The sequence below is a fragment of the Eptesicus fuscus genome, chromosome 23, assembly GCF_027574615.1.
Source record: "Eptesicus fuscus isolate TK198812 chromosome 23, DD_ASM_mEF_20220401, whole genome shotgun sequence".
Taxonomy (NCBI): Eukaryota; Metazoa; Chordata; class Mammalia; order Chiroptera; family Vespertilionidae; genus Eptesicus; species Eptesicus fuscus.
In genome coordinates this window covers 18,293,122-18,437,300 of record NC_072495.1, presented here as the reverse complement: position 1 = coordinate 18,437,300, position 144,179 = coordinate 18,293,122, and the positions used below count along the sequence as shown (strand labels likewise).

Here is a 144,179-nt window from a genome sequence, read left to right as displayed (position 1 = left end):
AGCAATCGAGCGCTCTCGACAATAATGTTGCACCCTTCAGAGCACAGAGCTGATGGGCCTCAGCACATAATTACCAGTATAGATTGTTGTTCTAAGGAATAACGTTTTTTTAATCATAATAAAACACTCCTACACTGGCAGAGAGCGCTGCATGTACGCAGGCCTAGTCGCTTCACTATTGCCAAGCACCCAGACTCGGCTCCAAAGGAACCTCAGACAGGGACAGATTACACGTGTAGTTGAAGAAGTAAATTTCAGTGCTAGCCAGGAAGCCCACGTGGCAAGAAGGTGAGGCAGCTGGGTAACAAACAGGTGTGATGTTGACATTACATAATCTTAGAATGTGCTGTTACTTCCATGCCACTGGGAGCGGGGCGATGTGTATTCCAGTAAAGACAGCTGTTACTAACTTCTCAGAGGCCAGCATATCTGGAAAGCTTTCTCCTCACCCTGTAAAGTTGACTGTTCCTTTCTTCATGCATCCTTACTACTTTAGGATACTCCTTCTACTAAACACCCACTCCACGGCACTGCTATCATTTATTTGCATGTCTTACGTTGAGAGCGTGCTCATCGTTATGTCAGCCCTTTCTCCCCATAGCTTAGCAGGTACGAATCCTGATGAGGGCCAATGCCTGTTAAATAAACCTGCTCCTTCTCTCTAAGGCAATCCACAGGCACAGCAAAGGGTGCAAAGCTTCAGGCTGGGAATCAGGAAAAGTGAATTCCAGTTCCAGCTCTATGACCAACCTCTCCATGACTTCAGACAAATCACTGGCTTCCCTGGGATTAGTTTACCCATCTGTGAAGTGGGCACAGCACAAAATGTTGAGATTGGGGGGAAAAATAAGGGACTGATGAGGGAAATCATGAGCAAGCAGGCAGAAACACACACACACCCTTCTCAGGCCCTCCCTACCTTGTGCGGCAGCAAAGTCCTACCCTCCAGTGAGAGAGCTCAGGCTTCCCCGCCTCGCAGAAGCCTTCCATGCCTATCCAGAGACTTGGTTCTCACTGTTCTACTCTGGGATGACTTATTAGAACTCCTTTTCTCCGCCATGCTGCAAGCTTTTTGAGCGATCTGGGAGGTGGTGTATTTTTATCTGTGTATTTCCAGGGCCTCACGTAGCACCTGGCCAACAGTCAGCACCCAATAGCAATTTGATTAACAAGCAAGCAAATAGATGGATGAATGAACAGAGGGAGGGAAGGAGGAGAAATTTTGTATCTTGGGTTCTGGTTTGGTTAAAATGCCTCTGAGCTGATCTAATCATAGAACTGATATCTTCATGTTATTTGCCGATATATAAACATCAAAATAGCATGAAAGTTCTGCAAGATTTGGGGACTTGACATTTAAATATGATTCCTCTCTTAATCTTCTCTTGTTTAAATTAATTTGGTTCACCAGCAATATCAGGATAAATCACACTCTCAATAGAATATTTTCCCAAACATGGGTGGGAAGGGAAAGAAATGCCTATTATGGACATTACATAAGGTCTTTCATTTAATCCTCTAACAATCCTCTAAGGTCAGTGTTTTAAGCCCATGTTATGGGTGAGAAAACTCAGATCTAAGAGGTAAAAATGTCATCCATGGTTATTCCTAAGGAATGGTCACTCTGCAGAGCCACAATTCATCAGGAGCCAAACCTAGTGGCCTACAAAATATCTATAAGAAAATGATTTCTGCCCGAGCTGGTTTGGTTCAGTGGATAGAGCATCAGCCTGCAGACTGAAGGGTCCCAGGTTCGATTCCGGTCAAGGGCACGTTACCAGGGTTGCAGGCTCAGTCCCTAGTGGGGGGGGGGGGGAAGAGGGGGCATGCAGGAGGCAGCCAAGCAATGGTTCTCTCTCATCATTGATATTTCTATCTCTCTCTCCCTCTCCTTTCCTCTCTGAAATCAATAAAAATATATTTTAAAAAAAGAAAATATTTCCTGTCCATCTCTATAGAAAAATCATAGAGACATAATGTACATTGAAGAAGTATGGAGAGGGGAAGCGGTAACTGGTTCATTTATCTGTGTATTTCCAGGGCCTCACATAGCACCTGCCCAATAGTCAGCACACAATAGTAATTCAACCAGGCATTAGAGGGCATTCACCATCCCCATCTCTGGCCCGCCCACGAGACCTGCCTTGACTTTGTCCAGCCTGAGTTGGTCGCTGCATACATACTCACCCAAGAGCCTACTTCCCATCTCCCTGGAGTGAGGAGCCCCACAATGTGGAAACCCATCTGTGGTGGCCTGCTCAGGAGGCACGAAGGGGCCAGGCTGCATATAAATGGGCTCTTTCACTTAGCAGGAGGCAGGTAATTTCTTTTGTCCCTGCTGATGCATTATTGATTGTGATGAATGTCTGAGTGGGAGACCATTCCAGGAGCCATTAAACAATAATTTCATCTCCGCTGGGTAATTGATTGTCAGGGGCTCACAGTGACCAGTTGTGAAGTGGCGAATGTTTTCATTTGGGGCAGGGTGTGAAGGAAAGATTGCATGATTTATTTATCAAATAGCAAGCCCAGTTTTCAGGAAGAGAAAGCTGAGGTGGAAGTTGACCTCAGAGACTCGGGCAGCCTTTCTCCAGAGGTCAGATTTCTGCTTTAGGAATTATTAGGCATGAATCAGGGATTCTCACCTTTACCTCCTCCTAACTGCCTCCATCTCTGAGCCACCTCCCTATCCAGCCAGAAATTCCTAGGCATTGACTTCCAAGAATTGACACTCCTCCCCCAGGACACAGCCTGTACACCTAAAACCCAAATGTGCATCTCTTAGTACAGGACAGTTTAGATGTCCTAATGGTACTATTATAATTACCTAGTTATTAATAACTAGAGGCTCAGTGCATAAAAATTCGTGCACTTGAGGGGTCCCTCAGCCTGACCTGTGCCCTCCTTGCAGTCCGTGATCCCACTGGGGATGTCCACCTGCCGGCTTAGGCCCGCTCCCAGGAGCCCTCGGGGGATGTCTGACTGCGGCTTAGGCCCGCTCCCCAAGGGACATCCTTAGCACTGCTGAGAAGGCAGGAGAGGCTCCAGCCACACTGCTGCGCTCATAGCTGTCAGCCAGGCTTGCAAGTGAGCAGAGCTCCCCCTGTGGGAGCGCATTGACCAACAGGTGGCAGCCCCTGCATTGAGCGTCTGCCCCCTGGTGGTCAGTGCACGTCATAGCGACTGGTCATTCTGCTGTTAGGGTCAATTTGCACATTATTCTTATATTCTATATAGGATAGGAAAGGAGCAAAGGGGAGGCCAGACATTATAGTCATGTTCTCTGTAAAACACTGGGGGAAGAGTACTGGACAAGGAAGATAGATGCATGCCCAGTAAAGTTGTTATGATATAGGGAAGATACTTGCCTGTCAATCACACCTGGGGACAGAGATGGTTGGCCATAATGGGCGTGGCCACTGCAAGCACACAGAAATTTGGAATATTTAATCCCCTGAACAAAGAAGTTCACTTTCTTTACCAGCAGGTGTGACTCAGTGGTTGAGTATCAACCTATGAACCAGGAGGTCATGGTTCAATTCCCAGTCAGAGCACATGCCCAGGTTGTGGGTTCAGTCCACAGTAGGGGGCATGCAGGAGACAGCCGATCAATGATTCTCTCTCATCATTGATGTTTCTCTCTCCCTCTCCCTTCCTCTCTGACATCAATAAAAATATATTTTTAAAAAACAACAACCCAAAAAGAGGAAGTTCACTCTTGGTGGGTTGCGCTTAGCTCCTGGCTTGCAGGGCCCTTTAGCTCCTGCTTCCTTTCATCCACCCCTGTGGCCCATGGCCAAGCAGACCCCCCACACACACACACAATGGACTAATGGACTGCAACTAGTCTAATGCTGGACTGGACCTGACTCCAACATGGACTGGAAACTCCAGACACTGGCTCTGATTCTAGCTCTACTGAAACCCCAGCTATACTTCTTCTATGACTGGACTAAGGGAAATGAGACTTTGGAAACGCGGGGATTTAATTCATTGCAAATAAAAATCACCTCTTCTCCCGTGTAAGTGTCAGAAAATTTCTTTTCTCGGGATACCGCAAGGAACACCCCCAGCAACAACCGAGGAAGACAAGACATGTTTTTCTCTGATAACACTTCTACTTGCCTTCCCAACTATCCAGTTCCTGATATTTTCCAGTCCCCCTTGAAGCTAGGTATGGCGTGTGACCAAGTTGTATGTGAGATTTTGCCCCTTCTTGAACTATCTCATATCTATATGACAGGATATCTTAGTACAGGACAGTATATATGTAATGCCTGGAGTTGTTTCTAGTGGCCATCCTGGACCCATTCGGATGAGGGCCACACCTCATAATGGCGGAGTCTATATACATAACAATTTCATTAGTCATCATACTACCCCTGCACTGCCAGCTTCCAAACATTATTTAAAACGAGAGTGAAATAAATGTCCTTCTTTTTTAATAATAGCTATTATTGGGGGTTTTGTGTTGCTAATCCTCAGTAATGCTCTGAATCCTAGGTTTCTCATCACTACGGTGCAGAGAATGATTTAGAGCTACTTTACACATAAAGGAAGCGTTAAGAGTGAAGTTGAATTATAAGTACTTACAGAAGAAATGATAAGAAGAAAAGGATAAGGGAGGGAAGGAGGAAGAAAGACCAGTGATTCGTGTAGACACTGGGATCGCATGTTGAAAGAAGCCAACCAGGGACAAGGGCTGAGCTGGTCCTTGGAGAGACCCTCCCTGCAGCATCTTCGGGTTCTACCCAGCACAGGATGTTCTTCCCTGTAGTTCCCCACATCCATGTACATGGACACAAAACCAGGTGGAGGAAGGCCCGGCAGGAAAGCTCAGAGAGTCCAGTGTACAGGAGGCCAAGCAGGAAAAAGCCACCTGCTGTCATTTTCAATAAACTTGAAGAAGCAAAGGGGAGAAAAGCCATCTTTAATGCCGAGGAGGAGTGCTTATCTGTCTCCACCGGCTGCCAAAGGTGGATTTATCACGGGTTTCCTCCTTCCTCTCCTTTCTTTTTTTATTCACTACTCCATCATCTTGTCAGCTGGAACCACCGACTCCCTCAGAACCCTCCATCACCTCTCGCCGACCATCTCCAAAAAGGCCCTTCGAAGCCTTGGCCCATTCTTCACAGCCAACCCAGAGCCTGGCCTCTGAGATTGGAGCTCATGCTCGTGCCACAGCTGATGGACAGACAGACGGCTTCCCGTGACACCAGGGACCAGGCCTCCAGACCTTCCTAATTCCTACCTCCCTCCTTTTGTGCCTCTGAGCAAATCCCCCTCACCCACAGCGGCTTTTCCAGGGCGTTTCTACCCACCTCCCCCACACACTTGCACTGACCCCTGCTCTCCATGCCAGCGTTTCCTGTCCTATCTTGTCCCATGAGCAAGGACACGTCTGCAAGGCAGGAGTGTGTCCTTCTAGCAATGACTTTCTTTGCAATAGGTTTGTTTGTTTAGCTTCAAAATGATTTCAGCTAAAATGTGTTGAGCCTGTGGTCAATACCTCTATTGACACTGCCAGTTAATACCTACGCACATGCCCAGCTTCTATATGCAGACGTTTTAGAATGTCAGCCATCTCACGGCCATGACATCATGTAACTAGGATTTGAACCCAAGTTCTCTGCCTCAGAGCCTGCTGTGTTCCACCATGTCTGTCTGTCTGTTCATCAGTCTAGGAGGGATGGGGGGGGGGGGCCATCCCCTTGGCCTCCTCCTCCACCCCAAGCAGCCACCGTGTGCTGTTGATGCCTCTCCCACCCACTCCCCTTTGTTCTAGAACCACTGTCTACAGGGAAGCTCTGATCCCCTCCCACGCCAAGACTGTACGTGACGTGCTCCTAGTTCTTTGGCTGACGAGTCCAGGATCTCCCCTTCAGCCCACCTAGAGGCTGTCCTCGGCACATCTGCGTAGAGAATGTTTTGCTTTCAGGAATCAATGCAGCAAGCGATTTCCCAGAAGCAAGTTTCCCTCCCTCACAGCTCCCATAATGCTTGTGAGGGAGACACAAACAAGGCAAAGTCCTACACCAGTACTTGCTAAGCCATTCGTGTTTGTGGGCTTGAAGGAGCAGATCCTTTTATTTTTTCCCAAGAAAAAACTGAGGAACAGAGAGCTTAAGGAACCTGTCCAAAGACACACAGGCAAGAAGGAACAGAGCCAGAAATTGCAGGTCTCCTGTGTGGACCCTCAATGTACAGAACAAAACAGAGCTATTCTAATCAAGGTGAATAGGGAATCTTGAACTTCTCTCTAAGCCTTCCCTTCTTAACACCTCCCCCTCTCCCCAGCTCCAGCAGCCCCACAGAACCCGGGGATTCCATTTAAAACTGCTGAGCCTGGCCAGTGTGGCTCAGCGGTTGAGTGTCAACCTAGGAACCAAGATGTCGTTGGTTCGATTCCTGCTCAGGACACATGCTGGCTCCATCTCCAGTGTGGGGTGTGCAGGAAGCAGCCAATCAATGATTCTCTCTCATCATTGATGTTTCTCTCTCTCTCTCTCCCTCTCCCTTCCTCTCTGAAGTCAATAAAAAATATATTTTAAAAACTGCTGAAAAAAAACAGAACAGAAATTTTTAAAAACAAACTTGATTTCATTAGCTATATTATATAAGTGAGTTCCTCTCCTCTCTGAGCAGGGCCCTAAAAAAAGACGTCTCTCATGTTTAAAGACTCCAGGTCCTGGCTATGTTTCCCTGTTCATTACACTCAGAGCAAGGGCCAAGAGAGTCCCAGATCCTTGCAGACCACGCTCCCTCCTGTGCCGGCACAGGGCAAGAGCACAGGGCATGCTCCAGGATGGTGGGCCTTTGTCCTGCAGCCCATAGCCGCCAGGCGTACAGCAGAGCTCCACACACAGTGAGTGCTCGGGAAATTTGTCCAACAGGTCAAAATTCTGTAAAACAAGCATGTCAAACTCGTAGCCCACAACAAATATATTTGTGGCCCAGCCAATATAATGGTATGTAAGCAACGTTTTAATAAAAATTGTGTAACTTAATTTTTACAATATTCTGTTATACATCATCTATATATATATATAAAACCCCAATATGCAAATAGACCAAAGTGGAACACAACCAGTCGCTATGACATGTGCCAACCACCAGGAGGCACGCATGGAACGTGGCAAGCTTCAGCCACGGCGGGATGGTGGAGCAGATGAGCGGGGGTGCCAGACCAAGGCAGGGCACCGGTTTGCTGTCATCAGGGTGAGCCTCTGGTGGTTATTGAAAATTCTTTGCTCCTACATGCTGTAGTCCTGCCCATCGCTCACACCCGCTGCTGGCACCCAGAGCCAGTCCCGATCACCCCTGAGGGCTTCTCCACCTCCCTCTGCTCCTGAGGGGCAACTGGGGCAATAGCTGCTGCTCGCACCCACTGACAGTGCTGGCCCCGTCCGCACCTGCTGCTGGCACCAGCCCCAATCGCTCCATGCCGTCAGTGGGTGCGAGTGGGGCTGGCACCATCAGCACATGGGAGCAGCGGAGGGAGTGGGGCTGCTGGCAGACAAGGGACTGGGGGGCTGCAGTGGGAGGGGCCCAGCGGGGGCACAGAGGGTGGGCTGAGACCTGCCCCTGTGCCCACCACAGCCTCGAGGCCCACAGTTCCTTTCAAGGTTCATGAATTCATGCACTGGGCCCCTAGTTATTAATAACGAACTACAACCTTCGTTAATGACTGATCACCATAATCCTGTTGCATTCATTTCTCTACGCGCCTTATGAGCAGGTGCACCATTTCTCCCCACTAATACTAGCAGCGAATATTTTAGTAGCTAATTGCCACGTCATTAGTCTTGGACTGACTTATTTGGTGTGCACAACAGGAAATATTTCGCTTTTGGAGAACAAGAAAAATAGGTTTATTTGCGTTACGCTTATTAATTTGTGCAGTTATTCAGTGTCTGGTAAGTTAACGTTCGAGAAAAAACATTAATTTGTATTAAAATGTTCTATTATTTTATGTTAATGATTACTTATTTATTTCAGCCCTTTGTATTCAGCATGTCTCTACTGAAATAAACCTATGTTTCTATGAAAATTGAAGCTTTTGTTTTTTTTGCGGCCCACAGAAACTGAAACCTTGTTTACTTGGCCCGTGTTAGGCTTTGAGTTTGACATGCTTGCTGTAAAAGCTCTGAAGGTACAAACCATTCTTACATCTCCCAGCCTTCTTTTCTTGGTTAAAAAAAAAAAAAATCAGACTGGCCCTGACCAAGGTTGCAAGTTTGATCCCCAGTCAGGGCACATATAAGAAGAAACCAATAAATGCATAAATAAGTAGAATAACAAAAATCAATGTTTCTCTCTTTCTCTCTCTCCCCCACATCCTCTCTCCCTAAAATAATCCATAAATAAAAAATATATTTAGCCCTGGACAGTGTGGCTCAGTTGGTTGAGCATTGTCCCATGCACCAAAAGGTCTCTGGTTCGATTGCTCGTCAGGGCACCTGCCCGAATTGCAGGCTGGATCCCCAGTAGAGGGCATGCAGGATGCAGACAATCAATGTTTCTCTCTCACCTGGATGTTTTTATCTCTTCTTCTCTCTCTCTAAAATCAATAAAAATACACTTGAAATATATATATTTTTTGGTTTTAAAAAAATCAAACTATATTTTACTCCAAACCACCTCAAATTTTGGAATTTTTATTACTCATTCTTTATATTACCTAGTGACCTAGCCCCAGATTTTTCAAATCCTTTATAAAAGAGAGAGTCTAGATCTCACCATGTTTATTCTCTCAGCAAATAGTTAACAAGCCCCTAGTATAGTACCAGATGCAGGGGGTGATTGAATGCTGGGAAACAGAAATGATGGAGACAGTTCCTGCCTGCCAGGACCCCAGGGAAGAGGGCCCTGCAATCATACGAGCCAGAGAAATCGCTGCAGCAGGGCACTGGGGCCCGGGGGTTGGAAATCACCTCCTGGTGGCTTCTGTGTGCTGTTTTGATATTACTACGTGGGCACCCCCCGATCTTATGTGACTTTCCAAGTGTTCCGGCCCCAAAGAGATTACAAACATGTGTGGAGAGTGTGAAGTCACTGCCTTGGTGCACGTTCTGGCTCTGTTGCTTTTGCCTGTGTGTGTTTAGACACGTTCCTTAAATGCCCTGTTCCTCGGTTTTCTCTTTTGCAAAGTGTTGATGGTGAGAGGATTAAATGAAATAAGCTGAGAAGAGCTCCTGGCACACAGTGAGTTACTGAGAAGTGTGAGCGTGCCCATGCTTGTCTGAGGGACCTTGAGGACAGCCGGGACTTGGCAATGGACGAACTGCCTCCCTTCCCATGCCCTGGTCCACTACAGCACACAGTGTGCCCCGGTCCTCTGAATCTTTGTTTCTGTCATTTTGTCATATCAAATCCAAAGAAGAAACCGCAGCCCTAGCTGGTTTCGCTCAGTGGATAGAGCACTGGCCTGCAGACTGAAGGGTCCCAGGTTTAATTCCGGTCAAGGGCACATGCCCGGGTTGCAAGCTCGATCCCCTGTAGGGGGCATGCAGGAGGCAGCCAATCAATGATTCTCTCTCATCGTTGATATTTCTATATCTCTCTTTCTCTCCCTTCCTCTCTGAAGTCAATAAAAATATATATATTTTTAAAAGTAGTGTCCACCCAGTGCTCACAGATGAGGTGACACAACATCACCATGCACTGTAAGACACCTTAAGCCAGAGGTCCCAGGTTGCAGGCTGTCATTCGAACCACTCACAAGTGCTCTGCCTCTCCACCATCAGGGCACGTGATGAGATGGCTCTCCCTCAGCCCCATTTCCTTGGCCAATGAAATGAGAGCAGAAGAAACTAATGTCACCAAAATGTGATTGACATCTGTCTTTATCTGCTATGTGAAACAGCCAAATTTGAGAAGGGGATCCTCCATCAGCCTGGTCCCCTCTGACAAACAATGCTATACAGTGTAAGCAAGAAATAAAACTTTATTTGAAGCCACTCTGACAAACAATGCTATGTAGTATAAGCAAGAAATAAAACTATTCGAAGCCACTGAGGTGTTGAATTTGTTACCACAGCATTGATCTAACTTACCCTGGCTGATACCGTCTGGAATGATGGAGATAAAAGATTTCTTGTTTTCTGTCTAGTGCCCCTTCCACAGTCTCAAGTTGGTCTTTCCTACATGTTCACACCAGCCCATGGCCGCTTCTTTCTTCTAACATGAAAGCATTTGCCAGCCTGGAAACTCTCATCTCCTCCCAACACTTGACCCTGGTTAGACTAACGAATGACTGCTGCATGAAGAGGCAAAAAAAAGTATTCCAAACCTCCTCCCCGGCTCCTCCCCACACCCTGCCTGCTGGCCTCTGCCTAGACCAGTAATAGATAAAGCAATTGTGTTTTAATAAAGAAAATTGAATTACCTTTTCAGCATGTTAACAAATGGCAGTGCACACAGATCTCTAAAGATTTATGCCCACAATTTGCAAAATTATTTCTCTATCGATCAGCACATGTTTGTTTTCTGTGGGTTCAGTCAATTAAGTAGTAACATTCAGGTGGGAAAATGAGGCAAGCCCAGGAAGTCCCCGATGCAGGCGGATACATGCTGCATTCTGTGACTGAGGGATGTCGGATGTGTAGGCAAGATGCCTGGGACCTCCCAGGGCAGGCACGGAAGGCCCCGGGAAGTCTGGGACAGGAGGTGACATGCAAGGGGGGTAGAAGGGAAAGGGGAGTTCAGAGGTGCCAGTGTTTGACGTGAGAATGCCACACTGCTGGTGGCTTTGACAGCTCCATCCCACAAGATAGATGGTGATGGTTGGTGAGCCTGGGCCTTAGGTCTGACAAGGAAGGGAAATGCCATGGGTGGATCAGAGTCAGACTGTAGGCAGCCTCATCGATGCCATCCTACCACATCTGCCCTTCCCCCAAGCACATGCCCTCAACCCCACCCTCCTCCTCTTCCCTGGTTTTTGCAAGCAGCCCAGCAATCAAGGCCTCTAAAAAGCCTACATTTTAGAAAAAGTGCTCAGAAAGATAGCCATAAAAATATTAACATTTTTCTAGGGGTGGTAAAATAGAGCTGATTTTTATACCTAGAGGGCTTACCTATATTTTGTCATTGATGGTGATCACGTGTTACCTGTATAATAAACAAAAACAAAAGCTTTTTAAAAAATCTAATCATCTGATTGTAACCTGGCATGTATGTGACGTGCCCAAAGACTAATTAACAACAAAAGCAAGAGCACAGCTGGTGTGACTCAGTGGTTGAGCATTGACCCATGAACCAAGAGGTCACTGGTTTATACCTGATCAGGGCACATGTCCAGGTTTCAGACTTGATCCCCAGGAGGGGGCGTGCGGGAGGCAGCCAATGGATGATGCTTATCTTTCATTAATGTTTCTATCTCTCTATTCCTCTCCCTTTCTCTCTTCCTAAAAAGAATAAAACAAGAATAAAAGGAGGGAAGAAGCATAAAAAGGAAAGAAGGACGTGAAAGAAAAAATTTATGTGAGCACCATGTAGGCACCGGGCTGGGTGCTAAAGATGAAGATGAAAATCATGTTCTTGGCATCAAGAAGCTTTGCTTCTGGAAGAGCAATCAGTGCAAAACCATGGCTCAGGCACCTGGGTCAAACTATGAATCAGGAAGAGGGAAGTTTTTGATCCTGCAAGAAAAAGAGTCAGGGAGAAGAGTAAAGAAAGGCATCTTTGGCCAGGTGACATTCGAACAGGAGACAGTGCAAACAGGGAATGCCCAAGTAGGGGATTTAGCTGCCCCTTCTGTTTGAGGAAGACTCTTTTTTTTTTTTTTTTATTGATTTTTCACAGAGAGGAAGGGAGAGGGATAGAGAGCTAGAAACATCGATGAGAGAGAGACATCGACCAGCTGCCTCCTGCACACCCCCACCAGGGGATGTGCCCGCAACCACTGTACATGCCCTTGACCGGAATCGAACCTGGGACCCTCCAGTCTGCAGACCGACGCTCTATCCCCTGAGCCAAACCGGTTTCGGCAAGGAAGACTCTTAAAGAATGAAATTGTTTTAAGACTCAAGAAGGGATAGGCTGGGCCAGTGTGGCTCAGTGGTTGAGCGTTGACCTATGAACCAGGAGGTCATGGTTAGATTTCTGGTCAGGACACATGCCTGGGTTGCAGGCTTTATCCCCAGTGTGAGGCATGCAGGAGGCAGCCAATCAATGATTCTCTCTCATCATTGATGTTTCTATCTTCTCTCTCCCTCTCCATTCCTCTTTGAAATCAATAAAATATATATTTTTAAAAGGGTGGGACTGTGATGCAGAATGCCAAGCCCTGAGACAAGGTAGGTACTTGGGCAGAGACAGAAAGGATGCCTCAAATCAAGCTCAGTGAGGAATATCCTCAAGAGAAAGCATCATTGGGGTGGGGAGGGGCTGCTACTCCTGAGAAGGCAGGAGAATCGCTGATACCCAAGAGATAATGGACTGCATGGCCTGCCCTCTGTGCTGTTGCTTTTCAGCCCTTAGCAACAAGATCCACCCTCCACTTGAGGATAAGGGGCAAAGTAGCCGACAGCTAATCACTTTTTCAGAGGGAAGACATTTCTCCTGAGCAAATATGGACATAGTATGTTATTCTAGAAACCCTTTGTGTCTGAGTAGTTACTTGTGTAATTCGGTGATATTTGTTCTCTCGGTCGTCCAACAAGTATCTCATGTATTCATTCAACAAATATTTGTCTGAAGACCTGCTTAATGGATGCTTGGTAATTATACTGCTCACAACCCTCCAAATGGCTTCCCGAGTCACTCAGAATAAAAGCCAAAGTCATGTCATGGTCCATAGAGCCTCCGTGATCTGGATCCCTACAATCTTCCTGAAATCATCTCTACCTCTCTTCACATCCTCCTCCCCGACTACATCTGCCACCTTGTTATTCCTCAAGCAACCAAATATATTTCTATTTCGCACTTGGTTCTTTTTCTGCTTCTAGCACCAAGACCTCTCCAACCCTCAATATAGAAGGCAAAAGGCAGGTATCTCCCACATATCTCCCTTCAAAAAGCCTCCTCATGCCCCTGCAATGCCTTCAAGACTGTTGAAATGTCACCTCATTGGAGAGACCTTCCCTGGCCACTGATAGAGTACCAATTCTCCATCACTATCCAACCTCTTTATCATGCTATGTTGTTTATTTTCCATATGACTTGAAACAATTATCATAATATATATCCATATGTTTAATTGCTTATTGCCTGTATTCCCCCATTACAATGAGAGCAGAAATCTCTCACCATTGTATGCCCAGTATCTAGCATTGCCTAGCATATAGTAGCTGCTCAATAAATATTCATTCAATAAACTTGCGAATATGGGTATCAGAGCTGGAACTGGTGGGAGTGCAGTAATACAGTGGGTTTCTGTGCTGCTCACCATTTCCACGACTCGCTCTACTCCTTCATTTAAAGAAAAGCCTGCTGCTGAATCTGCAGACTGATGACACGAAGCGTCTGAGTGGGACTCTCAGGCCTGACTACTGTCAGAGACAAGACACAGAACTAAATGATCCATGGTGGGGTTACGGTCTGGCAGTTCTCATCTAACCTGCAAGTGCCAGGTAATTGGATTGGTAATGGGATATGGAGACTTTCACCTTGAGGTCACTGCCTCTCTTCAGGCCTAGGGGACGGCTGCTGCTGAAAGTCATTGCTCTTAGGGAGAATGTCCAGGATCCTTGGGACACATCGGAATCGGAGTTCCAAGTTAAGGCTGGGCCCACCTGCAAGGAGAGAGCTTGCAGGCCTGTTTCTATGCTGTTTGCACCTGTGATCCCTGAGAAGGTAATGGGAGCTCTTGGCTTGAGGGTTACCCAGGGCCATAGAGGAAGAGAGGAGCCTTGGTTGGACCCAGAGCCCCAACCTCTCCTCAGCAGTGACCCAAAGCATCATGGAGATCTCCCCGTTCCAGCAGGCTTCTGGCCTGTGACTTTACCTCCACTGTTTGACTTTTCTTATATTCTCACCAGTGGGTAGAAACACTGGCCCAATGGTCAGATCGTCGCACCTGGTCATCAACAGTGGGGGAAACACCATGGCTCCGAAGACTGAAAAAGGTGGTTTTGAATCCTGGAGTGCCCCTTCCTGGTTCTGTGCCCCTAGAACAATTCGTTAACTTCTCTGCTTGCCCTTCTCTCATCTGCAAACTCATGCACCATGCAGCATCGTTGTAAAGGGTAGAGCTGATGTATCTAAGTCATCAAGCACAGTGGCTCACAAGTGATAGGTGCTCAAGAAATTATAGCCACTGACCAATAGGGACCCTCCTCCTGGGACCTAGAAAGAGGGATATTTATGGCTCTATCCAAGAGGTCCATTTAGTTGTTATTCAGCAAATACTTATTGAGAACCAACCAAGCAACAGGCAGAGTGCTAGATACTAGCCAAATAGCTAGTATGCTCAGAGTGAAGAATAGGGGCACAAAACTAAGGAGTCATTGCGTCAGTAAACTCTTACAGAAATTAGGAAATAGTCCTACATCCACAGAAAGGTCACTGAAGTCAGAGACCATGGTCCTGAGTAAAGCCAGGACATTTAGTCTTACTTACTTATCTTTGTCTGACTCTCCTCGGAGCCTATTCAAAGGCTTTGCATGTAACAGTACTCAAAATATATGTGTTCAATTTATATAAGAGTGGCCTGGCCCGTGTGGCTCAGTGGTTGAGTGTCAACCTATGAACCAGGAGGTCACGGTTCAATTCCTGGTCAGGGCACATGCCCGGATCGTGGGCTCAATCTCTAGTGTGGGGCGTGAAGGAAACAGCCAATCAATGATTCTCATGAATGATGTTTCTATTTCTCTCTCCCCCACCCTTTCTCTCTGAAATCAATAAAAATATATTTAAACATTTTAAAAATAAGAATGAAGAGGAATGCAGTCAGAAAGAAAATCTGTGGCCTCACCAATTCTTCCTGGGCAACCAGAGTTCATTCCCAGGCACCTGGGTTTGAACTCTCTCCCACCCTGACCCCGCAGTCCGCTCTGCAGGCTTCTGCAGCCCCAGGACCCAGCTCACTGTGCCGTGAGGCTGTGGAGCTCATGCCAGTGGCCTGATTTCGCACATGTGACTGCATTGCAGGCTGCAGAGCAGGAGGCCGGTGGGCGTGAGGAAGGCGCTCCCTATTGTATAAGCCGGGCCATCTGGGGACGCGGCCCAGGCCAGGAGCAGAATTTAACGGGGCTGTGAGCACCTGCAGGCACCCCTGTCTGTGCGCAGCACCTGGAGGCTGAGGGCATTTCAAAGAGCTGCCTCGGGTGAAAACCAGGATGCGAATTTGCTCTGTCCTGAGAGATCTGTAACCAGAGCACAGCCAAGCCGTGAGCCCAGGGCCTGCGCCTGAGGGGACAGAAGCAGAAATTGGGAAGGGCCTTTGCCAACTGAACCAACAGGACCTCTCACCCAGCCCACCAGCCGGTCTCCTCCAATGTGACCCCTCCACTCTCCTTTCCTTCTCCCCGCCTGCCCCTGTGAATCTGTCTATGGGAAAAGTGGCCCTGTCTCTCCTGCCCCCACAGGGACATTAAGAAGGTATAACTAGGTGGCAGCTGGGACTGCCCTCTGGGAGTCAAGTGCAGCTGGCGTCCAGCTGCCCCAACTCCAGCCCCTCCAGGATCTGCAGGAAGATGGGCACCTCCAGTCCAGATGCCCAGCAGAGGGCGGGCCAGATGACCAGCACAGATGGCAGAACTCCAGGTGTGCGTGGGGAGGTTGTGCCCCCAGACACAGCCACGGGGTAATAGGGAAAGCTTGTCATAGCCCTGTCTCTGTCCCAAGGCCCATGCCTCCCATTCAGGCTCCCGGGGTTGCTTCCAGTGAGTGAGGAGGCCACCAGTCCAGGAAATTCTGCCTTTGGAAAAGCCACCCGGAGAGAACAGAGACTTCGTTAACCCTCAGCAAGGAGTCCCTGAACCAGGGGAGGTTCGGCTGGGTGGGGAATCGCATCTGAGAGTGCAGGTTGCTGCTGTCAACTGTGAACAATCCGAGTGCCCAGGGAGGTTGCTAGGCTCCAAGTCGACACCAGTAACTATGCTCTCCCCCCTCCCTGCTTTCCTCTGTGCATCTGGGCCTGGCGCTCCCTCCCACTAACCACAGATGTGCTGTTTGCCTGCAGGTCCTTCAAAGCACAGATTTCACAGAGGGCGAGAGTGAGCACAGGGAAGGCGCGCGGGGAGGGGAGAGGTGTGAGAGGAAGGAGGACAGCTGCTTTCTCGTGATGCATGTGCTAACAGCACGGAGACATTTGAATGCTGTTGTTTCTGTGCATATGAAACCACTAATCCACGTCCTGTTTTGGCAGCCCGGGCTACCTCACATCTGCATGCCTTACCTGCAATCTGTAAAGCTAATTTGTTAACCAGCCTTCTTCTCCCTCGGGACTGAGGTCATTGGTCACAGAAGATTGATTAAGCTCTTGGAGAATCAACATTAATGAAAATCAACACTGCCTAATGAGTGTTTTTATGGCAGCCTCATAAAACAAAAAAGAATTTTAAAAGGAGAAACAAATAAACAAAAGCAGCGAGGTAGACCAGAAGCCTCGCCTGACGTCCTGCAGTCCTTATTGGAAACTCAGTGTGGAGACCAGAGCGGACCGTGTGGAAATCTCCTTGGTGATGCCAGCTTCCCCCTCGCCCCCAACTCTCATCCATTGGCATCAGGTCACAAAGATTCGCGTGTGTGTGCACACCACTTCCAAAGGCATTTCCCCTTGTTGTGTGGAGTAAGAAACACACTTCTGGTCAGAAAGTGCTATTTGAACACAAGCAGCACCATTTACTGTGTGGCCTCGGAGAGGTCATTTAACCTCTGACCTTGTTTGCACATCTCTAGAATGGGGACCTTGTTTCCCCATATCTCTCCCATCAAAGTTGTTTCAGTGAATATCATATCAGCTAGTGTGTGTAGATAAATTTTAAACCACGAAGCTCTTTGTAAACAGGCCTTGTATTGTTCTAGGGCACTGCTGGGTAGAGGGTACTAGGCCAAAGATCGGAGTCACACAAACTGGGTTTGAATTTGGGCATCAGACTGGCTCAGACGCTTACGCTGCATGACCTCAGACAAGTAAGTTAACCTTCCTCAAGCCACATGTTCTCCACCTAGGAAAAAGGATAATTACAGCTGTGTACTTTTAGCATTTGGAATAAAGAATACAATGTGCTTAGGAGAAGAGACCTTGGACCATGATACACAGTTAGGAGGTAGGAGTCATTATGACTAGAGTTCTTATTTCCTCTCATTCACCAACAACCTACCCACAGACCAAACTCGCAAGATCCATGAGTCTACACAGAAGCCAAAGAGAAATAGACCACTGGGCAATTCCAGCTCCCTTTGGGGCCCTGGGCTTGAGAGCAGGGGGAACAGGACAAGAAACTGATGGGATAAGAAGGGGCTGAAAGGGAAATGGAAAAAAATTGGGGATGCCCAACCCTAAAGGAGGGACATCTGAGAAATCTCCAAATCATTGCAACTGGGGAGGTGGTTTAGAGGAGAAGGTAGCTCTCAGCTCACCACTGAGGTGCTTACAACAAGAAAGTGGCTTCATTGAAAAGGGGGTGTTTGAGATGAAGATGTGAGGGCCCAAGAGGGAAAGCAGGGAGGAACAAAGGACAAAGGGAGGGATGGAGTGAGGAAAGAGAGAGAGGGGGAATATCTGGAAGGAACTTTTCCCTCTGAGGATGCTTTGTGTTAAATAAATATGTAAAGAAAATAAATCAGTAAAAAATCTGTTCTCTCCTATTTTTTCCGTTTTGTTTTCCCAGTTCTTCACGTCTCTAATTTTACTTAAATGTTAATTTTATAAGCAAATCACGTTATACATAATACATTTTATGTTTCTTCTTTAGCAAAATCATTTTAGATATGTAAATTGGACTACAAAAATAATAGTGCATGTTATTCTAATTTTTCACCAAATTTACACTCCCCCCACCCCAGTCCTCAAACCCCCTGTCGCCAATGGTTTTAACATTTCCAAGACCTTGACTTTTATAAACTTGGCTTCGGTCTGAGAGGGAAGTGACTTCACATGAGGTTAGGTGCTGCAGCCTGCTCATTGGCAAGGTTCTAAAATCTTTTTGGCAAATATCGTTGTTTCATTTCTGGATCAATGGTTGGAAAGGTGAGTACAGTTATACGGAATAATGTCGGATAGAGTCTAATGGCCCGCTGACATTTCTATGGCACATAACATTTTCTTCAGGCTCCCATGTATCTGAAATACCAAGACCCAGCCTTCTTCCCTGAGGCGCATGTGCAGTAAAAAGTCTGTGAATTCTCTTAAGGCCTCAGAGGCACAGAGGCATGGCAGCTGCCCTGTCTGGACCCGTTAAAAACTGCTGGTTCGCTTACAAAGAACTGGAACTGTGCCATCCAACATGGCAGCCACTAGTCCTGGGTGGCTATTTAAATTAATAAAACTAAATAAAATTTCAGTTTTTCAGTTGCTCTGGCCACACTCCAAGTGCAACTTAGCCACGTACAGCCAGTAGCTTCCATGCTGGGCAGCACAGATCTAAAAGACGTCCATCATCACAGAAAATTCTATTGGATAGAATTGATCTGGAGAAAAATTGAGAAGAGTGAGGAAACTAGTGATTGTTAAGTGCCTGTCATATAGGAGTATCTTTGTACTGCATTCTGATCATCTATATGATAAATTATATCAGCCTCCCTTTCCAGATGAAGAATTGGAGTCTCAAGCAGGTTAACCTGCCCAGGGTCCCATAGTTAGTGGAAAAGCTGGTGCATCTAGGACTGTCTAATCTGGAAACTGCTATAGGTCTTTTTTTTTTTTTTTAGTCCTTTAAAAAAATATGTTTTTATTGATTTGTTAAAGACAGAGGAAGGGAGAGAGAGAAACATTGATTGATCAGCTGCTTCTCACATGCACCCTGACAGGGGAATGAACGTGCAACCTGGCCATGTGCCCCGACCAGGAATCGAACCAGTGACCTTTCGGTGCATGGGATGACACCCAACCAACTGAGCCACACCAGCCAGGGCAAAATTGCTATAGGTCTTATGATGGGACCAAAGTGAGTAAGATGAAAGTGTATAGAAGGTGTATATGGGTGCAGAGATGGAAGATAATGAAGGATTGGGCCAGAAATGCAAATAACTAAGTTTAATAGGAGACGTCAACTCTCTCTTCTTCACCATGCACCTCCAAGGGGAGAAGCAGGAGCTGTCATCTCCATGGATACGTCAGTCTTGTTTCATTGATCCGGGAGGAAGCACTGAGCAGCCATGAAGAGTACACTGCCCAGTAGAGGGGGAAGTGCATATGGGGATCATGTAATACCATTGGCTGAAAATGTATCATCACAGAGGTCCTCTAGATACCCCATGGGCTCTGGTACTGGGTAGAAGCTCTTCACATGAGGAAAATGAGAGCAGATTCATCTAATTTAGTCCAGGTTGCTGGTAGAAGCTCAGGAATGTAGGTCTCATTCCCTGTGAGATGTGGCTATGAACACAGATGTATGACAGGGTCAATATGACCTGTTTACTGAGAGTGTCAGCAGCCAGCGTCACCAGGAGCAGCCCCTTGCATCCGTGAATAACAAAAGATGCTGGGAGCCACTCTTCCAAGTAGCCTTGGTGTGGGCCTAACTGAGGAGTTCGTGAATAATAGCGACAGCTGTTCTGCGGCCGCTGGGTGGCAGTAGTTCTCAGGAGTAGGTCTGTGCAGCAGAAAGGCATGCTCATAGCTTTACTCACAAACCACAGTGGCCATGATTGGGGTCCAAGGCTGTTTGGGTTAGGGATGGATGCCATGACCCAAGCCAAGGAGGCATAATATATCATTGGGGGTGAGGTGGAAGAAGTGAGAAGATGCTGTCGGATGATATCTCATTTGCTATGTGCTGGACAAGGATCACAGCCTATTGTTAGTCAGAGACAAGGGCATGAGTATGGTTGCTGGTAGGTCTCTCCTACTACAGCAGAAGCAACTGGGGAAATGGGCCTTGTGTTAGATCCTTTTCCCAGCCTCACCCCATTCATAGAGCATGGAAGACACTGTGCAAATGCCCTGCTTCTTAGCAGTCCCCCAAACCAGGGTTCCTCCAAGTTCACTCCATGGAAAACTAGTCCTGAAAGAAGCTAATGAGTATTTAAAATAATAAGAGGAGGAAAATAGAGGAGGGAAAAAAACCTTCCCTGGTCAACTTAGCTTGGAAAGCTTTGGATTAAACAAGGTTCAACAGGGCAATTTACTGTAGGATCTCTGAGTCTTTTAAATGGTAATGAGGGGAATATAGAAAGCAGCATTTCCTAGGTTTAATTGACCATGGAATTCTTTTTCCACAGAGCTTCTTGTGGGACTATTGTTCTGTGGAGGCGCTGATAAAGACCTCCCACTTCAGCTCACTGTTGCAGCTTTTAGATAAAGTAAGCATGCTACTTTGGGGGGATTGGCTAATCAATGCAATGTACCACCACATAAAACATCACTACAGGCTCACCATCCTGGACTTACCTATCAATCTAACCAACTGAAGGGTGCCTCGCCTGTATTAAAGTTGGTCCCAAGAATATAGGTCTCTTCTTTTCTGTTTTTATACCAATGTTACAATAATTACCAGCTTAGCAACCAGACAAATGTGTCACTCCATCAACACTGAATCAATTCATCTATTAATATTTTTTCAGTATCTATTATGTGCCAAGTATTGTGGTATGCAACCTGGGAAATACAAGTCTGTAAAAGATGAAAAGATTACTCCAGCTATCCCAAAATTTGAAACCTAATTGGGGAGATAAGAAATGAACATTTTCCCCCCGGGGCATCTGTTCCCTGCTGGTGCTCACACCCCCACCTTCAGAGGCCTTCTCTCTGGTCCCCTTCCTCAATTAGATTTCTCCGAATGCCTTCATTTTCAAAATCTCAACTGGAGATAGCTCTGTGTTTCTCGGCCTGTGTACAGTATGTATTATTCATACACCCGCTTGTTTCTGAACAACTTCTGAAACCCGACTAGAGATTAATTCATAAAAAATAAGCTTTTTCCTCTCTCCCTTTATAGGACCAAATCTGTTTCTCTGTCACAATTGTATTGGCTGATTGGGTTTCTGCTCCCCCTCTGCCCCCATTCTGTAGGAAATCCATGTCTCTTTAGTATTGCTGCCACACATCCTTTCATGTGCCTGAAATATATACCATTGTGTTCTGACTTTTGTTTTGTGCTGAATCCCTTTCATGCTCTATCTTCTGCAAGGTCCCTCTGTCTTGGCAGCCAGATACTTCTGTTTGCAGCCGGGAGATTTCCATTGTACTTTGCACATCACAAGTTTTTTTTTGTTCTGCGAGGTGGCCTTTTGTAGTCGAGTTTGCTAATGTTTCTAACTGAAAACAGACACAGCCATGCTTCATCAGGCTCATTCTTCTCTAAGGCACAGTTGTCCAGCCCACGGAGGGAACCAAGATCCTCCCTGCTCGAAAGAGGGAAGGAAGGTGGGCTAAAATCAGCAGCAAAAGGGATCTCTGTGTCACTCGGCGAAGGTGAAAGATGCAGATGTGAAAAACACTGGGAATCTTAATCTTCTGAGATTCAGACACCTGGATCCTTTTGCCACATGAAAACAGGCCTGTTACGCCTCTTCCTAAAACACAAGCCTCAGCTTTCTCTTCTCCTGTTCTGGGTCAGCCATCAGGGAGTTGCTCCCTCTCTGATTCCCAGCAGAGCTTGTAAATAGCATTTAGAGACAATGTGGTTCCTTCCCTGCCCAACTCCTTAAATTTCGCTCTCAATTATAGACACAAACTGCAACTCCACTGTGATCACAAACCATGTGTCCCAGTCTCCCGCACCTTGCGCCCAACATACAATTGGGATGTGGGACTGAAAAAAATACTTGTTGAATGAATAATCACACTTATCTTCTGTAATTGAACAGCCCAGGCTTTGACGAATGCTACCCAGCATGCCTGCTACCTCCCATCCATCTCCCAGGCACCAGTCCTCGGTCACTTCTTGCTGGCACAGTTCTCTAGGCAGCCAGGGGGACAGTGAATGTGGCACAGGAGTGTGGGCTATGAGGTGAAGGGGAAGGCATGAAATCGTGGCACAAATCTTATAAACCATTGGTTTTGCATGATGGTTCCAAGATACTTCTCTCCTGGAGTGTGTGCATGTGCATGTGTACATGTGTGTGTGTGTGTACAGGTGTGTGTGAGAGGGAGAGAGAGAGAGAGATTTCTCTAGTTTATCTCAAATCAAATACCTCCCTTTGAGAATTTCAATTTTTAAAAAATATAATCTTACAATAATTGTTGTCATTTTCTTCATCTCCCCTTCAATATTTTATTTAGTATCTTATATCCCCCACTAATGTGTTATAAAACACACATTTATATTATATCAATGTACATTGAAAAGTTACTCTTTTCATTCTTTCTTTCTGTTTTCTGTTGTTTGTCTTTTCTGATTGGGGTGGGGTTTTTTTGGTCTTTTTGTTTTGACTTTTTTTTTTGGTACTCTTGACTCTATCCCCTCTTCTTTGACTAATTACAGTTTATTAGTTGTTATGGCAACTCCAGGTTGCTCTCAGTACCTCCCTCTCTTGATGTGACTGTAAATGAAGATATTAGCAAAATAAAAACAGGTTTTACTCTCTCCAGGGTCTCTTCCCTAAGCCCTTCCCCATCCTCATTACTATCTCTACCGGAAACTCCCACACCCTCTTCCAACCTACACACAAGCAACAAAGAAGCCAAAACACAAATAGTAAAAGGCTATCCATCTCTGCTGGCCCACGGCAGTATTATTTATACTGTAACGGAAATGGAACTGCAGAATGCCTGAGCTAGAAGAGCAGGCTGTGATTTGTGGGACCTCAGGATACGTGATACCCTCTGAGGCAGCTTCTCGTATTGGAATGGCAATTGTCACAGCAGGCCAAGTGTGTTAGAGGAAGATGGGTGGCACATTCAAGTCTAATTCTTTCTGGCATCAGCTTCTGCCATTCATGCCCTACCTAAGACCCCTGTGGGGTGACGCAGATCAATGCTCATTAGAACTACCTCATGTCCTTAAGTTTGGCCACGATCCTGTCTGAATCGGCACTAACCTACCCATCTACTGTATTCACAAAAAGATCTGCAAACTTTTCACTAGATTATTCCAGACCCCCGGCTCCATACCCCGTTAGGAATGCACTCTATTTCTATATGTCTTCCTAACAAGTTATTTTGCTGTCACATTTTCCCTGACGTCTGTCACCTTGGTATCTAAGCACTCTGGCAAATTCATGAGGCTAAAAACAAACACTTATGTGGGAAGGGGGAAGAAAGCTCTTCTCTTCTGCTCGCTCATCTCCATAGGGACAGAGCAGCACAAAGAGGCTGTGATTCTCCAAGGTCACTCTGCACAGACAGCATAACGGAGCCAGGAAAAGGCTGCGGAATCCCAACCTCCAGCGCCTGACCTCCATGGTTCGACGAGACTCTACCTGGAATCGGTGTTTCTACAGAAACCACCGAAAGAGATTCTGTAGCTGCTGGCCATAGCCAGGAGGAAATGCACAGAAAATCAAGCCTGCCTCCTTCCCTTCCAAGCTCTGCCTCTTGCCTCTTTTTCTCAATGCTGAGTATTCAAACACTCTTTCAATTTAATACTTATTGGCATTAACTCAAATGTTCAGAGGTTTCATTCACTCATCAAATCACTCAATCACTATTAATTGAGGGCCTTTCACAGGCAGCCAAATGTTAGAGGTAACACTCTGCATATCCTCATGGATTTGTAACCTAGCAGGAAGCGATACACATGCAAAAAAAAAAAAAATGCTTTCTGAGAACATACTATTTTCTATTTATACTCTTAAAGGAGAGTAATTCATAAAATCTACAGAGTCTGTTCTAATGGACCTTATAGTGGGGAAAATAGACAATAAAAATTAACAAATGGACTTTAGAGTGGGGGAAATAGATAGTAACAAATAAATATGTTACATTAAAACAATACAAGATGAAACGTGATATAATAGAGAAAGAGATGAAGTGCTCAATATTTCTTTTTCCCATGGGATGAAGCAGATGAATCAGAAGTATAAGCTAGTTTCATAATTTCATCTGTAACATCCAAGACCACTGAATGTAAAATTTTCTACTCTAGTAAGCAAATATTATTTCACTTGTTTCATTTGCCCACTGTGACCTCTGTGAAGCAAGAGATTCAGCACCTATAACAGGCTAGTGACCAAAAACTTGAGAACCTGAAGGTAGTTTAAATACATATGGTCTAATTCCAGGAGAGAATGGGTAGAAAAGGACAGGATCTGTGGGACTTAGTCTACTGGCCACCTGGTGTACTGCTCCCCAAAAGAAAATGGAATTATTCCTCTATCCTAATTATTTAAGCAGATTCCCTTGTAGTTGCTGAAAACAAGAAATAACAACTCTAACCTCTTTGTCTTTAAGAGTAACTTATTTAACTTTTTTTCATACAGGTAGACATTTGGTAGAAAGTTCTCTTCCAACATTCATTATTTCATTAGTTCACCTTTACTTGTCTCCTGGGACACAGTCAGTCGAGCAACATAGAGACCTGAGTCGCCAAATAAATGACTTCAAAGGAACGTATTATGTAACTCCATTGTATACTCTCTGCTGATCTAGAAGTTGCCATTCAAAATAGTCACTGCCCCTCACCTGTGGAGGGGTCCAGGAAGATAATGCATGCTCTCAATATTCAAAGGGGGTAATATGCTGATGAATTTCAAGCAGTGGGAAAAGTTACTAATTCTGGGATTGGCTGATATTATATCTTTGATTGCAGAAAAAAAGAAAGCAGAAAAGGAAAAAAGAAAGGGAAGGAGAGAGGTTGGGAGCAAGGGACAGAAGAGAAAGAAATAGGGGTGGGGGGAGGAAAGAGGAGCAAAAGGAAGAAAAGGGAGGAAAAACCTATATTAGTATCCCAAAGAGTCTGAAGTTTAAAAAGCAATTGTGAGACTTTGGTTTTAGCTTCACACTGTAAAAAACTGAGTAAAATGTACAGGGAAACTCTGATAGGCATTGGACAACAGGAAGCACAGAATAACAATCCTTGAGGAAAGGAAAACATGTAAATGAGCTTTACATTTGCACATGCTTCCAGCCCAGGAACACTTTGGAAAATGGCACAGGGAACTATTGCTCAAGCAGAGAATATTAGCCTTTCTGAGATCTGAAAATAGATACCAGTGATGAGGACTACTGAAGATTTTTAAATTTTCAGGACCGAATAAAGGAGCAGAGAACGTTGCACAGAAGGGTGACCTCAAAAGTGGTGAGAGTCCACAAAGCCTGGTAGAGAATAGATACTCTGGGACTTAGAGGTGAATGGATATACCAGAAGTCTACACACAATTCTAGGAGACAGAGTAAAGCAATCTTGCTGAGAACATTAGCATCCAGTTCAGACTTCAGAAAGGTCATTCCTTAGGAGCAAGGACCATACGCTAACCTAAAGTAAGAATTATACCTTAAGACTAAAGACAAAGCTGAACTGGATTCACCTTAATAAAGAATAAAAACAATTCCAAGGGTAAAAACAAACAAACACACACACCAATAACATAACTGCTTACTAGAAAAAAATCTTGAAAAAGGACAATTGACCCAGCCAGCATGGCTCAGTGGTTGAGAATCAATCTATGAACCAAGAGGTCATGGGTCTGACTCCTGGTCAGGGTACATGCCCAGGTTGCAGGCTGGATCCCCAGTAGGGGGTGTGCAGGAGGCAGCCGATGAATGACTCTATCATTGATGTTTCTATCACTCTCTCCCTCTCACTTCCTCTCTAAAATCAATAAAAAATATATATTTTTAAAAAGGACAATTATTTCTTATGTTATTTCATCTGCATGGTACAACATACAATAAGAAATAAATATGTAAAAATACAGAAAAAAATGTGACCTATAGTAAAAAAAAAAACAACCACGCACACATAGTCAATAGAAACAGATCCTAAGATGACCCAAATGTTAGAATCAGTAGACAAGAACTTTAAAACAGCTATTATGCATATTTTAAAAGATAATATAAATATAACTAAGGAAATAGATGAAAATATAAGAAGACATAAAAATGACTCAACAAAAATTTTAACAATAAAATGACAATATGTGAAATGAAATGTCCTGAATGTATGTAAGAGCAGATTAGAGATTTCAGAACAAAGGGTCAGTGAGCTTAGACAGATTCCTATTTATTATCCAAACTAAAGAATAGAATGTGTTTTCTTTTACTTTTTTTATTCAACTTTGTACTCGGGGTTCTAGCCAGTAAGACAAGGCATGTAAAGTAAATTTTAAAAACCATCAAGATCGAAAAGTAAGAAATTCTGTTTATTCATAGTTAATGTGAGAATTTATGTAGAAAATCCTAACAAATCCACTAAAAATATATTAGAAGTTAGAAGTGACTAAAGTAATGTCATAGGATTCAAAGTCACTATACAAATAGTATGCAAACTTTGGATAGTGGATAGTGGATAGTGGAATTTTAAAATACCAGGTACAATAACACCATGAGATAATATTTACGAATAAAGTTAAACTATGTGTCAGAGGCTACATTGAAAACTACAAAATATTGTTGAGAGAGATTTAAAAAATATGTAAATAAAAAAAGAGATATACAATGTTCATGGATTAGAAAACTCAGTATTGTTAAAGTGTCAATTCTCCCCAAATTTTCTATAGAGTCAATGCAATATCAGTAAAAATTCCAGCCAGACATTTTACAAAAATGAACAAGTTAATTGTAAAATGTATGAAAATATAAAAATCCTAAAATAGCCTAGATAATCTTAAAAAGAAGAACAAATGTGGAAAGCTGGTTTTCAGGCTTACAAAGGTTTCCCTGAGGTGTTGATTACACAGATGTACAGAAGGTCCCTGACTTACAGTGGTTCAACTTATGATTTATCATATTTATGATGGTGGAAAAGCAATGCACATTCAAATTCTGATATTTCTCCAGGCTAATAAAGTACTATATGATACTATCTCATGATGCTCCCAGTCAGCCATATAATCATGAGAGTAAACAACTGATACACTACAGCAGTGATTCTCAACCTTTTTCATATCATGGCACACATAAACTAATTACTAAATTCTGCAACACACACAAAAATATATTTTTTATGATATGACAATAAAATTATAATTTTGATTGAGTTACAAAAAGAAATAACAGTAATTGCCTACGCTTTTTGCTCCAAAGTGAGTATTATAAAAATCAGGTGCCTATACTTATATATAAAGATTTCTGGTGCCAAGAATTAAATCATCAGACACAACCTTATTATGGGATGTGACCAAAAAAGATGCAACTCTATTATATGACCTATACATTATATGGTTCAAGACAGGGCATTCACACTGGATGGCTATTGTTGTGTTGGCTTTTTTATTTTACAATCTAATGGAAAAGAGGTCAATGCCTCTGACTAAAAAGTCAGGTATGGCATGTTTTTAAAATTCTTGCAGCACACCAGTTGAAAATTGCTGCTCTACAGTGTACTGTGTTGCCAGCAGGTTTGGGATATTGTGTTTTGCATTTTCACATCCATTATGTTCACGAAACGCCCATCTCAGTCTCTTGTTTCTGGTGAAAAGAAGAGAAAGGCAAGTCATCTTGAAATAAAACTCAAGATAACTGCTCAACTGTAGGCTAATGGAAGTGTTCTTAGCATGTTTAGAGCAGGCTAAGCTAAGCTAGGATGTTTGATTGTCCTTTTAGTAGAATCTCTAATTGCTGAATTAATTTTCATCGATTCTCATCATGAAGTCAGATAGGCCCCCTGCTGGGTGCTCTTCTCTTATGGTTGGCAGGAGTCATACTTACTTGTTTGGTGTTCAAAGTCCCCTCTTGGTCTTAAGTTCCTTCATGACTAAGGTATCATGTTCATCACTATGAATTGGGCTGGGAGCAATGAATATTTGTTGAATGACAAAAACATAGCTTGAAGAGTCAACCTAGAAGCCTTCTCTGTCCTATTATCCCCACGAAATAATGTATGTGGCATTTATCAAAGGCGCTCCATGTGGAAGGCAAGCAGTGGGCCCTCTGAGGGTCAGAGTCCTCTGTGTGGAAAGCATGCAGTTCAGTGGGGAAGCCAATAAGCACTGTACACAAGCACAGGTAAGCGAGACGGCAGGAATGGCACACATTGCAGAGGGCAGGGCATCAAAGGAGAAAGGAAGCATTTCTGGTCCAAACAAAGAGAAAATCATAAGTGCAGACACAGAAGCAGTAAGAAGCAAGACTTTTAAAGAGAACTAAGCAGCCGAGAACTAAGGCATATGGTCTGTGGCCGAGAGCGGTGGGAAGTTAAATGTTAATTTCGGTCATGTGGAAAGAGCTTTCATTGCCAAGTGCGGTCAGGCTAAATCATGGCTCCCAAAGGTATCCAAACTCTAATCCCTGGAACCTGAATGTTATTTATATCACAAATGTGATTTTGCAGATGTGATGAGATTCTCTTGTATTATCCAATAGATTCTAAATAAAATCACAAGTGTCCCTTTAAGCAGTCGTGGCAGGTTTGAGAGTAGATGGAATAGAGAGAGAATCAAAGATGCTACGCTGCGGGCCCTGAAGATGCTGGAAGGAGCCATGAGCCAAAGAATGCAGGAACACAGGCCTAGGAGTAGGAAAGGCAAGCAGACTGTCCTCTGGAGCCTGCAGAGGGAACATAGTCCTGCCTACCTACACCTTGATGGCAGCTCAATAGGAGAAATTTTGAATTTCTGACCTGCAAAGCTTTAAGAGAATAAATGTGTATTGTTATAAGCAACACACTTGTAGTAATTTGCTATGGCAACCATAGGAAATTAATACAACCAGGTCAAGACATTTGAGTGCTATCTGTTCAGCGATGAAGAATGTTAAAAGTTCAGTAGCAATGGATGGAGGGAAGGCAAATAGAGGGAGTGGGTTGAGAAAAAAAGGATAGAGCAATAGCTCGATTTTAGAAATGGCTGAAATCTCCCTGGATATTTTGTTAGGGAAGCCTTTTGGGATCCTCTGGGATGAAAGGTGCTGGAGAAAATGTAATAATGCTAATAAATATTCTATGATTTCCCTGGAACATGTCCTCGGGTGAACTACAAGGCAGCTCTAAATGTTACGATAAGAGATGTGGGAGACTCAGCAGTTTGGGGTCTCAGGGGTGCCATAGAAACCATGACTATGCTTGTCTCCATTCCCCTGGGTCTGGCATTCTCACATGTCCTCCTCCCCAAATGATAATTCACGGGAGCTCTGGGGAGCAGCAGCAAAGGGCAGAGTCAAGAGCTGTTCAAGGCAACAATAGCAGGAAGAGTGTCATGAATTATTTAGCATCTAACCCAGGCAACTCCAGGCCTGTTCCAACTACTGAGCAAGCGAAGACTGGGTTGGTTCATCAGTATGGGCCTGTCGTGAGTGGTCAGCCTAGACCACTACAGTTTACACTGGGGACGCTTGTCCATGCTGGGGCCTGACGCCCACTAATTCGTCTCCCTCACAGATCACAAATTGGTAGTTGAGGCTCCTCTCCCCGAGCAGCTGATTTTTAAACAGAGATTCAAGATTTCCAACCCTTTTCATGCTTCATCCTTTTCTGAGAGTCCTTACACAGTCAACAGAGGTTGTGACCTTAAAGGTGAAAGACCCCATCTTTCGAAACACGGGGTATTCATTCTAACTTAGAGTTGAAGAGGGCCTTGGAGATCATGTCACCAAACCCTCTAATTTCACAACTGAGACAGCAGGGTCAGGCAAGTCCAATGACCCAATAGAAAAGCCCCTGGTTTCCCAGCCAGGGGTCTTGCTCTGGATCACACCCCTTGGGTTAGTTTCTTCTTGGGAGCAGGAAACTCGGGCATGATAACCTGGGGCTGATGTTTTGCAGAAATATGTACCCAAATACTGCTGCTCTCTGGAGAAGAAAGACTTCTCCCCAGGGACCTTCCTTTTCCTTCTGCATCAGGGTCCATGTAGGGTCTGAGCCCACGTGTAAGCAGAATTGTTGGAAAGGAGCAGTGACCAGGCATCCAAAAGTCTAGCCCTGTCACTTACTTCCTGTGTGCTCACGGGTAAGTTATTGATCTCTCTGATCTCCAATGTCCTCAGGTATAAATAGGAGATGATAATTTCTACCTCACAGTTGCTGCAAGTATTAAAGGGCAGGATACAACGAATGCAAAAGTGCTTCATGGAATGCTTAGTATATACTAATGCAGGATACACATACGCTGGATGTGAATTTAAATGAGTTGTTTAGAACACAAGTGTGAATAGGAAGGCTTCCAAAAATACCTGCATTCACAGCCTGTTTTAAATATCTGAGTCTACCATTAGCAATATAGACTTTAGGCTCTAGAAGGACTGTCTGTCTTTGGGAATTCCCATTAAAGTGAAAACACTCCAGAACTTTAGGATTGTAGCCGCTTCCTGTAGTTATAAGCTCTGTAACACCTCAATCTTTTTGTTTCTTTCAGCCCTCCAACACCTGTCTAATCAATTCCCTATTTTAAAGTTTCTCTGTTCAAATACCCAGAGAGGTCTCTCTCTTCCTGCCTGAATGCTGACTGATACATCATTCAGGAGATCAAGAGGAAGCCTGGAGATGCAGGGTGGGAAGTGGATTGCGGAGGGCTTTGTACATCACCAAGAGGGCTTCGCTCCATTTCATAGATAAGGAATGAGGAGCCCCCGTGGGGTTCTAGGGAAGAGATCGGCATGATAAAGGCTGTATTGGCAGTGACTGGACTAGAAGTGATGACTGAAAGCAGGGAAATGAGTTAGAAACACATTTCAATAATCCTAGCAGGGGATGTTAAGAACCTGGTCATGGCAGAGGAAATGAAAAGAAAGCAGCTTTTTTTGAAAAACCATTCAGATGTTTCATTCTATTGGTAGGTAATACAGATGCCTTTGGTGGGAGCAGGCGTAGGATTCTATGCTTCATCATATACTGTGTCCCAGCTTTTCCCTGAAGGTAGAGATGTGACATCGGAGAGAGGAACTTGAAGAGGCAGTAGTACATATTGGGTTTGGAATTCTGCTTCTACCACAAACCTAGGGATGGAGCAAGTCATACCTCCATTAAATGGGCTTTTAAGTGCTGTGTTTCTTAAACAAACTGATCATTAAAATTACCTAGAAAGCTCACATGAGGACACCACCTGCATGTATTAGAGTGGTAAGTGCCAAGAGGAAATCTAGGCGGGCACTGGCGACAGCAAACTGTGAGCTAGACACAGTCTATTGCATATCCTTATTAAATTCAAAGCCAATCGTTTCCAAACATGGCCTCCTACTAAAATTACATGGGAGACTGAAAAGAATTCAGAATTCTAGGATCCATATTTGGAAAATTTTAATTAAGTATGTCTAGGGAAAGGTTGCTATCTGAGTGCTCATTGACAGACTGAACTGACAACCAACAACCAAACTACAAAAACAACAACAACAACAAAAACAAATAGATCTATGAATAGATTTATTTTCAGAACCCAGCCTGTGACAATAACAGCAACTCAATAAATGGCGTTCTTCCAATGCAGAGAGTGCTATAAAAGTTTCATTTCCTCTCAAAAGAATAACTTTACTTTATTCATCAGGGAAGACTGTCTAAAGGAGCCAGTTTATGAGATATTCAAAACAGGAGGACCTTAGATGATGCTCTGATAGTGCTCCTTCTTCAAGGGGCAAGAGTACAAATTGAGGAGCCACAAGGTCTGACCTAAATTTCGGTACTTAGGTTTACTAGCGTGGTAACCTTGGGCCAGTCACCCAAACCCTCTGTGCGTCATTTTCTTCATCTGTACAGTGAAAATGGCAATAGTACCTACTTCATCATGCTGCTATGGAGAAGAGAGCAGTTAAAATGTACAAAGCATTGAGAACCATGTCCAGCACTCAGCAAGAACTCAGTAAATATTAAGTTTACTGGAAAACAGTTCTTGGGACAAAACTCATACAACACTTAATAGGGGGAGGGGGGCAGGTAAAATGCCAGGTACAAAGATGAGAGGAAAAGGAAGAGAAACACAAGGTCCAAGTTCATGCATTAACAAGATGACCACAGCATCACAAGAAAACTCTGGTTGTTCAATCGAGTAGTCATCTCCAGAAAGCCACCACACTTACAAATAAGCCATTAAGAAGAAAAAGACTGAACAACTGTTCTGCTCTCTCCTTCCTGTCTCCAGTCCTTTTGGGCATAGTTCACCGCACAGAAAATCACTTCTGTGCCCAGAGCTCTGTGACCAGGCCCCTTTCTGTGTGTCCAGTCAGTTCAGGCCCAGGCCTAGGAAAGCAGGTACTAGTAAGGCCTGGGTGAGAGGATAGCAGAAGTGGTAAAATCTCTCAAAAACCATTTCCAAACATGTCATTTATCCTTTTTTGCCAACCAAGTTGCTATGCTCTTACCACCTGCTCTTAAACAGAAGTTTTGTGTTTTTTTCTGTTCCAATCACAGAAACACTAGATTAAATCTTCCTCCACTAAATTAAATTTAAATTCCATAAAAGAACCACAGTGAATCTATGAGAAGAGATGGACTGCAGCAGCAGTTATTAACCAGGGTCCCTGCCCATAGCTCAGCTGCCTGGCTTGGGATGTTGACCAAGTAAGTGAAGCTCAACTGTTCTACTTGAGAGTCCTGGGTTAGTCCTCAGCATTCCCAGCCCAGCTGCTTGAGCTCCAAGCTATGGTTACTAATCCTTTGCTTATTCAGATCTCTCTATCAAATGTTCTTCTCACTTTCCTTAGGGCACATATCTGTTGTGTGTGACATCTGTATACTTTATGCATATTTCACTTTGTAGGTAGCCTCCCTGAGGCTGCAGGTAAAATGCCATATGCAAGTGTGCTGGGGCCTTCATCCTATCTAATAAAAGAGTAATATGCAAATTGACCATCACTCTAACACACAAGATGGCTGCCCCCATGTGGACACAGGATGGCCACCACAAGATGGCCAGCAGGGGAGGGCAGTTGGGAAGGATCAGGCCAGCAGGGGAGGGCAGTTGGAAGGGACCAGGCCTGCAAGGGAGGGCAGTTGGGGGTGATCAAGCCTGCAGAAGAGGGCAGTTACGGGGGTGATCAGGCCTGCAGGGGAGGGCAGTAAGGGGTGACCAGACCTGCAGGGGAGGGCAGTTAGGGGCAATCAGGCTGGCAGGCAGAAGCGGTTAGGGGCAATCAAGAAGGCAGGCAGGCGAGCAGTTGGGAGCCAGCAGTCCTGGGTTGTGAGAGGGATGTCCGACTGCCCGTTTAGGCCCAATCCCGGATTGGGCCTAAACGGGCAATTGGACATCCCTCGAGGGGTCCCAGATTGGAGAGGGTGCAGGCTGGGCTGAGGGACACCTCGCCCCCTCATGCATGAATTTCGTGCACCAGGCCTCTAGTCCTATATAATAAAAGGCTAATATGCAAATCAATCGAACAGTATGATGTGCATTGACCACCAGGGGGCAGATGCTCAACGCAGGAGCTGCCCCCTGATTGTCAGTGTGCTCCCACAGTGGGAGCACCACTCAGCCAGAAGCTGGGCTCATGGCTGGTGAGCTCAGCGGCGGTGGGGGGAGCTTCTCTCATCTCCGCAGCAGGCAGACATCCCCTGAGGGGTCCTGGACTGCAAGAGGGCACAGGCCAAGCTGAGGAACCCCTCCACCACTACCCCTACCCCCAGGGCACAAATGTCATGCACTGGGCCTCTACTTTAAGTAATAATTAACTAAAAGGGAGAGAATGAGGACCTGTGGTGTGGCCCAGGATTTCTCACGTTCTGGAGAGCGGCATGGGGTGGAGGCTTGGGGACCAGATTTGACACGTTATACAGATATTAATACAGAGTTGGAGGCAGCAGATACGTTGATGTGGCATTTAATGTGGTAGTTACTTCTGCAACGTAGTACAGCCACACCTGTCCTTGTGCCTTTTGTTACTGGAGGGAGAAGGAGCAAGAAGCAGGCAGGCACACTGCAAATCAGGTACAAGAAGCTACCTGGATTTTGAAGCTGTAATGAGACGTCCAGAGAGTGCAGAGGAAAGCAAAACCCACCATTCAGAAGAGTTTACAAATCAAATCCCTCCCTTGGCCCTTCAACAGAGAGGAACGAGAGAACAAAGAATGGCAAACAGAGAGTTTTTAAATAAATCATAATTAGCAACACACACATGGGCTCAGTGTGGGTGAACAATTAGACAGTTAATTATGTGGAAGCTGCATGTTTATGAAGCCAGAGAGCCTCACCCCAAAATGAAGAGCTTCCAGCTACTGCAAAGATGCTGGAAGGGACTGAGGCTGCCATGGGACATATCCAGACCTCCAATAAATAGTTGATAAGGGAATGGAGGTGTGTGTGTGGGGGGGGGGGGGGGGGAGGGAGGGAGGCAGGGGTGTATTGGGATATTATGTATGCAAATCTACATACTGAGAATTTTTGAGCACCTGCTATAGCAGCTGGGCTTCTGGCCTACTGGAAGAGATATGGATTCTCTTACTCAAGTACCACTCTTAAAACATGCTGCCCCCCACCCCTCCCAGCTAAAATGCTTCACTGGCTACCCCAGGGCCCTTGGGACTGGATGTTTGCATAGCAAGGGCTCCATCTAGTGGTCGATTCTGGAATCACTCACAGTGCCTACTGCCCTGTGGGTCTGGAGGATTCTATTCCCAGTGGGACACAACCAGGGCTTTCTAGTGTGATAAGCAAGGTATGCATGCAGTTAGAGGACTGATTCCTGGTGACTCACATCCCGAGCTACTGGTGGAAACAGACCAAATATTCATTAACAGGGGAATTGTAGAAATAGGCGAGGCACAGCGAACAACTGTAGGTTTTTTCCTTGTTTCTCTTTTGCAATATATTTTGCAACAATCCCTTTTGTCTTCAACAGCCTCCAGCTCTAGAGAGAATTGGCAGTTTTAAATTGGCAGTTTTATTGTGATTTTTTTTTCTCCTTTTTTATTCTTTTCCTCTGTTAAAAAAATTCAACTGAGTAAATGTAAAGATTTAATTGGCTTTATTTAATGATTCACGAATTGGGCAGCATCCCATCTAGCAAATAAATATAAGGAAGCTCCAAGGAGCTATACCAAAAAGAGGCTTTTATAGGCAGAAGGGGGTGGGGAAAAGGAAGTTTCTGGTAAAGAGTGGATTGTTCCAAGCAAGATCACCTTTTGTGGAAGAAAAGAAGAGGTCTATGGGACCAACTGCCTCACTAGTGCTGGCCAGGTAATTCCAGATTGACTGGTTCCAGGTTACATTACTGGAGAGGCCAAAACTGCAATTAGATTAGGTATTAAGCCGTAGTTTGCTGATGTGGGGCTTAGCATAAGTGACTCCATTTTGGTCCTCTTGGCTCTTTGTAACATGTGTCATGAAGGTGTTTAACAAAGGCTTCTTCAGAAGCAAAGGTTCTGGGTTCCATCAGGCTGGGTGCCAGGTACAAAAATTCACTTAGCCCGGTCTGTGTGGCTCAGTGGCTGAGCATCAACCTATGAACCGAGAGGTCACAGTTTGATTTCTCATCACATGCCTGGGTTGCAGACTCCATCTCCAGTAGGGAGCATGCAGGAGGCAGCCCATCAATAATTCTCTCTTATCATTGACGTTTCTATCTCTCTCTCCCTCTCCCTTCCTCTCTGAAGTCATCTATACTAATAAAAAAGTAATATGCTAATTAGACAGGACATCCTTCTCCACAAAGCCATGGTGGCAGAGGCAGTTAGGGGGGAGCAGTTAGGGGGCGATCAGGCTGGCAGGGGAGGGCAGTTAAGGGCGACCAGGCTGGCAGGGGAGGGCAGTTAGGGGCGACCAGGCCGGCAGGGGAGGGGAGTTAGGGGCGACCAGGCCAGCAGGGGAGGGCAGTTAGGGGGCGATCAGGCCAGTAGAAGAGCAGTTAGGGGGTGATCAGGCTGGCAGGCATAGGCAGTTAGGGTCGATCAGGTCGGCAGGCAGGGTAGTTAGGGGCGACCAGGCAGACAGGTAGGTGAGCGGTTAGGAGCCAGCAGTCCCGGATTGCGAGAGGGATGTCTAATTGCCGGTTTAGGCCCAATCCCCGAGTGCACAAATTTTGTGCACCGGGCCTCTAGTTAAACATATATTTTAAAAAGGGATTGACTTAAAAATCAGTGATCAAGGGGCAAGAAATGGGGAGCGAAGCCTAGGTTTTCTTGAGACGTTTCCTTGCCTCAGTTTCTCTTAACCTTGCCTTGGTTTTCTTCCCCAGTGGCCCATGCATCCATACACAGGCCAGGGACGCACTGTGAAGGAAGAAACCAGACAGAAGCCAGAAGAACAATGACGGGACTGATGTGGTCAGTGCTGGCTCAGAAGGAAGAAATTGGGGGCAAACGTTTTTCGTGTTTGTAGAGAAAGGATTTGGAAGCAAGGGACACCTTAAAAAGAAATAGAGGGCAGAGGGCGCGTCTGGTCAGAGGAACCAGCGATTAGGAATGCTGTGGGGGTCTAGAGAGACGGGGACTGTCGGCAGGTCTGCGGAACAGCAACGGTTCAGCAAAGCGGTGAGGCTTTAAGAGGTCTCACCTTGGGAGAAGTGATGATAATTTCCAGTGCATTGTGGTTCTGACATGCTAATACACAGAGCAAGTTGGCTGTCAACGAGCTGAAGGTGATTCAAGGATAAAGACAAGAAAGAGAATTGGACGCTCCGCTGTACCCTGCACCATGAATAACCAGAATTGGACGCTCCGCTGTACCCTGCACCATGAATAACCAGAGACGCAAAAAGAAAAAGAGCTGCGGTGAGCACCGCCCCCCCCCCCCAACATGTGTGTGGACCCTACCATGTCTGCCCCGGTGCAGCCCACCACTTGAGAAAGGAACAAGCACTCAGAAGGCAAATGCACTGTCTGTTTTGCTACTGAAACAAGGTTGAATAAAAAAAAACCACGGTAGTCTGAATACAAAAGGAAAGTGGACTGTTTCACTCTCTGAAATCAGAAATAAAACTGCAAGAGAAGCAAAATAAGAAAGAAAGAAAAAAAAAAAAGCTTGAGCAGAAACTCTTCCCTGGGCATAAAAATGAGTTGAACTGAGCAAAATCATAAATGCAAACCATCGACATCACCTGTGCCACAGGGGACGATGCCCCAGAATAGAATTTAATGCCAAATTAAATGTTCCAACCACCTCTTCTAGCAACAGAGCTGTAAAGGAGGAAAACAAATCAAGGTTGCAGCCGCTCTTGCCGCAGGATATTGGCTGACGGCACATAAACAAGTGCACAGCAGCCGGTTAATCTGGGTGTGGGATGTCTCGGGCCTGGAAGGGTCAGAGAAGAAGGGGGCAATCATCACAAGAGGCACGCCTGAGAGGTAAGGGAATCGTCACATTGATTTTCCCTCTGGCACCTCAAATGGCATTTTCCTTTCTTTGCAGAGGCTGCAGAGCTTCGCAGACTTTCCCTGATGCACCGGAAGAGGATGGATTACAATCAGAACACCTGGACAGAGGAAGCCGGGAGAGGGGGCCCCACAGCAGGGACGTAGGATCAGATAAGTAATGGTGCCTCCTGCTTGCTTCAGCAACACAACTGCCCCACAATAGGAAGAAGAAATGTGAGTAACAAAAACCACTGAGGCCCAACCAGAATGGCTCCGTGGTTGAGTGCCAATCTGTGAATCAGGAGATCATGATTTCAGTTCCTGGTCAGGGCACATGCCCAGGTTGAAGGCTCCACTCCCAGTGGGGGAGGGGGGATATGCAGGAGACAGCCAATCAATGATTCTCTCTCATCATTGATGTTTCTATCTCTCTCTCCCTCTCCCTTCTTCTCTGAAATCAATAAAAATGTATTAAAAAAACAAAACAAAACAAAACACTGTGGACTTCAATTCAGATCTGCTTCCCTTTACCAGCCTGGGATCCCAAACAAGTCATTCTAGTGAGCAGGGTTGGATGTGGACAGAGGGTTTTTGAAAATTCCTTTCCAGTGTGTTATTTGTGGTAAGAATATTTGCATAAGGGGAAAGGAAGGAATGACTCTAAATGGAATATCACTAGAGACCTACACTGGTCATGTCCGATAAGAGACCGATAATCACTTTCACTTCCAGGGGGGTTATCTGCAGTTTTACCATGAAGACCTATTATCTTTATCTTTAGAAAACAAGCCAACAAAATCTAGAGAACAATGCATACGGTTTCCTCATTTTGTAACTGCGTTCCTAGGAACCTCATACTAAACTGGTTAGTTATAAACTAAATACCAATTTCCCTGTAGGAAGGTTGCTATCATTGGGAACTGTGTGCCACATCAGGCATTGGGCATCCAATAAATCATAGGCAGCACCAACAACATGATATAATGGGAGAAATATAACGATATACTTTCGTACTCACTTAAAACAGTAAAATGGTACTCCAACTCACATAAAACAGGCCTAAGTGTATTGTATATGCTGGTTAGACAAGAGGCCCCAACGTGCTATAAAGTGTACATAGCACACATAAAACTCTAATATTAGTGTACCGTAAATTCAACCTCAAATCAGCATACCAGCTACAATAATTTAATTATACATTACATGAACAATAATGTGGTTTTCCTTCTTGGCATTTAGACGGGCTTGTGGAGGCTGATTTGGCTAACCTGGACCTCCTAAAAACAACAACAAACAAGTTAGCTTAAGTCAATGTGTTCTTTTTCCTTTTGATAATCTCTTGTAACAAGCCGGGCAATTCGAACGATTCCACTAACTATGGAGCCATCTCAAAGACAGCAGATGCCAATACACATTTGTTTTTTGAAGATAATGATGATGCCATTCTCCCTCCCCCCTCCCAATGAACATCATTTAAGTAAAAGTTGATGTAGCCTATCTCCCCTTCACCCCTTCTTGTCCTCTCCCTTGTTCAAAGTTGTTCTCTGTATTGGACCAAATAAAGGCCACCCAGTAAGGAGCTGTAAGTGCTACTTAAGTCACTCCACATGACACTCTGTTGACAGCCATTAGAGACCTTCACACCTTATCAGAAACAGGAAAACAGCTACCAGTCATTCCAATGGCCTTTTAAACCTGTTAAAACATTTCTCTCAGACATAAGACAGATACGGGATGGCACGTTGACTGTCCACAGCTTTTGCAGAAAGAATAATAATCTCTAATATTTTCTTATACTTTACAGTTGATAACTATTCTGTAATTTGCTTATCACAGTTATCTAGTTAGGAAAACTTGTCAGGCATGATGGCTTCCTATTTTATGATTAAAGAAATCAAAGTTCAGATAGTTTAAGGAACTTATTTGAGGTTTCAAAGCTGGAGACAGGAATGAAGAGCTGAGGCCTGGCTCTGGAAGTGTGGGGAGGCTGCCCACAAGCAGTTGATGAAGATGAGGCCATGAATACTAAAATAGGGCAAGGTGACTTAGAGGTAGCGCTCCATTCAGGAGCCCTCTTCATAGCATTCGGTTCATTTAAAATGGCCCACGGAGCTCTGCTCTCTACATGAGCACTCCTAAGTGGGGTTATTATCCCACAAGGCAGAAGGTCCCATTTTTGACAAACTGTTTTGTTTTAAAGTCCCCCTTTATTACCCTAATTCTACTTTCTGTAATCTAAAAGAATATGCAGAACCCTCCTCCCACACAATATTTCTCATGTTTGAGGATAGCACTGCGTGTCCCAGTCATAAGGCACGACTTCCGGACTCTTGTCCTCCTACTGTCTATTCTCTAACAGACAGATGCCACTCTGAAAGCCAGGTGCCCAGAAGTGACCATCAAACTCCAAGAGAACATGACTGGAGTGGACTGAAATTTCCATTAAGATAGCTTAAGATAACAATAGCCGAGCCACTGTGGCTCAGGGGTTGAGCTTTGACCTATGAACCAGGAGGTCCTCTGTTTGATCCCAGTCAGGGCACCTGCCCCGGTTGTGGCCTCAATCCCCAGTAAGGGGTGTGCAGGAGGCAGCCAATCAATGATTCTCTTTCATCATTGATGTTTCTATCTCTCCCTCTCCCTTCCTCTCTGAAATCAATAAAAATATATATTTTTTAAAAACACAACAATTATTTTGGGCTCTTATTAAGCTTGCATGCAACTAAAATCTCTATGCTTTTTCTTTCACATCATCTGCTATTGTGCTAGTTTTCTCCTATCATAATCATCTTAGGCTGTGACATTAGCAAATACGGGAGGCTTATCTTTATGTATCCAGCGTTCCTCAACAGAAGCACTAATAAAATTTTAGACAGGATAATTCTTTGTTGTAAGGGACTGCCCCATGTAGTGCAGCATACAATTAAGTGTTCGTGACAACATTTGCCTGTCATTGTGACAGCCCAAAATAATTCTATACATCCAAAAAAAAAACTCCCTTAGGGAAGAAATTCCACTGAAGTTAAGAATCTTTATCAAACTATTGAAATGTTGTAATATGAAGAACAGAGCCCTTGGTCATGACACTGTAGACTACATTTAAGGTTGACGTGCATTTTACGGGGAACATTCTATGGATATGATTTTCATCCAGCTATCCATCCACCTGAATGTACAACAGCAAACCCTCCTTTCTCCTTATTTATAAGGGTAGGATGGAAATGTTTGAAAATCACACTTTCAGAGTAACAGCAGAGAGACTCAGCATAGATAAAACATGACAATAGTTGATGATAGTCAGCTGTAGGGGATAATCCTGCAATGTTAGTTCCCCAGTAAGCCATGCCACCTGCTGTTCATGACCTTCTGGTCTCCTCTCTTTGGACAAGGGTGTGCTCTCTAACTTGCTGAACCAATAAAATACAGTGTAAGTAATGCTCTCAAGCCTGGGTCAAAAGAAGCCTTACACCTCTGGCTAGCTCTTCTGGAACTCTTAGCTGTCATTAGGAAATCGGACTACGCTGAGCTGTTGTCTGGTGAGACCACACATAGGTACTCTCAGCTGAGCCCAATCTTTTAGCTGTGGCTAACAACTTTCCAGAGAAGCTTACACACTAGCCAAATTTCACTGTGTGACTTCACTCAATGCCCCAGGGAGCAGAAGAATTGCTAAGAGGAGACTTCCAATATTCCTGACCCACAGAACTGTGAAATATGATAAAATTTATAAGGAGAGCTTGCATTTCTTTCTCCCTAAAACTCACTTAATGCAGCAAACTATTTGTTCATTGATCATGCACTTATTAAACTCCTACTGTGTGTTCCAGCATTTTGGGTGACATTGTGAATAAAATAAGGGATTGAAAAAAATGGACTATCTCTGAATTTGGGACCATCATAATGGAATGTAGGAGACTCATAAGCCAATAATGATAGAGGTGAATGCGGAGTGCTGTGAAAGCATAGAGTTGGGGGGAAAGAAATGTCACCAAAGGCCCTCTGGCTGTAGGGAGTCATACAAAGCAACACAGGATTATCCAAGAAAAGTAAAAAGGGCTAAAAGGATTTTCAGGCAGAGGGAACAGCATGTGATGGCAAAGAGTTTTGAAAGACGCATGCACTGGAGGTTTAGTGTGGCTAAAAGCCAGAGTGCAAGGGAGGACTGCTGACCCTTCACAGCAGCGGGGGACGGGTTAGGACAGTGACTGTTGAGGTGCTCCTTCTCTCGTCCCCAATAAACCATCCTTGAGGGGTTGCTGCTCAAGCCTACCACTGCTATCAGCAGTAAAAATAGGATGTCCTAAAAAGAAACAAGTTTGTCTGCATCTGCAAAGATACCCATCATTTTGTGTGTGTTTGTTTTGTTCTCTCTTCGGGAGAGAGTGAAGGGAAACTAAACAAGCTCTTCTCACTTAGGAACAATGTGAAATTCAGAATGGGGCCCACTGTGGGAGGCTGCTAAGGGCACAGTGAGCTAGTGAAGAGAGGCAAGGGAGGTGGGGGGGCGGGTGGAAAGTCAGAGCAGCCCTAGCTGGTTTGGCTCAGAGAATAGAGCGCCAGCCTTTGAACTGAAAGGTCCCAGGTTCAATTCCAGTCAGGGGCACATGCCCGGATTGCGGGCTCGATCCCCAATAGGGGGCATGCAAGAGGCAGCCAATCAATGACTCTCTTTCATCATTGATGTTTCTATCTCTCTCTCCCTCTCCCTTTCTCTCTGAATTCAATAAAAAAAAAATATGTTTTTTTTTTAAAAAAGTCAGGGTCGATCTGGAGCAGAGCAAGGAGTGGAGTGGGGCATCTGGGGCCAGAAGGAGGGACACCTTGCCCACCTTCCATGACTTGAATTCTCTGTGGAGATGCATCTAGAAGGGTAGTCAAGGAATCAAAGTGTTTGCAGCCTGTCCAATCCCTTAAAAATGTTTGTCAGTGTTTTTCTTGCTCATTAAATTTCTTCCTAAGGAAGAACTACATAATCTGAGGTATACAGACTTCGCAGGAGTCCAAAGATAGAATTCAGGGAGTCCATGAACTTCAATGGCAAAATAAATGTTTTTTTTACTATGCTCCAGCTGAATTGAACATTTCACAATAATTGGAACATATGCAACAAACCCTAGAAATATTAGCAGTATCTGTTACAGATATTTGAAAATGTCTTTGGAACCTTCATCTCAGCTTCATCCTGCTCAGTGTGGCGATGCCCACACCAGGATTCTACCTGCCCCACAGTTTAAGGTAACCGAGCTTCCCTGTATTCTCCAATCTAGATGTACAGTAATAACATTTTTAAAAAGTTCTGTATTTTTATCTTCGTATGGGCTCTGGGATCTATCGCTACCTGGTTAGAAGCCAAAGAATAGGAGGAATGGATAAATTCTCTCTCCAAGAAAACCTCCCCAACCCTCCCACCCGCTGGCAGGTGGGTCTATTGTTCATTTGGATAGCAAATTGTAGAACCAAAATGTTGTACTGAGCCCCCATCTGCACAGCTGCAAGAAATCTCAGTCCCTGCCCTAGAAGGAGTACTTGAACCTTGCACAAATCACTCATCGCTGTTCATCTGCTTTCTCTCTGAGTCACTGCGTCAGGTTTTTCTGCAAGTTACCTCTGATTTCCCACAGCTGCTCCTCAGCTCTGGTTCCTCCAAAGTGTGGACATAAATACCTCCATTATGGCTCTAGGGCACAGCGCACCCATTACTGTAATCGTTAAAAAACATGACTGAAAGTTAGAGGGAAATGAAACTACAGAAATTAAAAGTGAAATTCAATTATGATAGATAACTCTCCCAGAATCCAGGGATACATCTCTCTTTTCTCAACCTTTTCCCACGTGACAGGCTCACAATTGTCCACCTTCCATCAAGTCCAGGTCGCCCTTCCCAACTCTCTGGTTCCAACTAGAGGAATGAAAAACCAGTTAACTTCATGATTTTTCTCTCCACACACACACATATATAAGAAAGCCTTATTTAATCATTACACAGAATATCTAAGTCTGAAGTGTCTGGATTTAGGTCATTTCCCCAGGTCATGGCCTCCTAAGAACACAGGTGACACCTGCCTCAAAGCTCCATAATATGATGCTTGAAGAAGCAGCTCCTTCCAGTAGGAAAGGAAGCTTGGCCAGACACCCCTGAGCTTCCCCCTCGAATGTAGAAGCTACATATGATTCCCCAAACAGTAATTGTCAACAATTTTAGGATCCCTTTTCTACCTCAAGAAATATGTAGTAACTTCAGCATTCCAATAGCATTTTGGGCAGAGGAGGTGCCTTCCTTACAGAACATGGAAGAAGGAATACCTAGTTAATCCTAACGTACTCAGGGTACATTAGAGAAGGCTGCGTGGAGGAGGTGTCATCTGAGTAAGAATGATGGATAAGTGCACATTATCTGCGATACTGCAGAGCTGCTAGCCGGTCCATCGTGGGGGTGATATAGAATGGTGAGGATGGGAATCAGAATGCTCTACTAGGCCCATCTCACCTCCATTAGTTTTATTGAACCTTGAAATGGCTTTTGAAGTTAGCAATCACCCCAGAGGATACAAAGTTAGACAATAAAAAAAAAAAAAGACATTACAGTTTGGTAAGTTCCTCAGTTAATCCATCAAACACATCTCGGTCTTAAGCAGCAGTGTGTAAACTATCAAGGGCGTCGGGTGCTCCCTTAGGAAACATCTCTAGCCAGATAAGCAGATAACACTTAACGGAGATAAAGAGTCCGGGAAAGCTATGGAATCGCCTTCCAGGTAAGACGAGTTCATTTAAAGCACATAACGATTTGTAAAGTCCTCTCGGTGTTAAGAGGACCGTTGGCAGAGGACACATGAGAATGGGGTTGAGAACATTAAAAATTAGGGGGAAATTAAACTACAGAAAGTAAAAGGAATCTACTGACAAGTCTCTCCACGGGGGACTCTTTTCACAACCTTTAAAAAAAATTGTTTTTAATGTTTAAGGAAACAATGGTATGAGCTGTCAGATTTGTTAGGTATGCCATCCAAATTTGTCTTTGCTCACCTTAGGCCCCAAACTTCTCCAATTCATCAAAGGAGCCTAGAAATAGACTCTATCCTTTCAAAGCACCATTTTGACAAAACAAAACTAAGAATTCAGTTACCTGACCACTTCCTGTAGGATATAGCACAGCGCTCAGGCTGCCTCACAAACCTCTGGAAATAACTCCATCTTAGCAAGTTCTAGTTTGAGGTCTGTATCTTTTACGGGGGAGGGGAGTTTTCTTTCATTAAGTGAAGGCTAATGAACTATTAAAGCAACCCCCTTGCTAATTAACAGGATAAATTGGACCTGCTGGACCTTTCAGATGCTCTGAAACCCTCTGCTTCTAATGCTTCCCAGCTGAAGAGGAGGTTCCATCTCAGATGACTTACCCAGTGAAGGCAAAGTGGCAACAAGGACTGGTCGGGGGGCTGGCTCAGGTCTTCCGAAGTAGTAACAGGTGAACCTGTGGAGTGGTCACAGCGTGATTGAACGGTTGTTCAGGTTGATGCCAGTGGGCTCACTACTATATCCCCAAGCACCTAGAATAATTCTGACACTAGTAGAGGGAGGGAGGAAGAGAGAAAGGGAGGAAAAGAGGGAGGGAAGAAGAGAGGGAGGGAGGGAGCAAGGGGGGGGGGAGGGAGAGAAGGAAGAAGGAAGAAAGGAAGAAAGAAGGAAAGAAAGAAAATAAAAGAAATGGAGGTGTCTTTGTTGAATGAATGAGAGACTACTTACCCGGCAAATAGCCCTTTTGTTCTAATCTACCTCGGGGGATCTGGCTTTTCCTAACCCAGAGTGTGAGTCAGCCAGAGTCAATAGCAGGTAATAAGTGAAGTGATCGATATAAACTTGGCAAAAGAGCTTAACAGACTCACCCTGTATCACAAACTAACCTGCAGACCACGGCCAGGTCAACACATCCCTCTCCGAAGACCCTATTGAGAAAACGTCTAAAATTTGTATCCTTGGTTCTGCCCATTTTCCACCGAGAAAAAGCACTTGGTGCAACAGTGAGGCTTTGCGAGGGCTCATCAGGAAAGCCATGTGTCCCCCTGCCCTTCGGGGACTCCGTGCATTTGTCTCAGGCTCCTGGTGATCTGAGGCAACACACTGCGTGATGATGCCCAGGCCATGCCATTGGGGAAGTTTTGCTTATGTCAACATTATGCACTCTGCACATTCCCTTCTTTTGCTGGGGGCAACTGCAAGTAAGTGACACTAATTTCCATTCTGTGGTTATCCAAATATTGCACTCACAACACAATCCATAAACATGATGACTACTCATCAATAAAACGGAGAAATCTCTGAAAGCCATAATTGTCACCCCCACCCCCACCCCAAAATTTAAAAAATAAAAAGAAACAACAAAAAAATGCTGGCAAATGGTAGGTCTCTTATCTTAATTACAGGCTTATTTGCATTTAAATGAAGGTTATTCTATAATTACCACGGAATGTTTTGTGTTGGAGTTGAAATACCACTCTGCAGGCTGTCAGCCCATTTCCTTTTCATTTGCTCCATGTCATTCTTCTTCTCTATAATCCTCTGACTCAGGCGCACACAGAGGGTGCTGGCTCTGAATTCCCTCTTCACAAACATCACCCCCTCAGGGCACCTTCTGGGGCATCTCACTGCAGGGCATCGCCAAGAGCATTGAAGAAACCTCCCTCCACCCACAGTAAACAACCTCAGAACTGCCAACTTGTGAGCAGAATTAACTGGGCCTGAGTGTGCATTGGCTAGGAGGCTGAGGGTCCCCACTCCCTCATTGTGCCCCCCCTGCACCCTGCACACCTGCAACATTTATCAACTGAGTCCGTTCTCATCATTTGAGGTAGGGATGTTCTATGAAGTCACCACAACACTGAGCTAGAAAACACTGAACCATCCGTCCCAGGGCAAGTACAGGGTTCAGTTCTTGCAAGTCTTTGGTCACAGATTTTTTTTTTTTTTTAATTTCAGAGAGGGGGAGGGAGAGAGAGAGAAACATCCACGATGAGAGAGAATCATGGATCGGCTGCCTCCTGCAAGTCCCCCTCTGGGGATCGAGCCCACAATCTGGGCATGTGCCCAGGACCTTTCAGTTTGCAGGCCAACGCTCTATCCACTGAGCCAAACCAGCTGGGGCTGGTCACAGATTTTTACCAATCCACCAGACCAAAGTCTTGTTTATGCTTACAGACACCTTATTTAATATATATTGTTGATCCATTAGCATCGAACTCACGGCCAAGTGAACTGTAACTCACTCCTGAACAAAGCTTATCTAACACACGTATTTCTCCATAAGGCTCACAGCACAGCCTCCGTGCTCTTGGGATCTTGACCTCACCTGGGAGCATGCATGTGGAGTGACTCAAAGTGTTCAGTTTTGCACGTCTGTGAATAACTGCAGACATACCCTGGGTATTGATTTGGGAGGTTATGAAGAAATGTTAGGGATCAGGTCAATCCACAAATATGGAATCCACATATAATGAGGATGGGCTCCACTTACCATGCATTTCCATATGCTAACCTCCTATGAGATGCTCTCTGCAGGGACTAAGAACTAAATGCTGAGTAATATGGAGGTGGCCCTGCCTGTGCAATCCGTAGGCTTCAGATGGAGTGGGGAGGTGGGGAGCAGGATGCAGAGAGAGAAACTGACCAAAAATATATAACCCTGCCCCCCAAAATAATGAAACCGTTGCAAATCATAATAGTGCTATGAATAAAACAAACCGAAAAAGTATTGAGATGAGGAATAATGAGGGGAGTTGGGGAGGGCTTGTTTTAGGTATCAGGTAGCATTTAGATTTGAGAAGCCCTGCAAAGTTGGGGGAGAGGTGGAGAGGGAAGGAGGGAGGAGCATCAAGCAGGAAGAATAACGAGCACAAAAAAGGCCCTGTCCCCAGGAAAGGTGTGTTCCACAAATTTGACCAGTGGGACTGGAGACAGTGTCAAAGCTAAGGTTTCTGGAATTTGCTTGGTCTTTGCCTCATGATTACAAGATTACTGCTCCAGCTCTTGTCATCACCTCCTAGTTCCAGGATGAGGCAAGTGCAAAAAAGTGTATGTGCCAGCTGAGTCGAGTCCCCTTATATACTAGTTTTCCTGGGAGCCCCACCCAATGACTTCCACTGATATCATACTGACCATAACTGTGTCATAGGTCCACCTCCACGAGCAAAGGAGGCTAGAAAATGCATTCTTTATAGTTGGATATGTTACCACTCCTGACAATCATGTTTGTTAGGAAGAAGGGGAGAATGGAGTTGTCCAGCCACTGGAGTTGTCCAGTCTCTGTCCATTGAGGAATGGGGGCATATGTTCCAGCCAACGCCTTGGAAGTGGTAGAGCCACTAGAGGTAACAGGGTCTCCTGGGACATATTGTGCACTTGCATAGTGTAAAAAAAGATGATGGGGAAGGTCCACCAAGTCAAAATATTTCCATTCTTTCCCTTGTAGCCAGGTAGCCCTTTGTATTGGGGGATGAGAACTCAGAAACTAGTACAAAATGCCTGAAATTCAAAGAATTAACCACTCCCATTAGCCAGCAAGCAGTATAATACACTAAGCCACATTCAGTCTAACATTATGTTTCCAATGGGCTTATTTATGGCTTTAGTCGATCATTTAACAAGTCCTTAGGCCTTGGGAGAATGTATCATGTTTGGATGTAGAAAGAAGAGGGGAAACAATAAAAGAACCAAAACAATGCTATTGCTGAAGAGATAAGTCTTGGGGAGACACAAAACAAGAGAACCAAAGCCAGTCTATAAAGCTAATAAAGGCTCTTCTGAGAAAGTGACACTTTAGCTGTCACCAAACAGAGCAATGGGGTTCAATTAAACATTAGGGCCCGGCTGGCATGGCTCAGTGGTTGAGTGTCAACCTATGAACCAGGAGGTCATGGTTCCATTCCCAGTCAGGGCACATGCCCAGGTTGGGGGATCAATGATTCTCCCTTATCACTGATGTTTCTATCTCTCTCTCCCTCTTCCTTACTCTCTGAAATCAATTAAAAATATATATTTTTTAAAAAACACACATTAGGGTAAGGGGTGAGTAAGAGCATTTAAGTCCCAAAATCCTTTGGAAATGTCAAAAAATTAAAATCAGGGCAAATGCCAGGCTTAAGTGATAAGGGGGGGGGTGAAGAGACCATCTTAGTTGTCTTTGCTAATTTATCAGAAACGCAAACCTGTTGGAAAGCTTCTTGGGTTCTTGGCTTCTTAAGGTCATTCCTGGGCAGATGCCAGGGCTGGTGCGTTGGTTGCCTTCGCTCTCTTGTGCTCTGCACTTCATGTCCTCTGAGCTGAGCGTTTACCACCGAAGCCTAAAGGGCCGGTAGGAAAGCAGCCTACTGTGTGGCTTGGCTCAAATTTGTATGGAGCAGGTGGCTGCTCCTCTGTGTGGGACAGAGAAATCTAATCCTAGCACCTGCCAATTCTGCTCCTCCCATGCCCCTACCTGCTGGGCCCTGTCCCTGTGTATGAGCAGGTAGTCACCTGGCACAGCAGATGTACCCAATGACCACAGTACAGATGTCCCCAGGCATCCATGTGTGTGTGCATCCTCTACCTCGCTGCCAGGGAGGGCTTTCCATCCACAGATCTCACCATGCCATTCCCCTACTCAGGGACCTCCAGTGGCTTCCCTATAGAATAAAACCATCTCGCCGAAACCGGTTTGGCTCAGTGGATAGAGCGTCGGCCTGCGGACTCAAGGGTCCCAGGTTCGATTCCGGTCAAGGGCATGTACCTTGGTTGCGGGCACATCCCCAGTAGGGGGTGTGCAAGAGGCAGCTGATCGATGTTTCTCTCTCATTGATGTTTCTAACTCTCTATTCCTCTCTCTTCCTCTCTGTAAAAAATACATAAAATATATTAAAAATAAAAAAAGAATAAAACCATCTCTCTGGGCTGACTTGCAGATCCTCTCCAATCTATGCTCAGCCTAATTTTCCAAATCAACTTCCCACATTCCTCTCCTTGCTCTCAAGCCACACTGAGCGACTCGCCACCTTCTAAACATGTCATGCCCTTTTCTTGCCTCTGTTCCCTCTTCCTGGCGTGTCACCCTCACCGCCCCCCTCTCCTCACCTGGCATTTTAAGACCAGGATCTTATGTCACCTCCCCTGTGAAGCCCCCCACTGTGCTCAGTTAGTTGTTCTCCTTCTGCAATTACTCTTGCAAATATTTATTTGTATATCCGTCTCCCCTGCTGTACTGTAAGCTTCTTACATGCAGAGGACAGTTATAAATAACCATTTGTGCATCCTCAGCACCTTGCGTAGTTGCCTGGCACATCCTGGGGCTTCAAAATCACTTGTTTTGAAATTAACCATGGTCCAGTGGATGTGTGTGACTTTGCGGTATGCAGCAGCATCTGTCTTCCTCAGAGCAGCAGCCCTAGTGGTTCACTCAGGTGCCCCATCCATCCCAGATTAGTGGGGGTGTTATCGTGTGGGACCCCCCTACCCCACCCCACTGTGCTAGCACAGTTCCACTTGGCATTCTCCTTCCCTCTAAATTTTTCACGTATTGATTTTGAGAGAGACACAGGCGGGTGGGATCAAGTTGTTGTCCCACTCATTTATGCACTCATTGGTTGATTCTTGTATGTGCCCTGATGGGGGATCAAATCCACAACCTTGGCATATTGGGATGGTGCTCTAACCCACTGAGCCGGGGCCTCCTTCCCTCTAAAACACTCCCAGAACCTGAGTCCTCCAGCTTTTTGAAGCCCCCCCTGAAATGAGCAGCAGCTGAAGAACTGAGGAACTTCACAGGGATCATAAGTGGATATGGGGCTCCTGGCCCCCAATCTCACCCCCATCTATGACTTCGACAGCTCAGGGCGTTTGTGGGATGGAAAGGCTGCAAATGGCTACAAAGAATAAATCGTTCTCCGCAGCCTCTCTGCCCCTCCCCAAGCCCCACAGTTCACCGAAGTCCCACCCTCCGGAGGGAAGAAAGGGCTGTTCCAGCAGCTTCCAAAGGCCCTGGCCTCATGCCATTGCCGATCCCCCTCCTCTCCTCCAGGCTCGCCTTGTTCTTTTCCTCCTCGCAGTCTCTTCATCCCCTCTGCCTTTGAAAGCAGCCCCTGCACGTCCTCCCCGCGCCCCGACAGGTGTGGGGAGTGACCCGGCCTCCGCTGGGGGCCGTTTGCTTTGATGCCCCAGCTTTACAGCGTCATTTGTATTCTGTCCTTGCCTCCTGCTCTTGCCCAGTGTGTTTTGATGAGCTTCTCTCCGCAGTCACATTGTCTCAGTCGTTAACCACCCATTTGCAAGTCTGTAATTTACTTTTGATCATTCATTTTATGAGGCACACAGGGTAAAAAGCCCATTCTGTCCTCTCCTTCCTTTTTTCCCTCTTTCTTCAGTCTCGTCTGCAGATAATGATTCTCTCCAAGTCCCTGCTCCGTGGCTTTATCATCTCCTGGAGAGGCCTGTGCTGCCCTGACCTTCCTAGGAGAGGTTTCCCTTCTGCTTTGCCTTCTGATCTAGTTCGTTAGCTCTTTTTTCCCCCTTAGGGATTAGCTTCTCTGGGAAATGGAGTGGTTGGTAGAGGCAATTATTTGTGGGTCTATTGATATGATAACCCCTATGGACAGCAGGGGAATCGCTGGTAGAACTGATAGGACTGCTAAGCCCGGCACCAAGCCCCCAGGATGAGGAGGTAGGAGGTGAGGCCAGCAATGCCTTCCCGGGCTGACATTTCACAGCCGTATTTTGTTCAGCAGGAGACAGCACCAGCCCAAGGTGAGAAGCAGGCACTGTGAGCGCGGGCTGCATGCACTCCTTCTATGCCCATCCCAGTCTCAGTGGATGCAACCCCTGCCTCTCTCACCAGAGCAGAGAAGATGGTGGAGGGAGAGGCATGGGCTCCTTCAGCCCAATCTCAGCTCAGCTTCTTGGGTTTTCCTTCTTTCTTTTTTTTCCTCTTTGGAAGCAAACACTTTCCCTAAAGCAGAAATCAGCACTCGCATTGCTCCCCATGTCAGAGGCCTTCCTCAGAAACATGTGCTGGCCGGTGTGGCGCACAGGCGATCCATGGGCCTGCAACCAGCACACTGCATGCGGGGACACACACACACACACACACACACACACACACACACACACACACTGATTGAGCAAAAGTAGTTCACCCATCCCTTCAGCTCTATGGTTGCCAAGTCAGGAGAGTCACATCTTTTAAAGGTAATTCTAATCGTTTTATCTTTGTCTTTACCTGGCTTAGTAATACAGACACAATTTAATCTTACATTTCCCTCTCCCCCCAAAATAAAAACAAAAGATTGAAACAGAACAACACTTTACCTCAAAGGCTTTTCACATTTATGTGGAGTGTGTGTAGTATATTTGGGCTATAACCCCCCTGGGAAACAGCTTTCAGAGACATATACGTATATATTTCCAAATTTTGTGTATGTCTGTGTGCAAGGTACTGTATCTACGAATCCAGGAAAAAAATGAGAAATTATTCAATGTAAAAAAACTAAATGAAGAAAAACTGATTTGGGTGGTATTTCTCACTTTTGTTATACTTTGTATACTGTCTCCTCCACTGATGTTCCCCTCCTTGCCTAGTACACTGTTGAATCTCTTTTCTTTTTTCCTTTTTTAAAAAAATATTTTTTATTGATTTCAGAGAGGAAGGGAGAGGGGGAGAGAGAGAGAGAGAGAAACATCAATGATGAGAGAGAACCATGGATCGGCTACCTCCTGCACACCCTCTACCGGGCATGTGCCCTGAATTGAACCCTGACCTCCTGGTTCATAGGTCACCGCTCAACCACTGCGCCACACCGGCCGGGCTGAATCTCTCTTTTCTAAAATTAAAGAAGATCAAAGGGGAAGGAGGAATCATCTATGGGCCTTGTCTCCACCCTTGAGCTCTGGACTTCTCTGCTTGAAAGAGTACTGGATACTTCCTCTTTCCATTTCTCATATGATGAGCCCTGTGGCAAACACTGGCAACCACCCACCCTCCATCTGCTCCTCCCTAACAGGATTTCTAACTGGATCAGGACTCAGGTCACCATGTGCTTCCAGGTAGACTGGTTCCCTCCCAAACCGACGTTTAGTGTTTCTTCAAACCAGCATTTACCAAATGTTTTGGTCTCAAGACCTGTTTACACTCTTCGGAAGGACCTCAAGAGTTTTGTTTATGTAAATTATACCTATTGATATTTACCATATTAGAGTTTAAAATTGAGAAAATTTTAAATACTTGTTTGTAAATTTGTTCTAAGGGAGTGATAATACAGCAGTACACACTAACATAAATAACATGTTTTTAATGAAAAATAATGACATGTTCCAAAACAATTTGGTGAGACAAGTGGCATTGGATTTACTTCTGTAAATCTCTTTAATGTATAGCCTAATAGAAGACAGCTGGATTTCTGTCTCTGCCTACACATTCAATCTGTTGTCATATTTGTTTTGGTTGAAGTATATGGAGAAAATTTAGCTTTTAATTACACAAGTACATCATTTTTTTAAAAAGAGGAGTATTTCCTTTTCAGATAATTGTGGATATTCTTCTTTGGTATTCTAAACCTTGGAAATAGTAGTTTCTTCAAGCTTAGTTGCAATGTGGATTCTTAAACCAAGTGAATGACCTTTTTCTATTCTGTTGCACTCAAATCATTGATTCATCTTGTTCTTTGGATGGGTCATTTACCCATGTATTTTATAACAGCATGCCTCATCTGGAAAATACTGGTTCATTAAATTATGCTTTTCTTTCAAATATTGACTTAGTTCACTACAAATATTAAAAAACAACAACAGATTTGTTAGCATCACCACTAATTTCATCAGAAGTGCCTTTAAGTATTGGGAAACTGTCAAGCTGATGGTAGCAGATACAGGTTTTTCCAAAACTCTAATTCTCATTTTATCATTGGTAACAAATACTGTCAATTTTGTTTCTGTTGTTGTTTTAAAGTGACACTCCAATTTGGAGAAACTTTCTCCCAACCATATGTCTGAAAAACCATAGTTTATTGTTCTTTCAAGCAAAAATAGTGTTCTGTGACTAAAAAGTGAATACTTCAGGTTTCTACTCAAATGATCACATCTTTTTATGCCTCAAGACAACCATTGTACTTCAGAATGCAGCCGAAATATTTCATGTGCACTTCCCATCTTGTCACACACAGGGTTTTTACAAAGTATTTTAAGGGCCAAGATTTAATCAAATTAGTCCTTTTTAGTGCTTCATCATGGACATTTTTAAGTAAAACTGGCATTTTTCTTACTACGAGTTGGGCAATAGAGAACACAATGGCTACTAGTATTGTTTGGGCTTCACCTTAATTCATGCTGACGTGCCAGCAGTTTTACCTACCATTGCATTGCTCTATAAGTGCAAATATCTACACAGTTTAAAAGACCAATAATATCTTAGTACTACTAGAACTAGTTTGATTTTCTAACCCTCTGGAAGGATCCTGGAGAGCCTCACACGTCCATGATCCACAGTTGGAGACCTGCTGGTCGAAGTGAATCATGCTAACTTCAATCTGCTTTGCCAAGTTATCGGTTTAGTGTGGGCATATGAGTCAAGTCTGGCCTATGATTGATGATGGTAGGCATTTTGAGAGACTTTTTGGAAGGTCTCACATTCTTAAAAAGGAAATAAAAATACAGATGCTTTCTCCTCGGACTCTGCACATTGGCACCGTCTGTGACCCCTGGAGCTGCAGCCACCATCTTGCAATCAGGAGAGAAAAGACAAGAAAATCACAGAGAAGTCTATTCTGAAGCTCTGGCATAACTTTAAGGCAGCAAATTAATCAGCATGGCCACACTTTGTCTGAACTCTGTTCTGTGGGATCATAAATGTCTCCTTGGTCAAGCCATCTTTAGTGGGATTTCCTTTTACTTGAAAGGATCAAGTCCTTGGCTTTGCAAAGTCTGTAGTCTACCTAGGTTGAATATTACCATATACACGTTTATATAAATTTAGTTTTCCCAGCTAGATTATAAGCTTTTTGGGGGAAGAGCTACTCTAGAACTGCTTTACTAGTGATAAACTAAGGCAGCAGAACATCAGGGAAAAAGTAATCAGCTTAACTTCAAGTAATTTTTAATTGATTCTAGAGAGAGGAAGGGAGAAAGAGAGAGAGAAAGAAAGAAACATTGATGTGAGAGAGAAACATCAATAGGTTGCCTCCACCACACACACAACTGGGGACTGAACCCGCAACCTGGGTATGTGCCCTGCCTGGGAATAGAACCCGCCACCTTTTGGTGTACAGGGCAGTGCTCCAACCAACTGTAGTAACCCAGCCAGGCTCAAATAATTTTCCTGTGTTCTTGCTGTCAGAGCATGGGTAAATGTCCTCCATTCTATAAGACACACATCCTTCTCCACATGAGTTCCTTCCTGTCACTTATGGTACCTTTCACAAATCTTCTCCAGATAATTAGTTTCCTAAAATATTGTCTGACCTGTCCTCCGCATCTCTAAGCACCATGCTAAATAATCAGGCCAGCATGCTTATAAAAAAAGCTCAATTATAATATAACAAGTTCAGTTATCAAACATATATACAGGGTGGGGCAAAAGTGGTTTACAGTTGTTTGTACAGAAAATAATGCAATAGTTAATAAATAATAATACAAGAATAAACTCTGTGTTTTGTGTACTCATAACTGTAAGCTTACTTTTGCCCTACCCTGTATAATGAATATTAAGGGAAGAGTCTGAATTAATTATAAACATACCTGGAAACCATTCACTTACTCACTATTATGGGCTTGGTTTTCTTTCCTGAATATACATGTGTGATTGAGGTGCCTTTGTGTCTATATTCAGCCTCTGGGAAATTTCCACAACATTCCTCAATCCACTCATTGAATCAAGAACTTCCATTCATTTCTAGTCCATCAATTGTCCGAAATCTCAAATCTGCCATTCACAGCTTATGTGACTGGGCAATTAACTTAGCGACTCTGTGCCTGTATCCTCATTTTTAAAAAAATATATTTTATTGATTTTCCACAGAGAAGAAGGGAGAGAGATAGAGTTAGAAACATTGAGAGAGAAACATCAATCAGCTGCCTCCTGCACACCCCCTACTGGGGATGTGCCCACAACCAAGGTACATGTCCTTGACCGAAATCGAACCTGGGACCTTTCAGTCCGCAGGCCGACGCTCTATCAACTGAGCCAAACCGGTTTCGGCTGTATCCTCATTTTTTAAATGAAGATAATAATAGGATCTACTCCATAGAATAGTTGTAAATGTTAAATGAGTAAACAAACATAATGCACTTCAAAAATGCCAGATACATCTTAAGAGCTCAATAAAAATTAGCTACTAATATTATTTTTAACATCATCTTCATCATTGTTACTTTGCCAAAATGTGTTGATTCTGTACTGTGTTCTATGGAGCATTAATCTGCTCATTTCCTACCTTCTGGCAAATATATCAGAGCTATTAGCAATTGCCTCTTTATTCTGTTCTACTCTTGAGGTACATTAAAGGGAAGAAGGGTTCACGTTTATTTTCTGTTAAATATATCTATTCCCTTGTTCTATTTTTTTCCTTTCCTTAACCATATTCTTCTTTGGCTTCTCTCATTTCTTCTTTAATCTCAATCTTCAAATGTCCCTCTGCACACATCTCCATATTTGAGTTCCACTCCATTTGTGTTCTAAGAGCACTTAAGGGAAGAACAAACTTATACTTGTCATTTCTAATGACTTTGTGGTCAGAGCTGGAATCTCAAGCTATTGATTTTTGTTTGTGTATAGTTTTAATACACTGCGGTTCAGTAATTTTCCAGAAGGACAAAGGGCCTATGGCAGATGGTGGGTTTCCCCTGTCTGATCAAACACCAGTTCAATTCTCTTGCTCAAGAAATTGACAATTCCCCCAAGAGTGCTTTTAAAGACAAGAAAAATATGTCATTTCCTTTGACAGGGGCCTGGTTGATCCTTTACCCATATAGACCCTCAAGAGAACCTAAGGCACAAGGGTCTAGGAAGAAAGATCAAAGGTTCCTGATTAATAAACACCTTAATGTCCAAGTTCCTAGAGTAATTGAAAGATTACTCTTTCCACCCAAGAGAAGTATTCATGAAAGCTTTTTTCCCTACTAACTGTCACCTCTGGGGCATTTCCAAGTTTTACTTCCTGGAACTTCCTTGTTTGTGTCACTTTTTCTATCTCTAGTATTTTCTTGGTTTTATAGTCTTGTGTTTGTTTTTTTCCTGTTCTCTTTCCAAACTCACTTTTCAAGCCATTCTTCATTTAGACATAAAAATCATTTCCCTTAACTTTTTTACTGTTGCTCTTTCCTGTCACTCCCACAACTGGGCTCATCTGGAATTAAAGGCACCAAAGAACATATGGGAAGGATGACCATATAATTTATCATCCAAATTCGAGTACTTTTTGAAAGTGAAAGGAGGTGCTATTAATAACTAACCCAGGGATTTGTATGTAAATTGGAACTGTCCTGGGCAAATCAGAAAAAAATAAATCCTCTTATATAGAGATGGATACTACTATTTCCAGGGTGAACTGATAACATAATGCAAGTTCTCTGAAACGGAGCTTTCTTAGTCTCATGCTGACTTTGAACTAGCATTTTGGGAAGTTTAGTAAAGTGCACATTCATCCATCAGTGGCGGTCAGGTAATTATGTTTAAATCTGCCCCATTTGGAGTTTATTCATCTACAATAGACAGTCTACAGCCCCCATGTGGTGTATGGTGGTTTCAAGAGCCCTTACCTGGGAAGGAACATCCTCCCCACCCTCCCATTCCCCATTTGGAGAAGGACCAACTTCTGTGAGGAAGAGGAAAAAGGGAATAAGGGGGGTAAAAGCAATGATTTTAAGATTCTAAGATCATTTCCCCTTTTACATAGACTTAGACATAATTTTACTCCTTTACCCCAACCATTTCTTCTGACTGTCCTGCTGTTGGTTCCATTCCCAATATAGGCATGGGATTGAGGCTTGGAGGTCATCGTCAGAAACAGGCCTCCATGGAACCACAGTGGACCACATGAGGTCAGCAGAGTTCATTTGGGATCAACTATTTAAGAACACAGCATGCTTGTGAGCTCCTCAGGGAAGCCCTAGAAGAGTGCAGGTGGTCAGAGTTGGGGGGTGAGAGAGTGGGGAGATGTGTGGAGATCAATACCCAGACCAAGGCCAGGATCTGAATGGGATAGGTGAGAAACGAGTTGAGCAGGAAGATGACAAGGCTGGAAATGAGCAGGATCAGAGGTCTTGTTGGAGTCTCCTCACAGGCAGCAGAGCAGTGTTTCAGAGGGCCTAGTATAAGCAGGAGGGTGCAAGAACTCAATCCAGAAGGGAATTCCAAAAATGAGTTTGATGAAGAGAAGTGAGTGGCACCCGTTTCCCCATCACAAAGGCCTCTGATGGAGGGTATCCTACGTATTAAAGGGGACAAATCCCCAAGGGGCAGCAAGCTACATAGACACTAAAAACACTTGCTGAGGAAACACCAACACCCTATTCAGGTGTCTCAGCCCCCCCGAATTCTGACCATTTAGAATTAAGGTTTCAGTATGCCATGCGATTTAAACTAGCTAGAAAACAGCGATCATTCCTGTCTGCATGTGATTCATGATCCAGCATTAGGTGCTTAACACAGCCAGGGCTCAAGGAATAAGAGACAAGAAAAGCAGCCAGCCCGGCTTGGCTTCCTTTCTCCGCCAGGAGTCCCCAGTTCCCCCTCCACTTGAATTGGCCACTTGAAGTGCTTGAACCCAGATGTGAATGTTTGCCCTCTGAATCTTGGGGTGTCGGCCTCATAGAAAATGGCTTACTTATGAATGGCTAATAACACACCTGCCAGATTGAAAATATGGCCAAGATCCTTCTGTTGGTTCCTCACCTTCCAAGAGCCTTATTTTTCTTCAAGCACCATCTGAGGTGTCTCTATGGATTCGTGTTTATAGGCAGCAAGTGCTGCAGTCAGTTAATAATGTCAAGCTCGTTGAGCCTCCCTAATGAAAGAGATACACAACATCAACTGTCATTTTAAACAAACATGCAATCAGGGTAGCGGAGCTGGAAAGATGATCTGCGCAATTTCACGGAGATGATGCAGGAGCCCGCCAGTTTCCACCGTGTTTCCTCTCGCGAGCTCCATTTCACAGGATTTCAGGAGGGAAACGGTGGATTTTCACAAGGACCACAAAATTGTAAGGTCTGTGAAAAAGAAATTGCTTTAGCAGCTGGAATCCAGGAGGACAAATAGGTGCACTGATTATATCTTCATTGTTCACCAAAGCAAGTTGTAATTATGCTGTGAAGAGCTCATTTCTGATAGTCAAGTCTTTCCCCATGCGAATATAAACAGTATTATTCTACTTGTTATCAAAGGCTTGCAGCCAACCCTGCAGCCCGTGCTCGCGTGCGCACGCGCGCGCACACCCACTTCACACAACATATGCAAACGTATAGAATCAAGCTCTGGACTGTGTTGCTCAAACAGAGTAAAGCCATGGTCACAGCAGCATTCTGTCCAATCAGGTTTCAGCACAGATGTGCCCAGCTGCAGTCCACTGACTCGCTGGACAAAGGTCATGCAGAAGGAATAAAAGAAGTAGGATAGAAAATTAAAATATGGCCCTGGCCGGTGGATCCGTTGGTTAGAGCATCAAATTGTGCACCAAAATTTTGTGGGTTTGATACCCAGTCTGATAACTTCAGGTTAAAAATAGAAATGAAATAAATAAAAATAAAAGTATGGAAGAGTGAGTTGGGAACTTTGATTATGCAAAATGATAGGGAAACTAAAGACAACACAGTTTGGAGACACCACCAACTGAGATTTGCATCTTGTCTATTAGCCACCTGTGAACAGCTTTCTGAGATAGCATCCAGTAATGGCACATCCCTGCTGGTCTCATTTGTCATTGATCTGCCTCCACACACAAATCTCGGGCAGTTACTGTGGTGTGTCAGTGGTCATTGGCCTTTGCTTTCAACTTTCCCTCTGATTCCTAAACCTTACTCTTGCAGTCATCAGCTAGGCGGCAGCTCGGAGAGTTTCTGCTCCCCTTGCCATTTCCCAGGGTGCAGACCCTCTTCACAAGTAAACATTTCCAGTCTTGACTGGGGGCATCTATTCCTCTGACCTAGGGAATCTATCGTGGGATATTAGTAAACCTTATGTAATGATGCAATTGTGGGGCTAAATACCCCAGAGTCCCGGACCCCAGCTAGGAGGGAGAGAGCAGTGACAGAAATGTGTTCCTTTCACAAATGACATTCCCTCCATATATGGGTGTGAAAATTTCTGCATCAAACACCAATAAATCAAATGTGGTTTGCTGATCTCATATTTGTTTCATTCCTTTTTCTCATTCAAAGCTTTTATTTGAGGAAAACAGGAGAACAAAATGGAGATGGTGTGGGCACTTGTAGACCTCATTGTAGATTATACTAATAGTCATTTCTAACACATGGTCAATTGGCCTTTCATACTCTTGAAACCCTGCCATGAAAGAGGACACCTTTGAGGTAAACTGTAGGGATAACAAGGCAGATTCTGCAATAGAAACCATCACTAGAGCTCAGCAACTGAAGATAGAGGCTCACTATAAAGCAGAGGCCAGAAGAGGCTGGAGGGAATGGGAGGAAAGAAAGGCTTTTTTATGTTCTTTTAAAGACGCTGAGCCTTAAATACTTAAGATGTGTTCAGCAAGAATTTTTGTAATATTAATGGTTGAATATCAATAAAGATGACGTTTTGAGAAGGGATAAGTGAATTGGAACTGGTTAGCATACACCACCCCTACTACCCACCCACACCTGCAAAAAGGAGACAGCTGACAAAAGAGATAGAGAAGATGAGTCCAAGATGTAAGAGTCAGGTGTGAGGATGGCGTTTGGAATCCATTGGCACAACTGGAGAAGAATGATATTTATATCTTATGACCAAGCGCAAGTGTGGAAGGAAAAATATATGAGGTCATAGCTAGTTGTGTAATAAACGACTCTTAGAGAAAGGAGTTGCTTAGTATGCAGAAAAGAGCAGTAAATACACAATTAGAAGCCATGAGTCCTGGCTGTGGATCTGCTGGTGGTTGCCATGTTATCCTGAGAACTACAGTACCTTGATTTTCCTCTTCCAGAAAGGAGATCGGGTTAAATTATTCTAATGTCCTTTAGAGCTCTAAAACTTCATACTGGACTTCACCACCCTATGACTGTAAATACGCAATATGCGAATAAATCACATTGTTGCCCAAATTGGGTTGAAACAGGAGGAGAGCTAAGACCACAGACTATGCTGATAGAGGACTGAGGAGTTAAAAGGGACTAAAGAAAATGGAAGGCAGCCTGTGCTTGAGAAGGTTGAATCAATGACAAATGAGACCAGCAGGACTATGCCAATCCACAGTTGTGCCTTATTGTTCTACTAAAGCTGCATTCTCCAATCCGTCAATAAACACTTGTGGTTAAAACAAAAATAAAGCAAAACAAAATGATGATTTCTATTGCAGAATTTGTCTTGCTGTCCCAATAGTTTGCCTTAAAGGCATTCTCTTTGATGGTAAGATTTCAAAAGTGTGAGACATCAATTCACCATGTGTTAAAAATGACTATTAGTATGAATTAAAAATTATGTCTACAAGTGCCCACACTATCTTTCTCTGTTTTGTTACCTGTTTCCTTCGAACAGGAGCTTTGAGTGATAATAAGGATGAAATAAATATGAGATCAGCAAACCATGTTGTATTTATTGGTGTTTGATGTACAAATCATCACAGCCCTTAGACAGAAGGAATGTCATCTTGTGAAAGGAGCCCTTTCAAGGTTGAATCACCACTTGCCTTGGCAGCTAGGTGATTGAGCATACCTAGGCCTCAGGTGATCTAATGGTATAGAAAAGATTGAATACCCTCAACCTCATGGCTTAAATCTCCAAATTCCCCTCATAACAGTTACAATGGTCATCAAAGGAGCTGTCACGGGACTTAAGGACATAGCTTCTTATGGGAGAAATGCCCAATCCTTTCACCTAGGTCTTGAGGAGACGAGAGAAACAAAGGATGCCATGAAGAAGACCTGAATTGAACTGTCAGGTTGACTCTAAAACAAGTCACCTCCCAGGAAGTCAATTTCATTTAAGACTCTGCTCCCTCTCTTTATCCCCCCCCCCCAAAAAAAAAAAGTCTCTTCCCTGGTCTTACCAATAAATTTAAACCAATCTTTTAAATAATCAGTATATCCTGAGCCACTACCCTGAGTGTAACACACACTAGGACTCTGCGCTGGGGTGGAGGGTGGAGACAAAAAAGTAAGGACAAGAATAGGAAATCTTCCCGCACTTAGCTTTATGATCCTATTAGAAGAAGCTGCAGAGAGATAAGGGAACCACATTTCCTGTGTGACTTTGATCAAGGCATTAACCATTTTTGCTATTAAATCCTCTGATCTGTAAAACAAGAAGACAAGAGCCTTCCCTATCTCACAAATTAAACATCCCCGTGTAGCCCAGGGCAGAAGGGATGGGATGGGAAACATGGTGTAGATTCTAGGTGTCCGCTTGAAAGCTCTTTTGAATATGTAGGCAAGAAGCACCGAGAGGAAAAGAGTTATTGCAATAATAATAGATGTCTAATAATAACCACCACAAGGTCCAATATTCCTCAGGATTTATGTGAATGGTGCTCGGGGCTGGCTTCCAGACTGTGCAGCTTGTGCAATCACATGGCTCCGTGCTCAGAAGGGCCATGTTGTCACCATCTTTTGAACAAGGGGCCCTGCCTTTTGATTTGGCATTGGGCCCTGAAAATTATGTCACTGATTCTAAATGGACTCAAGGGCAAGTGTCATTAAATCACTCTTAACAAGGGATTTGACATCCTATCGGGAGGCTGACATAGCCGCCCCCTCCACCGCCTTTTCCCCCCACATTTGATCTCTTTGTTTATTTTGATTCTCCAGCTAAGTTCCATTCTATGTTTCCTTACATCTAAAATATTCATGACTTTTTCCATAGAAATCTAATTTTTGTATTATATAATACTAGAGGCCCAGTGCACGAAATTTGTGCACGGGGTGGGGGGAGGTGTGTGTGTGTGTGTGTGTGTGTGTGTGTGTGCGGTGTCCCTCAGCCCAGCCTGCACCCTCTCCAATCTGGGACATCCTTCTCACAATCCAGGACTGCTGGCTCCCAACTGCTCTCCTGCCTGCCTTCCTGATTGCCCCTAACCACTTCTGCCTGCCAGCCTGATCACCCCCTAACCACTCCCCTAGCAGCCTGATTGATGTCTAACTGCTCCCCTGCCAGCCTGTTTGCCCTCAACTTCCCTCCTCTGCCGGCCTGGTCACCCCTAACTGCCCTCCCCTGCAGGCTTAATCGTCCCCAACTGCCCTTCCTTGCAGGCCTGGTCCCTCCCAACTGCCCTCCCTGCTGGCCATCTTGTGGTGGCCATCTTGTGTCCACATGGGGGCAGGATCTTTGACCACATGGAGGCAGCCCATCTTGTGTGTTGGAGTGATGGTCAAACTGCATATACTCTTTTATTAGATAGCATAGAGGCCTGGAGCATGGGTGGGGGCCAGCTGGTTTGCCCCGAAGGGTGTCCCGGATCAGGGTGGGGGTTCCCTTGGGGTGTGGGGCGGCCTGGGCAAGGGGCCTGTGGTGGTTTGCAGGCTGGCCACGCCCCCGGTGACCCAAGCAGTGGCCCTGGTATCTGGGATTTATTTATCTTCTACAATTGAAACTTTGTAGCCTGGAGCGGAGGCCAAAGCAGGCCAGGGCTGCAGAAGCTTGGCTTCCTCCATTACCGAGGGCAACCCTAGCCGCCTGCTCTCTCCAGCTCTGTGTCTGCTGCCATTTCTGTTGGGATTTATTTATCTTCTATAATTGAAACTTTGTAGCCTTAAGCAGAGGCCTGGACCGGCCAGGGTGTGCAGAAAGCTTGGCTTCCTCCATCACCGGGGAAACCCAAACCTCCCTCCTGCTCTCTCCTGTGGCTGCAGCCATCTTGGTTGGGTTAATTTGCATACTCGCTCCTGATTGGCTGGTGGGTGTGGCTTGTGAGTGTAGTGGAGTGATGGTTAATTTTCATATTACTCTTTTATTAGATAGGATTATGTAATTTAGGGGTTTGAAGTATAGATGCAGGGCACTGTGCAGACCCACAAACATCTGGAAATATTGCAAGTGCACTAGCAGGTCTAAAAGGGCCTGGGACCATGACCCATGCAATTGGCAGTGTGTTAACAACAAATATAGTCAAAGAGGAGATGAGCTGTTTGAAAGAAATATCAAAAGCCTCCTCTAAGGCCTCTTCTGTCAAGGGCATTATGGCCTATGAGTTACTAAAGCATGGAAAATTGAAGAAATAATTACAATACTGAACAGAAAATCGGCTATAAAAACACTTTGGAAAGAGGCAGAGGAGAGAAATGGCTAAGAATGTGACTCTTGTGTCAGACAACTGGATTCAACCCCAGCTCTGTAACTTTACTAAGGATGTGACTTTGGGTCAATTTCTTAATCTGCATTAGTCTCTCTGTGTTAGGAATCCTAGCATGGCCTAACTGGGCCCTCTGCTCAGGCTCTCACAAGGCTGTAATTAAGGTATCACTAGCCTGCCTTCTCATCTGCAGGCTCTACTGGAGAAACCGAGCCCAAGCTCATTCAGTATAAGCCAGTTGTGCTTTCTGAACCTGATTCTTACACTCCAAGGTCTCCCTTCCCCTGCTGAATCATCCTGCCCATTGATGTTTGGGGGGGGGGGGGGCACATTTGCTTTAGAGTGGGCAGGCAATGGCCGAGGTGCAGAATGAACCTCTCAGGACAGGAAAGCTGGCTTTCCTCCTGGGATGAGTGGACTGTTAGATTCAGAGACTGATTTGAGAGAGGTGGCACATGGGGCCATGAGGCCATGAGGCTCTGAGAGGGAGGTAAGGGTGTGTGGGTGGAGCAGAAAAGAGTTAGGGATGCAGGGCAGCATTAGATAGGGATGTGCTGAGGTGACCTTGCTCTCTGCAGCAAGCTCCCAGAGCAGAGGAGGTGATGATTTGCAATGTTGCAATTGGTGCTGCTTGAGTCACTCGCCATATGGCTGGTCTTGTCTATCTCCATTTTGCATTATCAGTTTAAATGGGTGTTCTGCATATATGTGTATGTGTGTATTACACACCTGGAGAGCTGCAAGAATAATGGGTCAACGCTTGTTCTGAGGACCCGAGACCCCTTTCCCAGGAATCAGGCATAAATTTGGACAGGAGCATGATAATTCAGCATTGTTAGAAAATACCACTTGTCAGTTCAAGGATCTTAGCATGCTTTAAGAAAATAGCTTTAAGAATCGCCTTCTTTGGAGTAGAAATTAATCTCTTGGATGGGGAAAGAGGAGTTGGCAGGAAGAAAGGGATTCAGGCAGGAGTCAAGTAGGAAGAAAACAGAATTGGTTTTACATTTGCAAAATAATTCACCATTAACCAAAATACCTTCCCATACATTATCTCTTTAGTCCTCACCAAAACAAATACAGAAGACAAAGAAGATATTATCTTCATTTGCATGTGAAAACAAAGTCTCCAAGAAATAAAATAAGTAGCAGAGTTCTAGAATTCAGGTCTTTAGACTTCGTTCTTTCCTCCATAGAATCGGAAAGCAAGCAGATCCCAGAATGGCCCTAAGCTCCCTGAGGTCCGTGTAAAGTTTATTGTCTGAATATTCATTGAGCAAGCTCTGTCCAGGCACTGCTGAAGTAGAGATAGTTTACAAGTAAACCCTCTGAACCTATTTCCTTATCTATAAAATAGGAATAATAATAATAGTAATGACTTAATTGGTTTGAGGATTAATTCAGTGAATAATTAGAAAGTGCATAGGAAAGCGTCTGCCCAAAATGTTGAATTGAGTGTTAGTGTGTTTTTTTGGCCTCTTCTTCCTGCCTTCCCATTTAAAATATAATAAAGAGGTAATATGCAAATTAACCCTCACACCCTTACAAGATGGCTACCTATGACCAGGCCAGCAGGGGAGTTAGTGAGGGACAACCAAACAACTGAACAAGCAGGCTGCGTGGGGTGACCAGGCCAGCAAGGGGGTTAGTGAGGGACGACCAAACGACTGAACAGCAGGCTGCGTGGGGTAAACAGGCCAACGGGGGGCCATGAGGGGTGACCAGGCCAGCAGGGGGGGCAGTTGGGAATGACCTGGCCGGCAGCAGGGTGCAGTTAGGGGCGACCAGGCCAGAAAGGGGGGCAGTTAGGGGCAGTCAGGCTGGCACATAGAGGCAGTGAGGGGTGATCAGGCCGGCAGGCAGGTGAGCAATTAGGAGCCAGTGGTCCAGGATTGTGAGAGGGATGTCTGACTGCCAGTTTAGGCCCGATCCCTGGATTGGAGAGGGTGCAGGCTGGGCTGAGGGGACCACCACCCCCCCCCCGTGCACGAATTTTGTGCACCGGGCCTCTAGTTTAAAATAAAAATACATCTTCAGGGAGGAATTAACACTAAGTTCTGGAATGAATTAATGAATAAATGATGGAGATTGAATGGAGATGGGAGAGGACACAAAAATAAAGGCAAACCACCCACAGAAGGTATAGAGGCACTTCCTGGTTTCTGTGACTGTTTTCCCACGATCACGTAACTGATGGCCCAAATCTCAGATTTAAAGGACATGGCATGAACCTAATTTCACGGAACTCCCAGGAAGTTTCTCCTGCCCTCTGTTGCAGTATCCCCCATCACCTGCTTGATGACTATAAGACACTACTTTTCATGCAGGATACAAAACACTCAGTTCTCTTCACTCACTCTCCGGGGTGCTGGTGAACTGGCTTGGGGGTGAGGGAGCCCTAATCACTTTATTTGCTGGTATCTGTGGTGTCAATACAGTGAGTCCTCACTTAACATCAAGAATGGGGGGTGGGGAGGGAGGGTTCTTGGAAACTGCAACATTAAGTAAACATCAGGTCAGGTCCTATAAGGAAACCAATTTGACTGGAGGCTAACTTATATATGCCAAGAGTCAAGCTGCTATGGTATATTTCTGGTCACAAAATATAACCAAACTTCCAAATAAAGACCCAAAATAGTCATAATGTTAAACATTGAAATTAATGTGAGCTATATAGGCATGTAAGAATGATGCATAGAAACAAGTCAGATCATGTTTTCCAACCCATACAGTTCAGGGTCACGGGTGGCAGACAGCTTAGGGTGCAGGGCAGGTCTCTTCTTGGATAGGATGCCCTTCCGTCACAGGGCGCACTCAGGCCCACACCCTCACTCACTCAGACTGGGACGATTTAGACGCACCATTCACCTCCCATGCACATCTTTGGGACGTGGGAGGGCGCTGGAACACTGGAGGAGACCCACGCAGACATGGGGAGAACATACACACCCCACTCAGACAGTAGCCCTGGTTGGGAATCAATTTTTTTCCTCATAAACATTATAACAAAATGACATTGAACAAAACCATCTTATTTGAGGACCTGCTATACTCCCATTATGATTGATTTCAAGCTCCTTCGGATTTAACAACCAGCTGGCAAATTCCTGAACATTTACCGTGGGCTCTTGCACACAGCTGTGCCTCTCCCTTCCCTTCTTCTCATTTCCACAGAGCATTTAGTCTCACCTGCGAGGTCCAATACGTGTCATAGATGGTGTGGGGAAGGGGGACGCAGGGCCCTTCAATCCAGCTCCCAGCTACATCACCACCCAGTCTCCCTGCCTCTGCATCTTGGGGCCTCGCTGTGCAGGGCAAGGAACAGAAAGTCTGGGCTGTCCAGCAACAGGGAACAGAGAAGTGAGAGAGCCTGGGCATTGCGGTGCCTACGTTTTATTCCAAACCACAGTGTTAATAAACAGCTTGAACTGAAGCAGAGCCCAGCTCACCTGGTCTTGGTGGCTTATTTTCTCCATTCATCAGACGGCAGCAACCGCGACCTCAGAGTCACGGGCGGCAGGAAGCATCATTAGCTCGTGGTTTGTAAAGGCTCAGATACAAACGCCAGTGTAATAGGAGTGCACAGCCTCATTATTCCATAATAATTCTCATCTGGCTGACTCAAATTGCGCATCTCTCCGTCGCTAACCTTTTTCCAATTACGTCGCTTCATTTTTTTTTTTTTCCCTTCTGGATATTTTTTAAAGTCACTTTGAAGTGCCATGATTACTCTTTCAATAAAAACCTCACCAAGACGCGTTGAAACTAAATGAGGAAAGCGGGAGGAAACACACTTCCCCTCCTAAAAAAAAAAAATATGCAAACCTCAACCCCTCTTTCACAAGCGGCGAAACTGGTGCCTTATTTGGAGGGTGTTCGTTCAAGGAGATAATCTTTTTTATGTGGAAATGATCATTGTACACTTGCCAGATAGTTAATTACATTAGGTTGTTCTGCCCACGATTGCAAATCAGCTTGGTGCAGCAAGGCCCTGCGGTCCAGATTATAGCGGGAGATAATGCAGCAAAACAACTGTGAAAGGAAAATGGTGCAAAGCATCAATGTTGAAAATTGCTGTTTGTTTTTATATATATGTGTGTATTTTGAGGAGGGCGGCGACATGCTCTTTGCTGTTATCACAAGCATTAAAGTTTAATAGACCCTCCGTGAGTTATTTACTGCTCGGAAACACCTGCTCGGCGAGATAAAGTAGCAGCTATCTTTCTGGTTTTAAAACTGACATTCAGCCAGTTATATTTCTGGTCTCTCTCATCACTTAGATGGTTGTTGACTTTTCTTAAATGTCAACGGAGGTTTTCAACTTAATTTTATTCCTCAAGCTGGTTTCTTCCCGGGGCTCTCCAGAGGCCCCGCTTCTGGCCTCTCTGTCACCCCCAAGAAAGGGCTGCTAAGAGGAAATCTCTCATTGGAGAAAATCAAGTGCATTCACCACCATCTTTGGCACACACTGTACAGAAAAAGGAAGTTGCCGTGTCTCATCCATAACTGCTCCTACTTAGTCTTCTACTGGGTCCACCAGGGTAAATAAAAGAGTGGGCAAGCGCAGTATACACACAGGTCTAGAGAATCACAGATGGTGATTATGTTCTATGTCCCTGTGCCAAAGGCTTCACTTTCTTGGCGTATCCCAGGGCCTGCGTGAGAGCTCTTCCTTCTGGATGTCTCCCCATTCTCCACCCGCCACCAATGCTCCCCATGCTCCACAATCTGAATTCTGCAAGATGAAGTCTGATTACCTTAGCACTTCGCATTCCTTGGCCAAGTTCTTGATCTCAGACCACTTCATAGAATAACAACTAGACTATGGCTAGACCTCTCTTTGGCAGGCTGCTCACAATCCGTCAATCACTGGTCCCTAGTGTGCAATCACTGCTTCACTGGGCATGGGCCCCAGGTTGGCAGTGCCACCTAAAGGAGATGTTGGGTGTTTCATACATGCCGACTGACCAAGGCTGTGTAACATGCTAGGTTCTAAGCAGCAGGTACTAACCAAAGTGAGGAGCTCCTTGAAGTGTCCAGGTTCAAGAAGAGGGTGGGAGGGGCCAGGGAGAGGTCAATGGGGGGAAAGGGAGACATATGTAATACTTTCAACAATAAAGAATTTAAATTTTAAAAAAAAAAGGTTTGAGAAGAAATTGAGCTCAAACTTTTCACCAATAAAGCTTGGCTGCTGGACTTAGTTCAAATTCTAGCTCTACCATCTGACCTTTGTATAAGCTTGGGCAAGTAACCTCTCTATACTCAATACTCTGCAGGGGAATGTAACCTTTCCCTTCTCCCCGTCTAGGTTCTTTGTCTGGACTAATTATTAAATTGACATGAGAAAGATTAACAATAGAAAACCAAATTAATTAGTATATACAGGAACCCATAGAAAAATGAGACTCAAAGAAGTGACCAGAGCAGGCAGCTGTTAAGCCTCTTAGGCAAAGAAACAATACAGAAGAATGGACAAGACAAGGGGGCTGGGCTGGGGTGGGGAATTAGTGAGGGAGAAACAAAGTTTGTGTATGCAGCCTTCTGGGCTCTGAACGCTCCATCTCTGGTGACAAGGATGTCTCTTTACCTCCTGGTACAGGGAGGGTGCCTTTCACATGGGAGATTAATTTTCTGCTTTCAGGGGACAAAGGAGGGTCAGAGTGCCCTTCTTGCACTGGCTGTTTCTTAAGTAACTTTAATTTGAAATCATCACTATGCCAAGTGGCATATTTGGGGGAGGCGTATGCTGTTCCCCTTTAACCCTCATGTAAAATGAGGGTTATAATGTTACCTACCTCGTAAAGTGGTCATCAGGACTAAATGAGATGATGTACAAAATGCTGATCCCAGTGTCTGCCCCTGGTAAGTGCTTAATAGCTGATTTGTTGCGTTCAGTTGTTTACTATTTGTCTGTGCGCACATAACATAATGTGGCAATTACCTCAGGTTTTCGGAATTGGAATTAGTGGCAATCATTGGGATGGTCCATGGCACGCTTCAATCATTTGTCTAAGCAGCACTGTCTTTTATTTTATGCCCTTGTTTATAATGTAACAAACATCCAGTAACCCATCAACCTTCCAACTCATTTCCCTCCTCCTCTCAAAGAGATAACCCCCATCCTAATGGTGTGTGAATCCCTCCTCAGCTTCTTTTTGTATTATTCCTACGTATAAAATGTATGTGTCTAACAATGTTTAGTTTTAGTTGTTTTTAAACTTTATAAAAAGAGTATCATATGACATGCATGGGACTTGTTTTTTGTTAGGTAGATTCATTCACATTCCCATGTAGAGTTCATCTCTTCATTTTCTTTTTTAAAAAATATATATATTATTGATTTTTTTACAGAGAGGAAGGGAGAGGGATAGAGAGTTAGAAACATCAATGAGAGAGAAACATCGATCAGCTGCCTCCTGCACACCCCCTACTGGGGATGTGCTCACAATCAAGGTACATGCCCTTGACCGGAATCAAACCTGGGACCCTTCAGTCACAGGCCGACGCTCTATCCACTGAGCCAAACCAGTTAGGGCTCTTCATTTTCAATTCTGAATAATATCCTGCCGTAAGACAAATTACTAGTATTTCAGGGCTCAGTAAATGTTAGTCCTTACTTTCACTTATTACTCAGCACTTGCCACTCTCCTCACCCTTTTCCAAGATTTTACCAGTCTCTGCTAAGTCCTAATTTCACCCTTTTAGTCAATGGACATTGTCTTCTGACCAGCTCTTCTGACCAGCAGTGGGCCCATGCTGACCACCTACCTGTTTCCTTCCTCCCTTTCTCAGGACTCTGCACCCCCAAAAGATGCCCCTGATATTTGGTCAGCTAGATCTCCTATGGAGAGAAGAGACATAGACAAGTACCTGGTGGGAATAGTGAATTGATTGTTGCCTTTTAATTTTTTCAGTGAGAATAGGAAGAGCTTTTATTGACAAGGCTGTTATGCAAATGTGAGTCTATCACAGTGCATTATTGGCATTCTTGTTATCTGGCTCTACTGTAATCCTGTCATTTCAGTTCCCTACCCCCACCTCCATTTATCCTGTCACCGATAAGTCTAGTAGAAAAACTGCAGACTATAATACTTCATGGAGTTGTGAATAGGTAAGAAACAGCTGGGCCCTAGCTGGTTTGGCTCAGTGAATAGTGGACTGAAAGGTCCTGGGTTCGATTCAGGTCAAGGGTACATGCCTGGGTTGCAGGCTTGATCCCCAGTAGGGGGCGTGCAGGAGGCAGCCATCAATGATTCTCTCTCATCATTGATATTTCCGTCTGTTTCTCCCTCTCCCTTCCTCTCTGAAATCAATAAAAATATATTTTAAAAATAAATTCAATAAAATAATAAATAAATAAAGAGAAACAGCTGGAAGAAGGTGCCCGTGTGTTGTCCGAGTGTAGAAATGAAAAATAAAGCAGGGGCCCTGGGTCCCAGCCGAGTCTTCTTTCTAGTGACTGTTCTGAGCCCAGCAGAAAACTCACGAAGTGACCTACATTCGTTTGGCCGAGCTCCTTCCCCTGCAATTACTGTAGCAAAGCTCAGACACGGAATTCTGATTGATTCTGGAAGATTAAGCAAGAAAATGAAGGTACCATTATATTGTAGCCACAGAGGTAACCTGGCTTTAAATGTGTGCACTGATTCAGAAGGGAAGAGCAGGCTGCCAACATTTCATGCCAGGTTACCAAGTGACATCACATTTCTAATGCTGATGCTGAGCTCTGTCCCCCTCAGAAATATGTAGCCGTGCTTATGATAAAAGACTAGATGGAGGGGGCTTAGTTTCATATTTCTTTCTGCCTCCAAATTGATCACGTTTTTCTCCCATGTTCTTTGAGTGTAAGATGTGGGGCAGGAGGAGGGGAGATGGGGGAGTAGAAATATTGAACATGTACTGAAGATATTCTCTGTAAAATGTAACACAGCTCGTTACTGGCCTGGGGACATTTGGAAATTTTCTTTTATTAATTCCACAAGCATTTTCAGTGTTCGAGTGTTTGACTGATTGTAAGCTCTGGCCCTGACCACAAGAAGCTCACCTGTGGGGACAAGTGGAAATGCATAAGTGGCATCTGCTGTGATGAGAGCCGTGGTGGAATTTGAATAGTCGGCCATGTTTGCCATGAATGGTGAGAATCAAGGTTGTCCACACCCACACCGGCTACACTCACTCTTCCGCTGTCCTCACTAATATGACTTTATTATTCTAGGAAATCCTTGCCCAGGAAGATACATTTGGCAAATAACTAAACGTTTTTGCAAATCCATTTAAATTTGATCTACTTTTCAATAAATAATATCAAATTGATTGCTTATGAACCAAGTCCCTTCTGATATTGTCTTCAAAACCCTCCCCTCCCTGCGTTTACCAGTGGTAACTGGTATCATGATCCTTACCCAATCCTAACCAAGCCCTTGTCTTAGAAGGCCCATCTTAAAGGAGACTTCAATACCTCCTATGTATCCTGGCTTTGCCCTCCCAACCACCATGACTGTACAAGGACTCTGTCCACTTAGTGTTTCTTTTTACCACAGTAAGCAAGAACCTCAGCTCTGACCTCTCAACAGGTGCCAGTGTTTGACAATGAGGAGAAAGAACAAAAAGAGAAGTGACAGCTAGGTCTTGAAAAGTGACAAAGCCCTGGCTGGTGTGGCTCAGTTGGCTGAAGCGTCTTCCCATACACCAAAAGGTTGCAGGTTCAATTCCCGGCCAGAGCACATGCCTGGGGTTGTAAGCTCAATCCCCAATAGGGGGCATGCAGGAGGCAGCCAACTGATATTTCCTTCTCACATCAATGTTTCTCTCTCTCCCTCTCCCTTCCTCTCTCTCTAAAATCAATAAAGACATATTTTAAAGGAAAATATATATGTATGGATCTCAGACCATATTGGCCTGGCCTGTACCTGTACTTTCCCACAAGGGAAGCAATTTAGGGTTTCAGGCTGCATCCTAGGTACCTAGGAAGAAGCTGTGATGTCAATGCACCCACTTTCTTAGGCCACTTTTGCCTATAACAATTCCTTTAGTTTCCTACAGACAATCTGCACCTTCCCCAGAAGGCAACCGAGTTACCCATATAGGAAGATTTGACCTCTTTAAGCCCTGAGCAGTCCCATGTGGATGGGTGGAGAGAACCAGGAATTTGTAGGCAGACAGACCTGGGCCCAACCTAGCTTTAACCCTGTGACCTCAGATGGCGTCCTCAAACTTTCTTAAGTTTACCACATGATTAAAGAGGAGAAATAGTCCTGATGTAACAAGCTGTAAGTGCCAAAGGAGGGAAGGTGCCTGCCACATCACAGCTGCTCATAAATGTTCATTTTTTCGTCTTACGCCAGCTCTTAGCCACAGGCCTGATTCCCATTCACCCCATTATTAATAAGAGCCTTGGCCTTTTAAAGCAAGAAATTAATGATTTAATACCTCCGGTAGGAGACCACAGACATTCTTTTCACAGCCTTCCCTGTTGCACTCACATGAATAACTGAATAGTCTCAGTGGACGCGTGAGGTGTCTTCCAACCACTCTAGAGGTGGAGGTGGCTGCAAAGGTGGAGAGTGGTGGCTAAGTAGTGCCTCCAAGCATACAAAGTGTAAAACCTTCCACATAAGCCGACCTGTCACTCTCCGTGTTGCCTATGAAGTTGTTACTATGGCCGGGAGCATGTAAGCCCGACCCCTTGGCAGGAATCCCAAAGGCTTTTTAGCATTCATGACTGCCCAACATTTCCCAGGGTTCTTGTGTGAGCTACAAAGATGTCTCTTAGCTTGCTGTCGAATGAAAAATATATTACTCCCCTGTCTTTCCTGGCTGTCATCGCCGCACATGCTCAGCTAATTTAGTCTGGGAAGCACACTTCTCCTTAAACGGGGCTTGCCTGCTACCACATTTCGTTACAACCTGCAGAAAATAGGTCTGATTTCAAAGCCGAGTGTTCAAAGAGAAGAGGAAGCTGGGTCTGGGAGAAGAGATGGACCTGTTTGCCTTGAAAGCTTTCTTGTTAATTTTAGGTTCAGTCCCTGTCCCCAGGTTTTTGGTGCCGATGAGAAAGAGCTCTTTCCATCATAAGAACGTGAATACAGTATTTCCCAACAAAACCTTGAACCATTGCCCAAACCTCAGATCTCGAGGCTTTCCTAAGGTTATGATCACCAGAGTGGGTCTTAAAAGTAATGGCCAGATTTTAAAACTGCGGTGATCAAAGGATGCTGGGCAAATTTAGGAGATTCACACAGACCAACAGCGCCCTCTGCTGGGCACAGGCCTGCCATGGCACCAAAAATGGTTGTGCAGCAATAGCAATGTGCTTGCGCCCTGCATTTGGTGTTCACACAACTCATACCAGCACCTCTCACTCAAGCCTTCTTCCCCTCCCTTTCTGGAACCCAACCAGAATTCTTGTGATTCTCAGCTATTTTCCTCTTATAGCCCCTCAAAGGCCCAAATCGCCAAATGTTAACAAATAACATGGAAACATCCCCATTTGTATATGTTAAGAGGGAAAGGTGAAGTCAGGTATACTAAAAGAAACCTTCAAACTTGTAGTGCAATTCAACATTAAAACTTAAAGCAGCCGTAACCGGTTTGGCTCAGTGGATAGAGCATAGGCCTGCAGACTGAAAGGTCCCAGGTTCAATTCCAGTCAAGGGCATGTACCTTGGTTGCGGGCACATCCCCGGTAGGAGGTGTACAGGAGGCAGCTAATCGATGTTTCTCTCTCACCGATGTTTCTAACTATCCCTCTCCCTTCCTCTCTGTAAAATAAATCAATAAAATATATTTTTTAAAAAAACAAAAAACTTAAAGCAGTGTGCTTATTGCAAAAACTATTTCAGGGAAAGACAAATGTACCATCCATGCCTATATTCAGATATGGATTGGATGCTACAAATACTGGTAAAGAGTATCAGAGTAATCCATGATTCATAAAAAGAATTGGTTCCCTTCTTTTTATTTTTTTTAAATACTATGTAGATTGATGTTAATTTTTCTTTATATGTTTGTTAGAATTTTCCAGTAAAATATTCTGGGCCCGGAGATTTCTCTTGGGGTAGTTTTTAAATTGTGAGCTCAATTTCCCTAACAATTATAAGACTACTCAAAAATCATCAATTTCATATTGGGTGAATTGTGGTAATTTGTGTTTTACTAGGAAATGGTCCATTTCAATAAAGTTGTCACATTTATTTCATTCCCATATTTCTCTTTTGATATCAGCAGGGTCAGTATTAATGTCCCTGTTTTATTTCTGATTTTGAGCATTTGTCTTTTCTGTTTATCAGTCTTGTTAGAGGTTTGGCAATTTAAAAGTCTTTTCAAGACACCAGCTCTTTGTTTCATTGGTTTTCTCTATTGTTTTTTTCATCTTTAATGTCGAAAAGTATTACATATGTCCCCTTTTTTCTCTCGTTGACCTCTTTTAGCCCTTCCCTACCCCCATTCTTGCCCCAGGCATTCACCACCCTATTATCTGTGTCCATAGGTTATGCTTATATGCATACAAGTTCTCTGGTTGATCTCTTCCCACCTACCCTCCCTCCCCTGCCTTCCCTCTGAGGTTCCACAGTCTGGTTTTCTCTATTGTTTTTCTGTTTTCAATTTCCTATGCATCATCTCCTCTTACCTTTATTATTTCCTTCCTTCCATTTGCTTTGGGTTTATTTTATTCTTTTTCTAGGTTCTTGGGGTGAGAGCTTGGAGTATTGATTTGATACTTTTATTGTTTTGTAATGTATGAAGCTCGTGCCCCTCTCTAATAATAAATTTCCCTCTCAGCAATGTTTTAGCGGCATTCCACAAATTTGATATGTTGTATTTTCATATTCATGCAGTTCAATGTCTGCTTTGATTTCTCTTGAGGTGTTCTCTTTGACCCATAGATTAGCTTCAAGTATGCTGTTGAGTTTCCAAGTGCTTGGAAATTTTCTTGTTATCTTTCTATTTTTTATTTCTACTTTTATTCCCTTGTAGTCAGAGTACACACTCTGGATGATTTCAACATTTTTAATTTTTTTTTATAGCTCAAGATATTGTCTATCTTGGAGTGTGTTCCATTGCACTTGTAAAAAAAAAGAAAGCTGTGTCTGCTACTGTCATGTCAAGGGTTTTATAAATGTTAGTTAGATCCTGTTTGTTGATGGTGCATATAAGGTTTTCTATATCTTTACTATTTTCTGTCTTGTTGTTGTCCATCAAATGTTGAAAAGTGGGTTAAAGTCTCAAACTATAACTGTGGAAATAGCTATTTCCCCTTTTAGTTATAAGTTTTTGCTTCACATATTTTGCAGTTCTGTTGTCTGGTACATACAACAGGGTATTTACTCTTTTGTCTTTATATAATGCCCCTCTTTGTCTCTGAGCATCTTCTGTGCTGTAATGCCTACTGCATCTGATAGTAATATATCCACTCTTGTTTTTCTTTTATTAGTGTTTACATGATTTTATGTATTCTCATCCTTTTATTTTTAACCTGCACATAGGATGTGAGTAGACCATAGTTAGATCATATTTTTAATCCACTCTACCAATCTGTTTTTTTTAATTTGTGTAGTTTAATCTTTTAATGATTTAATGTATTTGCTGATACGTTAGTGCTTAGGTCTAAGGTTTTATTTTTTGTTTTGTGTTTGCTTAGTATAAGATGCTCGTAGACAATTTGTTTCCTTCATCACTCAAAAAATGTTATGCCACTTTATTCTGTACTACATAGTTCCTGATAAGAAATACGCTGTCATTTGAAGCAGTTTTCCCTATAGCCAAAGTGTCATTTTTCTGTAATTCCTTTCAAGATTTTTCTTCTGTGACTTTAGTTTTCTAATTATGATGTGTCCTGGCATTCCCTCAGATTCTCAAATGCATATGCTTATGTTTCTTGCCAAGTTTTCAGCCATTATTGTGTTGCGTACTTTTTAAAATCCTGCCTTCTTATCTTTTCTTTCTGGAAATCCAATGACATAAAATTTAGGCTTTATGTATAGCCCTACATATCCCTGAGTATTCTGTTTTATTTTTTATCTATTTTCTCTCTGGGGTTCAGTTTGGGCGATTTTATCCTTCTGTCTTCAAGTTCACTCATTTTACCTTCTATTATCTCCATTATGCTGTTGAGCCCATTCACTGAGCTTTTTATTTTGGTTATTATAATTTTCAGTTCTAACGTTTGCATTTGGTTCTTCTTTATATCTTAGATTTCTTTGCTGTGACTTTCTGTTTTTTATTAAGTCTTTAGTTTTTTCATTCATGTTCATAATTGCTCAATGAAGCATGTATAGCATACCTGCTTTAAAATCTTTTGGCAAATCATTCTAACATGTCCATTATCTATGTGTTGCCTTTTTTTTTTTTATTATTCACTTTGAGCTCTTCCTGGTTCTTGGAATAAGTGATGTTTTAAAAAAATAAAACCTGGACATATTTGCATTATGTTATAGAAATGGACCTTAATTAAATCTTACATTCTATCTGGTTTTCTCTAATATTGCTCCAGGAAGAAAAGGGGTGTACACCACCTTGTTACTTCCACTTAGAGGTAGAAGTCCAAGTTCCCCAGTTGGTCTTCATTGATACTTGAGGCATGGGCCTTCCCATTACTGCTGGGCAGAGGTGGTAGTTCACACTCCTGTGCTATCCATTGATACTACAGTGGTAGCGGCCTCATAGCCCAGGAATGATGACTTTTTACCAGGCCACCATGACACCACCACAATGAGAAGAGGAAGGGGTACCACATTCCTGTCAGGGGGGGGTAAAGTCCAAGCTCCCCAAATGCTCTCCATTGATCCCTTGATGGGGATGCCTTATTTCTGAACAGTGGGAATGCAAATTTTATCACTCTACTTGATCTTCTCTTACATCATCCCAGTGGGGATAACTTAAATTAATGTATAGTATATAAGGTAAAGGAAATGCATGTAAGAATGGTCACCAAAATATGAATGGTTACTATTTCAATAGGACCCTTCCTTTTTCTTAATATTTTATGGACTAGTGGAACCTATTAAAATAATCATGGATTATTAAATCAACCAGGGTCTAAAACGTATTTTTTGCATATTACATCAGAGGCCTACACTGTCACCTGCCGCAGTGACGATTCTGCATAATGTTTTTCCTCATCTATTCCTTGTGAAACAACACACACAGACACTTGGATCCAGAACTCACTTGTATAACACAAAGAAGTCCAGGAGTAGAGATCATATACAGTTTAGGATCTTGATTAGTGTCATAGTGTAGGTTTAAAAGTCAACTTAGTATCTGTTTAAAAGAACTTAGTCGCCTTACTGCTGAGGCAGATGACAGATCAAGATTAAATACACCAGCTGAAACATGCAAGACTCAGCTCATAATTTTTTCTATATGAATCACCAAGGAGAGGAAATTACTCTGTGATTCTAGCCAATTACCAAATATATAGTGAGTGCTACTTTTCTAGGAACCGGCCATTCAGCAGTGGATAAAAGAGGCAAATATTTCTTCCCCTTGACGATTACAATTCCACTGAAGGAAGACAGACAATAAGCCAAACAAATTAGTCAATTACCTAGCACGTTAGACGGTAGGAAATGCTAAGGAGACAATTTAAAGAAGGTGTGAATATAGAGAGAGCCAGAGATGAGCAAGAATTGCGATTTTAAATAGGCTTCAATAAAAAAAGGGGGGGGGGATTTTTATTCAAATCTTGAAATGAATTCTAGGAGGGAGCCATGTGAACATTTATGGAAGAGCATCATAAGCCAAGGAAAAGAGGGTACAAAAGTCTTAATGCAGGGACATGCCATCATGTTTTAGGACCAAGGAGGAGACCACCAAAAATTAGTGAGGGGCCGAAACCGGTTTGGCTCAGTGGATAGAGCGTCGGTCTGTGGACTAAAAGGTCCCAGGTTCGATTCCAGTCAAGGGCATGTACATTGGTTGCGGGCACATCCCCAGTAGGGGGTTTGCAGGATGTTTCTCTTTCATCGATGTTTCTAGCTCTCTATCCCTCTCCCTTCCTCTCTGTAAAAAAATCAATAAAATATATATTTTTTTAAAAATTAGTGAGGGGATGGTAGTAGGAGATACAGTCTTCTTTGCCACTGTAAGGCTTTTAGTTTTACTCTGAGTAATATAAGAAGCCAGTGGAGGGTTTCAAGCTGAGAGGTGACATGACTGAACTTTACAAACTGTTTAATACAGCCTTATGGGGGTCAATCTGGTGGCTGTGTTAGTTGTAGAGAATAGGTAGAGGTGGAAGAGCAAGGAAAACTAGTTAGAAGTCTACAGTCATCTTAGGGGAGAATGAAGATGGCTTTGACCCAGGTGGTAGTGGTGAAGGGGGATAAAATGGCAGATTTCAGATATGGCTTTAAGGTAGACTCGTTTTTTTTCTCTCTAATAAATAAAAGGGTGTGAGAAAAAAAAAGAAGTAGAGGGGACTGTGAGATTTGAAGTACTAACAAATAGAATGCTAGTGTTCTTAACTGAGATAAAGAAAACAAAAAAGAGTAGGTTTAGAGAGGAGAATAATTGGAAGTTTGTTTTGGAACATGTTATGATGAAACCGACGGATCTGCAAGTTGAGATGAGTAGCAGCTGGATCAGAGTTAGTAAAGTTAGAACAATAAACCCAGTTGGCTATCTTACTGTGGAATCAATAATATGTAGATGTTATTTAATGACTGTATAGGGTCAATAAGAGAAGAATGCAGATAGAGAGAGGCTATCTTCATTATGAAGGGAGGCTTTTAAGGGGAGGAAATAAGGAAAATAAAAAAGGTAATACTAAACACATTTTTTGTAAAGGAAAAGAAAATGTTTAAAGGAAAGGAGGCTGATAGACTGAGAGTGCAGACCGTTGGTTCTCAACAGGGAGCAATTCCTCTCAGGGACATTTGGCAATATCTAGAAAAATAACTTTGGTGCTCACAGCTGAGGCTGGGAATGGTGGGAGGCTGGGATATACGAGGACCCAGCGCCCCCTCTCTACCAGCAGAGGCATGGAGACTATTAGAGTGGCAGAACTTCCTAGCTTGTCCACAGAACTGGCACCATGAGTGAGTTCACAAGAGGCAGATTTTAGAATTAGTCCAGGAAGAACTTTCAAATAATGAGTGCTCTCCAAAGGAAAATAGGCTGTGTTTTTGGTAGAGGGGGCTCTATTAATGGAAGTGTTCAAACAAAAATGGGTAACAAAAACAGATCCAGAGACAGAGAACCATCGATCAGACCAGACCATCAAACCTCAAAGGGAAGGTAGGAGAGGGTGGGGTAAAGGGGAGAGATCAACCAAAGGACTTGTATGCATGTATATAAGCCTAACCAATGGACACAGACACCAGGGGGCTGAGGGCATGAGTGGGAGGATGGGGGGGGGGGGGTCAATGAGGGGATAAGGACACATATGTAATACCTTAATCCATAAAGAAGAAAAAATGGGTGACATATTTTATTATTTTTAAAATATATTTTTATTGATTTTGGAGAGAGAGGGAGAGAGAGATAAAACATCAATGATGAGACAGAATCATTGACCAGCTGCCTCCTGCATGCCCCACACTGGGGATCGAGCCCACAAGTCGGGCATGTGCCCTGACCTAGAATGGAACTGTGACCTCCTGGTTCATAGGTCGACCCTCAACCACTGAGCCACACCAGCCAGGTGAGAAGTGGGAGAGAAGGAGGGAGGGAGAGATGGAAGGAGGAAAGGACAAAGGAAGGAAGATAAGTTCTTTCCCTTTTGAAACAGTTTGAGGGAAGTGGCCTCAAATGAAGGTAACAACAAGGAAAAGCAAGCGGCCAGGAAAGCATAAGCCTGTGAACACGAAGGCAGAGAACCCAGTTTGAGTAGAACGGCTGAGTGTTTCAAGAGGCATCACCGAAGGTAAGCCTGGAGAGGTAGTTTTCTAGGCTTCAACTGGGACTATTTTTATTTGTGTTTATCTAAAAAAATAAGATATAAAAGTTACTGATATTTAACACATGGGACTGACCCTGAAACTCTGACTTACAACTGAAGACATTTGGGGTCAATATGGAAAAAAAAATGTTTAAAAAGAACCAAATTCCCTGTCATTTCTCCTAAAATCTGTCCTAAATCTCTTCTGTCTGCAAGCAGCTAGCATCCAAGGGCACTTCCTAGGTGTCTGTGATGTCATTTCCTTTTGAAGCTATTAGTTCCCTGCAGTGTCTATGCTTTATTCAACCCAGGCTTTCTGATAACAGATGTGATTTCCAGCTGTGTCTACATACCAACCACAGCGGGTTCATTAATAACAATTATTAAGTACTTTGTGTTACAAATTGAGCTTGTAGCAACAGAGAAAACATCCCGTCACTTGTTTTATGGCCTCTTGTCAGAGCTAACTATAAATCCCCATTATCTCAACATTATCAGCACTACAACATGGGTCTAAGCATGAGTCATGAATAAAACTTTCAAACAGCTCAATCATTCTGGAAAGAACAGAGCATAAATGAACGCTTGATGGTGTCATGTTATATGTGAACTTAAATAATAGCTCAGGCCTTCCTGTCAGCTAATTATGCAAATTATTATTTTTAAGACTTCCATTTGTAGTTGCATGGCGGGTTCATTCATTTAGACACGCAATTAGAATTCAGTAAGCACCCAGTCCATGCGCTGCCCTCACGTAACCCAAGAGTTCCTACGAATGATGTATGAAGACCAATGAGAATGAAGAGAGAAAAGTTTCAACTGAGAGAATGTCTCCTGGGATTATAGGGAGTGGGGGTCGGGGGCGGGGGATGAATCATATTTTCTCTGAATACTATATTTTACTGGAGAAATCGTTAAATTGGGAAAGATTAATAGAGGAGGAGCCACAAACTGTATTCATTATTGCTTCCTGGGTGGAAGCCCATATGGATTTTCAGTCAATTGTAAAAATATTTACTTAGTTATCGCTCTGTGTTGGGTCCAAGCTGTCTTAAATGATGAAGACAGGACAGAAAGATAAACTGAACACATACATTTAACTTATAAGAGAAAAATAGCCAATAAACACATGAAAATGGTCCAAGTTTACAAAGATATGCAAATTTAAACCACTAGACATTATTTTTCGTGTTTTAAACGTTAATTCCAGTATTGGGGAGGAGGCAGTGAAATTGGAAATCTGATCATCTGCTGAAAGGTGTATGAAGGAATCCAAACCTTTGGCAATATCAACCAAGAGTTCTAAAAGGGCCCATTACATTTTTTCAGTTGAGGTATAATTGACATACCACATTGTATCAGTCTCAGGTATACGACATAATGAGTTGATATTTGTCTATATCATAAAATGATCACCACAATAAGTCTAGTTAACAACCAAAACTATGGAACATTTCGCAAATTTGCGTGTCATCCTTGTGCAGGGATCACGCTAATCTCTGTATCATTCCAATTTTAGTACGTGTGCTGCCAATGTGGGCACAAGTGTCCATTATTTTTGATGAGTAATTCTAACGTTGGAAAATGTATTAGTTACGGATTTAGTACATGAAGTTTATGGCATTGAATTTATAATGGCAGAAAAGGAATAGCAAATAATAAGCTCCATTAAGGGAATGAGAGACTAGCTAAAATAAAGTCTAAAATGAAATGCTTAAATGAGTCACGGCACACCCATATGGTGAACTGCTGTGCTGCCATCAAAGGTTATTTTGTAAAGCCCAGCCGGTTGTGGCTCAGTGGTTGCACTTGAGCGTGGACCCATGAACCAGGAGGTCATGGTTCAATTCCCAGTCAGGACACATGCTTAGGTTGCTGGCTTGATCCCCAGTGGGGGCGTACAGGAGGCAGCCAATCAATGGTTCTCTCTCATCATTGATGTTTCTATCCCTCTCTCCTTTCCTCCCTTAAAAAGTTATTTTGTAAAGAATATCTATGTATATAAAAAGCTAGCTACCGTAAGGACCAGAGACCAGAGGCCCCTGGCCCAGGCTGGCCTCACCCCCAAGGGGCGGTTGGGGCGCCCCTAGGCAATGCAATGGGGGAAAGTGGAAGAAAAAGAGGGGAAGGTCTTAAGGGTCTGCGGGGTTGGGGTGGTCGGCCCGGAGTAGGTTTGGAGTGTGCTGGGGAAGGAAGAAGAAGATCCAATTGGAAAATGGCTCAGCACAGTACCTTTCTCATCGCAAACCAGGACGGCGCCAGCCGTGGACTGAATGGGCAGTTGCTTCATGAGGGCGCTTGGGACCAACATGTTCATGGCAGCGGCAGTGCTCCCGAAACTTCACTGATTCCAAATAGCAAACAGCTATCAATGCCAAAGAACAGAAAAACCCTCTCCAACTAGAGGCCCTGGACTTGCAAGGCGACTGAAGGAAACACCACTTGAGGAGGAGCTAGAAGAACCAGAAGTAGGCAACCAGAGGATTGTGGGATTGTGGAGGACGCCTGGGCGCCCACCGCTAGAACGTGAGCCTATTATTGCGCTTGTACGTAGTCAGCCCTGTAGTCCTCAGTCTCCCAGTATTTGGACGTGACTTCTGGCGGGAAATTATTTGTTACCTTGGTTTGAAGAGGGGGACAAGAGCCGCGAGCAACCAGCTCTACGCGGAGTACACACGCACCTCCCAGGAACTGCAGATGAAGCTCACACAATAGAAGCCTTCAATGAAACCATCCAGATCTTCCAAGAGCAGGGCCAGACTCAAGAGAAGTGCACAAGGAGTACCTGGAGCGCTTCCGGCGTGAGGGCAATGAAAAGAGATGCAGAGGATCCCGCTGAACTCAGAACGGCTCAAGTCTCACATCGTGGAGATCCACGAGAGCCGCACGCACGAAGCTGGAATAGGAGCTGCCGACACAGGCCTTGGACAACCGGGAGATCCATAAGCGCATGAACAGCCTGAAGCCAGACCTCATGCAGCTGCGCAAGATCCGAGACCGGCACCTGGTATGGCTCAGTCCGAAAGGCGCCCGGCAGAAGAAAATCAACCAGTGGTTGGGAATCAAAAATGAGACTGAAGACCAGTATGCACTGATGGAGGATGAGGATGACCTCCCCCACCATGGGGAACGAGCCTGGTATGTGGGCAAGATCAGCGGGATGGTACCTTCCTCATCCTTCACAGCAGCCAGCGGGGCTGCTGTGCCTGCTCGGTGGTGGTGGACGGCGATACCAAGCCCTGTGTCATCTACCGCACGGCCACTGGCTTGGGTTTTGCGGAGCCCTACAGCCTGTGCGGGTCTCTGAAGGAGCTGGTGCTGCATTACCAGCACACCTCCCTCGTGCAACACAACACTTACAACAGTAAGTGCAACACTTAAGTGCAACAATGCACTTACCGTCATACTGGCACATCCCGGCCCCGTACCCGCCCCCCTTCAAAAAAAAAACACATACACACACAGCCAGCTGATGCATACAGAGAAGGACTCCATCTTTCTGTTTGTCTCTCTTCTTTGTGAATCTTTCTCTGTCTCTTACTTTCTCTGAGTCTCTCTCTTCCTGTCACTCTTTCTATCCCCATCTCTGTCCTCTCTGTCTCTCTTAGTCTCTGTACCTCTAAGTCTCTGTTAGAGGAGCATACCTCCTCCACCTCCTGCCCCCTTTACCCATGGGCACTTCCTCCCCTGGCTCTGGCTGCCCCCACCAGTTCCTACAGTTCCCCTAAGCTCCCTCTGCCTGTACCTGCCATGTTTACAAAGGCCCCTGAGGTGCTCAGCCCCAGCCTGGTGCCCTGATTTTTAAGCCATAGACCTGGGGTCAGGGCAGGAAGGAACTTCACTGGGCCACTTCTAAGAAATTCAGCTGTGACATTTGGGGCTGGGCAGGTCCCGCCCCACAGACCCAACTTCCCCTCTAAACCCTGGAGTTAAACCCACACTGGTTACCCCCACATGGAGCTGCTGCCCAGAAGCCCTCCTCCCCCAAAAGGAAAATTGTTTTTTCCCATAGGTGACTGCACCAGTGAAGTTTGTAAAAACAAATACACGTTCTGTATGAGCTAAGTTTCTCAACAGCTTCTATTATACTTAGAGAGAAATCTTCAATCCTTACCGTTGACCTACAAGCCTATGCATGACATAGCCCCCTTCCTATCTCTCTAGCCAATCTCTCCATGGCTTCTTATACTTATACTGAATTTTTATCTCTTTATGATTTCAGCTCTTGCCCACATTTGTGTAGTGTCATTCCCTCTGTCTGCCCTACTCTTCACCTGAATAATTTCCACAGGGGTTCAACTATAGTGAAGCATGTATGTCAAACTGATGTTAGGGTCTGACAGGAATATATTTGCATATGTAGCTGAGGAGCCCCCTGAGACAATACTTCTGTTAGGGCAGGAAGCATCCAGCTACCAAAATGAGCTCAACCCATCAGCGCTATTCACTGCAACAAAAAGTGATTCTGAGGATGGCATGGGTCTATGGCTAGCATTTGCTTCACTCAGTCCCACGAACTGGGAGAGTTGTGATTTCAAGATTGCTGTGTAAAATCAGTATTGTTTTTTTCTCTTCCGGGAAACTGGTTCACCATATAAAGAAAAATGAGTTGGATCCTACTGTGTTAGATACTGTTAGTCACATTTTCAATATCCATATCCCCCTTCTTTGCTGATTGAACTTTGGTTTTATTTGGGGTGTCACAGTGTCTGGTTGAATGGTTGCTTCTGCATCCTCCTTGAAAGCTCATAGTGTTCACGTGATGGACACAGTTATGGCTAATGACACACATGCAGGACACTCCTGGGGAGGATGATACTTTCTTGGGAAAAGGAATGAATGTACCTGACAAGGTCTTTCCCCCGTTCTCATATCTTGCTCCTTTGGATGTGGACATGAAGTCTGGATCTCCAGCAGCCATCTGCTAAAACAAGGAATGAAAAGCATTAAGCAAAGATCAAGAGAGTCACAGAGATGCTGGCCTGACATCAGTCAGTGACTGAACAACTCTATCAGACATTTATTTCCAATTGCACATGACCCTCCCCCATTTATTTATAAGAGAATCAAATTGGTTCATTTCCAAATAAGCAGCAGTTATAGAAAAGGCAGTGTCCATCTTTCCATGGTTGTGCATCTGGCAGGTAAAGTCCTGAACATGAGAATCAAGACACAGTACTGGCAGCCAGATGTCACCTTTCAATGTCCAGTCCCAAGTGTCATGGGTCTCAAGAGGCATTTGTGGCAAAGACTGTGGCTTTCTGACCCTGGATTGCAGCTCTTGCATTATGTCCTTGAGCTCAATAATTTCAACTCTTGATTCTATTCTTGCAGTAATTCCAATTATTTTGAAGCCCCTTGTTTCCCATATTAAGTCCCTTTCTGTTTAAGATGCCCAAAGTGGTTTGTCTTTTGTGCACTGAGCCCTGACAGCAACCATGAATAGAGAATGCACTGGTATTTGATTTTCTGCTTTGCCCCAATAGACACATCAAATCCCATACCTAGAAAGAGTCAAGCCTTTCTCATCTGGAACTCAGTTTTTATGAGCCAAGATAGCTGTGGAGTGGGGAGCCAGGTGGTACCCAACTTAGGCAGGGAGAGCTGTCATGTGCTCAACTTTTCACTAAAAGCAGCTCTGGGGAAAGATGCTCTCCTCCTGATTAAGTCAGATCACCCTGGAAACTATTCACTTTGCCCTCATCACCGTACCACACATGCTTTCTCAGACGACTAATCTTCAGGTGTCCTTCTTGGCCATATCTCAGATCCTCTCGGGGTCAGTGCTCAACTCTCCCTACTGAGCACCCTACCCTATACTTGACCTCGGCTGACCCCACAACTCTACCTCTTAGGTGTACATAAATCCTTGATCCTTCACTACTTCTATAACACCCAGCTCTGCACATTCTAGTCTTCATCCTGCCCACCTTCATGTTGAGGCAGTAATACTTCCTGTGACTATTTTTGACTTAGGAAGAAAAAAATCACCAGAAATTTGTAATAAGTAACAAAGCAGTGATGTTTTCGGCAGGACTATGGCCGCCTCTCGGCAGAATAATTTTTTCCCTACAAGGCAGCTTAATCATAACCTTAATGATGTCCCCCCACTGTTTAATGTAGTGCTGCTCTCGTCTCCTGAGCCAGGCGCAGTGTGGACATGTAGACACCCTAGGGCTCCCACGTGTTTGCGTTGTCAAGCTCAGCTCTTGCAAGGCTGTTAATTTCTTCAGAGGTAATTTAACTGCGATTAAGTTAAGCTGCCACCAGGTGAACGTTGCAGCCCTAGTTAAACCACTGTAATCTCAGTAGCCAGGTTCCCTATAGGCATGAGAAAACGAAGAGAGAATGTAATTTGATTTCCACTTGATTGTGTTTAGAAAAACAAACAAAAAAGCAAAAAAAAAAAAAAAAGCAGTTCAGCATACTGCTTAAACAAAATTAAAATGGAGTACTCCAAAGATATCTTATTCACATATTTAACCAAAAGTTATTGAGTACCTACAAAGTACAAAAGATTTCCCTAGAATCTGGGATGGGGCAGAGAACAGGACAAACCATGGACCTGGCTTCATAGAGCTAAATCCTGAGGGTAAAACAAGCAGCAAACAAATATAAATATATGTTTACCCTATAAAACATTATATATTATATGTATTATAACAACTATATATTACGATGCAGTATATAATGATATATAGTATAATATAATGTATTATAGCCCCAAGCACACTAGCCTATAAAATCACAATAATAAGAACCTAGATTTTACTGACTCTTCTTGCCCCACCAATTTGGTCATGAAATACCTCATTCCTCTGTAGAGAAATGTCCACAACCCTTAAGTATTTCTGGACTTTTTAATTAAATTTCTCACATATGCTTATAGATAAGTATAGTCAGTAATTTTCATCAGCTACCATGTGATTCACACCAGCAACAATTAATATTTATTCTGAGTACCTCTTCCCCACAGGTACCATTGCCTCTGCCACAAACAACTGCTTTATCTTCTATTTATTGATCAAACATTTATTAAACCTCCTTTGCTTCAGCGGGGAATAAAACTAGCCTCTGTCCTCATAGAGCTTATAATATTGCAGTGAAGAAAGACAAGGAGTAGAAATATAGCTGTGAATAAGTGCAGAATACCACAACCCATCGAAAAGGGGGAAATTAGAAAAGAACAGATGGTCAGAGGACAGGCTTCTGAACAAAGTTGTCTGTGGGCTGAGACTTAGAGGACAATAGGTGTTGATTAGGTAAACGACACGTGGAAGAGTATTTTCTGCAGAGGGAACAGCACACTCTGTGATGCTGAGATGCCCTGCACGTCTACCAATACCCCAGAATAGTCAAAACAGAAACACTGGTCCAAGAAGAAGTAACAGGAATCGTATATAAGCTCCCACTTAAAACAACTAAAAATCAAGGCATACATATGAAATAATAGTCCTGAAGACAGTAGACATTAGGTACCAAGGGACAGTGATGAGTGATGAGAAATAGCCCAGTCTACTGCTTAGAGCAGTGGTCGGCAAACTCATAGTCAACAGAGCCAAATATCAACAGTACAACGATTGAAATTTCTTTTGAGAGCCAAACTTTTTAAACTTGAACTTCTTCTAACGCCACTTCTTCAAAATAGACTTGCCCAGGCCGTGGTATTTTGTGGAAGAGCCACACTCAAGGGGCCAAAGAGCCGCATGTGGCTCACGAGCCGCAGTTTGCCGACCAGGGGCCTAGAGAGATTCAGAAGGGGGAACTCCCGCAGAGCCCAGCACCGCCCTTGAATGAAGGAGATGGAGGTGGGAGCCCAGAGAGGTAAAGGCAGTTAGAGTTTAGTAAGGCAGAGTGCCTATAAGGAGAGAGTTACACAGAAGGAAAAGTCCAGAGATCCGCAAAGAATTCCTTTACAGTATTCAACTAAGTGCTGTGGACACATGCATGGGAGGAAGTTATGAAAGATAAGAAAATAATCAAACAAAATCATTATAAAGCCAGAGGGAGAGGGGGAGGGGGAGAAGGGAGTCTTAATGTGAGATGACAGGAGCAGATTTGACTTTGGGTGGTGGGCACATGGTGCTATATACAGATTTTATCACTTAGAAATCCACACAGGAAACCATATGTTCATGTTGACCAATGTCACCCCAATAAAATGTAATTTTAAAGAAAGGATTATAAAGAACAGACACAAAGCTCCCATAGGCCTGGAAACAATGCCTGTGCTCACTAGCCATAAGGGAAAGCTTCATAATTAACAGTGCACTGAAAAGAGTACTCAGAAGGGTTTTGCTGGCATACTGGTGGGGGGAAAATATCCTCTTCAAATTAAATGCTTTTCTAGGCCTGTGTAACAGAAATTAAACGTGAGACCGGAGGAGGTCAAATTGCTAACAAGTAACTTAAATACATCCCAGAACAAAACTCAAGAAAATTGACGAAAGTACAAAAGCATCAAACACCAAGAAAAGTCATAATGTCTGAAATCTAGCAAAAAATTACTAGGCACGCAGCCTGGCCCGTGGCTCAGTTGGATGGAACGTCATGCCATACACCAAAAAGGTTGCCAGTTCAACTCTCAGGGCACCTACCTAGGTTTTGGGTTCATTCCCTGGTCGGGGCACAGATGGGAGGGAACCGATAGATGTTTCTCTTTCATGTCATGCGGGAGGACCTCAAAACCTTTATTTATGAAACCTTGAAATTAACCCACTATTAATGGCTAAGCAGAACATGAAACTGCAAGCTTATCCATGCCTGGGTGTCACGGGCATTGTCAAATAAGTAGCCTTGACACTTCCTAGCACCATAAGGACTACGGTCCCACGAGTCTAAACTCTGAATCATGCATTCACAAAAACTCCTTGACAATGTGGATATTGAAAACCTAATAGAATTTTTCTGCGAGACTCCTAGAGCCAAGCTCAAATAATTTACTACACAAGGATCTCAGCGAGACTCTCTACGTCCAGCAACAAACTTTACATTTGAACCACTGGTCGTGGCTTCATAGAATGCCACACTCTTTGCCTCTCTCCTTGCAGTGATTTCTGTTGGCACGGAGGAGAGAGGCATCCAGCACTGAGGAGATGTCAAGGAGAAATCTATAATTTTCATATGAACAGCTTTCAGGGCTCTGGCAAATCTATTCTCCAGATCCCATAAGACCGTCCCACAATCAGTCATTTCTCCATGGAGATGCCCAGCTCCTGGGCTGGGTCAAACTAGCAGGTGCTCCAGCTCAACCCATCAGAGTGCTGAGTTCTCAGGCCACCTCCACCACCTACCAGCTCCATTCCTCCTGACAACTCCATGCTCTTGCGATTATAACCAGTTGTCTGGTTGGGTTTTATACTGGTTATAAATTAACGTTTTAATTGGTTTTATTTCCAGTCGAATGTGGAGGATGGGGCAGGGGATGGATTCCAACGGGATTTCAGAATATCACTTTCTTTTACTCTCTCACAGCATCTTAGAAGAGTTACAGTAAAAATAAAATGCTGATGCCTCCCCCCACCCCCTCCCCAGAACCTGCCTGTGTCTCCGTCTAGTAAACTTTCCATTTCAGTGGAGGAATGAAGCTATTTGTCAGTACCAATGTCAAGAATGAATGCAATTCGAATTCTCCAGCCATTTATTTCGACAATTCTCTCTTCCACAGCTGAAATAACTTAACATAAGAAATAGCTGTTCACTCAGTATAAAACTTGCAAACCTGGTTCCACAAGGCATAGTTCTAAAAAAAATAATAATAATGAATCTGGAAGGGCTGCTGGGTAAGACGTTCCATCCATCTTGGCGCTGTCGTAATGCCCACATACACCGGAGCATTTCACTCCACTGTCCTAGGCCCCCAGAAACATCCCACCGGGCCAATCTCTTCACGTCCCTCTTCATTACCATCATTATAATTGCTGCCATTTCCTCATAAACATTCACGATTCGTCATCTTTCCTCTTTAAACTTGATGTGTTGATGACACCCAAATGGCCCTGAATGTGAAACCCTCAATGACTGAGACATCAAGAAAAATGAGAAAGAATGATAAAATTTTTCATTTCCCCCCTGACAAGTCCCTGGTGCAGACAGCTACAGAACACAAACCTGAGCCGCAGGAACGTGGCTTTGTGTGGCTGATGGAGTGGCAAGGAGGCTCCCGGGAATCCTGTGGATAGCCTTGCATGTTCCACGTCTGTCGTGTTTGGAAGGATTTCTCCTTCTTCACCAAAGTTCTACCCGCTTCTTCCCCCCTAACAAGGGAGAGTTTGAACATGTAGAGGGCCAAGAGCCTTAAAAATGTTGTCCAATGAAAAAACAAATGCTTAGCTTCTCATCTATACTAATAAAGGCGAGTATGCTAATTAGACCTGATGTCTTCTGGACGACCTTCCGGATGTCCTTCCTGACAAAGCAGGGCCTGGGTGCCTGCGGCTGCAGCTGGCCCAGGAGAAGCCATCCACGGTCCCGGGCGAAGAAGCTGCTCTGCCGACCAGCCTCCGCCATGGACCTGTTCCGGGACCTGCCAGAGCCTGAGCGCTCACCGGGTGCCAGTAAGTGAGGGGCCACCCGGCCCGGCGAGGAGAAGGGGCAGGCAGGTGGGCTGGTGGCGGCCTGGAGGCCATGGAGCCTGAGGAGGTCAGCTGGAGGAGATGGCGGGCAAGCGCGCTTGCCTCAGGCAGGCCCCAGGGTGCACACTGCAGCCCCGGAGCCCCATAGCGCTCCGCCATGTTCGCTGCGTAGGAAGAAAGGGCTCTGCTCCAGGCGCCGTCAGGCAGGGGGCAGCACCGGCCCCCACGACCTTTGTGTGCGGTCCCCACGCGTCTGCAGCCCAGCTTGTCGCTGCTCAGCTTCGGGCAGCCCAGCTTCCGGCGGCCCAGCTTCCGGGCCCTCAGCGTGGGCCTGGCGCAGAGTCCCTCCGCCTTCCCACGTGGCTCAGCATCCGGGCCTCTAGCCCGCAGTTTCCGGTCTGGGTCTGAATCGCTTTACCCTGAGCAACGTTTTTCCGTGCGTGTATTAAGTTCAGGGTCTTGTTTTGGTTTGTTTTTACCCCAGAGATTGAAGGAATCGCCAGCGTTATCTTTCGTGTTTTTGAACCATCCTCTCTGTGCTTCTCTGATTTTTCCGTTGATAGTAGTTTCCTGGGTCACGGGAAGTCTCCCTCTCCCCAGAGTCAGGAGCACCAGCCCAGGTCCACCCATCGGGGCCGGGCCCTGACCATAGGGGTGACCGTGGGGGTGAGTTCCTACAGGCTGGGGTTTGATCCCCACACATTAGCCCTGGGAGACCAGTGCCTTTGTTATTGCTGTGTGTCAGGATTTTAATTGGACAAATGCCCAGAGGTCGTGGGCACCAGCTTGGCAAAATCTTGCAGGAAGAGAATTCTATCTGGATTTCCCCAAATTCCCTCAGCCCCTACTCACCCCTCTGTAAAGGCACAGAACAAGTGAGGCCCCTTAAATAAAAATCAGAGGTCTCCAGCAACGGTGGGCCTCTCTCATCACAATCATTTGCACTGGATGGCATTTGAGTATTTATCTAGGCACCATAACAGAGAAACACGAGCTCAAGTCATGATTTCTGCCCTTAAGTAATTCACAATCTTATTAGAGCGAGTGGATGATAAAAGCACAGTAATGACATCAGAATGTAAGGCAACAATACAAAGAGGAACAGAGGCAATTGCTAGGGTGATTTTTCAACAATTAGTACAAAGAGTATGTGCTATGAATTAAATTTAAAAAATATGTGTGAAGTAGCTGCTTCATGAGTATGGCATCCCTTCCTATTTTAAAGGAAGCTGAGTTCCATGTGAACTGTGTACTATGCTATGATATTTGAGGCACAGAACAAGGGAGGCCCTAAGTGTACTATGCTTTGATATGTGAGACATTCTTTATTGTTCAATGTGATTTATTTCTGTATGCCTCAGTTTTGTAATAGTTAAATTACTAAAATAATTCAGCTTGCTATAAAATATTACCAGAAGATCAAATGATCATGTGACATTTATTGTTATGTTCTATTAATGAACACAATCTCTGGTATGCTAAAGTGATAGATATTATAGAAATATTCAGATAGGGAGACCTACAGGCTTGATTACAAGTGAGGTTTACTATCACAACCCAAATTTATTGCTTAAAAAAAAGCAGGGAGCCAACTAGAAACTGAACCAAATATAAGCCCTTGAAGGGCAAATGTAAATTGGATAAGCTTCTATATTATAAGAGCAACAAGAAAGAATTCAGAGGCAAGAATAAGAAGCAGATTGCATCCACTCTAAGTTGCTGCTAAAGAAAAAGAATGGTATACTATGAAAATACTTAATAAAGATTGTGAAGAGATTTGTTCAAAGAGGATTTGCTAGAATAGGTGGTATTTCAGTTAATTTTTTTAAATGTGAAGAGGTTAGCTAGATAAGAAAAAGGTGTAGGGGTCCCAGATTGGAGAGGGTGCAGGCCGGGCTGAGTGACCTCCCCACCCCGTGCACGAATTTCATGCACCAGGCCTCTATATATACATGGCCAGATTATTATGAGCTCTGAATGCATAATAATCTGGCCAGATTCTATAGAATCTGGCCACACACACACACACATATTAGAGGAGGCCTGGTGCATGAATTCTGGTCGAACTCCTGGTTGAGGGGACAATTTACATATTAGCCTTTTATTATATAGGATATATACTGAGTGGCCAGATTATTATGTGTTCAGAGATCATCATAATCTGGCCACTCAGTGTATAAAAGGCTAATATGCAAAGTGTCCCCTCAGGAGTTCTACCGGGAGTTTGATCACTTGCTATGATGTGCACTGACCACCAGGGGGTGGTGCAGAATGAAGGAAGGCCCTCGCCCACAGCTGGCAGCTGGGGACGGAAGGCCCCAGCTGGCAGCCAGAAGGCCCCAATCAGCCCTGATCACCGGCCAGGCCTAGGGACCCTACCCATGCATGAATTTCATGCACTGTGTCTCTAGTTAAAAATAAGAGCCTGGGGTAAGGGGTGGGGGCAGGCTAGAAGAGGTCAATGGGGGAATAAAGGGGGACACACTAGTATATATTTTCAATGATAAAGATTTTTTAAAAATGCAGAAAAGGAAAAAAAATAAAAATAAGAGCAAACATTTATATATTATACAGCATTTACTATGTACCAGATTCTAAGGTATTTTACATGTATTAACTTGCTTAGCTCTCATTTGAATCCTATGTAGTAAATGTTATCAATACCCCCACATTAGAAAACTGAAGTTTGGTGGCCTAACCAAAGGCTCAGAATTTTCAGCTGGTGGCACTGAAATTGGACCTTAGATACCTGCCCCAGACCCTATGCTCTTAGCCTGCACTCTAAGTCCCCTCTCTCAAAACTGCCAGACAGTAGGATATTATTCAGTGCTAAAAATTCATGAGTTATCAAGCCACAATGAGGTCTGGAGGAGACTTAACTATATTACTAGGTGAACGAAGCCAGCCTGAAAAGGCTACATACTGTATGATTTCAATGACATGACACTCTGGAAATGGCAACACTCTGAAGACAATAAAAAGACCAGCGGTTGCCAGTGGGGATGTATGTGTACAGCACAGAGGATTTGGAGGTCACTGAAACTCTTCTCTATAATACTTTAATGGAGGCTTCATGTCAGTGCACATTTATCAAAACCATTAAAAGTGAACACAAAGAGTGAGCCCTAATTAATGTCAACTACAGACTTTCAGTGATGATACTATTATCCATGTAGGTTAATCAATTACAACACATGTACAGGATGTTGGTAGTAGGGAAGACTGTGCATGTGGGGGTGCAGAGAGCATAAGGGAACTCTTGGTACTTTCTGCTCCATTATTCTGTGAACCTAAAACTACTCTAAAATATTAAGTCCAGCCCTAGCTGGTTTGGCTCAGTAGCTAGAGCGTCAGCCTGTGGACTGAAGGGTCTGGGTTCGATTCTGGTCAAGGGCACATGCCCGGATTGAGGGCTTGAAACTCAGTAGGGGGTGTTCAGGAGGCAGCTGATCAATGATTCTCTCTCATCATTGATATTTCTCTCTCTCTCTCTCTCTCTCTCTCTCTCTCTCTCTCTCTCTCTCCTCTCTCTCTCTCTCCCCCTTCCTCTCTGAAATCAATAAAAAAATAAATTAATTAAAATAAAATAGTAAATCTACTTTGTGCAGAACAAGCTCTGCAGAAAACAGAGATGCTGCTGCCGAAGTCCTGACTCCTTAAGGATTACATTATGACCAGGGGTGAAGCAGCAAAGGGTCACAATACACTATAGAAATATTTTCAACAATCATTTATCTACCATGTTACTAAGCAGTTACTGAGGCACTGGACTAAGCTCTAAGGCTCTAAAATTAATTCAACCCTGACCCTGGCCTTGAGGAGCTCACCGTGTAGTGGGAGAGAGAGACCTGCAAACACACAATTGTACTAAGTAGCAGTGCCTCGATGCGGTAAATGTAAATTGCTCTGGGAGCCCAGGGAGAGATGAAAATTAGCCTGGAGGAGACTTCTGGCTAATACGCAGTGAACCAGAGCTCAGCGAACCATTATTCATTGGTACCTTTACACGCATGTGCATTAAGTGACAACTCTGCTGGGCATTGTACCAGGAAACAAGGAAACACGAGTGAGCCAGATGACAAAGCTCCAATTGGTGAGGAAGCTTACAGTTTAAAATCCCCTATCTTAATTACTGAAGAACATGATTTTTTAAGCAGAACCAGGAAACCCCTTTCTAACAAGAGCAATTCATAAGAAAAAAAAATATTTTATGTTCAAATCACAGACTACTAATGTTAAGGAGAGCTTTAACAGTGTTCTGTTACTTACAACAGTTTTCAAATCTAGTTACACATTCGCACCACACAGCAACTTCTTACTTAACGTCAATACCCACTTTTAAGCAGACCAATGAAATCAGAATATCTGGCAATTGGAAGTAGGTATAAGTGGTTTTTAAATATCCCCCAGGTGATTCTGGTGAAAAGTGAGGGTTGAAAATGCCTACTGACCTAATCTTGTCTTTTTATTGATTACGAATCAGTATCACAAGGTTGAGGTGAAGATTATCGAGCTAGTAGTCAATATGACAAAATCCATGAGCCACCATACAACTTAAGAACTACAACGTTACCAATAGCTTGTATGTATCTACACAGTCCTCCAAGTCCTGTCCCCCCAACTAATAATCACTACTCCGAATTGTATGATTGCTTTTTTTGTTAGTTTATGCCACATGTAGGTACTGTTTACCTAAATAGCACAGTGATATAGCTTGGTCTTGAACTCCACAAAGAGGGTATTTACCAAATGTAGTCTTAGGGCCTTGCTAATCGAAGTTTAATCTTTGGACAGAAGTAGAAGCATCACCCAAAATCTTGTTGGAAATGCACAATCTGGGGCACTAGCTCGGATTCGCTAAATGAGGATCTTCATTTTCACAAGATACCCACGCGTTCAGGTTTCATAAGTACTGTTCTAAAGACTTGTTTTGTCACTTAGCCTTATCTAAGTTGTTATACTAGTACATGCAGGTGTGGTTCTGTGAATGAGCCCTTAGGATGTTTCCAGGGATTTTTTTTTTTATATTATGAAAAATATTCCAATGTCTTTTTGAACAATCGTATATATCTTCTAGTGCACAGGTAAAGAATTTTTGTAGGATACATATCTAAAAGTGGGATTGAAGGAAAATAAACTACAGAAAAGTTCAGTTTCACAATGCTAAATACTTTTCCAAAGTATTTTGAATTTCACATACCCACCAAAGTGTGTAAGGGTAATTCTCTTGATTTAGATTTTTCTGATTTACTAATAAGTTTTAAAATAATTTTAAATGCTTTCTCACCATATTTTCTTTTCTGTAGAATGCCTATTTATTTATTTTACCAGTTTGTTCATCAGGTTAGTTGGGTGTTTTCTTATTGTGTGTAGTTTTAAAAATATTTAGATATATGAATGTTTTCAATCACAATGCATTACAAATAATTTCTGCTCATATATAGCTCTTTGCTCCCTTCATCATGACTTATGATATACAGAAATCCTAAGTTCTACTGTAATACATTCATCAATTCTTCTACCTCGATGAGTGTTTTTTGTCTATTTTAAGAAATATTTCTCCACCCTGAGGTCTGAAATATATTCACCCACATTTTCTTCTAACAGTTTTAAAGTTTTACTTTTATATTTAAGATCCATCTGGAATTGATTTTTGTCCTTTTCGTACAGTAGATATCTGATGTTATTTTCTTGCTGTGGAAAATCAATGGTCCCATATCCATTATTGAATAGTCCCTCATTCCCTCTAGTTAATCTGAAAGCTTCTTGGGCCATATGTATTCATCAATCTTTCAGGACTCTGTCTTCTTTCATTGGAGACTTTGTCTATCCTGGCACCAATAGCACAGGGTCTTAATCACCACAAATTTATAATAATACTTGATATCTGGAAGGGCAAGTCCTTTGACATTATTCTTCTTCTCCTTTAGTATTGTGGCTATCCTTGACCCTTTTAATTTCAATATAAATTATAGAATCAATCTGTCATGTTCCACTCAAAACACTGTTGGAATTCTTATTGGAATTGCATTATAAATCAATTTGAGGAGAATGGATACCTTTGTAGTATTGAGGATTTCTTTCCATGAGTTGATCTGTACATGTTTATGGAGTTTGTGCAAATATGTGTTGTTGAATTTTAAAATATATTTTATGTTTATGTGAATGGTATTAAGGCATAAATCAATTTTTTCCTTAGCACTATGTGGTAATTTGAGGGGCTTAAAATGAGAACATTTTCTCATAGTGCTGTCGTGGCGTCTCCTGAACACCAGGGGGCGCCGAGCAGCGCCGCGCCTCCGGGGGCGCGGCCGCTCTCCCAGAATGCCTTGCTCCCGCCCACGGCGACCCGGAAGCTGTCGCCGGTGGCCGCGGGCCGGCCTCCCTGGAGGGCATCTGGGCTGCGGAGCCCAGTCTCCCGCCGGGGCCGTCCCAGCTCGGCGGAGAGCCTCTGCGAAGCGCGCCTGCGGAGCCGGCGGAGGAGACATCCTTGCGCCCAGTGCACCCGGGCTCGGTCTGGGCGCGCCGCCCGCGGGGTGAGATCCCCGCCCAGAGTTTGGGGAGGGAGCCCTGCGGCCCCGCCCCGCCTCCTGAGGCTGCGAGGAGCCCGACACCGCAGCATGCGGGCCGCGGAGGTACCCCGGAGAGCGGCGTGGCCGCCGGCAGCGCCAGGTGCGAGGGCGAGAGGCAGAGCCGCCATCCCTTGGCAGTGCCTGTAGGACGTCGAGGCCCGGATCCGCGGCCCCATCGCACCCCAGATTCCCTAGTATCCGGGACACAGTTATGCCCCATCCCTAACTCCGAGGTGAAATAGAAAGAGAGCAGCGGTCCTTTCCACCATGAAGGCAGAAACAGTGTCCTCAGCACAAGGGACCCCAGCCGTGCCCAGCTGTGGCCTCAGTAACCTGCTGAGCAGCCGGAAGCTGATGGTGGTGGGGATCGTGCTGGGCTCCTTCCTGGTCACCCACTTTCTGGTCAGCGTGTGGCTTCTCTGCCTCGTGTTTGCGCTGCTCCTGGTGCTGGGAGGGTGGCAGGGCTCCAGTGCCCTCGTGGGGGCTTCCGGTCGGCTGCATCTGGAGCGCTTCTTCCCCATGGCCGTCTGCTCTCCAGACCCCGAGGCAGAGAGGCAGCTGGAACAGGAGGTCAACCGCACCATCCAGATGATTATTCGGGACTTTGTGTCGTCCTGGTATCGCTCTGTGAGCCAGGAGCCAGCCTTCGAGGAAGAAATGGAGGCGGCCATGAGAGGGTTGGCCCAGGAGCTGCGGAAAAGGATGGGCATGGTGGACAGTCCTGCTCTTGCCCAAAGGCTCCTGACGCTCTGCGGTTGTCACCTGCAGAGCTATATTCAGGCAAAGGAGGCAACGGCAGGGAAGCAGAGTGGCGGGCTGGAACCCTCCCAACTCTGGGAGGCTTACTGCAGGGCGACCGCCCCACATCCTGCGGTCCAGAGCGCCAGTGCTGAGGTTGCCTATACGCGGAACATTGTGAGTTCGTTGCTTCAAGGACTAGTGCCAAAGCCCCACTTGGAGACGCGGACCGGGCGCCATGTAGTGGTGGAGCTCATTACTTGCAATGTGATCTTGCCACTGATGAGCAAGCTGTCAGATCCCGACTGGATCCACCTCATACTTGTGAGCATCTTTTCCAAGGCCAGAAGCACTCCAGGAGGAGTGGTTAAATCACACTGCCCGGCCAGTGCCCTGGAGCAGCCCTCAGTGCCCACATCTCTGCCACTGGTTGTTGAGGTACAGAGTCTGCCAGAAGCGAGAGCCCCTTCTCCAGCTGCAGCCCAGCTGCCCCTAAACTGTGATGAGCCAGAGGGGCAGGTGCGCTCCTCCCCAGAAGTTGAGGAAGGCCATGAAGCTATAGAGGGAGATTTGGGTGGAGTGCCAGAGGAAAGAAAAGTAGGAAACAACTCATCTCCTTTCCTACAGCCAGATATCCGAGGCCCTCTGTTCTTGTGTGAGGACACAGAGCTGGAGTCTCCCTTGTCTGAACTCGGCAAAGAAACCATCATGCTCATGACCCCAGGCAACTACCTGTCTGACCGGCTCCAGGACGCCCTGTGTGCCCTAGGGGGTTCCCAGTCTCTGCAGCCTAAGGATGAGGAGGGTTCTGAAGGAATTGAAGGAGCAGAGGCCGAGGAAGGCCCAGGAACAGAAAAAGAGACAGGTCTGGTCTCCATGTTGAATTCCTGCCCAGAGATCCAGATTGACACAGCAGACAAGGAGGTAGAGCAAGATGTCACCTCACTTACAACTTTGCTGGCAAGTCCAGAAAGGACCTGCCCACCGAGGCCCTCCTGCTTAGAGAAAGATCTTACCAATGGTGTGAGCTCCCTCGATCCTAGTCTGCCACCGGTTCTGCTTTCCTCCTCCCCAGCTGGTCCTCTCAGCTCAGCAACCTTCAGCTTTGAGCCCCTGAGCAGCCCAGATGGCCCAGTTGTCATCCAGAACCTGCGTATCACGGGCACCATTACTGCTCGAGAGCACAGTGGCACCGGATTCCACCCATACACGCTCTACACGGTGAAGGTAACAGGACTGGAAATGTGGTCACCCACTCTAGGCTTGGAATGGGTTTGGAAAGCCGTCAGTGAAGCTAAGGCTCTCAAGGAGAGAGGCTACTCTTTGTTTGCTATGAGTCTGAAGTTCATCTGTAAAACAGAATAGGTTTCTATGCAATATCCACATAATCCTAGAATTTCAGGGTTGTTAGGATACTGAGGGTCATATTTTTGAATGGTTCCCAAAGTATAGAGCCTTGTCCAGAAATTCTCTTTCCATACTTTTTCCCTGCTAATTTATTTTTTTAAATAATTGTAAACTTTTAAAAACTTGATTTGAGAGAGAGAAACATTGATTGGTCGCTTCCCCCGCACACCCTGACTGGGATTTGAACCCGCCACCTTTTGGTGTATGGGATGATGCTCCAACCTATGGAGCCACACTGGCCAGGGTAATTTATTTCTTTTTTAAAATACTAATACCTTCTTGTTTTGGAAGGAAGATTATTTACCTATATATTCCTCAGAAGACAGTAAAATCCTCATTTGCAGAAATGATATAAAGGGAGTTTATGTATCAGATGGCTGGTTCAATTAGGCTCTAATTATTAGAGCAACAATTCCCTAAAACAGGTTTTAGGATAGGCTTCCTCCAAGTCTCCTGAGAGCTGTATTTAAAAAAAAAAAAAATCTTAGGACCCCGCTTAGGAAATTCCTATTCAGAATATGGGAGAGGCTGTCAGAATATATATATTTAAAAAGCAGCCCAAGTGATTTTGAGGTGTAGCCAGGTTTGGGAATGTAAGTATTGATAGTGTCCCTCAATAAGTAGAATATTCCATGGGAAGCATTATAACTCCATGGTACTCCCAAGTTTGCGAGTTCTACCTGGAATTCCACCTGTTTCTTACCTAAGCCTTTTCCTGGACTGATGGACTGCTGTGCTCATGTCAGTTCATAATGAATACCTCTCCCTTTCTCCATGGCTCTAGAAATTTTTAAAACACCAGCCTCATATCCCACCAGCAAGGGAGATTGTTTCTTACATCACTTGCCCACAATATAGTACTTCAACCAAACAACAGTAACCTACCGCTAATGAGAATAAGCACATACATTATTTTCCCATAGCGTTTCACTGTAATTTAACTACTAGGCCCAAAAGTCTTCTCCTATACTAAGTTGCGCCTTTCATGCTGTTCAGGGTGTTGGCTCTGGGGAGCATACAGTACAAGTTCTTCTTTTCCCCATATACTGGCCCTACTAGCATATGAAGATGGCAAACTTTAACCCCTTACAACATCTCCAATTTTCACATGACTTCTAATACAGATGACGTGTACTTAGGAAAAAAATACTGTTTAGTTCCAAGAATAATAATTCATCTGCCCTGAACAGCAACAACAAAAAAACACTTGTCCCTTTAATGCATTCCAGTCAAACAAATGATTTTTGTTCATCAGTTGTTATGAATTATTTTTCCCCAAACTAATATACATAATCACTGATTGAATATAATGGCAAAATGGTAATCTCCTTATAACACCCAACCCTTTAATTGAGGGGTGGAAGAGGTAGTATTTTTTTTTATCAGTGTTGTACCTTCTGTTTTACACTCTGTCTGGGATTTGTAAAGTAGTTATGTAGCCATTTTTATAAGTGAAAGTGTTCGCAGGAGGGAGCTTTGAGATAGAAGGAGTAGAGACCAGTAAAACTCATTTTTCCCTTTCTAGGCCATATTATGTTGGAAAATATATCTCATTCTTTAATTCAGCCACCCTTGGACCTTGAGTGGTTCATTACAACTTAGAGCAGCAATCAGATCTGGTAGGTTTGGGAACAGAATAAGAATAGATCCCTTCCTTACCCCTACTCTCCTCTTACTGTGTGGCTATTGAGCTGATGCAGTAAACAAATTTATTCATTCAACAGTATGAGACGGCCCTTGACAGCGAGAACAGCAGCAACATGCAACAGTTGGCATACCATACTGTTAATCGCCGCTACCGCGAGTTCCTGAATCTGCAGACCCGCCTGGAGGAGAAATCAGATCTCCGAAAGTTCATCAAAAGTCAGGAGTTTCCCCAGGCCTGGACTGCCTGCTTGTTTTTATATCTAGCCACCTTGATCTGAGAGGCTGGGGGCCTGTTGGTTTGTGGGGAGGGTGGAGGGAGAGAATGTAGCATTAAGGGTCCTGTACTTTGCCACCCCTCCTCCCACTCTGCAGTCAGGTGATTTGGGGTTTAGTACTGGACAGCAATGGTCACATTGTTTCTGAGATATTTCTTTGCCACCGAATTCTTTGTTCTGGAGTCTATTTAGTTTAAGCTTAATAAAGAAGGTTTCACATTTCCACTTATGTCTATGAGGAATTAAATTAACTTTTCCAGATTCATACATTGATTGCTCTTAAATATTAAAAGTATCCAGAAATTCTTGCCAGCTTTACTTTAACAACCAGGTTTTTAGGTATGCCATGAGACACAGGGACAATAAGAAAATGTAATAAATTTTAACTCTGAAAGTAAGCTAATAAGCAGCAAGTTTATTTTTTAAATAAACAAAGTGTGTTTATTTTAAAAAGCTAACGATCACCCAAATAAACATTTTAATAAGCTTAGGCATAAATTATGGATTTCAGTTATGCATTTTCTTTCTTAATAATAATAGCTGAGCCAAACTTGAAAATATATGCCAGGTTCTCTTCTAAGCACTTTACACATATTTAGCTCATTGAATTCTCATAACAGCTTATGAGATAAATACTATCATTATCTCCACTTTACAAAAAAGTCAAAGAAAGATTAAGCAACTTGCCTAAGGTCGTAATAATAGGAGGAATTGGAGCCTAAATTTAAACTTGGGCAATTGGATTTCAGGGCCCTCATTTGTAACCATTGTAGTGTGTGGTCCTTCTATCTTAATATTAACATTAATAATGGGAGTAGATTGTATGTATTATATCCCTGGGGTATATTTGAAACTTCTGAAATAAAAAATCTCAGGGAAATATATTCAACAGTTTTGCTTTGTTGTTTTTAGTTAAGTTCTGTTAAGTGATTATACTTTTTCTTTCTTTTTTTTTTTTTTTTTAAGATGTGAAGGGTCCTAAAAAGCTCTTTCCAGATCTCCCATTTGGAAATATGGATAGTGACAGAGTAGAAGCCCGTAAGAGCCTCCTGGAATCATTCCTAAAGGTCAGCATCCTTCTGTTTTGGCTCTATGCTCTTTTTTTTTTTTTTTTTAATATACTTTTTATTGATTTCAGAGAGGAAGGAAGAGGGAGAGAGATAGAAACATCAATGATAAGAGAGAATCACTGATCGGCTGCCTCCTGCACACCCCCCACTGGGGATTGGGCCCTCAACCCAGGCATGTGCCCCTGACCGGAATCGAACCCAGGACCCTTCAGTCCACAGGCCGACGCTCTATCCACTGAGCCAAACCAGCTAGGGCTCTATGCTCTTTTTACCCACTAGATACCCAAGCCAGGGTGGGGAGATCTAGGGGACTGGAATTTCTCTTTGAAGTCCTTCTCGTGTCTTTTGCAGCAACTCTGCGCCATTCCTGAGATCGCTAACAGTGAGGAGATGCAGGAGTTCCTTGCTCTGAACACAGATGCTCGTATTGCCTTTGTCAAGAAACCATTCATGGTCTCCAGAATAGACAAGGTACTATACGCTCAGCCTTAGTTCTTACCAGTGTGGAGGCAGTGCTTTAAAAATAAGGGAGGCAGAGGGTGGCGAGAAGCAGCACAGAGGAGTCAGTAGAACATGGACTAGGATTTTCAAGACCTATTCCCAAATATTGGTTGGATATCAACTTGTTGAATTACAGTGAGCAACTTGGAGGGTACATTATCTCTGACACTATAAGTGTACACATATCTGCTAGGGACATAGTTATTCTAGTGGCGGGATGTAAGAATAGATCTATACCTCATAGATAGGTGGGGGCAGGAAAGTCCTTCCTGAAGGTGAAAGTCATTCCCAATGTTGGTCACTCAGGAAAGAAACCCCTAAGTAGGACACTAAGCTGGATTTAGATTGGTGTAGTCATTCTCTGCTGGAGAACAGGGTATCTCAGGACCTTTGGAGATGGTAGGAGAAGGACATCTGTGTAACACATTGGAGCCTGCAAGCAGTGATTACCAACTGATTTTACAGTCCCCACGACAAAAGTCCGAGGTTTATGTTTATCCAAGGATGTCTTATATATTTTTTAAAAAGTTAGAAAACACTGACTTGTTGGCAGAAGAGGGGCCTCTCTCTTCTCATCTAGCCTTCAGGGGATAAAATGATAAAGTGGAATTTCACATGGTTGGAGTTGGGAGACATTTACTGCTCTGCTGAAAGAACTGCAAACTAGAGAGGGTTGCACAAGGTAAAATCCTCAAAGGTCATTCATTGATTCTTTCAGCGTCTACATACTGCTTGCCTGTTTAAAGCTGTGTACTCTACTAGCTGTTCATGATACAACAGTGAATAAAACAAATAAGGATCTTTCCCACAGGCTATAATTTTGTGAGCCTAGAGAGCAAGTTATATTGTCTAAGCCACGTTAAGCACATTCACGCTACCCTCTGTGTTCTTTCCCTGGATTGTGATGCCCTAGTCTTTACTGTGCTCTTACTCAACCATCACAGCCTTGTCTTAGCTGTGCTAGTTCCAAGTTGAGGATTAACCAAGAATGAGTTAAAGAAGTCCCGGTGTTGCTCTGAGCCAGCAGTACTAACTGATGAGAGGCACCAAAGGGAAAGTAAATGTTTCTTCAATATTTAGGGTTTCATTTGTGCATTTTCTAGCAAATATCTGTATGTCATTTTCTCATTCTGAAAAATAGAAGTCTTACTTTTCATTGAGGATTGTTTTATTAGTCTTTCTGAGTAGAGAAGTTTATATCAATTTCAGATTTCTTAGTTTGGACCTGAGTGATTTTTGTTGTTATTTCGGTCCTAAAGAAGAAAAATTGAATTAACTGGAAAAGCCAGCTCTTTACTCTGTGTGAATTACACTGAACATGTTTATATTTTACATGTCTCTAGACATAGTTTGTATTTTTATAATCTTCATTCTTTCTGTTCTTCATATATTTCCACCTATATTACTTCTGCTTATTCACATCTTGGTGAAAGAGTCAATTTGGAAACTAAAAATCATTCTTTTATATACAAAGAAAGAAATTGAAAATGAAAAATATTTCACCAGCCTTCGGAACTCCTAGGTTTTTATTTATCCTATTGTTTGTTCCAGCCTCTTTCCCCTTGACATTGTTTATCTTACTCTGTGAGAAAGAAGCTTTTTATGGCCATAGAGAAAAGCGAGAATAGTTGCCACTAAGTTATTAGCTGGTCTCTGACTATGCTGATGGATAGGGCTCCACTAGATAGCCTAGCTGTCTCCCCATCCTGATTGCATAAAGCACCGTGAGAAAACTGCTCATTTGGTGGTTTCTGTCTGACTCTGCACCTCTGACCCCTGCAGATGGTGGTGAATGCTATCGTGGACACCTTGAAGACAGCATTTCCTCGCTCTGAACCCCAGAGCCCCACAGAGGAGCTGAGTGAGGCCGAGACAGAAAGCAAGCCCCAGACAGAAGGCAAGAAGGCTGGCAAGTGAGAAGCCCTTCAGTCGCCCAGGGACTCTTGCCCAGTTCTCAGGTTGATCCCCAGTCCTCAGCCAAAGCCCATCCCCAACTCTCAAGCTCTAGAAGAGAAGAGGTGGGCCATACATATTAGTTTTTATGCCCAGCTAGACCTTGAACTCTTCAGTGCTCAACTGAAAGGAGCCTGAGATCCTGCATAGGCAGCTCTGCGGAATGTTTGTCTTGCCATGAGAACCCAGGGCCCAACTGATCAGGGATTTGTGACTAGAAGGAAAACTCTAGAATATGGATCCTCTCCTTTTGTGTTTTTCTGGAAAATTGAGATGTTCTTTCCTATTAAGAGCTCAGGCTTATAACTGATCTCTGTTTGCCATCTTTTCTGGAAATCTTGGCTCAGAAGTTGCATATGCTAGCAATAAACAGGGAAGGGCTCGAATGGACACCTGCAGCGCCCATTTTAGTAACTGGTTGTGGCTGCTGCTCTCCTGCACCAGGTCTCAGATGTTCCCTGGCAGTACTCAGAGCCAGCATGTGGAAAGGAAGGGCACCACACCTACCCTTATTGGAAACTTCATATCTGTATATGGGCCATGATGGGGAGAGAGAGAATGTGGAGTGGAGTGTTTGTGTGTGTGTCTGCTTGTATGGCCAACTATCTATGTTCATGTTTCATGGGCCGTCAATAACACAATTCTTAGCCTTTATTCCTGGGCCTGTACTTTGAAGGGTGACCATGGACCTGTGCTCATGAGAATCCTATCCCTTGAAACACTGAGGTTTGCACTTGGAGTCTCTTCCCCGGTTTTATTTGGAACACAAGGGGAATAAGATAAGTGGATGTGCATAAAGGTCCTGACAACAACAACAAATGCCACTTGTCTGACCTTCAACAATATTTAATGAGTGTGTAGAGTGTGCTAGCACTCTTCTAGCCTCTGGGAATACGACGTGACAGACTGGTCCCTATTTAGCATTAGCTAAACCCCTTTTATAGATGCACTGTAGACAGCTTAGTGCAAGAATTTCACTGTGTATTAAGACTTTCCAAAACATAGGTTGTTTGGAAGATTTCAGGGCCAGGTCCGTTCTGGCAGCTCTGAGCCCTAGAAACTCCCAGAAAAGTGTAGGCATATTCGTTTTGAGTATTAATACTTGTAAGCCCTTCATATGCTAGGGCAAGATCATGAATTACATTGTGTTTCTGCTCTTTGTTTCTATACCAGGTCCAGATTGAGGTTCTCATCCAGTAAGATCGCTCCAGCGCTGAACTTGGCCAATGCACAAGAGAAGGTTCTCTATGGTCTCCAGGAAGGCACTGTGGTGAGAAGCTCCTAGAGAGCTCCTGGCATCTGCAGCCAGGATGTGGATCCTGCAGTTATAGGCACTTGAGACATTGTCTCCAAAGTCAAAAAAGACTTAGGCACCTGCTAAAGGGCTTACCAGCCTTTGGGTCTCTAATATTTAGTATAAAAGTATTTTCTGCAAGAAGGTTGGCTTCTCAAGGGCATGGGTGTGGGATAATGTATGACAGAATGAGAAAGAAAACCCGTTCCTGGGAGAGATCAGAGAACCCGGAAGTGTTTGTGGCAAGTGCGAATAAAAAGGCATTGGTTTACTTGCAGCGTTGCTAAGGTAGTTGCAACATCAGTTGGGTCTGTGCTCAAGATACGTTTTCAGGGAAGGAACGGGGAAAACCTAAAGAGCTTTGGTTGCTCCTCTATTTTCCGCACTCCGTGTGACGTGCTGCTGGCTCTTTCTTCAGGAGTCGGAGGTCCTGTCCATGTCTGGGATGGAAGCCTTTATTGAAAAACAGACAAAATTACTAGAAATGCAGCCAGCAGACGCCCCAGAAAAAGATCCTGAACATACCCCCAAAGGATGTGTGGACGGTGACGTGTCAGATGCAGCCGCGCCAGCCCAAGACCTCAGCAACAGTGACCCGGGTGAGTGACAAGATCTCACCACAGAGAAGGGAGCCAGAGCCCAGTCCACTTGGGACTTAACAATAGTTGGGATTCATCACTTTAAATTATCTTCTGTTCAGCTAAGTAAGCCATGTGTTTGAGGCACTGTGCTGAGTGCCGGGATGCAAAAAAGAATACGACACAGTCCCCAGAGCTGAGCCAAGCCGAGTGGAGCCAAGCAGAGGAACAAAACAAAAAAGACAGGGAGTTCCATCCAGCAAAATAAGACCCTTGTTTATAGTCTCATTGCCTTGTTGAAGTTCTTTTTAGCATGCTTCAGCTACATTTGAACTCTTCCCTTTACCTATGCCCCTAGTACCTGTGGTACCACGTTCCTGGCTGGTCCCTTCTCAGTCACTTTTGTTACCTCCCTTATTAGCCTTCCACAGCGTTACTGTTGGCTCTCTGTTATTACTCTGCACACTCTGCCTGGTGATCTCATTAGTACTATAGGCTTGAACTCTAACACATGTACCGTGATGCCTAATATCAGATGTATTTCCACCCACTTGCCTACTGGAAGTCTGCACTGAGATATCCCATAGAGCAGTGACATACAACATGTGCAAAATGGAATTCATAGTTTCCCTGGATCTGTCCTTTTCATTTTATTTATTGCCATGGCAACCGACACCACCCAGTTACCAGAGAAAGAGCAGGGAGGGAGAAGAGGTGAGGACACTACTCTGTCCTTATAAGCATTTGAGGCAGGGCAGGTTTGCTTCCCAGAGGAATGAAGAGGAAAAATTGGGAGTCCTGGAGATTAGTATGTTTGTTAAACTAGAATTTATAAGAGGAAAAAAGTTTAATTCCATCAAGATAAAGGCTCCCACTGAAAATAAAGATCACAAAATCTTATGTTCAAAAGAAAATAAGTTTGATTTCATGATTGTTTCTCAGGCGCCCATGAACAGTCACCTGACCTCTGCTCTATGGACCTCAACTTAGCTATTTGAAAAATGGAATTTACAACCCTGTCTTTTCACATATATCTCACTTGTTAAGTAAACGAAGTATTTTGACACCAAAAGCATTAGAAAACTGTAAGAAATTATAAATAAGAGGGAATGGGTAAAACAATAATCAGCCCAAATCAAGACTGTAAGTTTTGAACACCATATCTCTAAAGGAATAGTTTATTGCTTCCTGACCTTTTTACTAAGATCAAGTCTAAAGGACTAGTTTATGCCTGAGCAGACATTTTTCTAGCCCTAAATGCTCATTGATAGAAATGTTATTTTTTTCAAGAGCACCTGGTGCCTTGTTTTACTTTCTCTTATTTTTTACTGTTATGACTAATTGTTACCACATGGTGGCAGCTCTGTGTACATACTAACCCTGAGAAAGTAATAGAATTCAGGAGGATGACTAAGACTCAGAATGATGCTACTTCCCAAGGAACTCAATAGCCCATCTTTGAACAGATGACTAGAAAGCAAATACATCAGCTCCCATGCCCCCTTGAAATACAGTGCAGAAGAAAGAAAACATTTTTTTGGATGGGATTAAGAAGGTAGGTTTTATTTCTAATAGACTCATTCAAATCTGAAGTCATTTATGTTCTAAAGAATCCTTAAGGGAGGAGAACTTGGGCAAGCTAAGAGAATACCCATTGGTCCTAAACTAACAAAATTATTGTTGACGATTAATTATAATATTAGTCACAGCAATAGCATCAGATAGCTGAGATTCATTCTGGAATATTATGTGCTCCTGAGACCCCCTGAACAGGGTTAAAGAACAGATACTTCCATCCATACCTACCTCTGTTCAGGAGACTTCAGTGTAGCATGGGTGTGAGCTCATTTGTGGCCAGTCTTTGGAATAGAAAAGAAATCAGTCACTGTCCTGGCATTTTCCCAAAGGTGTAGTGCTTTTCCTAGAACCACATGCCGTCTCAAAATCAAACTGAAGCTTCCTGGATCCCAACCCAACAACTCTGTGTAATGGAGTTGCTTTCAAAGCACTTTTAACAGGAGAAGAATCCCAAATCTTTTCCCAAATCTGCTGCCCACACATTTCTCTGATGCCTTGTGGAGGCGAGTGGAATATAAGTGTGGAAGAGACTGGGCCTTGCCATTTCCAGTTAGTCACCAGTTGTGAGCACTTACCTGGAACAAAATGTATCTACTCCCTGGGGGAAATACCAAAGAAACAGAACTAGGCAAAATAATTGTATACAAAATATTTTTAAAAAGATCAAAATGTTTTACTAAGTGACTAACATAAACAAAAGAATTGTAAAGAAATACAGAGCCTATCACTGAACTTTTAGATATGAAGTATCTCGATATGATATAAGAACTAGTGGATTACAAAAATATAGGATAAGATAAGGTGTATTGAAAGATGTCCTCAAGTATGGGTCTCTTCTGAGTTACTTTTGATGCCTTTTTATTCTCCAGGAACAGAGACAGAGTTAGCTGACACAGCCCTAGATCTGCTCCTCTTGCTGCTGATGGAACAGTGGAGATGGCTGTGCACCGAAAACATGCAGAAAGTTCTTCATCTTACCTTTGGGACCCTCATTCAGAGGTAAGACTGCTGAGTCCCTCACATTGGAGTCTCACATTGGACGGGGGTGGCCATGATACTGCATTCTCCACCAGGAAGGGGAAGGGTAGAGTCCAGGGAACTTGAGGTCGTAAAGGAAGGTAGAGTCTCTGCTACAGAGGTACAGAAATGAAGACTGCTGGGAGAGGACCAGAAAGCTTGGATTAATCACCTTGTTGTCTAAAGTTTGAATTGACTCTGCTTCTGTAAGACTTCTGACCTGATCCACTGAGTCATAGACACTGCCTGTGATTTTAAAATACTTCATCCGAACTTCTCCTACTCCAGGATCAATTCTCCACCCAGTTATACCCCTAAGCCCTGTATCTTTCACCTTTTTTCAGTGGACATTTCTCTTACCTGATAATATGTAGTCAGTGACAAAATAAGAAAGATGAGTTAAAAACAGATCGGTGCTCTCAAAGATTATTTTCTCAGAAAGGGGTGTAAATGTTCACAATTAAAGAAGCACCTACTGCCACAGGATGGTAAAGAAAAGGATATTTGGATTTAAAACTTGGATTTTATAAGTTAGGCTTTATAATCCTAATACCATTTAAAACTCCAGAAAGATTTGTACACAGAGTACAAAGTCTTTGGCTGCTTGACTTCCTAACCGTGAAACATGCAAGCTTTGCTAAACTGAAGAAGGCCAGACACTGTCTCTGAACCAGACACACCTAGTGCTTGAGGTTTAGCCACTTGTTTTGATTTCTGTCTCATGAGACGTTCTGGCACATCACAAAGTAAGAAGCCAAATCCTGACCTCTTCTGTTAGCATGTGGCTCATGCTAATAGGCACTCCAAAAATAAAAACTTCTTTTAAAATAAGTATGGCTCCATCCTACAACATGTAGAAAATCCATCACCAACAAGTAGTTAAATCTCCCTTTTCACACTCAAAGTTGCATGGGATCAGGGAGGCTTCATAAGCTTTAATCAGAAAGAGACTAAGTGGAAGAGGGGTGCACATTTTTATTTGCTGAGTGTTTCTCTTATGCTAGCATATTTTCTTATAGCATGCAAGTGAGGTAGGTACTTCATTTACGAAATAAGGAAATAAAGCTTGGCAATGTCAACTAACCTGCCAAAGGTCATAGTTTAATGACTCACCTGGAATTTGAAGCTGGCTGTATACAACTCCAAAGCCAGTGTACTTTTCCCTACATACTATAGCCTGGAGACTGGCTGTATGTGAAACCCATATTTCACCTGTGAAACCCACATATATAATGCTGACTAGTCTCTGCGCGCTTCCCCCCTTGTCCCTTCTCCACATGTAGGAGTGCTTTTTCTGAAAGGGCAAATATGAACATTTATTCTGCACTTAATATCCTTCAGTGGTTCTCTGTTGCCAACAAAAGTGATTTTCCCAGGGACTCCCAGAGCTCTGGGGTCCCTGGGGTGCCTTAGAAGCCACTTAGAAGCTCAGGGAAACTAAGTGGACTCTGTCCAATCAAAGCAGGTCCATTTTGGTTAATTTAGTAGAAACCGAAAAATATAGATGAGTCAGAAAATTTCAAAAGATTGAGATTCATATATAGAAAAGATAGGAAGACATTTCCCTGAAGTTTAAATAGCTCAACATTAAAGGGCTTGAGTCAGTACCAAATAGAGAGAAATATATATTTGGGGATTATAGGCAGATCATTGAAGAAGTAGTATGATATGCAGCTAGAGTTCATGGAGATCTAAAGCAGGAAACTTAAACACAAGGGAATCACAGGCTGTGAGCATCGCAGGCCAGGTCACATTGCCTCAGTGGGTGATGATTATACATTTTCTAGTGATAGGGAAGAGATGAGAATCAAGTGAAGTGGCTGGTGTGTAAAGAAGTAAATACAATATGCATATGCACGCTAGTCTATGCTGTTTCTTGGTTTCACTGATAGAAATTTATCCAGGCTATTTTGTAGCACTCAACCCACTTTATCTTAAAATACTCATAACTCTGTCCAACTGGTGAATTGTTCTGGACTTATTCCTTACTCATTGAAAAAATAGTAAGGGTTCTTCGTGAACAAAGCAGATGCAGTCCCTACTTCTCACATATTTTTCAAGTTAGTGGGGGTGAGAACTGAGGGCCATATCCATGACCACAAAGCTAATGTGTGGTGGAGCCAGAAATGAAACCCAGTATTCCACATCCCGTATTCTTATCCTCTACAACACACTAGTATCTGCTATATGTAAACTCCCTGAGCTTTGATTTCCTCATCTGGAAAACAGGAATAATAATGCTATCCTATGTCTTTAGGTACATGGAGCATGCCCAATAAATGTTAGGTTTTAATGTTTGCTCTTCAGGAAAAGGAAAGAAGGGTAAAAAGTACTTTCTCTTTCTAATTCCTCCAGCTAGTGCCCCCAAATTTGTTCCACTTTGTATACCTTCAGAATGCCCACCCCTCCATGCCAGCCTTCTTCTTCAGCTACCACTATCCCTATTGTGCCTGTCCGTCTGAGTTATACAGAATATACTTGCCCCTCTTCTCGAATTTCCTATCCTGGGTTCACAGTGTTCTTGAAGCTTCCTTAGGATAGGGGTGAAGAAGTCATGGATCATGGAGGAGAAATCCCAGCTCCCCCTCCAGAGACTCGAAGGGTCTGATGCCTCTGGCCCGTGGTCTCAGACCAGCAAGTTCCCATGTACGTGGTACACATGGGATGATGGGGCTTATTTCAGGATTTGTGTGTAGACACTGATAATCTTATCAGCTTCAGGATATTTACCATCTAGCAAGCATTTGTTGAGAGTTTGCTTTGTGCAGATACTGTGCTGAACACTACAAGCATAGTGCATTATTTAGTCCCCTCAAAAGCCCTGTGAAAGAGGAATGAAGATCCCCAATTCAAAGATGAGGAAACAGACATACAAAGAATTGTGGATACTTAGACAAGATCACAGAGCTTATAAGTAATACCACAGGCTGATTTTGAACCCAGGTTTGTTTGATTTTCAGCTCTAGTGACTATTTCTTAGGATCAGACTGTTACCCCATAATTTGAAGGGATAAAAGGCAGTCCAAAAATATTTGACTCAGGGTAGTATACATTCCCCAAGAGGATATTACATTCAGTGTGTAAAATCCAAGCTGCATTTCCACGTATGCATGCTCACAACACAAAAGGCCCTGTACTAGCCTGAAGTCAGCCTACGTTACTTGTTCCTGACAGCTTGCATGTTTTTATTTTTAAAAAGAGGTTCATGCAGTGCCGCATTCTTTGGCTTTGCCTTGGTAAGCAAATAAAATGGAATTTGATATCTCCTCAAAGCTGTAGCACCCCCACCCCCAAACTACTCCTCCTCCTACCAGAAGAGGTGTGGTGTGGCCCCAGCAGTTCAGTGTTGACCTCCCTGAGACGGTCCCATGACTGCTGCCCGGAGACAGCGTGTTTCTTCTCTCTCTCAAACCACAAGCATCTGAGTCAGGTCCTTTTGCAGAGCACTCGGGTTCTCTGTCTGAGCTCTGCACTTCAAAGAGAGGCAGAGTCGGTATTAATGCCACAGGCAGCTACTGCCACTCCTTATCTTGAAGACACTGCGTTATCGGGGATGGTACAGCCATCTGGATTTAGATGCATCTCCTCCTTCGAATGTTACCAGTTTCTAACTTGCAGCATTATCATCTCCAAGAAGATGGGTTAATTTCTTCTGCTTCCAACTTTGTTTACTCTCCTTGCTTCCTTAAAAGACCTATGTACATTACTTAGTCCCCTCAAAAGCCCTATGAAAGAGGAAACTGAGACATACAAAGAATTATGGTTACTTAAGACCTATGTACATAACTCCCTTGGATGCCAGGGACTTTTGCCAGATCTTAAGCGTTCATTCTCATTCTTTCCCTCTCTCTCTCTCCCTCTCTCTCTCTCTCTCTCTCTCTCTCTCTCTCTCTCTCTCTCTCGCCCTCTCCCCCTTTCTCCCCCTCTTTCTCCCTCTCTCCCTCTCTCTCCCTTCTTCGTTCCCTCCCTCCCTCTCTTTATTTCTCCTTTCCTTCTTCGCTCTCTCTCTCCTTCCCTCCCTTCTTCCCTCCCCTGCAAGGAAAAATTAAAAAGAGTAACTTCAACCTCATGACCCCTCCTTCTAAGCCAAGGTTGAAAGAGTTCTGATCTGAGCCAAGCTTCATAAATCTCCCTTGATGGTTGATGGTTTGGAGAAAGTGGGGGAGGGGAGCTGAAGAGAAGTTAGATGCCCAAAAAAGGCATTGTTAAGTCAAAGGGGAGTCTTGCACACATGCGCGCCTGACCTCTTATGTCAGCTTCTGTGCCGGGAACATCCAATTATGTAAGAAGGAGCACTCCTTATTTGGATTTAGAGACGGAATGAGGGGTAGAGGAGTGGGGGTAGCCGTCTATGCCAAGGAGTAAATCCAGCTTGTGTGAACTGCTCATGTCCACACAAGGAAGGAACTTGATAGTATTTCTGCAAACATCAGAATCAGGTTCAGGAAATTGGACAAGTGTGTAGACATAGACTAGGTTGGAGGGAAAGGAGAGGTACTGTGCTCCATTGATGGTAGAAGGTTTGGGCAAGAAGATCCAGCCAAGGTAAGAAGTGAGATTATTATGGAGTACTGATGTAGAGTGAAGGAATGAGAAGCAGCTGGACCCGTTCCCTGCCTGGATGCCCGGAGTAATGCCATGATAAAAATACGAGCCAGGCTAGCAGTGGAGTACTCGAACGCCACGTCCTGTGGCTCTGCCCTTCCCGTGGCCCCAAGATGGCATCAGACTCTGTGTCAAAAGGGCAGCAGACACATTCCTGGCATCTGCATCAGGATTTCTTAGTGAGTGAGAGAGAGAGAGAGACTGTGGGTGTGGGTGTGGGTGTGTGTGTGTGTGTTGGGGACACGTGGGAATGGAATAGCGTGGGGGCGGAAAAAGAGTAGGGAGAAAAGAGAAGATTCCGTGACCTGTGAGCAAAGGAGAGTAGAAAAGTATGTCAAGTCAGGAAGTAAATAGAGAGGAAGAAGAAAAGAAAAATTGCAGTAGGTGTAAAGGTCCAAAAAGCAGTGGACCCCGGAGAAAGTTAAATGACAAGATCTGGACCTTATGCTATGCCATAGAATTCTTTTCTTACATCCCCCCATCTCCCGGGCAAGGTCAGGAGGTTTGTTGGCAGAGAGTATGGGACCATTGGAGAGCACTGTACTCCCAGGTGGAAAGTTCATCCTCCATAAGGACAGTTATGAGTACATGATCATGAACTCTTTTGCCTCCACTGTTAGCTTTTCTGTAAGTATAGCCCATTCGGGAGCCTTTTCTCTGTGGGCATGGCTGTGTAGCAGATGGATAAAGGATCTCCCTGACAGTGGTTATGGCTTAAGGGAGGGTGGGGAACGTCTGGCCCGTGGGCCATATGAGGCCCACAAAATCATTTGGTCTGGCCCTGCCAAGGTGTTAGTGGTGAGTTAATTAAATGTTTGACCAAATATAGCAGGCTAATTTTTAAGTTGATAATTTTGTATGGCCTGATAATGATGCTATAAATATCCAAGTGGCCCTTGGCAGAAAAAAGATTCCTCACCCCTGTCTTAAGGGAAACTCCAGGCCTGCTACCAAAAAAACACAAGCGATTGCAATAAGACAGGAACTGACGTTTATTAAATACTAACTATACCAGGTAAGCTGCTGTGTTCTTTATGTACTAATGTGCAGCACATGTCTATGAGAGGGACATATGTTTCCACATTTTACAGGTAAGGAAAAGGATATCTAGCTTAAATAAGCATCTCAGAATCATCCCACTTCAGTCATCCTGGCCTCAAAACCCATGCACTTTCTACTACTCCATACTGCCTCCCCCTGAGCAAGCTTTCTGACAAAGCAGTGGCCACTAAAACCAGCCTCACTTGAAAGTCCCTGTGCCTTATTCCCATGTAATCTCTCTTGCTTTCCATCTGACTGTCCACTTACATATGATGGTAGCATGTGAATCCGTTTCCATCTGCATATTCTGATTCTGTTCTTAAAGCACTCCTGGGTCAGAGACTATATAGTCTCCCTTGGGTATCTAGTCTACGTCCTTTTGCATTCAGAGTTTATCCGAATTAAGATGAATAGTTTCTCAGGAAACACTGATTTTTCCTTTGCTACATAAACTTCTCGTTCTTTCAGTTCAGCTCTGGTGCCTTGTGCTAACTTATACCTGATCTCTTTCGATACACAGTTTCTGCAGAAAATTGCAGACTTTTGCAAGAGGCCCAAATACAAAATTTTCTCTAACTATGTCTTCAGATGTTCCCATCAGATTATTTCCTGGCGCTCCACGTCTTTTCTGCATCCTTCAAGTCTCTTTCTTCATATTATCTGTCTATGCACACCTACATACATGCTTAAAATGTTCCCTGGTCATATCCAGAGCAGAAACTCTGAGTTTCTTCACAACCAAGGAACTTCTTACTTCTTAACCCAGGTACTCCCACCCCTCTGCCTTTGCCTTCCAGGACACTAACTTTAGTTCTTGTTATGGTGGCCTCTTTACAAGTAATTTTTGAAAAGTGTAAGATTTGCTGCCTATGTGTACTTATTAAGTATTTGCTGTGTGCTAGCTCTTCAGACCTAGGGTGGCAGTTTCTACTTTAAGGTGCTTTCAGCCTCTTTGAAGGGATAACCCATAGAAGCAGAAATGTTAAACAATATGAGTCAGATGACCTAATACTTGTCCCATGCAGCATGGCGAAAATGCTAGGTAGGCTTTGTAGAAGAAGTAAGGGTTTAAAACTTATAAGATAGGTATCATTTAGACTGGTTTAGGATAAAGCATATTCCAGGCACTGAAACGTTTTTTAAGGAGGGAGATGGGGCATTTTCTACTCTTATATAAAAAGAAACTTTAAATATATTTTGAATATTTTCAGCCAGCCTCTTTCTGAATGTGTGTGCGCTTACAACATAAGACAGATCCTTTTGTCTTGTTAAATGTATTATGGTAAGCCTGTCAGGCTATTGCTGCTTGGGAGCCTTAAGACAGGAATTCTCCCTCTGGGCACCAGGAGGCGCTGCAGCTTAAATAATACCCATTCATCTTGGAGGGAGCCACGTTTTGGAATTATGGGTCCTTGCCTTGGAGTGATAGTAATCAAAATCCTTCCTGTTTTGCTCCATGATTCAGAAGTTACTTATCTGTCCTCTCCTTGGTACCACTGACTTTTAGAAGAGTTATTTTTCACCTTTCACCCTTCTCCCCTCTGATCTGATCGGTCTTCAGCATTCCGCTTGCTTCTCTAAGCAGGGTACACTCCCAGAAGTCGTCCCTTAGGGTGCATTCCATTTGTCAGGGATTCAGCGCTGGAGCTGATTCACTGAGAACAGTTTTGCCTCAGGAACCAGAGTGAACCAGAGAGTCTCCAGTAATAAAACCACCTGGACATCCAAAGGTGAAAAATTTTGTCCATACTCTCTACACACTAGTTTGTCCTGTACTCAAGGCCCTTTGGGATACCAAAGTCTTAGATATACATCTCACCGAGGGAGAGTTTGCCAGTCTTCTAATTACCCATAACTCCACAGGGTCAGTCCTCCCCAATCTTAAACACTCATGACAAAAATGGTTCACTGTGCTAATATTTACCTCCCTGAACCTGCTAGGAGAATATGTTTTACAAAAGGAAAAAATGAGGCATTAAATACAAAGCTTGCTCGGGATCCTGCCATTGTTTTAGTTCCTTGGATCTTGCAGGATTTTTCAAGTGGATCCAAAGGAATGTTTTCCTGACACTTGCACAAACACACAAGACTCGGAACATTGCCTTCATTGTTCTCACTTGATCTTGATCATTTGTGAAGAAGACAAGGCAAGACTTAGCCTGTTTCATTAAGAAGCAAGCCAGAATGCGGGAGAGTCCCTTCAGCATTTAAGTGGTCAAACCAGGCTCAAAACTGTTTGTGTCTTTTCAATGTTATTTTCACTTATTCCTACACACTGCCGGTGCGAATTCTTTGTAGCTCTTTGGGTAGTTTCCCCAGAGAGGTATGAACCTGTTGTGTGCTCACTATTGGGGTGACAACTGTGCTGGCCTCGTCCTGACAGAGACATCGGTTGGACTTGGAGCAGAGACGTTGGCTGTTCCAGAGACTCTGAGGGATTTGTTGATTGTGAGGAAGATGTCCAGCTGCTGCTTTTACTTGGATCAAATGAATAGTAGGCAGTCATCCAAAAAGTATGACTTTGATTTTGCCTAGCTTTAAAGTCTCTCCGCCCTGATTTTTTAGAGCTGGATTATGGTGCATTGATAGCGACGTGGTATGGTACTGAGAAAAGTTGATCTGAAGGTCTTTAGAGCTACGCTATAATAAACTTTCAAGTTGGAATCCTAAGGGTGTCACACTACTCAAATCTAGAACAGATTTCTAGAGATCTCCCTTTGCAGTCAGTCTCATTTGTCCCCTGAACACAGAACCCCCAAGTGTGCCCCTTCCCTTCTGTATTTGATGGAAAGGTAGCCTGGCCTTTCCTCTGGCCATTTCCCCCCAACATCTTGCTACCTCCTTTTCTTTTCTTCTTAATAGTTATAAGTAATGGGCCCGACTCAGTTTGATGCTGTTCCATTCATCAGGGGCACTTCCCAAAATACAAGTGTGACTCACGGTCCTTATAACCCCTTTGCTTTTGTTTGACTTTCAGTCTCTTCTGTCCTGTGGGCGTACTTGCCCGGAAAACTGACAAAAACATAGCTGCTGACAGTCTTCCCACGGATTTATAGAGTGTCAGAGATGAAGCATGGCTGACCCACTCCCTGGCCCTCCACCCTTTTTCCCTTCTAGGCGATGCATAACCAGGTGGAATTGCATGGGTTATTCATGCTGAATTCTGAATTCTAGCTCAGCTGACTTAGTGCCCAGTGTACTTCTTACAGCATCCACCCTACAGCTGGTGTACTGGCACACAGCTTAGCCTAAACAAAAAATTATTAGGAAAATAAACCTGCCAAATGTTTACATAAGTACTTATAAAATGCCAGATTCAAAGAATTTCTAGATAGCCCACTATTTCTTTAATCTATTATTATCCTCCATAAGCATGAATAGTTAAGCTCACTGTGCTGCTGCTGCTGCTTTAAGTATTGTGACATTTGCCTTCTGCAAAGCTTATTTTGAGCCGTGCACCATGCTTTAAGACCAGTGTTTGTCCCATATACAGCATTAATTCCCTCAGTAACGAATGTTTATTGATTACCTACCCTGTGCCAGACACTATGTTAAGTGATCAAAATACAAAAAGACTCCAAATTCTTACCCTAGGACAGTGGTCGGCAAACTCATTAGTCAACAGAGTAGCAAACTTCGGCTCGCGAGCCGTGGTTTGCCGACCACTGCCCTAGGAAGTTGAATAGCCTCTTGGAGATGCAATCTTATAAATAAAGACGTGTAGTATAAAGTTAGGACTTTATAAAGAACTTTATATGTGATTCAGAGAAAGGACTCAGTAATCAGTTATGAGAGACTATGGCAGGCTTACAGAGGAGAGGACATCTGAGATAGGAGTTAAAGGATGAAGGAAAGTTGAGAATAAACATTGAAGAACACTAAAGGTAAAATAGATGGCATATTTGTGTTACTCAAATAAGTCAGGTTTGACTTGGAATATATGATGTGCAACACTAGTGGCCAAAGGTTACACTGAAAATTGCCATATGGAGATGTGTTGGGTTGGAGACAGACAAATATCATGCCTTTTAAAAAATGAATGCAGGTTGTTGAACCTGTTGTTTGTCTCTGGAAATTTCTGAAGCAGTTTGTTAAATAGATGTTTTGTTAACACTTGGGGAAGTAGATGGCAAGCTCTCGAAACCAGTGCGCATTCAATGGGAACCTGTCCTGCTTGTAAACATAGTTTTTATTTCTTTAGCAGGATTATTAGACATTAAACAAAAGGAGTGTATTGGCGGTTATATTATGTCTGAATTTCAGTAAGTTTTACTATATGTTCACAATATCCATAGGAACAAAATGGATATACATGGCTTAGTCTGTAGTACTTTTAAGTGATTTGTGGCAAATTGAGTGTCTTTAGTCCAAAAATATCTAATAAAATGATGTCAACCTAGAGGGAAATTTCTAGTGATAGAGCGTTGCCCTCATTATCCTGTTAAATTCTTTCATCAGAGAATAGGAAAGCAGCACCCACTCAGGATGATGAGTGGTTCATCTCTCTCCTTCATTCATCAGACATTTATTGAGTGTCTTCTTTGTGCTCAACTTTGAGGTTGGTGGAGTCAAGGATGTATAACTGGTAGAAAAAGTTAGGGAGCAATAATAGATGTATTTAAAAATGCATAGTGTTGCCATATGAAAGATTTAAATGTGGTAACTTTAGTACCTCGTGTTAACTTTAGGGGGTACAGGTAGGAGCAATGACTAGAAATTACAAGAAGGCAGACTTTGGTTGCCATTATTTAAGAAGCATCTCTAATGAACTGAAATTATACTTTTCAGGAATTAGGCAACTTCCCCAAAGTCACATTCCTAATTGGTAGAGAAGCTAAAATAAAAACTCAACTTTCTGGATTCATAGGCTAGAACCCTTGGCTATGCCATGATATTACTTTGTGAGGAAGTTAGATGGGGGTAACCTCAAAATATTCTACCAGCTCTAAAGTAGCCTATTGCTATGAAATACTCATAGGTTCTCAGTGTTTTTAGGTGAATTGATGAAATTGGAATGGATAACCTTTAAGATTCAACAGATGATTTCTTTAACTTGATTAATAATGCTTCAAATTCTTAATATATATTTTATAGCCATAACTTATACATTGCTAATGAAAACCAAAAAAAACTCTGTGGCTAGATATAAAAGTAGGGAACTCAGATTCTTAAATTGTAGTGTTTAGGCAGTATTTAGTCTACTCTTGAAGCACATGTTTTAAAGATGTGGATCTGTGATTTAAAACATAAAAGCAAAAATCAAAGAAGAAATTATGTAGACTCCATGAGCCATGTTAGATTTTACAACAGTCATTGGGAGAAAGAAATAGGAGTTTCTTGCCCTTGAGGTTCCTTCCCCCCTCATTCTTCTCCCAACAGGAAAGGATGGTGACCTAGATACATAGTCAGAGCGTCACAGTGCTGAACTTCCTCAGACACAGCTGAGGAGCCTGGGTTTGGGTAGTTACAGGGCTGAGAAGCCCAGAGCTGGGAGCCACCAGGGAGAAACTGACTAAACACAAGAAGGGGCTATGGCAGGAAGGCAAGAGGCCTGCGAAAGGAATCAGAGGGAAGAGAGGTGTTACTTTTATCAGGTGTGAAGTTGGCAAAAATAACTTGTTTAATGGGAAATGCCATGGATCCACACCATCACCCTTAAAATCTCCTTTGTTTATACCTGGTAGATTGGTGCTGCTGCCTTAATGAGCAAATGCTCATAGTGCTGTGCTAGGACTGTGGGTGTGCCATTATAAACATTCTACAGGGTGCTGGGTGGTGGGGAGTGTTGCAGGGGGGCCAAAAAGGTGGTTTGTGCTCCCCGCCCCCCTCCTTTTCTTGGAATTTCTAATTTCTTATATCAGTGTTTTCCAAACTTTTCTAAAACTTTATACAATTAAAAATATGTTTTACATCATGACTCACTATGAACACACACATACACACATACATGCACACACAAATACACATCTGATATATCCATCTAGTAGTTATATACATATATAATCATCCCAAATTTGAAAATATCCTACTGCAACTACCAGTTTTAAATGACTTCAAAAATGGCCTGATACGTTGTATGCAAAGGGAGGGTCCTAAGACTAAGGCAGTGATTCTCAACTGAGAGTAGTTTATCCCACAGAGAACCTGTGGCAATGTCTGGAGCATTGTCACACAACTGGTACTGGGGTGGGGGGATGCTGCTAAACCTTTCACAATGCACAGGGCAGCCTTTCGCACAAAGAATTGGTAGTGTCAAGGTTGGAAAAGCTAAGGTTAGTTGACAATTCTGACCTACTGTACATCTATTTAGAATGAGAGAAGCTTTGACCTGCTCTTTCTTTTCTTCAAACAAACAGTATTTGGTATATTAAGATGAGGTTAGAGCGTAATTGCCCTAGGGTTGTCTACAGAGGTACAACCCAGTGAATAAAAGGAGTACAAGGAATGAATCTATTTTCTTTTATTAATATTGCACCAGGCATTTTTGTTAGAATATTGTTATTGCTCTTAGGAATATTTTCTGTGTTTTGATTTCACTACCCTCCCCTCGCCCCTTCATCCTCCCCACGAAGCCATACTTACTTAGGATCCTGCCTCACTCAGCCATAGCAGCTCTTAGAAAAGAAATGAAGGGAATTTGACTAATGAGATTAGACTTGGTCCCTAAAGCTTTCTCCCCTACTCATGACATTTGATTCTGCTGTTTTGATGGGAAATGACCTTCGGCTAACCTTGAAGTGCCATCTTAAGCCTAGTATTAAACTGTTTCATTTTTTTAGCCACTGCTTCATTCCTCTATCTGTAGCTATTTTAGACCAGGTTCCTTTGAACATGGATGAGGCGAGCACTCCCCAATCTCTATATCCTTTCTCCTTCCACACCTGGCATCAAAGAGGCTCTTGAATGTCTCAGTGTCCATCTGTTGTTGCTTTTTCTCATTTTATTGGCTATTTCTGGGCCCACTGGTAAGGCTTCCATTTGCTCTGAACCATTCAAATGACCTGACCAAACAGACCTGGTTTGGCTTTTTTCTTCTTTTGTTTGGGAAAATATGTAGGATGATGGAAGGAGATATCTCTAAGTCAAATATCAGAATTGGAATAGTAGTTGGAAATAAAACAAATTCTATCTGAAGTTTTTCTCTACCATAGTTGCCTCATGCATTTTGTATTACATTTGTATTTAGTAAATTATTTCTTATAAGTAATTCATAATTCATTGTCAGAGGCATATGAGTGTGTGTGTGTATCCACCTTGAAACTTTAGATTTCTGTTAGCATAATAGTGGTACCAACAGATTCCAGAAATTTCAGCACATAAATTTCATTTCTTTTTCTTCAAGAGAACTATAGGGACACAGATTTCTTTTTAACCTTCTCACTCCCGGGTCAAGTATAGAAAGACAACATGTGGAATAGAGAGCTGAAGAAAACTAATGAAAAGGAGTTAACCTTTTGCACTCGGATGTCGAGTGTGACTCGACACGGTTAGCATCGGTAGCAGCTCGAGAAAAAAGCAAGCGAGTGCAAAGGGTTAAGCCTTTGGCCAGATGGCTCAGTTGATTGGAGCATCATCCTGTGCACCAAAATGTTGTGGATTCGCTTCCCGGTCAGGGCACATACCTAGGTTATGGGTTTGATCCCTAGTCAGGCGCGTATAGGAGGGAATTGATCAAAGTTTCTCTCTCACATCAATGTTTCTCTCTTCCCTCCTTCCTCTTTCTAAAATCAATAAAAACATATCTTTGGGTGACGATTAAAACAAGGAGTTAAGACATCAGTCTCTCCTTTAATACTCCAGCGCCTAATCTCTTTGCTTTTTCTGCTCTAGTTCGGCTTCAGAAAAATCTGAGCAGGATGAAGGGAATTAATAAGGTTATACCCAGTACTGGTGGTGTATGGATCTTCACTCTAGAGAAGGATGTAGAATAAAAGGAAGGGAAATAGGAGTGGAGAGGAGAGAAGAGATGATTGAAGAAACGCCTATTTTCTTCATGGTTATCAATTGGTTGGTTCTATGCTTGGTGATAGGCACGAAGATGAGCCAGAAGTCCTGAATGTGGCCATGGACAACTGAGGAAAGGCAATATGTGTAATAATAAGGCATGCCTTAGAACCTGGTCTGCAGCTCACCCATTTTTTGTATTGTCTGAAGGGCAGGGCAGTATTGGCAGATGGAGTAGTTGGTGGTGGTGGTGGTGATTTTCTTGGTTTGGGTTTTATCATATTTCCTTCCAGATTGGGATATTCATCATTTGTGACAAGATACCATATCTCAGAAGTTCTGTGAACAAGAGAGATTTATTGCCCTAGTCTCCTCCATGGGCTGCCTGGAGCTAGGAAATGAAAGGCGCTAATTCCAGGCTCCGGTCCAGGAGCAGCCTCTGTTTTCCTGGCGGGGTGGGGAAGAACCTGGGCAAGAGGAGCATCCTGAAGAGCGAATGTTTAAGTCTCTGGTAGAAGTGCATGTGGTTTAACCTTCAGGGCAAGAGAGAGAATAAGGAGAAAAAAACTGCAGCAGCTAGCAAATAGAAGCCATTTTCTAAACTCCTCCTCCTCTTAGACATGAAGTCTGTTATTTCTGCCAGTTTGCACACGTATTTCTTATATTCCTGGGCCTGACTCTTCTAGGGCCTCTGTTGATCGGTTCTGGCCTCGGGGCTTATAGAACTTGACACAGTGCCTTTGTTGCATGAGCAGTTGACATTCCACTTGGAGATTTCCATCACCTTTGTCAGTTCTGCATATTATCTTAGTTAAATCCCACAATTTGACTTGGCTCACTGACTCACCTCATTATCAAGGGCTTATTTTTACTTTTTCATACTTTGATTCTTCTTCCTAACATTCCCATTTAGAGTTTGATAAGTTGGAGTCTTGTGGATTTGTATAAATTGATACATTCATATTTCTCACATGCTAAAATTTGTTTTGCTCTTGTATGCTTGAGTCACTAAGTTACCGTGAAAGAATGCGAATAAGTCCTGATCCTATCAGATGAAGTGACATTGAATTCAAAGTAATCAGGCTCATACATTGAGACATGCCACAGGCCCAGAGGTGACCAAGGCACCCAGAGTTGCCGGTGGGTATTATGCTCAGTCTCAGAAGGGTTGAGTGGGTGCTGAGATACTTTTGAAGAGTTGAGTCACAGGCATGATTGGCCCCAGAGCACAAAAATCAGGGCAAACTGACTTACTACATGTGTATGTGAGTGAGAAACTGAGCTAGAACTAATTCCAGCGGAAGGCTTCTTGTTTAGGATTCTGGCTGTTTGAAGGACTTACACATTTTGGTTTCTCAGTGCTAGCCCTTCTCCCTCCTATCAGTTAGATGAGACCCTAGTGCAGAAGTCACTCAAGTACATGTGGCTTGAGGTGAGGAAGAGAACCTGGGGTGACAGTTGGGTCACTTGCTTCCTTGCAGAGAACCCGATCAGGTCATTGTATCCACCCCTTTGGTGGCCCTCTTCTATAAACAGGAACAGGAATTTTTGCTACTGGATCCCTTTCATCGGGCGTCTTAGGCTCGCTGAATGAAAGCCCTATAAAAAGGAGATGCAGCCCTAATAATAACAAATACGATCGTGATGGCTATTTTGGGCAAGAGCAGCTTTGTGCCGCTCTTGATCTCCATCGATGTGTGCCATTCTTGCCCTGCCATTACCTTTCAGGCTTCCTATTCTTAGAATTATTTGTGAGCCCTGGACTTGGGGGATTGCAGCCCCCGAGGCTGGAATGCCTAGCTTGAGTGGAATGCAGACTGTCTGGTAGAGTGGAGGTTAAATAAAGTTTGCCTTGGAAGCCTCCTCTGCTCTTGGATGGGCGACAGTAACTTGGGTGTAGGAGCGGTGGCATGAGCTGCCATATGGTGCTGTATCAAACAGTCTTCCGTGCATGAGTAGCAGTGGTTGATGGCCCATCCATTACAATCATAGCCAGGCCAGTCTCAACCATACATACTGAGGAGGCCTCAGTGGTCTTGAACTTCAGCTAGTGACCTGAAAAAACAACAACGCAGGGACAAAGAAAGAATAAGGTGGGAGTTACTTGCAAGAACTTCAGACTTGGTATATTTGCCCCTCAGAGTTACTGATTCTTGAAATTTAGACAAAGAAGGGAATTTTCATTATAAGAACAATGACCACACCATCAACCAACATTTCTTGAGCACAGTTGGAAATATTTTAGAAGTATAAAACATAGAACTCTTGTGGTGCTTATAATTTCATTGGAAAAGTAAAGCTGTAAACACATGAGAAAATAGTATCTATTCCAAAGTAAATTACTAGTTTCAACCCTGTGCAGAACTCAGTGCTGGTGGAGGTCTAAGGCAGGGAAAGCACTCTGTCTGGAGTGGTCACGGATTTCGGAGAGGGGAGGATTTAAACAGGTCTTGCCAGAGGAGTGGACTTGCCACTGGAGAGGAGAGGGCCTTGTCAGCGAGAGAATATTATGAGCAAAGGGCAGATGTCCCACGACAGGTCATGGGGTTTGAAGACCGACTGGATGAGCACGAGGTCGCAAGGGCGAGGGGTCTGTGTAAAGCCATCTAAGCCGTAACTATAAAGCTGTGTGTGCTCGTTACTGAGAAGTTACAATGCTCTGCACTAGAACTGAGTTGGAGAAGTGCAGAGAACAGAGATAGGGGCCCTTGGTTGTGTTCTGTGAAACCCTGTTGAGGTGTGGCTCATAGGAGAGACTCAGTAAATAATGTCATCATTATTATTACTCATCTTCAATTTCTGTGAGGCAAGTTGTTGCATTGGCTTGGTTTCATTTGTGAGAGTTGGCGCTAACTTTGCTTTGCCCTATTCTGATTGTCACGTAATTTATACCTGCTACGCCCTTTCCTTCTGGTTTAGCTGACCTTTCTCTTCTCTTCCTCCCCAGGTGGCTAGAGGTGCAAGTAGCTAATCTAACATGTCCACAGTGCTGGGTGCGGTACCTCCGACTTCTCCGGGAGTCCATCTGGCCAGGTGGGGTTTTGCCTAAGTACCCACGGCCTGTAAGGACCCAGGAGCAGAAGATGGCAGCTGAGAAACAGGCTTTGCAGAGCCTTATGGGAATCCTGCCAGGTAATTGGACAATGAGATTGACTGTCCTAATAACTATTCTCTTCCAATCAAGCTTTGCCACCATTATCCCACACGCTTCCCCATTTTTCAAAGGCCCTTAAATATGGCCAGACTCAACCTGTTGACCCACCGAGTCTCAGGCTAATAGGAACATGATCAGGGCTGGATTCTTTAACTGCTCACCCAAGTGATACTGAGGGGATGGAAAGGATCACTGTGACCACACCAGAAATAGTCAGTGCGAATCCCGCAGCTATCGGAGTAATAACTGTGTGCAGCTAATAAAAATATACATTTAAAAATAAAATAAAATATGCTTTTATTGATTTCAGAGAGAGGAAGGGAGAGAGAGGTAGAAACATCAATGATGAGAGAGAATCATTGATGGACCACCTGCTGCACACGCTACACTAGGGATCAAGCCTGCAACCTGGGCATGTGCCCTGACCGGGAATCGAACCGTGACCTCTTTGTTCCTAGGTCAATGCTCAACCACTGAGCCATGTCAGCTGGGCCAGTGGTCGGCAAACTCATTAGTCAACAGAGCCAAATATCAACAGTACAACAATTGAAATTTCTTTTGAGAGCCAAATTTTTTAAACTTCTTCTAACGCCACTTCTTCAAAATAGACTCGCCCAGGCCATGGTATTTTGTGGAAGAGCCACACTCAAGGGGGCCAAAGAGCCGCATGTGGCTCGCAAGCCGCAGTTTGCCGACCACAGAGCTGGGCAATACAAGCATATTTTAAATAAATATTTTTTTCTTAGCTTTTCTGTTTTCTGAGGATTTTTAGTTTGGCTATGTAGTTCAGTGGTATGCCAAAAATCACCATTTGAATAAAGATAGTAGGTTCATCTGACCTTTTTTTTCTCTTCCCCACAAGTGGCTAGAGGTACAAGAGATAATGAGAAGATGTTACTGTAACACTAAAACTGTATCTATGTTTTCTCCTTTAGATACTGTAGTGCAGATCCTTGGGGCGGACAAATGCCAGCTGAGCTGGAGTCTAGTCTTGGAGTCACTGCAGCAACCCCTCATCAACAGGTAGGCCGAAAAGTGTGCCCCAACTTCAGCATTACTGAAGCCATCTCTGGTCTCAGTGGTGCCCATGCTGAGAAGAGCGGGTCACCGTCTCTCCTTGCCCTGGGCCTGACTGCAGACTAATGTCCAAGTCCTCACACACTAAGTAAAGCCCACGCTGCTGGCTCCTGAGCAGGTTGTCCTGTGTAGTGAGCTAGTGCTGGACCAGCCTCTGTGTTTGCATTTGGAAGGCCCCCCAGGAGCTACTAAAAACGCCTGGTCACCCTCCAGCCTGTTCAGTGTGCTTGATGGTTCTTTCTTGCCATCCGTGAACACTAAGAGTATCCCCTGGTCTGGGCATTGCAAGCCCTATAATGATTGTCAGCCATGGGTTCTTGGCCTCACTGCAAAGCTGTGATTACTATTAGGATCAGGAATGGTTTTTGTTTACTATGAGGTAGATCGGATAATGCGGTTGGACTTTGGTAAAGCGACCAGAAAAACTGGGTGAATACTCTAGAATAATTCAAAAGAGGTAGGTATTTCCTGGCTGGTGCCTTGGGATAGAATGCTTCTGAAAAGTATGGAGTACTTCCACTCCTCTCTCAAACCCTGTCCCGAAGTAGAGAGCATTTACTAAGTCCCATTCCTCAGGCCCTGGCCTTTGCCTCATTGCCGGTAAGGTGACCAGTGAATCTGTAGTGAATGAATTATGAGAAACAGCAGTAGTCGGTGGCTGAAATTCTTAGAAAGTTGCTGTCCCTCCCTCACAGAAACAGTGCTGCCGTGCTAACTTAGCTATGTAAATAAGGATGGAATTTCCTAAAATCGAGTCTCAAATTCTGTTTCTATCTTTACTGAGGCCATAGCCTTTTTTAGTTCAACAAATTTGTTCCATGGCAGAGGATTGGTCCAGCTATTGAAGTTTAGAGTCCACTAAGGATATCAGTAATGGGGGTGAGGGGAGGGAAAACAAGTGTCATAAACAAGACCTGGTGTCTCCTGACTGAGCCAGCCCTTTCTCTAAGTTGTTCTGTCCATTTGTTTCAGGCATTTGATTTACTGCCTCTGGGACATCATCCTGGAATTCTTGGATCTCAGTGCCTCCGTTGAGGAGTCTACCATCAGCACCTCTGCCTCAGAAACCCCAGACAACCCCAAGAGGATGGGTGTCTCCCCGTAGCCATTGGTCATTACCCATTTTTCGAAGGTTGGGAAGGAGGGTCACTTTGCCACCAGGGACCAGTAGGAGGCCTTGCCCTCTGGGCTGTGTCTCAGAAGGCATGGGGCTCACTAGCACAGCTTTCCCTTCGTTCTTCTCCATCTGTAGCAGGTGATGGAGGGATATATGTATCAATTGTATGCATGTCCAAGTGTCATACGTTTTTTGTGGTGTTTGGGGCATTGCTGGTGGGTAGATTCTGTTTCCTTTGAATAAGGAATCTGTGAGCCCCTTTTGCCCTCCTCCATAAGATTGTTTGCCGGTAGCCTGGCCCTGTGCAGACATGTACCAAATCCACCAACATACAAATCTATATAAACCAAGAAAAAAAATAGATTTCTTTGGAGGAGAATATAATTTTCTGAGCTCTCTGTTCCCACCAGGAAACTGGAAGTTCAGTCAGGACCGTTCTTGAAAGCCAGACCCCTAGTTTCCCAACAATTCTAGAGGAGGGAGGGCAAGCATTTCTCAAGGGACTGCTTGCTGATTGGCTGTTTTCCAGCACATCAGCCCTATGGAGTGTGTCATTGAAGGCTGCTTCCCTGGGTGGCTATACTTCTCCTATGAAGACTTCAGAGCAGACTGCCAGCCCACCTCCACCCCCTTTCCTGAAAGAAAGTTGGGTCACAGATTTTGCTGATTTTATTTCCTCCTAGTCTCCTCCCCAGGAGCAGTTGAGTTTGGGTCTTTGTGGCCTCTCTGTCTTCCTTCAACAAAATGGCATGGCAATTTGCATATTCGGCTCCGTGCTTCCAAAGGGAAGGGAGACCCTTGCTCCAGAGCTGAGAATGCCCAAGAGTAGGAACCCCAGGAAAGAGCAGGTTCTCTCCTCACAAGTCTCACGGGGAACTTTTCATCAGAAACATAGAACAACTAGGCCATGGCCAGGTAGCTCAGTTGTTTAGAGCGTCATCCCGGTACACCAACGTTGCGTTTTCAATCCCATCAGAGCACATACATGAATCAACCAATGAATGTGTAAATAAGTGAAACAACAAATCAATCTTTCATTCTTTCTCTCTCCTTTCTTCTAAAATCATTAAAAATAAAAATGGAACAATTAGGAAAAAGTTGGTAGAGAAGGGGGCAGAGGGAAAGTCACAAGGGAGGTGGTGTACATAAAATGCATATGAGTAGCTGACAAAGCCGTTTGAAGGGTGTCATTGGGACCTTTGCTCACCCTTCATTCTTCAGTACCGGCCTGCTAGAGCCCTGCTTTCCCTGAGTTATGGATCCTCCCATTTGGGGTCAGGTCTTGGGGTTAAACTAACGAGAATGGGTAGGTCTAGAACAAGAGTTAAGATTCTGTTCAACTCTGAAGTAGGTGATGTGCACACAAAGTGGTTTATGGGAAAGTTGTGAAATCTTTTTACTCCCTCCACCTCCCCTCCAGGCTTTTAACCATAAAACTTGTGCTACTGTAATTGAGACGCTTCAGGTATGTTACTGCCTAAAGGCAAGGAGATCAGTGAGATAGTGTCTTCTGGAGCCTTCTAGCCTTAAAAAGTTGATCATTACAGTGATTTCTGTGGCTTTAGAGTTACCTGAGACCCTCACAGGCGTGTCTGTCTTTGGTGAGCACTTACAGGGTGTGGCACTGCAGCGAGTCCAGCTGACATCCTGGAGCTGGTCCTTTACCTCTTTCCTCTAGGACAGTGGTCGGCAAACTCATTAGTCAGCAGAGCCAAATGTCAACATTACAATGATTGAAATTTCTTTTGAGAGCCAAATTTTTTAAACTTAAACTCCTTCTAACGCCACTTCTTCAAAATAGACTCGCCCAGGCCGTGGTATTTTGTGGAAGAGCCACACTCAAGGGGCCAAAGGGCTGCATGTGGCTCGTGAGCCGCAGTTTGCCGACCACGGCTCTAGGACCAAGGTGCTCTTCGTGACAGCTGGAGCCCTAGCTTCTGTTGCCATCTCTCCCCATACTTGACCCTCATATGTATTTCGTTTTGAATCTACATTGCTTCAAATCTGTTACTAGTCCTGGCTCAGAAGTGCTACAAAACCAGTACATAAGCTGACACACCAGAAAACCCTGTGGCTGTAAATTCTAAGGAATCTTTTGGCACTTTCAACCCAAAGAAAACTTCCATATATTTCATGTTATATAAGAGACCCCACCTGTACTTCCTCTGCCCCAAAAAGATAAGCTGTCCTCATACCCTCCTTCTACCCAGAGGGGAAATAATGGATATCGCCAAAGAAATCATCAAAACCCATCTGGCCTTGAAACAGCCTGCCAACTTGTTACTTGGGTAACAAGTTCAGACAACGAGGGAGATTGATTGGCATTTGGGAGAGAGCCACAGGTTTCAGGAGAATATACTCCCAGCTGAGTGTGATAAAAGCCAGTGAAGAATTGGACCTGCACTAACCCAGAACATTTTTACCCTTTTTTTTTTTTCCCCTACCCAGCCCATCCATTTTCCAACTACCTCATCGCACCCAACGACAGTTGTTAGGTCCTGGGTGGAGTAAAAATATGTGTAAACATGGCCCCTGGCGATAGGAGTTAGAATGCTTTGGACTGAAATGACTAGGAAAATGTATTTTCCTCCATAAAATTAGTACCTGAGTAGGTAAGCCCTGGGGGTTAATGGTTTCAGCAACTCTGATCTCAGAAATGGCTGGATTCTTTCCATCTTCCTGCTCTGCCATTGTAAACATGCAAGTCTGTCCTTCATGGTAGTAACAGTTCAGGGCATCACATTCTTACCAAAACAGTATCTGAAAGAACCAAGGCATTGCCTTCATTTTTTTCTTTTAAAAAGCGAGGAAACTATTTCTCAGAAGCCCTTCAAGAATCTCATTGGCCAGAACTTCCCACCCGTAAACCAATCCACTGACATTGAGAATGGCATTATCAGGATTGACCAGCACTAGTACTTATCTCCCCTCCCCTCCAGGAAGGTTAGATACCTAAGAAAAACCATTATATGTTACCAAGGAGGCAGCAGAGAATGAGTGTTGATAGTGTCTATTAGGGTCATTCTGCCAACATCAACAAATCCTCATGATACTCTAAAAATGCCTGTACTAGCTAAGAGGTAACATCAGCTGAAGGTGACAGTTGAGCCACTTCACATACATTAACTTATTTAACCCACACATCAACCTTGTAAGGAAGGTTTTATTATATACTAGAGGCCTGGTGCATCCATTTGTGCACCGGTGGAGTCCCTCAGCCTGGCCTGTGCCCTCTCGCAATCCAGGAATCCTCGGGGGATGTCAGAGAGCCGGTTTCAGCCTGATCCCCATAGGCCAGGCCAAGGGACCATGCACTGGGCCTCTAGTATGCATATACTAGATCTTTGGTTAACTCTTCCCGCCCTTCCCTCTTCCCCCTTCCCTCTGAGATTCATCAGTCTGTTCCATGTTTCCATGCCTGTGTGTTGAGCATCTGCCTCCTGGTGGTCATTGCACGTCATAGGTACCGGACGGTCAGCCAGGTCGGCCAGTCGCTTAGCCTTTTATATATATAGATCCCGTGTATAGAAGAGAAACACGGCACAGAGAAGTTGTGGTTTGCCCATAGTCACTTGCAAGGAAATGGCAGAAGCAGCTGTAAATCTTGTAAGTCTACCCGCAAGTGTCCATCATAACCATTATACTGAGCTGCTTTTCTTCTTTCAAAGCAAAATAAGACCAGGCTCTCACGGAGCCTGTAATCTAGTAGAGGAGCCAGCACAATTTTTTTTTTTTTTTTTTGGTAAGAGGCCAGAGAAAAAATATTTTAGGCTTTGTGGCAGCCTCTGTTGCAACTACTCAGCCCTTCCATTGTTGCATAAAAGCATAGACAATACATACACAAATGACTCTGGCTGCGCTCCAATAAAACTATTTACAAAAGCAGGCAGCTGGCCAGATTTGGCTCGTGAGTGGTGTGCAGACCCCTTGTCTAGTGAATTAGAATCAAACGTAAGTGTGTGTGTGTGTGTGTGTGTGTGTGTGTGTGTGTATGAGATTTACCCGGATCTTCTTAAAGGCCTAGTGTGCTGCGTGTGTAACAAGCTCCCAGATGCCAAGGAGGATGCCGCTCTTCCTCCACACTTTGAGTATCAAGGGGTGTGATTATGGAAGGGCACTTAATGAGCTTGGGGAACCATGGAAAGCCTGAGTTGATACTCTCTAAATGGACTCCTGGAGGATGAATCAAAATTAGCCAGTGGAAGCATAGGGAGGGTGTCAGGTTGGAGGCAGCAATGAACAATGTAAGAGAAGTTGCAAGAAGACAAGTGTATGATTTCATTGAGGCACTAGAGCAATCAAACTCAGAAACAGGTAGAGTGCTGGTTGTGGGAGGTTCAAGGGCGGGGAGAGAGGCACTGGGGTGATGGGTGCAGTTTCAATTTTGCAAGAAAAAAAGTTCTGGAGTTCTTCCTTACAGCAGTGTCGGCATACATAGCCCTGCTGAACTGCACACAAAACGGTTAAGATGGTAAGTTTTATGTGATGCATATTCCACTCCAGTCAAGAAATTTCTATATAAAAGACAGAAAGCTGCACGTGGTGCCGCACAGTGGGAGCCAGTACGCAGGAACAGAGCAGTCAGAGGCGGGAAAGGACGTGGAGTCGGACGAGCTGCCTGGCCTAGCGTGCTCAGGAACCTGGGACCGTCCCCTTTACACCGTGGGAATATTGCAAGACTTCCTGAGGAGTATTCCTCATGGCTGACAATTCCTGAGAGTTCGTGGGAAACAAGGGCTTTGCTCTTCGTCCTATCCCTATTGTCCTCGTCATACTCTGACCCCCTTTCATTTGTTCAAGTCTGCCCCTGATTCCTGTATGTGAGGTAGCGTCAGGGCCTTATGGAGTAAAATGAACTTGAGAGCTCATTGAGAACGGATTGACATCCTAGCTCTGCCACTGAATCAGCTGTGAGGACGTGGTCAGCCAGCTCCACATGCCTTAGAAAAGGGGACAAATACATTACAGCCTTTTTGAGAAATGAATGAGGTAACATACACAAACACGCTTAAGTGCTACAAAGCCCCTCGGCCTGCTGTGGATTCTAGGCTTCCTTTGTCCTGGAGCAAGAAGTGCTTTCCCAGGAAGGACAGGGAGGTGAGCCAACCCCGCTGGGTACAAGTGCGAATGGGAACCAGGGGAGGAGTGGTACTGGGGGAGGGAGGCAACCATGATGTTTTTGCTGTTGAAGGTCGTTTCCTTTCCACCGGGAGCGCCAGAAATCACAGGCAGCAGATGCTTGCTCTGCATCTGTGGACCAGAGGATGAAACCAGGGATGGGTACGTTTCAGCTAGCACCCCCCACCCCAACTCCCCCATCACTCCTTTGTGGTCTAGAGGATGAGAGACGCTGCTACACTCACAACAGTGTTTCTCAGGAGCGAGCCAGTGAGGGAGACGGCCCCAAATATTATTTTCACAGCCGAAGACTCCCCTGATAGTTATTACACAGACAGCACTGGCTGGTTTAGAAAGAAGACATAAAGCCAGAAGAATGTGTCAAGCAAGAAGCAAGTGAAAACAACTCTTTTCCGGCTGTGTCCCAGTAGCAACAGGGATGGAAAGCAGGCAGCTCTGAAGTGGTGGAGGCAACTTGGGCACCAGCCGTCTATTCTCGCATTTGCCGAGCGTTCTTGCCGCCTCCCTGTCACTTCCCACCTGTCTCTGGTCCGAATGTGCATTTGAACTCCACTTCAGGGGAAGTGAGAACAAGCATGTGATGAAATACAGAAAACCACTCCTGGGAAACAATGGTTTGCTCGCACATTTGTCACGTTGATGTTTCTTTACCAACGTGGCAAAATCTGGTTTCCCTAAGTATCTCCATTCTTCAACCCTTACCTACAGACCCTACTGTGTAAGTCACTAGCACGCTCTTTCTGAGGTGTGGAAAGTTGGAAGGGGAAAAATGACAGAAAAAAAGGAATAGTATCAAGATCCAAACTTAGAAAACATTGCCTGGAGTGACATTATCTACTCGTTTTAATCCAAAATAGACCTCTGTGGCTAGTCAGTGTTTGGGAAATGGCAAGCTAATTTTGAGATTAGGGCGTTATAATGATTAAGTCTGGGGCTCATATGTAAATCCACACTTGAGCTTTGTTTTCCTTCCCCTCATGGTCCATGTCACTGTTGCACCCTGTTGTTATGAGCAGTGAGAGCTGGCTCTAATTACTTCCAGACACTTGGATGAGCCCATGAGGGGCAAGACCAAGCTCGATGAACACAAAGCCGCACAATAGAGGCACAATCTGCAGGCGCTGCGGCCTCTCCGAATTGGATTTGCTGATCTGCGAACCCGGGTAAATAGCCCTTGGTAAGGAGCCACTCTGCCCCTGTACCTACTGCAAGATTAACTGTGATGTAGCAAAACGTCTACATTTCGTATCTTGCCATCAGGGAGGACAGACCTTATTAACAAAAGCAGAAAACTCTTGTGGTGTTTATATCCTTTGCAAATACTCACATGGAGTCCAAATTCAACAAAGTGATGGCAAGCCAGTACCTTTCCAGCTTCATGTGGCTGTGTCCAAAGTGTGCCTTCTGTTATCCATGAACACTAAGGGTTCTTTCAAGAGTAGCAAGGGTGCCTTCCTGAAGGCTTCACATGTTTCTAGGAGCATCACGTGGGCTTGGTTGGCAGTAGGACTCTCACTTGGGGATAGATGTATTAGGGAGATGGCTTCCCAGACATCCAGGGGCTTCATCTAGCTGCTGCTTCCTGCTTCCGTATTTTGGCCCATGCTCCTCTTTCCACCAGGTAGATTACCTTCCTTCAGCTGGGCATAGGTGGGCACCCTCTATCTGTCGGGGCCAATTCAAGTTCCACCTTCTCCACGAAGCTTTATCTGATTGTACCAGTCAAAACACTCCCTTTCCTCAGAATTACTTACACTGCCTCTCAGATAAGTATGTGTGTGTAGGTAGATAGATACATAGTTACATGGATGGATGGACAGATTGATGATAGATAGACAGATAGATAAATGATAAGTAATAGATAGATAGTCTTCAGTAAGAGTATACTTTTTCAGGGGCAAGGAACATATCCTGAATCTCTGGTTCTCATTATATCCCGATGTCTCCTCAACTTTTCCATATACAGGGCAGGGCAAAAGTAGATTTACAGTTGTTTTTATGGGAAATAACACAATAATAAATAAAACAAGAATAAACTGTGTTTCTGATACAACTGTAAACCTACTTTTCCCCCCACCTGTATATACCTAGTGCATAGTAGGTACAAAATAAATACTGAAGCTCATCTAATTAAAGATTATTAACTTTTAGAAGGTAAAATGTGTGAATAAATTCAGTAAAAAGAATTTGCTGGAAATAAGATGTAGAGAGGGACAAGGGGAGACAAATTTTCTTTTTCTTTTTAGGACCTTATGTCTTTATTCAACATCAAATGTCAACTGAAAGAAGTTTGTTTTTGTATTTTCTATGCCAAAATCCACACGGTTTTGTAATAGTACTACTTGCAGCCTAAGTATGTGGGCTATAAGGTTCTAAAGCTGTGCACTTTTAAAGAAAATCAGTCCTGATTTGAAAATAGTTTTTTTAAATTTATTTAGTCACAAAAATACCTAACATACACTGTCTACTCCCCAGTTTTCAACCTTCATCTATTCTACCTCACTGGGATCAGAAAACAGATGGAAGAAAGGAAGGAAGGAAGGGGAAAAGGAAAGGAAAGGAAAAGAAGAAAAGAAAAAAATCTGCCTGCAGGAAATACTCTCAACTCTTTCCCTGCCTCAGACACAAATTTGAAAGGAATACAATTACCATGAAGAAAAAGATAAATTTATCCTCCATTTGCTCCCTGAATTATCTTGGAAATCTGTTGGTTTCAGATTTAAAATTCTTCATTTCACACCTCTAACAGCTCATCTCAACCATGTCTAGGATCCTACAGGGAAAACGTTTCAAAGACTAAGTCATAACCTTGAAGAAAAGAAAGTAACATACATTCCTCTTCCCTCTTACAGACGTTTGCTGTCTTTCCAACCACATTTGCTGCAGCAACTATTTGCCTGAACACAACACATCAAAACTATAAGAAAAAAACAACAACGAATGAATCTAAGACGTCTGGATCAGTGTAGGCCAAGGCGTTGGCCCTATGGGGGTGAAATCACCTGCTGTTTGTGGGCCCCAGAATAAGCCTCCAGGCCATGATTTGAATGAGGGCAAGAGCTGGTAGAGGAGCAAAGGAGGAAGTTCGGTGAGAATGAAGACGGTGCATTTCAGGAGAAGAAGGAAACTAGATGACTTAGTGCTCGGGTCAGGCCTGCCCCAGAAGCCCGTCTGCTGTGGAGCAGAGTCCCTTCCTTCTGCCAGTGCACATTTGCACAGCACATGGTGTGGAATAGCTCTGGAGCCAAGACTGAGTCTGCAGTCTCCAGTGTGAACCTCCTTGGAATTAACCACGGACTCCAGTGGGGAACACTGGGCAATTAACACCAGATCTGTTGCAGACAGCCTGGTGCATTTTGCATATGGGTGAGGACCCAAAATATTTTTTTCTCCATGATCTGTTCAGATGAGATAGAGAAATCGGTGCTCTGATGTTTGAAACGGAAGTTGCCCCATGTACAGGTGTGTTCCTGGTTTAGATGTGAGCTTGTGAGTGGCATATGGCATTCACAGTAGCTTCCTTCTCTGTGTTTATTTCTGAAACCCTTTTCTTCAAAACAAAACTAAGTAACAACAGAAAAGAAAACCTTTAAAAAAAACAAAAAAAAAAACTACCTCCTCTTTATCCCAAAATTGTTCTCCCGTGTCAGGTTACCAATCTTCGTGGGTTAACTTGGCTTCCTAACTAGTCTAATTGTCTTTTGGATAAATGAATATGGAAGTTGACTTAAGGTTACGTGTAAATATAATATTTCTTGTCCTTGACTCCACATTTTATATTCTATGAGGAAGATTGTCCTAGTATTCCCTTCTAAGAAATCAGAATATCCACCAACCCAAGATTAAACAGTTTGTGCCGCCCCCCCTCTCTCCCATACATACACACAGACACACACAATTGTTATGTTGAAGTCCTGGTCCTCATGTGACTGTATTAGGAGTTGGGCCTTTGGGAGGAAATTAGATGTAGATGAGGTCACGAGGGTGGAGCCCCCATGAAGGAATTAGTGCCCTTATATGAAGAGGAAGATGCACCATGGCTTCTTCGTTCCTCACTCGCATAAAGAAAAAGTCATGGGAACATATGATGAGGAGGTGGGCACCTCACACCAAGAGAAGGGGCCTTAGAATGAAACCTACCCCACCAGCATCCTGACCTTGGACTTCTCAGCCTCCAGAACTGTGAGAAATGAATTTCTGTCATCTCACAGTTCCTCTCCACCTAGGATCCTAACAGACTTTGCCTGCGCCCAGTTGCCTTTTCCAGAAATGAAGTTGGCAGCCCTCTTGTGTCCCTGAGTAATGTTTTTCTTTCCTTCTGATAGGCTTGGAATCCTTGTTGCCATCTGGCAGTTTTCTTTCCATCTTCCTACACACACCATAGAGCCCACACCCTGCGAAATCCCCTTAACTATTAGTAAGCCAGTTGACAGAAGAACACCAAATTCCACGTGAGTGAGGGAAGCCCCAGGCCCTGTCTCCTCTGTTGCCCCTTGGTTGTGAAAATACACCCGCTTCTCAGTTGCACACTAAGCGTGTTCCTGGGTGGGGCAGCCTTCCTGAGACTGGGGAAGCTCTGAGGGGCCCGTTGCCACAGTAACAGCAGCTCCTGACACTGGCCGAGGTAGAAATGTCCCCAGAAAGACTTCATGGTGACCCAGCTGTGAGCACACACCCAGCTGGAGCCACTTGGGAGCTGGAGGGAAAGGGCCCTTTACCATGGAAGGAGGAATCTGATGACTTCTGGGCTCAAAACATGATGGTGTTCATTTCCCCCTGAGAGACATACTCTCCAACCTCCAACCCAACCCGGGTGAAAGGTCGCTTCCTCCGCTTTAGGTTACACTAAAATAGGGGGAGCAGTAACATCAAAGCACTTGAATTGCCTTCCTGTCGGGTGCGGGGGGGGGGGGGGGGGGAGGGGGAGGGGGTTCTGCCACCAGCAGGCGAAGAGGGAAGGCAGGGGGGAGGGAGGCAGAAAGTCTGCTTCCTTGGGATTTGCTGACATTGAATGGCGGTGATTGATTGTTTCAGCTCACAGGAACACACAACACCCTAAATGGGTGCAGATTTCAGCCCTAAAGGGGAAAGCTCTTTGCCACAGGAAATCAGGGGATTAACAGTATCCATGAACCCCAAATAGATTGTGCCGGCTCAGTTCTTCAGGCACATAAAGGCTGAAAAGGAACCATTTCAAAGGTTTTTAAAAAATCCTCTGACATTGTAATTGTCGCAGGGACGCAGTAAGTATCTTGAACAAATTCCCACTCACCCCAAACTCACCCAGAAAGGAAGCAACGAAATGGGTGGAACACCTTGGCCTGGGCATTGCAGAGCTGGCTTCTAGTCATGGGCCATAGTGAACTTGGACGAATCTCTTCACTACTCTGGACTTGGACTTCTTTCCTTCCAGAGGTTGGATTGGGTCATAGATAAGGCCCTGCCGAGCTCCAGAACATCACTTAGAGAGTACAGACTCTGTCCTTCCATCCGGGCCAGTTTTTAGGACACTGATAATGCTTTCTAAACGCTTGCCATAAAAATGAATGAATGATTAGATTTCATCTTGACTTGGATCTCAATAGAGATTGTTTTCCACCTCATTTGGGTCTCAGTTTGAAGAAGGAAGAAAGGAAGAGTAATGAAAGTGAGGAGGGAAGGAAATAAGCTTTGAGATGTGTGGAGAGCGGCTACAGCATTTGGCCAGGTTCAAGCCTGGGACTAATGAGAGGGCACCATCCTCTCGTGGCAAAGCCACGTGCAAGTCCCAGCACAATTATAGCCAAAGGCTATAGTAAGCTTGACCTTATGGTCCGAACCTGTGGTCCCACGTGGCTAAGTGATATGGGCTGCGGGAGGTGCAGCAAGTAAACAAAGCTTGATCAGGTGCATGTAATTGAGTAGATTCGAAATCCACATGAACATTGTAAATATATTGACCACGCCCTTACTTTGCCTCGTGGAATCTGGCTGTAAAATAGACACGGCTTGTAGGCTATGGCGCTGTCTCTCCATCAGAGAGGACAGCGTCCCTCCCAGACCTAGCTTTCTTCTCTTGTCTGTCTTTTCTAATACTTCACCACCCTCTCTCAAGTTCACCCATGGCCATGCCAGCTCAGCACAGAGATGCTCTTCCTGAGAAGAAGGTTTTGACTTTCTCCGGCCTGCCGAAGTCAAATTAAGCTACACCCCGATTTTTTATGGAGTCCAAGGACCTAATCACCTCCAACTGGCCTTTCTCAGGATGACAGTAGCATTAATAATCAAAGTACTGTGTATACTTTTCCACTTCTAAGAGTTTTTTTCATCAACCCTCTCATTTTATCTTTTCATTATTCTTCTGAGGAATGTAATACTTTACTCATGTATAGGACTTTCTAAATTACAAAGTATTTCATATCCAATATCTTATCTAAAGCTTGAGAATCATTTTTTAAGTAATTTGGAAACTTAGTAGTGTTCCCATTTTACTAAAGAAGAAACTGAAATGCAGGGAGTTTATCTCTTGCCCGAGATCACTCCCCCATTTTTTCAAGAGGCAGCAGCCCATGGGTTAAGAAATTGGCTCTGCCGACAGACAGCCAGGTGGGAATCCCAGCTCTGCTACTGATGAGCTCTGTGATTTACACCCTCTGTATCCTAGTTTCCTCAGGATTTGTACAACAACTTCTAGCACGCAATGCAGAGTGTTTTTTATTATCATTGGCAGAGCCGAGACTAGAACCTTCCCCTTCTAGCTTCACGATGTTTCCGCCGCCCTACACCAACATTACCCTGGATACACAGATGACAACCTAAAGCCTTCAATGTCTAAATGAAAAGCTCACCCAAAGCCTTTCTGTTCATTGGGTCTAGAGCTAAGGTCTCTTGGAACTCTAGTCCACTCACCATTAAACCATGCTGCCCTTCACTGCTCTGGAGAGGGCATCAACCCTCTTGGGTTTTTAACGTTGATAAACCCAGCACTCTCCTTCCATGTTGCTGACATCCTGAAGGCGGGCTCTCTGGATGGTCTTCTGCCGTCAGTCTTAAGAGAGAAAAAGGCTGAGGGTGACTCACTGGTGTGGTCACAGGTCTCTCCTGCTGTCGGCCAATGGAACAGTCTCTCTTCTTTCCCTTCCTATAGCCGTCATCATCAGTGCCAGACCAGTCAATATCTGACCACTTGTTTACGGCTCCGCTCCCTGAGTACAAGCCTTGTCTTTGCATCTTCATGACGCCCTCCTTGAGAGTACAGACTATGTCTGCTGTGTGGGGGTCTGCATTCTCCAGGGCACACAGCCAAGTTCTCAGGATATCGCAGACACATAAATAGTCTGGACTCATGAGCTGATGATTTGATAGTGGGCTCTCCAAGTGGTTGACAATGGTCCCTCCCTCTTGGTCGCAAGTTCAGAATGATCGAAGAACTTGCTTAGATGGCATTGGACACCACAGTGTAGTACCCTGAACATGGGTAGACGTTTCAGGAATTGTGTGTTGGGGCAGCAGCAGGGGCTGGGGAGGGGAGCGAGCTCTCCCTGCACTCACACCAGGCCACTGAGCCTGAGAACCTGGCCCAGGCCGCTGCCTGCACGTCCTGTGAGCAGGCAACAGGCCTGAGCTGGGGCTGGTCCTCCTGTCTATACGACCTCATAGTGCCCCCGAACCAGACGTGACCTTGTTTACAGTTAAAAACGGGCGAGAGTCAGCCTCCAGGATCACCTGGCACCGCCGTCCTGTGACAGAAGGGGCCCCACGTAAAGGGCAGCGCAAATCCAGAGCTTTAAAATAACCCAAATGGTGTCGTTTTCTGATCAAATGCCTTTCCCTGTCGGGTCTGTGATTTTGGAGCCGGAGAATGTCCCTCACAGCTCCGGTTTCCCTGCGGCCACACAGGTCCGGGCCCGGAATGTGAGCGCTGGCCGTGAAGGCCTGATATAACCATGTCACCGTCCCCAAATGGAGAGACATGATCTCATAGACGGTGGCAGCAGGCGGGCACCAGTGTGCTGCTGGCAGGCACGGCTCCGATCCGGCCCTGGGAGCGCCTCACAGTCCTCGGTGGACAGATGTCTGAGGCCCCCCCACTCCAATCTGTGCCTAGTCAATCTCCGCACCACAGCAGACACAGGCAAACACACAGGCCGGGGTGGAGACAGGCTCATTTTTGGACAAACTAGGATGGTCTGCAGAAACGGAGCCTGGTGCAGAGGCCCTTGAGCAAGGAGAGGGCTTGGGTCAGAATGCAGAGCGCAGCGATTCGGATTCCCAGGACGAAAGACAGGGCACTGGGTGTGAGCGCTAGGCTGCTGTCCTGCCTTAGCTGTGCCCCTGGGGCCAGGAATGCTCTCCCCACAGGCAGGGGGGCCGGGCCTATGAGGTAACCACCCCTTTCAGCACTAGGAGAGGAGGAGGCCTCCCAGGGAAACCGCTAGCTCTCATGGAGAATAAGGGGCTTCGGGTCCTAACCGCGTTCATCACGGAAGAGCGTAGGCATGAGAGAGGCACCTGCTCCTCCAGCCTCAGAAAGAGGGGCCGCGTCCTCTCCTCCTCGTTGGCGCGTTCACACCACTCTTCCCATCACAGCCAAGCCGGTGTCCACACGCGCCCTGCCCACCGCCCCGCCTCGCACTGCCCAGTCCCTCCTCGCCGGGAAAGCTTTCTCTTCTGTTCGCCCTTTCTCCATGGTCCTGCTGGGGAGACCCTCCAGGTCCTGGGCTCCCTCAGGTCTAGTGTCCGCCATCCAGTGTCCCGGCACACACCTCTCTCCCGTCCTTTACCGGCAGTTGGGGGTCAGTGTGGGTTCATCCCCGGGGTCCCTCAGCGCAGAGACGGTATCCTATCTCTTGGTACTCGCAGTGCCTAGCAACGTGCCCCCAACAATGACTCTTCCTTCTGAACATACTTGCTCGCTGATGATGACCCATCACACTCAGCATCAAAACGTAAGACGGGCCCTGGCCGGTGTGGCTCAGTTGGTTGAGCGTCGTCCCCTGCACCCAGAGGCCTCAGGTTTGATTCCGGGTCAGGGCACATGCCCGGGTTGCCAGCTGGACCCCCAGTAGGGGAAATTCAGGAGGAAGATCAATGATTCTCTCTCTGTCTTTCCCTTTTCCTTCCTTTCACTCTAAAATAAATAAATAAAGACATTTACCATATGCAATTTCAGCCATTGTCAAATTTAAAAACAAAAACATAAGATGGAATCAGGGATGCAGCCACCTCCCCCACCTCCCAGTCTCCTTGTCTTCCTTCAATGCACCCAGCAAGCTGGCATCGGCCTTCGCACTTGCTCTTCCCTCTGCCTGGCGTCGTCTTTCCAGGCACTTCCGGAGGCCCCCTCGCTCACTCCGTTGTCTCCGCCCGAATGCCATCCCCTCAGAGAAGAGGTTCCTGAGCACTCTGTCTGTATAACATTCCTCATCCCTTAGCTCTCTTCTGCTTCCTTCCTCTTCACAGCACTTGTTAGCAGCTGCCACTGCATTCTAGCACTCTTCACTGCGTCCCATCATACCGCACATCTTTACATGTTTTACTGTGTTTGACCCTCATCAGACTGGAAGCTCCATGAGGGCCAACACCTTGCTGTATTTCCAGCTGGTCCTTGGTGTCTACAGCGGTGTCGGGAGTATCGAAGGCACTCACTAGTTGTTGAATGAATGGATGGGAAAAGGAATGAGCAAGTGAACATTTCTCCCTAAAGTCAGGACCATTGTGTGTGACCATGCGACCTGCAGTCACCTTGGGCAGTGGTCGGCAAACTCATTAGTCAACAGAGCCAAATATCAACAGTACAACGATTGAAATTTCTTTTGATAGCCAGATTTTTTAAACTTAAACTTCTTCTAATGCCACTTCTTCAAAATAGACTCGCCCAGGCCGTGGTATTTTGTGGAAGAGCCACACTCAAGGGGCCAAAGAGCCGCATGTGGCTCGCGAGCCGCAGTTTGCCGACCACAGACCTTGGGGATGGGATGAGGCTTCCTTTCAAAGAACCAAAGGGCATTCGAACTCTAACAGTCCTTGCGAGGCCAACCTCCAACTGTGCAAAGAGGGAAACTGAGCCCCAGAGAGGGGAAATGGATGGAATGAACACTCGGAAACTTAATATCTTTGACTTCTAACAGTTAATTCTTCCTGGAGCAAGGTCTCATGTGAAAAGTCATCTGAACAGATCCTGAGCTCTCAATTTCCTACTGGCTTTGCATTAGAAACAATTTGTATTAGAATCAAAA

General features: G+C 44.3%; 1 protein-coding gene, 1 non-coding gene and 1 pseudogene across 3 annotated transcripts; 2 read left to right on the top strand and 1 right to left on the bottom strand.

Moving 5' to 3' along the window:
- The first annotated feature begins 79,835 nt into the window (after window positions 1-79,835).
- LOC103287170 (phosphatidylinositol 3-kinase regulatory subunit beta-like) lies at window positions 79,836-84,304 on the top strand (annotated as a pseudogene).
- On the bottom strand, window positions 82,121-82,224 carry LOC114231957 (U6 spliceosomal RNA). The gene has a single exon (XR_003617992.2). It is a non-coding gene; the product is annotated as a U6 spliceosomal RNA (small nuclear RNA).
- A 13,331-nt stretch (window positions 84,305-97,635) lies between the features above and the next one.
- Window positions 97,636-129,007, top strand: SNX19 (sorting nexin 19). 2 transcript variants are annotated; one of them, XM_008142531.3, is made up of 11 exons: window positions 97,640-99,792; window positions 101,697-101,835; window positions 102,861-102,961; window positions 103,316-103,435; window positions 105,248-105,378; window positions 106,592-106,688; window positions 107,131-107,311; window positions 109,738-109,867; window positions 126,423-126,607; window positions 127,565-127,652; window positions 128,679-129,007. In XM_008142531.3, exons 1-11 carry the CDS (start codon window positions 98,095-98,097, stop codon window positions 128,809-128,811), a joined length of 3,003 nt encoding a protein of 1,000 aa, XP_008140753.2. In that variant the 5' UTR covers window positions 97,640-98,094; the 3' UTR covers window positions 128,812-129,007. The 2 variants fall into 2 exon arrangements, with proteins under 2 accessions (XP_028002687.2, XP_008140753.2); XM_028146886.2 differs by lacking the exon at window positions 126,423-126,607 and having other exon boundaries at window positions 97,636-99,792.
- The last annotated feature ends 15,172 nt before the right edge of the window (window positions 129,008-144,179 follow it).

What these genes read in the sequence shown, in the direction of transcription:
- SNX19 (XM_008142531.3), top strand. Translation starts at nt 98,095, where the DNA reads ATGAAGGCAGAAACAGTGTCCTCAGCACAAGGGACCCCAGCCGTGCCC. An exon ending in ACACGCTCTACACGGTGAAG is followed by an intron (nt 99,793 to 101,696) that starts GTAACAGGACTG and finishes TTCATTCAACAG; the next exon opens with TATGAGACGGCCCTTGACAG. An exon ending in GTCTCCAGGAAGGCACTGTG is followed by an intron (nt 106,689 to 107,130) that starts GTGAGAAGCTCC and finishes CTCTTTCTTCAG; the next exon opens with GAGTCGGAGGTCCTGTCCAT.